The sequence below is a fragment of the Gallinula chloropus genome, assembly GCF_964237585.1.
Source record: "Gallinula chloropus genome assembly, chromosome: 13".
Classification (NCBI taxonomy): Eukaryota; Metazoa; Chordata; class Aves; order Gruiformes; family Rallidae; genus Gallinula; species Gallinula chloropus.
The window spans coordinates 11,108,346-11,252,524 of NC_140098.1; the positions used below are offsets into that span (position 1 = coordinate 11,108,346).

The window sequence follows — 144,179 nt, forward strand, 5'->3', positions numbered from 1 at the left end:
CCAGGGGAGAAGCCGGGCAGGGCCCGGCGCCGGGAAAAGGCGATGGGGCGCGGGCGGGGGCCGCGGGCAGGCCCTGGCGCTGCCCTTGCCGTGTCATTGCCGCCCTGCGGCCCCCTGACCTGGCCCCGCCGGGCCCCTCTTCCCTCTTTCCCCAGGGCTCGCCATACGACCACACGCCGGGCATGGCAGGCTCCCTGGGGTACCATCCGTATGCGGCACCGCTCGGCTCCTACCCCTACGGGGACCCCGCGTACCGCAAGAACGCGACGCGGGACGCCACGGCCACCCTCAAGGCCTGGCTCAACGAGCACCGGAAAAACCCCTACCCCACCAAGGGCGAGAAGATCATGCTGGCTATCATCACCAAAATGACCCTCACCCAGGTCTCCACCTGGTTCGCTAACGCGCGGCGGCGGCTCAAAAAGGAGAATAAAATGACCTGGACCCCGAGGAACCGCAGCGAGGACGAGGAGGAAGAGGAGAACATCGACCTGGAGAAAAACGACGAGGACGAGCCGCAGAAACTGGAGGAGAAGGGGGACCCCGGGACGCCAGACACAGGTAGGACATCGGGCTCGGACGGGCCACTGCGGCCGCGCCCTCGGGGATGACCCGGCCCGGTGCGGCGCGGCCTGTCCCCCCATGAGCGGGCAGCCGGGGCGGGGGGGGCGACGTAGGGCAGCTCTACGGGCCGGGTGACGGCGGGACCAGGGAGGAGGGAGGGGGAGGCGGCGAAGTAGGTGGACCGGTTTGGGGGTGCCGGGCGAGCCCAAGAGCTGCCCCCCATCCCTCTCCTTTCACGACCCCCCCCCCAGGAGCGGCGGATCCCAAGGCAGCGCCGGGCTGCGAGCGCCTCCAGGAGTCCCCCGGCCCCCGGGAGGCCGAGGGCGGCCTCAGCGACTCGGATTGCAAAGAGCCGGCGGAGGAGCGGCTCGACGGGCCGCCCGTCCCCCTCAAGGCGCCCGGCTCTTCACCGCTGGGGCCATGCCCGTCGGGCCGCGGGCTGCCGCCGGTGGGCGGCGAGGAGCCCCCGCCGTACCGCCCGCCTTCGGCCGCCGCCGGGCCGCCGCACGCCGCCGACCTGCACCCTCTGCTGCCGGCCGCCACCGGCGCCTCCGTCATCCACTCGCCGCAGCAGGCGGCCCTCGCCAAGCCCAAGCTCTGGTCGCTGGCCGAGATCGCCACCTCTGCGGACAAGGCGAAGGAGGCCGGCGGCGACGCGGCGCCCCCCGGCCCCGCCGTGCTGGGCGGCAGCGGCCCGTCGCGTTCACCACCGCGGCCGCGCTCGCCTGCGGCGCAGTGCCCCTTCCCCAACGGGGCGGTCCTGCCGCGGCCGCTCTACTACACGGCGCCCTTCTACCCCGGTTACACGAACTACGGCTCCTTCGGGGCCCTGCACGGGCACCCCGCCGGCGGCCCCGCCGCCGCCGCCCCCGGCGCCCACTTCAATGGATTAAACCAGACTGTCCTCAGCAGAGCCGAGAGCCTGGCTAAAGACACTAAAATGATCAGGAGCCAGTCCCAAGTAGACCTTTGCAAAGACTCACCTTACGAACTGAAGAAAGGTATGTCCAACATTTAATATCGGCTTCTCTTCCTTACCCCTCCTGGGACTGTGGTTTTGTTCTTTTATTATTATTTTTTTTAATTTATTGAGATAAATAATAAATTGCTTTAGCAGTTATTTTTCCACTACCAAAAGAAATACAAAACAAACAGAAAAAGACCAGCTCCCCCCTCTCTCCCAGCACCCCCCGTCAGAAGTTTATAGAGGCTATTGGAAATGGCTGGGTGGAAACCACCCAGAAATGTCTTAACCAAGTGAAAAGCAAACGAGTGACACGCTCTCTCTCACACACACAAAGAAGAAAGATTTGTATGAAATCTTATTCTGTATATTTAATGTAGCTTTTTGTATTTAAATTGATAATACAGTATCTTTGAAGTAAATTATGAAATCAAGACACCTGTACAGGCATTAATGTTGTTTTCGTAATATAAATATATACATTTCTGTGTCTTTTTCCGAATTGTTTCATAGTTTTAAAATATATATATACAAGTTTAATTTAATTTTTTATGCCTATTGTTTCTTTTTTCCTTGGGTGTGAGCTAAGCTATAATACAAAAAAAAAGGTTATACTTATTAGATACAAAAAAAAACCCCAACCCCAACCCTGCAGCCGCCTTTGTAAAATGCAAATATTTAATTAAAAGAGATTTTTAACAGAATCAAAACCACTCTTTTTTTTGCAACGGGCAGATAACGTGCGTAGCTGCGGAAAAAAAAACAACACAAGCACCCACGTTTTGAAAGGGACGTGGGGTTCCGTTTAGGACCTTACAGCTGTACCTTTAGCAAAGTGACTGACAATTTCTGAAAGGTCGGGCTCCGGCGGCGAGAGCCGCCCGCGGGGCCGGGGAGAGGCGAGCGGCGGCGGCACCGGGACGGGGTCGGGCGCGGGAGGGACGCTGTTTAAGGAGGTAAAGGCTTAAATCAGGCCATGCACAAAAGCACTTGTTCGAAGCACCAAATCGAAACGCAGTCCCATCTTTTAACCTAATTACTTCCAATCAGTGTCGTGTTTTATGCAAAGCAATCAGCTGGTGAACTTTGCTAATGAGTTCGATTTTCTGCCAGATTTAGCCCGCGTCGCGGCTGCAGAGGTGCTGCGGCGGCGGCGGCCGGGGACGGGGTTTGCACAGGCAAAGGCACTCGGTACGGCGGAGGACGCCTCGGCCCCGGCCCCTTCTCCCCCTCCCCACCCCCACGCGTTTTGCACCGCTGCCCTCGGCCCACGGGACGGCGCGGTCTGGGCGGCCGTCCGCGACCGCGCAGCCCCGCGCAGGCCCGGCCGCGGTGTTTCCCGGCGCTGGCAGGTAGGTGTCACACTCGGCCCGAGTTTGGCTCCCGGCGCCCGCTCGGTTGTGCGGGAGCCCCGCGGGGCCGCCGCCCTCCGCCCCGCGCATCGCCCGCGACGGGTGGCGGATTGCGGCGGCCGCCGGGGCTGGGGACGGGCTGCCGGGGCGCTCCCAGCCACCAAACGTTCCCCATGCAGGGGGACTGAGAGCACCCCGAATCCTCTCAGCGCAGCGGGTCTCTGGGCAGGTTAGGTGCTCCCCAGTGGCACCCGGCGCGGAACTTCGAACCACCTCCCGAAAGTCGGTCCCGGGATCCGAGCAGCCCGGGGCCCTTCCCAACAAATAACGGGGAGGAACTGTTCCAGCACCCGGGGACGAGCTTTTCCCCGTTCGAACCGGATTTTGTGGGTGTCAGTTGTATGCGAGCGCACCGCGGCTGTCAATGTGATGAAATATCGCTGGGACCGATGGAGCTGGTGCCCAGACACCCCTTCGTTTTGGGGTGTGTGTGCTGGTTCCTTTTCCTTGACGAGACAGATAATTATTTTGTAATATCTTCAATTTGGTCAGAGAGATTTATTAGTCGTAACAGGTCTATTCGTGCATATTTACATTTTACGGGATTTTTAATAGTAGTTTGTATTTTATGTTTTTTAAGATGCAGTTCACGTTCACTTGGTTATACGATCTATATAAATAATCTGGTTTAAAATCAAAATTGTTTCAAGCTGAATGCGTAAAGTATCAAATATTCCTGGGACAACAGTATGTTATTTTGTCACTTTATAAATTATAAATGAATTTTTAAAAAAACCGCTTGAATTCCTCGGTTGGATCTATTATTTCCAGTCAGGAAGACCTGCAGGAAAGCGTATTTTTCGCGTAGTTCTTTTGGGTTCACCTGCCTTGTTTTAAACGGGAGAAAGTTCGCCGGTGTGGGGCAGGGGCAGAGCTGGTCCGGGCAGGATCAGCTCCGATGTGGGGGATTGAAGGCAAACCGCCCGCCGCTCTCCCCTTCCAACTCAGGTTCTAACCGGCACCTTTACTCCCGGTGGACATGCCTCCGGCTGAACTCCCGGGCGCCCTTCGCTATAGGGAGCCGACAACCCCCCATCCCCTCCCGGACAGCGCTCCGGAGACAACAAGTCCCGCGGTGGAACTGCTGTCTCAAAATAAATAAGTTGTAATTATTCATCTAGCTATGGAATTTTTTTCTTTAAATTGTCGCTCTACCTTTCCCCAGCTGATCTTCCTATCTCTGAAAAAGCTATTTTGCAAAGCAGCTTAGGAGCTTCGCTCGTTCAAAAGCCCTATTCCTTATAATCGGGGCTATTTTGAATAGCTCTATCAGCGATCTCAATACGGTTTTCGTTTGATGTATAAATTCCTAAGGGAATTAACCGTTTCCTTTAGGTTGCAGCCTGTCGCCTATTTAAAACCATAACTATTATTGTAGCCCCATCGATTTCATACAGCAATTTTATTCCTCACCCTTCTCCCCTGCCAAGGGAGGTGTACTGCACAGCCTGTCTTTCAACACAACCATGATTTTTCCAGTTTCTTTTTTATAACAGAGCAGGGGGGAGGGGATAGCGTCTGCTCTTTTTTTTTTTTTTTTTTTTTTTTTGTTTAGGACTTTGGCATGTAAATTTGTTGTTAAACATTTTGAGGCTATCTTAAAATAAAAATACTGTCGGCTGCCAGTTAAAGCTGCCGTAGGGTATTCGGGAGCAGCCTCCGGAGGGGCCCGGAGCGACACTTCACGCTGGGAGCGGACTCCTGCCGGGGCGCCAGGCAGGGCCGCCATCCGCCCCGCGGGGCCGCCGCTTCCGCGGAGGTTTGGGAGCAGGAGGGCTTCCTCGCCGCGGCTGAGCGGTTTTGAGTCTGACGAGGGGAAGGAGCGGGGTTGGCCGCGGGGCCTTGCGGGGCTTGGCTCCCACCAGCGCGCCTGGGAGCAGGTGCTTGCCCACGGGGGCAGGTGGGAACGTCCCAGCCTCCGCAGGGCACCGCTCCGCCCCCGCGGGAAACAGCTCGCCCCTTTCCGCCCGCTTCGCCCCGGGCGCACGGCGGCAGCGCCCGCCGCGGCACTCGACGGTACCGGGGGGGAGCCGCGATCCACTCCGCGCCCGGCCCGACGGCACGGTCTGAGCTGCGCAGGTGGCAGCGAGGTGCAGCGCACGGTCCGCCCCCTCCTGTAGGTGACAGTCCAACATCCCCCCAAAAGCCCGCAGCGCAGCCGAGAAGCACGTTGGCCCATCTGTCCTGCCGTGGGACCACAGGAGCAGCTCGGTCTCCAGGCCGCGCCGGTCGCCGATCGAGACCCTGGAGGGGGCATGCGGCGGCTCCCGGCGGAAAGCTGCAGCCCGCCGGGCAGAGAAGGCAGGTCCCGTCGGGGAGCCACACCCGGCCGAGCCTGGGGCGCCCTCCCCGGGAAGGGAAGAGGCTTCCCGAGGGAACCTCCCGTTAAGTGCCCCTGGGCCGGACGTTACGGTCCCGGTGGGCCCATCGCCTCTCCGGCGCGCCAGGGAGAACGAGATCCCGGGCGGGGCCGGGCTGCAACAGACGGTCGCATCACCGTGAAATTCCTCTCCATTCTGAAGGAAAACGGACGGAACTGGAACTGGGGTGCGGTTGGCAGCCAACACAGTCCCCGAGCTCCGTCGGGGACGGCGGGACACCCCCCCGCTTCCCGTACCTCCAGCCCCGCTTCTCAGTCGCGGAGAAGGAGGGCGGGAGAGGCGGGGAGCCTGGCGCAGCCCGCAGCCCCGCTGTTTTCTCTTTCACGCTTAAAAACAAAACAAATCCTAATTTAGACCCTCAACACCCCGGACCGTGTTTACATCCCCCCCCCCCCCGCTGCTCTCCCCGAGAGTGTTGCTTTTCCAATTGTCCCGATTAACCTACGGGGCTCCCGCGCGGCGCGGAGTCTCCGCGGCGGCCGGGACGGCGCGGTCGCGTCTAATTGGCTTATTGGGCTTCTGCCCCCACACACCCCGGTAAGAGGATCTGAACAGCATCTTCTCTTGTCGTGCCTAGGAACTACTTGAAAGCCCCTCCGCAAAGAGTACACGGGAAATCACACGGTCAGCAAGTTGAAAGGAGGCGACAAAAAAAATATCATAGGGTTTTGCAGTAGGGAAAAGTACAGGAACTTCAACCCAAACACCCTCTTCTGCCAAACTCCGGAGGGGGCAAGTAAATTTATTAAAAATTAAAAAAAAAAAAAAAAAAAAAAAAAAGAAGAGGGAGAAGGAAAATTCGGCCTCACGTCCCAGCGCACAGCTCCGGTTCCCAGCCGCGGGTATTCCGCAGCCGGCGGTGCCGCAGCAGCAGCCGTGCCCGGGGCAGCTTGGGAGCGGCACGGGAGTGCCAGGGGAGCGCGCCCCCCCCCCCCCCCGCTCCCCTCTTTCTGTGACCTGCCTAGATTATTAGTAAGGACATCTGTGGCTGGCAAAGGAACAAGTGTTACCAAAACCAGAACCGGCTGTTTTTCCAAATGAGCAATATGTTAATACCTCATCCCCCCTCTGGTTTCTTTAAAACCTGGCACAAATACATCAATAGCGGAGAATAAGGAGCCTTTGCAGAGAACAAGTGGCAGTTTTGAATTTACCTTTTGTGTGCGCCTCAGATGCAATCTTGAGGCATTTTTTCCCCTCTCTCCCACAGAAAAAGAGTGTTAATCTGCCCTATCTTGGGACCCAAAAGGACTGGAGTGGAGTAGATATTCACTGGAATCACATAGGGGAATAAGGGTCTCGCTTTATTGAATCATCAAATCCCAGGAATGAAGCTCTTAATTAATTATGGGTGCTAAAAATTCAGGCCAGCTGTTTCTTTTTACTTGGCTCTGACAGAGAAAGACAAAGTCTACATCGAGATCTTCTAAGGCGCATTCAGCATAAATCAGCGCCCTCGGCGGCGCTCCCGGCCGCGGCGCGGCCCGGCAGTGACAGATGGCGCATTGTCCCCACATTCCTGCACCGCGCCTCCGCGGGCGCGGAAGCGGCCGCCCGACGGCGCGGCCCGGCGACCTTTCTCTGCCGGGAAAGGGCTTGGCCGAGGCCGGCGAGGGACAGACTGCGTCTGGCCGACGTGCCGGCTCTGCCCGACGGGGCGGCCGCGGGAGAGGGCTCCTGCGCGGGAGCTGCGTTTCTTGCCCGACAGGATCAGTCCTTTCCCGGCGCCGCTTCTAGCTCCTGCCCAGGCTGCGCTCGGAGCCCCCGGGTATAACGCCAGCTCGGATCCCCCAAAATGATCCGGCGCTACCTTCACAGGAGATCTAACGCTGACCCGAGGAGACATGGGTCTCCCCAGCATCGGCGCTTCTGGTTCTCGCTCAAAGGCAAAAGCGTTTCCTTTACGCGACCGCGGAGTCCCCCAGGAGCGCTGCGCCGGGCTCCGGGACGGCTTCTCACAAGGCGCTGGAAGAAATGGGTGTCACAGGAGCGCGGAGAGGCGCTCAGGAGGCGCGGCTCCACGGCTCGGCTAGGTCACTCACTGCCCGACCCCCCGGCCCCTCTCTTTGGGCGGCTGCGTTTGATTAATACCCGTTACTCAACGCGAGCGCCCCGTATTATTTTCACAGCTGATTTGCAGGCACAGGGGCGCCCGCGGCGGCGAGGCGGCCGGGGGCTTCCCGAACCCCTCTCGCCTCCCTCCGCACGTTTGCTAGCAGGGAAATCTTTGCCGGTTCGGCCCGGCAGGAAGCTGGAGCAGGGGCGCCCACACCTCGCCGGGGTCCTGCCCCGCCAGGCCGGCCGGAGCGGCTCCCCGCCCGAGGCTCCGCCGCCGGGCGCTGCCAGCCTCCTCAGCCAGAAATCTCTTCACCTCCAACTACCAGAAAATAAATGTCCTCCGCACGGCGTTACTCATCTGTTATAATTAGAGCATGTGCGAACTCGCAGCGTGCCGGGAGCCCGGCTCGGGCTGATGCAGGCTCTTGTGCAATAACCACCTCTTTCTGCAGTGGCGGTGCTGCGCGTCCAGCCCGGCAAGGGGCCCGGCTTGGGGCAGCATCCTGCCCACGGCCACCGGGCAGCGCAGCCCTGTGCCCGTCCGCCGGGCCCAGCTCGCCCCTGCACCCGGGACGATCACGGTCCAGGCATCTTTTTCTGCGAAATTGGCTTTTATTTGCTTAAAGCAAACCACAGAGCTCTCCACGCTCATGCCTGATGGATGCAAATGTAAATGTGCACTTATTTAATTGGATCAGGTCCCAAGATAAAAGAGATAAACGGCTCCCAGTTTGCCAAGTTATTTTCAGAGGCATGCAGTGATGTGTGGAGGGAAAGTTAATGAAGAGGAGAAGAGACACATTGTACTTAAAATACCTCGGGTTTGGACACGGGGAGCGGGAAGCCTCGGACTCCGCTGCGGCGGAGCGGCGCTGGGCCCTGCGCGGGTTCCCGGCTCGGCGGAGCCGCAGGTAACCGCTTCACCTGAGCCGTGGTGGGGCGGGGGGAGGCTGCACCATACGAAGCAATTAACGCTCTTCCCCCCTTTCCCTCCACCAAATTGTTCTCCGTTACCACTGTCTCCCCTTGTTCCACCCCGTGTTCTACATCCGTGTGCATGAGACAGTAACAGACGGTTATTGATACAAACATAGTTTTTGTTGCTAAAGGCCTTCCAAAACAAATTCTCCGGCTGAATGCCAATGAATGCATGTTGGCTGGTGACAGCTGATTAGTGAAATGATTTACGGCCAAGTTAAAAAAATGATACTGTCAAAGGCAGCAATTTGAAAAAAAGATAAGACAGCACAGCCTCAAGGCTTCCCACTGTAAAGCTACTCAACAAATCTAAACCTACACTACAAATACCTGAAACACTCAAGGAATCAATTGGTCGCAGATTAAATACAGTCTCTATTCTGACTCGCCCTGGTAATCCACAGCTCTCCACAGGAGCAGCCCTGGTTTACGCCTCCAGCCTCACCTGCGGCAGGGACCGCTCCTGCCCCGGCTGCCCTGCCACCCCGCCAGCCTCCTGGCATCCCTGCAATCAGAGACTTAGGCCTCCTTTTTGTTTCAAGACTTTTTCTCTCATTAATTGATTAAAAAAATCCTCCCTTCCCTCATTTCTCTGTAGCTCTTCTTCATAAAGAAAGCTTTTGCTCTGCAATAAAGTAAGAGACTTTGATCCCAGATCATCCTCTTAGGCCTTCCAGCTGAAATCAGTGGAGAAACTATGTGGAGTTATTGTTCGCACTTGCTGCACTTCTGATTCAGAAAGGGCTGATTTATTAGCTTGTCAAGGGAAGCATTGTTCAGGAAGGCAATCAAAAAGCACTTACCTAGCTAAACTAAAATTACTGCCTTTTCAGTGGCTAATTTGTATAACTCCCATGGAGGAACTTGGGAAGTGTTTGATGAGGCATAAAATGATGATTAATGAATTTATTGGCCTGCTGCTCATCAAATAGGAGTAGTATATCTTTCCTCTATTGGGCGTTGGGTCTAATGCTACATGTCTGTGTAAAGCAAGTCCAATATGATCTCCTTTTTAGCCCCCTTTTAACCCCTGTGACCTGAAGAATATCTCCATGTAACAGAGGCAACATCAGGGGACTGCAGAGACAAAGAGCCTGTTTGATAAAACGGTAAATGAGAAACGCGAGGAAAGTTGCTGCAGGGACAGATCTGCTCAGTTTTCGGCTTTCAATCACTTTGACTACTGAAGTGGGAAGAATGTGGAAACTAGATAAGGTGCGAGAAGCGCAAAGAAAATGACAAACCAATTTTAACTTTCATAAAGGATCCAGCCAAACAACTTCATTGCTACTTGAAAGAACAAACAAGTGCGGGAAGTGCTGGGATTCCCAAGTGATCAGGCATGCTGCAGCCCCTCACCACCTGGCCACGCAGGGAGAGACGGGCAATGTGCCCCCAAATCAGCCGTATCCAGGGTTAGCCTGTAACCTAATCAGTGCTCTGATCAGATTTGATGCAATGATTTTGAGACCATCAATTTTATGTTCTTTTTCCTCCACTGAAATAGCTTGGGTTTTCTCCTCTGATCAGCGTCTAGTGCTTGAATCACTGTTTCAGAGGTAAGGGCTTCTGAGAGAAATGACATACTTTTAAAAGCCCATACTAAATTACTTGTGATTCAGTGCTCACCTGCATACACGTGACCAACAAGGTATCTTATGCTCTACACATCGCTGCTTTGAACAGGTTAAGACCCCCAGAAGACCAGAAACATTGTTGACATTCTCAAAAACTTGTTAAAATAAATTTGCCTGAGATTTTGAGTCAGAGATCTTCCCAGGATTGAATCAATTTAGCTCTTAGCTTCCACACACCATTCCCTGTTCCTGCAGCTCTGAAGCTTGTCGAGGGATGTGCAACATGCACATCTCCCAGTGAAGGTGCACATGCCTTAGCTGGAGCCTGCTGCCAAAAAGGCAGCTTCTCTCATTACCTTTTGGGGCTTTGCAGAAGTACCCTCAGGCCTGCGTGTCAGCAGCCCGCTGTGCTGAAGACTGAGAAGGTGCAACAAGAGCCTTTTGCAGAACTAGCGATGTAGCGATCAACACTCGCTGAAACGATGTGATATTTCAGGCTCCAATACAGCTCGGAGGAGCAGGGAATGGTAGCACGGAGGTGCCTGGCAATCGCAGCAGCCTGTCTTCCTCTCCGTGCCTTCCCTTTGTGCCTCTGCATGCAAAGCCAGAGCACAGCCCACTCTGCACCCCTTCAGAGGGGACTCAAGAGTTAACAGCAGGCTCTAGGTGAAGCAGTGCAAAACTCTTCCCTTTTGCTGCCTCTTTGTGCTACAATTCAGTCTCTTCTACATTTTTTTCTCTACCTCTTTGTGTTACAGTTCAGTGTTGTGTATTTTTATTTCTTTTGATGACCGTTCTGTTCTGGGCTGCATTAGAAGATGTCTCTCTATGGAGAGCTGCATGGAAACTGTCTGAGACTGGCCAGAACCTAACAGTGACCCCACCAGACCAACGGGCCACTTTTTAAAGCCACTGTACCTATTCTGTGGTCTAGATCTCTAGCCCTGGAAGGTAGGAGGAAAGATATTAGTCACTTTAAGGAGGTTTTTAGCTCATATTCTTTGTGAATTGCAAATTTGGCTGTCCCATGCTAGGTAATAATTGTGATTTCAAATGTTCTTGTTTGCAAAATACAAGGTATATAACATACCAAGAATGGTTCATTTTCCAGATCTGTTTAGAAATGTTTTCTGGAATGATAGGAGGATCAAACTCACGACTGATCTTTCAGTTCCCACAGTGGAGGCTGTGAGAACAAACCGAAACAAAATTTCCTGAGACTACACACTGGCTTCCTTGACAAAAGGAAAAAGGCACCCACCTCATGTTTACAAGATCAGAAAACATAAAATCATTTTAATGCTACCAAACTGGTACTTGTCTGAGACGCTTTTAGCTGAAACGGTCCTCTGGAAAATAATGTTTATAAACATCCTCGAACAAATAGCACTCTCCTGACACAAGCCTACCATCAATGTACCGCTCAACAAGTTTTATCTGCAAGTCCTTGACCTGTGACTGCTTTTACAAAGGCTCTCTGTTCATTAGCAATTTCAGGTCACTTTAAGTACTTGTGTCATGAACACATAGCACAGCTGTAAAATGCATGTATTAAATACCAGCTGCATTAATATGGAGGGCTTATTTTCCTCCACTTGGCTCCCAAAAGCAACATGGTCTTGCAGGTTGATGAAAAAAGATATAGTTACATTTGCATAATTACAGCAATATTGCAGGTCTTTAGTGCAACAGACCTAAGAAGCTGATTTATGATTAAATATGTATGGCTAAAAGTTACCATGCTGGGTAGTATGCATAGCATTAGACAATGACAGTTTTGGGGCATAATTGCTTTAATGTGGGCAATTAAGACTAAGTGCATGTGATTTTAGTGTCTGCCCTACATTCTTCTGAATGATTACAATGATCAATACACATGATTTGTAAGTTGCTTCCTATTGATCGAATGGTAAAATGTTTGACCTTCCTTTGAGGAAGTAATTTGCTAAATTATGACACCACGTAAAGTCTTTCTTGGTTCAGAGGTGAGGGGTAATGGTGCTCAGAATTAGAAAAAAAAAAAACCAAAACACACACCCCCCCCCCAAAAAAAACCCCACAGCATTCCCCCCTCCCTTTTTCTGAAAGCCTCTGTAATGTCCCTGCCAATTTGCTGACTTCACCTGTGGAGGGAGGAGTCTGGCACATTCGTCTTTGAAATTAACAGAGCTAATAAAATTGAATTGTAAACCCATTCCATCTCTACAAGAAATCCTCTTAATTAACTTTATATGTTTACACCTCTATGCCAAATCATCGGTAAGCTCTCGGCCACAAGATCCTTGTTGTTTGTGAGTGGCTGGAGGAAAGTGTGCAGCAGCGAAGTTGGGGAACCGAAGCGCTCTGTGAGTGCTGGGAGCAGCTGGGACACGTGGCAGGGCTTCCCGGGCTGCCTGCCAGACTTAATTTTGCTTCGCAGGCACAGTACGGAATAGCCTTCGCTGTATCACATTAGCAGGTACCAAAAGAAAAACAACAGTGTTCATGAAAACATGTTAGCCGATGAACAGTAACTTAGTTATGGTTGAGGCACCTCCTCCGTGCTACAATTGCCATCTTAAACATACAAAGTAGCAAATTAGATGAAAATTAATAGGTGAGTACTGAGACCTACCCTGCTCCAAGGGCACATTCTCCTGTGCTACCCAGGTGATTGAGGATTCTCCCCAACCACAGCAAACCACATGCACAGAGCCACCACTACCAGGACAAAAATCTCTATTACCTAACGGATTCTGGTATCCCAGAAGAGTTGACAAGACCCATACTTGACAAGACTCCCCCTTTCTTCCTTTAGGAGTCACTTCACCAGCATGTTTTCACACAGCAGCAGTGCTTCCTGGCATGCCACTGAGTATATGCAAGCTCAACACAGTTCAGTGTTATAAATGTCACAGAGTTCAATACCAGAAATTTCCACAGTCCTTACCTTTAGATTTTGAATTTCCTGGGCTTTAAGTTTGTAGCACTTCACTCCAGTGGGTTCTGGTATCAGTGCAGCCACCGCACTCTTCAGCCCAGCTAGACAAAGTGAAAGGCCCATAGTACCCAGCTGGATCTCAGCCTTGGGGTCACTTGCAAAAGTCCTCTTTTGATCAGTTTTGTACACCAATCCAATTGTACCACCCAGACAAAGTCAGTCATTCAACTAACAACTGTCCAAAATCCACCTTCAAACTATTCAGGTTTCATCTTTTCAAACTCAACAGCAGTTTACGTACAATCTTTTCCAGCTTTCATCCTTTCACATTGAGCTGCTCTCTGGTGCTCTACTGCAACTCACCAACAAGGCTCGGCAAAGCTGGCTACTCTTTCTGCAGTAATACTCCATCAGCAACAAATGCCCGCATGAAGGAGTCCACAACAATACTTCAACACCAGCCAGGCCCTACAGCAAAAATGTCATCTTCTCCATAAAAGCCTAGCTACAGTAACAGCTGATGAATATACACTATCCTTACCAAAGGCAAACACAGCAACAGCTGGCTGAAAGTTAAAATCCCATACATGGCGTGATGTTGTAGGTGAAGCTAATGCAGAGTTGGGCTCGGAAGTGGCAAAGCGCACACCCTGTGGTTTAATATGGGATTTTATTGGGGAACGTGTGTTCTCCCTGGGAGAACTGTTCAAGCAGAAGCTGTTTAAGGACAAGATAGGAACAATTTTTCAGGATTTTGACACCGAGAATAACAAGTGGTACCTGTGTTGTGATGTACGATTTTCATGTCCATTTCCTTTCATGTCCATTTCCTTTCATGTCCATTTCCTTCCATGTCCATTTCCTTCCCCCTCAGGTACTGCAGAAGAGAGAGAAATATTTAGGACAGGATTAACAAGCTCAAGTCCACAGACATGCTGGAGGCCACTCTCCCCCATGTTACTGGCCTATCTGATGTGCTTTAGGCTACCTACCCCACCATCTCCTCTCTGAGGTGTCTCAGTGTTTCCCTTTGACTACCCCCGGGGCCGCCCCCTCTCTGCAGTACCTCAGCGTTTCCCGGCGCCGTTCCCGCCCTGGGCTGCCTCAGCGGTTCCCGCCTCCTGCCCGTCCCTGAGGCAGGGCAGCCGCTGCCCCTCGCCCCGTCCTCGCTCTGCGCCGCCTCAGAGCTGCCCGCCCGGAGCCGGACCCGCAGCCTCGCTTCGCTCCCCTGGCCCGGCGTCGCGCTGGCCGCACCGCCATGAGCCGAGTCCTGCCCGTCCCGCGCGTTTCCTGCCTCACGCCCCGGCCCGCAGCATCTGGCACATTACCAGGGGCTGCAGAGGCCCCTCTCCCGCCCGGGGTGCTCCGTCCTGGCTCCCGTCTGGCTGCAGGCAGCCAACGGGATCTGGAGTCTCAAGGCCCGTTGCAGCAGCCCACTTCTCATTAGCTCTCCACAGCAGTCCCACCTCACTGTGCAGGCAAAGCCTACTTTGCCCTCATACTGCAGCTAACAGGTACCTAAGAACTGTCCAAAGTCTACCTAAAAACTGCTCAGATCTCATCCATTCACATTAAACATCTGTCTTACTCTCTGCACTACCTCTCATGGTACGTCACTCTTCCTGCAGTAACATCCCACCATGAACAACCCCCTGCATGCAGGCTCACGCTCTCCCCAAGGGAGATGGTCCAACACCAGACAGCAGACACCCTGTCCTCATCATGGCCAAAACGCTCCAGTGACTGCTGCAAAGTTCAGGTTGCTAGTGCAGATCAGCCTGTTTGTTTCCACCTTACCGGACTGATCCCCAACCTCCCACGCTATGATGATCCCTCTTCTCCCCAGTTCTGCACTCCCAGTGGCCCCCAGCCCAGCCTCAGTGAGGAAAGCAGCTGGAACACACATGGTACTTGTGGACAAGGTGCTCACTTCCACACTGCTGGTGAAGGCAGTCTAACAGACGTGAAGGACCAAGACACTGCACTAATTACAATAAGGAGGACTGAAGATGAAATATACCACAAAACATGTAGCTAGCAAAAACCATCCTATTTACAGGTTGCTGTGCCAAGTGCATGTACTGTTACACAATGTCCCACTCTTAAATCCTTTTTGTGGGGAGAAAAGAGCATCAAAGAGTTCATAAATTCCCCCAAACAGCAGTATTGAACAATGAATTAAAACTACAAAGCAGTTAGAATTCACGGTTAGAAAAAAGTTCAGTCAAACAAAGGGCAGACACTTGCTGAGCAACTGAAGGTAAATCTGTTTGCCAGACCCAAGAGGACAGCCTCTCCTGGAGCTCAACCAGCCACTCAGAAGCATCCCTTGGTGGACCTTTTTTTTTTCTAGCCCAAGGTGATGCTGGGACACCAGTTTTAGACATACCCTCTGGGGTGAACAGGACTGTTCTGAAAGTCCTCACTTCCCTAGCCCTAACCCTACCCTGCCCTGCACCTGAGTACCAGGACCGATGTGTCCAGGTTTACAGCCTCACCTGCTTGTATCTGGATTTTGAACATTGCTTTTAGTTTTCTTACAGGGGCTTAGGGTTCCCCAGATGTCTCATTCTTGAGAAACCCTACAGAACACAGCTGTAACAATGCACAGTATCCTACAGCCACTCTTTGCTGCAACTCAAAAAAAAAAAAAAAAAAAAAAAAGACACAGCCATAAACAGTAAGTAAATCCATACCCAAGTTCCCATTTTCTTATCCATAGTATCATTCCCTGCATTCCCTGGGCGGTAATCCATTCTGAGCAGGTTCCCATGCACATAGTATACCAGCATTTAGGTCCCATCTCCGGATGCCCTGAATTGAGCTAGAGCTGGTGCTTATCACCAGGGATTGCAGCAGGACAAGAGGATGGGAAACTGGTGGTGGCAGTACTAATCAACTGTTAAACATGAAAAGCAAAAGAGAGTCCCCGACAGGGTACCTTGGTGCTAAGAAGGCATTTTATGCTCCACATTTAAATTTTTCCCAGCACTATGTGTTTGGATAGATGTGTTTCCATTACTTCTCATCTAAACTAACGCTTCTTTGGCTACCTCTTTTCTTTTTCCTTCATATTAGATGAGTGGATTTACTCTGCATTCAAATTATGTGTTATCATTCTTAATCTAAGAATGTACAGAGACTGAGATATCCATCATCTCATGAGTGACTTGTTGAGGAACCAAAACATGGGAAGGTAAAAGCTTCTCTCTGCAGACCAAGACGCAGGAACTCTTGTCAAGCAAGCCCCTACTACATGTCTGCAACCCATCAAGATAAATCTGCTAGAGGAAGAGAAGGTGAAGAAGGATAGAAGTGCATCTTAGAGAAGCACAAATTGAAATCAGCACTGGGGCTGCAAAAGGCCCAAGGATGGTGCCAAAGTTGGGGCAGAGCCTGGCACTCTGGGCACCAGTAACTGGGCATGAAAAGTAGTGGCCAAGGAGACTTACAGGGGAATTCTGGCCATCAGCACAAGGCTAGTGGCCCCCAGGACTTGCCAGGCCCTGGGCTGCAGGAGGAACCACAACCCATGAAGTAGTTTACACCACCGTTGTGTAACAGATAAATCTGCGGCTAACTGCACAGACTGTACTAACCTGCTGGCTGGCTGCTGGCACATCAGCACACACCAGGAACAGAAAGAGCCTGATCTCCAATGGTTCACCGAGGGATCCCTTGTTCTCTGCCTCTGAGTCCCTGCCAGTGGAGAATCTGGGAAGACTCAGCAGAGCAGGGACAATAATGGAACAACAAGAGCTGTTCACACTGCGGTATTGCCCCACATGGGGAGACAGGAGGAGAAAACACACTAATTAGTCTCACTCTGCCTTTTCTCATTGCTTGTCTATGGGCAAAACTCCACAGCGGGGCCTCACCCCCCTTAGTAACAGTGTTTTCTCCAATTTAAAACAAAAATTTAAAATGTACTGTGCAATACAAGTCCTGACCTTGAACTGGGAATCAAGCCATTGGATAGTCTTTGTTAAAACTCTCCAGCTGCTGAGGTCTGACGTCAAGCTTTTCAGTTTAAAAGATGAGCTGCTGCCATAGTTTTCTCTGAATCTTTTTCCTGGAGAACATGTTCTAAGGTTTTTTTCAGACCAAGCCTTCCAGGCTCTAAGTAAGCTCCATGGGCCCACTACACAGGCTCCACCTGACCTGGAGGTAGGACCTGTATCTGAGTTGGCATCTGGCTGGGGTTCAGTCACCTAAAAAGAGGCCTCTTTGGCATCTTAGATCCTGCTGGGACATCCGAGCTCTGTCCATGGGATACAGGGTCTTGGAGAGACCTGCACTGGGGGAGCAGTTGGTGCCCAGGGAGGTACTGTAGGGCACTCCAACAAAAGAAAAAGGTGTGAGTGAATCTCAGTCCTAAATGCTTTTATAGTCAACAGCAAGAAAAGGCACTTCACAACATCAATAATTTCCTCCTAAAATCAATGTCTAAAAATAATCAGAGGATTGACACACTGAAAGTGCTGATCTTGCTGTACTGACTGCGAGGAGAGCCCAAGGGGACAAAACCAGGTGTCTGTGTTGTAGACGTCCAAAGCCAGGTGAGATGACTTCAGATGGGCCCCTCCCTGCTAGTTGCCTGTCTTCAGAATTAGAAAATAAACTTTGGTGACCTGAATCTACCAAAACTCAGATTTACCTACTATAAAACAGATATAGCATGAATTCTTTTTACTGCTTCTAAAAAGCATGCTAATGAGCATTTAAAAATAATCACTTGTGAAAATCTTCACAGTCCAAATATCTCTATTACTGAAGTACCATTATAGCACACAATAAAATTGGATAGTGCTTGCTATAATAAACAGACAAGACCTCAAACCCCATATCTAACATTAGAACTTTACTCACAAACACTTCCATTGGTTTACTGTTGAAATATTTACAGAATAAAATACAACTCCACAGCCCCTACTCAGGAGCGCCCATAATCTCGTACCAGGTTTCAAACACGGAGCCTCTGAAGCTGACGAGGCTTCAGCACAAGATTAAAGAAGTGCACTGTTCAGTCAGGACAGGTTCCTCACACAGGACTGTACGTAGGAGATCTGGCCTTGAAATGTAACTGTTTTTTAAGGCGTGAAATAACATACTATTTGATAACTCAACACGTTAAAACCTGCATCTGCATAACCAAGCTACCAGTTATGATGACAGCAAAAAGGGGAACTGTTAAAAGGTGCCAAAATAGTAATGAGAATAGAGAAACTTTATATGCAAAACTGGTAGCAGGATTCGTGGGATTTTGCAAGTTCAAAATGTAACTGACACATTTCTTTGTTGCTGTTAATTTTGTTTTGCCTTCGTATTAACTGCATCGCTTTGATGAGTATTTTTAAAAATAAAATAATGGCTATCACTCAGGCTGCTTTGAAGTATTTCTGAGTTGAATGACTGGTAGCATTTATTGATTTCATAGTGTGACACTCGAAGTTTTGATATGGGATTTTAAAAAATGATATTTGAAGTTAAAAGAAGACATCTTGATTAAAGCCAGAACAAATTGTTTGGCTGAGATTCAAACTCTGGTTCACATGCCTTTCCAAGCTTGCAGCCTCGCTTACTTGCTAGGAAAAGCCCATATGCTTTCAATGGATGAGTTAAAAATTCATGCCATGGAAGAGCAGGAAACTGCTTCGAAGTTGGGAACCAGCAGAACAGCTTAAACCATAAGGGGAAAATATATTCATAGACATCAGATATAAGACCGAGGTAGAAAGGTCTTGTGTTTAAGGGGTTCAACTCTGAGCCACAGACAGCGTGACCTTGAAACAAATCCCATAGTCTTCTGCGCATCCGTTGCCCATATGCAGAGTACTGATAATATCGTTCTCATCTTCGACTTCGCAGGAAGCTGTGAAGATGAATAGCAGCTATATGATGCTGTAAGTCATATGGCCGGCTACAGAGATGATCTGTTGGGTTATCCGTTTAAATCTCAAAGAGACTGCGATGAATGCTACTGATCTGGTGGGTGCAATCACTCATTGCCAACAGTCTTCTGCGTAATTCTGGTTCAAAAGGTACTTCAGAGACCCCACTGCACAGGGAACTGAGTCTCTGTGCTGGCCACTTCTACTGAAATGCTTAACAGTGAGGTGGTGGGGACACACATCTAGAAAAGGACTGAGCCATAGCTGGGAGGGGGGCTCAGTACTTCAGGATCCAGCAAAAACCTACAGCTGCCTCCTCTTTTCCAATCCTGTAAACCAGGACAGTGTCCCATGTAGCCCACAGAAATGGAAGTGGGAGTTCTTCAGACTGAACTATTACCAACAAATCTTCACAGCGATCATCTGCTGAAGCCTCTCGAGTCCTTATGAACAAGCACTCATTCTTTACATAACTGACCTAAAGCACCTGCTCACAAGGCAGTTGCTGCATCTTGGGAGAAGACCATCACTTCTTTTCTTGACCTTCTTCCATTGCTAGTGTCACTGGGGATGAGGCTGACTTTTAAAGGAAACATTCACTAGTGCCATTTGGGAGGGTCATGAAGAAAGAAACACCTTGTCAGTTTTGCAATGGAAAATGTAGTAACTCACCAGCAGGCCATTGACCGAGTTGTTAAACTCTGGGGGGAAAAAAACCTGTTAGGTGAGCTGGTTAATATCAAGGCTCACCACTCACTTCTGCATACTACAGACCATGTCAAAAGCTTTCCAGTAATCAGTAGAGCTTAAGAAAAGTCTCTGATTAACTTTTCTTTCATCTTTCTCTTTTCCATCTGGTGTTAAAGATCAAACCTTCAGTTCCTCTACTCTTTTAAGCCTTGCCTGTTTGACAGCAAACTTCTCATCCATCTTAAATCTAGTGTGGGCTAGAATGTCTTTCAGCAGTGGCTAGAGGGTAGATATATTATCAGATACTAACCATATTGCTGCTTCTCTTTTTGCTTGAGCTCTGTATTTGTTACTACAGGAGGTATCTGGGTTTTCCGAGTGTTCAGCTTCTATCCCTCTACTGCAGGATAGTTCTGTGCTACTAATGCTTTGAGAATCACAGCATCATCCCTTTCCAGTTTTGCAATGTCCTGTCTGTGCTTTGCACAGCTTCTTCCAACTTTACCAACAGCCCAGGACAGCTGTCTCCTGGGACTTTTGATGTCTGTGCTCTTAAAGGCACACTGATGTGGGAACCGTGGTGCCTCTGACAGTGATGGGGCTGTAACGCTTTAAACCGCACTGCTACAAAATGTCTGATGGGTAAAGACAGCACTATCCCCTTTGGCAGAGGCTGCAGTAGGACAGGGATGCTCAGCCACCCTTTAGAAATCCTTGTCTTCTCAGAAGGATATGGGTAAAGACAGCTGGAACCACTGGGATTGACCTAGACCCAGCCCTGATCCTTCTCCCAGCACTCTTACAGCTATTTCTCAGTAGCAGCAGGAGAAAAGCAGCTATGTGGCTTACTCAGAAGAAGAGATAGCCCCTCCCCAGCACATCGGGGCCACCAGATAATGATACAGAGTATTTAGGTAACGGCAAACGGAAGACCATCATGGTAATTACATGTCTAATTATTTCAAGCTTCAGCTTTTTTTTCAGGAGAAATCTGAGTTTCTTTCTGGCTCAGAGACTCATTTGTAAGCTATTACTTCATAGTCCATGTGACACCTATTTCAAGAATATTTATCAGACTAGTTATTTCACCAGAGATTCATAAAATATCTTCATGGCTTTGCCAGGGGAGGCAAAAGGCTTGAAAAAGAAAGATACTAAAAGATGTGGGAAGAAGAGAAAATCTCCCTTAGGCAACTCACACCAGAGTGGATACAACCACCTTGTCCAGCAGCAAGCCTGTGAAGGCCGGGTCTCTCCCAGTGAGCGCCGCCCAGCAGGAGCACATCTGCAGACACCTGGCATGCCCCACTGTGTTTACCTCAGGGGACTTACTTCAACTTAGCTCTGATTAGTCCAGTTCTGTGAATCAAAGGAGTATGGTAGGTGTACTCCTGGAGAGCATTTTCTTGTGTAGTTTAAACAACAGGAATAAATGCAGCTTGTGTGCCCCCAGTCCACTCCATGGTGTGAACCTCAGAGGAGCAACTAGCAATAATCATGACTTTGCTTCAGTGGCACTTTCTGGAATACCTACCACAGGATGTATTAAAAAAGCATCCAGGCTCATCAGGCATGACACTGCAGTGGGACTAAAGTGTTTTCATGAAACCTACTACCTCCCTCAAAAGTGTTGGCATGTAACTCCATGCCTATGCAAAGCAGGGGGATGTAAACATGCTTTGCAAATTAGTTTTGAATCTTAGATTTACTAAAGAAGTAACCAGACTGAACTTGAATATAGCCTGTCAGTCAGGAGAGTTAGATGGGGTCTTTGGGGCAAGAATGGTATGATGCTGTATTTTTGCAGACCTTTCTGCCTTTTTCTGGGCCTGGACTAAAGAATCTGGGTGCTATTGCAGTGTGAGCAACATCTTCCTGCTAGGAAGAGTGTAGGAAAGCACCTTTGGAAATGATGGGTTCTGTGCTAGAACCAAAGCAGCTGCTGCTTGATGCTGATCATCAGTATGACGTCAGGAAAAAGGCAAAAGTGCATTTACTGGGCAGATGTAAGCAGCCTGCCTTCATATTCTGCTAAGTGTCAGAGACTGATTTACATCCTGGAACATGCGGTCCAATACCCTTTTTGCTATCGGTTGTCCTACTTACAACGTTAGGTATTTCTGATTTCCATATAAGCATCTAAATCTGAATCCTTCTAAATCTCAGCGTGCTGCAGCAGACAGGCCCACAGTTAAATCATGTGTTGTGTAAAAAAGCATTTCCATTTATCAATGCTGAATTTCATACCTGTAACTATCAATTTAGCTGACACTGGAATTCACTTAAAACATTTCTTTGCCATGTAATAGCTCCTATACGTGTGCGTCCGTGCTCGTGTGGTGAAACAGCAATCAATTGTATTTACAGCTATAAGCGCAATTACTCTGCAGCATCACTTCCCCAGCTCCTGCAGCTCGTGGTAGTGTGGAGCCAAGGATTAATATTAATGAGGACTGAGAGATGGGTGAAAATAATAACAAATGCAAACATTCTGATTAAACAGGGGGAGGTTGTGAAACACTAAACTGACTCGGGAAAGGAGCAACTCCTTGCAGTTTTTGCTGGCTCGTATCGCTAAACAAGGGGCATGAATCACCCATCCATCACTACATTATTTCAGTTTTAAAGCAGCAGAGCTTTGATTGAGGGACAGTTCTGCTGATAGAAAAGCCTGAGGGATGTAATTGTGGGTCAGACTTCCCATTTTTAAAAGTGTGTTGGTTGTATGTTACACACAGATTACAGACGTGTTTTATGTTACACGGTTTGCCAAGCTGCATTTTATTTGCTGAAGGGAAATGAACTATGAAAATAACTGAGCTATTTTAAAGTTAATGATGTGCACAGGCTCCTGTTGAAATACTTGGAGAACACGCTACTTTTCCATACTACATTTAATTCTGCAGATAATACTTCCTTAGCAAATCATATCTTTTAAATGCATATTTATCATCTCAGGAAGTTTAAATAATGGCACGTAGCTCCTTTTTTGGTTGCAGGGAAGTATTCATTTTGATAAATCTTAGTTTCCCGTAACTTGGTTAGCATAGTAGCCAACTTACTCTACTTGCCTCAGAGAACTGCTTTCAAGATTAATTCATTAATGGTTTGCACTGCTTTGATGTGCACAGTCCACATGGTTATTATAATTTTACACATTTGGTAAAAGTTTAAACCACTCTTTCTCTCAACAATAAAAATGTTGACACCTCCCTATTTTTTAAAAAAAATTTCTAAACTACAATTACAGTTTAGGGAAAAAACAATTCCTTCCTCGTTCTCTAGAAGTGTGGAGAGATGTCAAGTTTTTCAGAGCTGCTCTTGACAGCAGGAAAACCAACACAATCTACGCAGAATCATCATTGTCATAAATAAAAGAGTAATGTTTTGATTTTGCATTATAAATAATGAAATAAGCACCTGATTTGTATCCAAAAAATTAAGAGCCATAATTAATTCAGACATGCTTCAGGGCAGTTCTAACATGCACTCTTTGTTCTCATGTGTTTTCTTCTATTTGACACAGTTACTAGGATGCCACTGCAAAATAACAGATATCAGGATCGCTGTTACTGGGTTATGTGGGCATGATGCAGTTATCACTTTGTGAACTTCTTTTCTCCCTCAGAACCTGATAATTTTGCCAAGCTGGGTGTGATCCCAGCTTCCCACACCAACGTATTTTTACTAGGTGGAATGAATGAATGGATGGATGAATGGAGAACCCCCGTGTGCCCGGACGAAGAGCAGAGGCTCTTAGAGCAGGATGCCCTGTTGTTCCCGGCATGACAGGCAGCACAGAGCAGCTGTCCTGAGCTCAGGAAAGAGATACTCCTCTCCTGGAGGTATCACCAGGAAGCAAATGATGCCTGCACCTCTTGGTGCATACGGAAGGAAAAGCAGCTAGTTCCATGGTTGAAGGACCAGGGACATTTCCCTGACACCCTTAAGCTTCTTTGGAGAAGATGCTAGAAGTTCAGCCAGGATCAGACTGTACAGCCTGGGTTGGGAATATTGCTTAACCAACTTCAGTCCTTTCTGAAATACAAGTGCTTCACTGTCCTCCGGGAAGATAGTGGTTCTGTTCCAAGTCCTCTGCATTCCACAAAAGCTGCATATTCCCTCTATCCAATGGATGCCATCTTTAGGTCAGTAAGAGTAGGTGAAACTCCAATTCCAGTCAATGAATCTCACTGAGACTCATTGCTGTTTGCCAAGTGAAGATTTATTATTTTATCAGCTTTTACTTATTTGCTAGCATTCACGAAGCTGATGAATTGGTTGCAATCTACTTTTTCTCCCGCCTCCTGGCAACTGCAGACCAAGTCCCAAGGAGCAGGAGGCACGTGAGGTCTCCACATTTAGGGATCTCATAGCTGATGGCATAAAGGGAAAACAAAAATCTGTCACTCATAAGCAACTATTTGTGGCTCTTACAACTAATTGTGCCAAGTTGGATTGACACAGATGAAGACAGAACATAAAAGTGGCTGATTTTAACTGCGCATCAAGGAAATTACCCTTAATGTAACAGTCTAACTTCCAAAGCCTGCATGTAGCAAACTAAGTGCAGCTTTTCAGACACAGAATGTGCATAACTGATCATATGAGCTGGTTTATCGCAGTCTCAAACCGCATCACATAGGAACCAGACAGTCTGTGCGATACAATTAACAGTAAAATTCAATCTCTCATACACACACACACACGTATGTGCATGCTAGAATGGTAGGTCTGTACAAGAGCACTTGAAAGCAGCCAAGGATGACAGGGCAAAGGTTTCATTATCAGCCGTAGCTGCATCCTGTTGGGTTCACAAGAGAAAACACAAGCTCTCAGGTGTTCTTCTCCCCTCTCCTGTGGCCACATCGCTTTCAGCAGAACAACGCAGGGTAAAGCACCACTGTTCAGCACTCAGTCACTAAACATATGATCACACAACACTGTCAAAACAGTTACTGGGTCTGATCACTCCAGAACAATCCCTTTGTGCCTGGTACAGCGTTCCCACAAGCCATGTCATAGAAAGACCATGCAAAGAACTCTGATATCATGCTTAAAATGCATGTGTCGCATATGGCCATTCTGAGCTAGTGATCCATCTCATCTCTCCCTCATCAGCTTTGCTTTTAGAGCAGCTTTCAGAGGCAGAGAAAGATGAAAGCAGTGCCTGGTACTAGGTGGCCATTTTCAGTTTTCTCTCGTAGCTTTGCCCTTGCAGAGCAGCTAAACTGATTGAGCAGCTCCATCATGCACCTCTGTGCAGTGGGAATTAAATGGTAAATAGGCCTTGTGTCAAAAACTTGATATATTCCTTCTGAGGGTACAATGGCTCTGTTCCTCTTTAACTTACTAGATCTATTTTCCCTACTGAGCTCAAGCCAATTGCAGAGTCCAATCTTCAAGTTAAACTGTTCATTCCCGTGTCTGAAGAAGATGCTCTTTCCTTTAACTGCTCCAGTTCAATCTCATCTCTCATTTACTCTTCCTGGTTCCCCCTTTGACCCGTGTTTTGCCGTTTTCTCCCTGCACACAGAGAATACCCCGACACAGAAGCTCTGCTCTCCAGGCATGTCTGACTGCAGAGCTGGGCTGGCTCGAGCAGGATTCGTTATCCTCCAGCCTCCTGTGGGCATCCCACTTTTGCAGCTCCAGGAGCCAGACCCCGTACGCGTGCTCCTGGCTCTCGATTCATCTCTCCAGCATTGCTCTAAACTCAGTATCCCAGTCTCAGGAGAAAACTTCTCACTCAAAACAATGCATCTTCACTATTTCAACCAAACTTTTCCTCGATGGGGTTGAAAGGTTAAGTGGAAACCGAGCAGGAATTTCATCTGAGAAACTCATGCGCTGAAAGGAACCTACTGTATTTCTTTCTAAATATCACGTTAAGACAGACTTTGGGCTTGCTGAAGCCATCTCCTTCATTCTCTCTGCCAGACAGTATTTTGAACAGTCCATCAACAGTGTAGCCAGGTCACAGTCTTTAACATTGCTCTTTAAACTGTGAGACATATTTTTACACATACTCTATCTACCATTCTGAAATGATGATAGAAACATCTTTCATGTAGCTGAAACATACATCTCTGTACTTAAATCGCCCAAATTATACCTGAATGCTTGCAATGAAGTTTAGGAAAAACACTGGTCTATTCCAAGACCTGCAGGAAATAAATATTGTGAAATATGCTTTTCATTCCCTTTGTTCTGAAGTTTTATGACTAAATGCTGTGCTGGTAACACAGGTTTATCAGGAATGCCTGACTTATCCAGATCTTGAACTCTAATGAAATCATTCAGCAAAGCAAGAAAAGAAAAGGGGGGAAAGAGGGAGAAAAGGAAAAAAAAGAAAACAACTGCAAAATAACAGTCTAATTGTTACTTGTAACATAAGGTCAGTGTTTCTGTCACAGCTGTAATATAAAAAAGGCTGATGTTGAGCTGGTAACATCTGCTATGCATCCCGTGATTTCAATATTCCTGTTCACACTAGCTAAGGCTCTGGCCTTAATTATTTAGGCTTGCATCCTACTGGTTTTGCTTCTTTCCTCTGAAGACTGATTGTCTGATTGAAAAATACATTTTCGAGAGTTGACTGACATAGACAAGCTCCTTAATGCTGCTGCAGCAGAGCGTGGTCCTTGTCTCCCATTTTACTATATATATATAAAATCTGCAGTTGAAAATCGGTAAGTAGAATATATTTCTCATAACATGATAGTGTCTTAATTGGAACAGCTTGCAACAATCTCTGTGGTGATGGAAGCCTAATGCAACCTGGAGCTTTATCTGAACAACACCCTGTTAGTGGCCAAGCACATGGAAGCCCTCCCTGTATGCTCAAGTGGCAGGAGTGTTCTTGAAGGACACAGTACTTGCTTCTGAAATCTCAACATAAGAAAGGCAGGAGCAATTTTCAAGCAGCTCAGAAAAGAATACTGCAAGCAACCAGGCTGAATGTACACACATAGATATTTAGCATAAGCAGGTTCAACTGCAGCAATGACAAAGCTAACAAAGTTGAAGGAACGAACTCCTCACATCTTGTATGTGGATTAAAAAATGCCACATCGTGAACGTCTAATTTACCCCCTTCTTTTCTCAGTTGACACGAAGTAGGTTAACAATTAAGAGTATGCTTCTAAAGCCCGTCTGGTTACAGCTATTGTACATAAAGAGTTGCTTGCCCCATCCTGCTCACCACTTCCCTCTGCTGCGAGTTGTTCTCCCCTCTCACCTGCTTGCTCCTGCACTGACTTCAGCCAGCAGGAACCATGCTAACAAGGACCCACTACTGGCACTGTTGAAGTAACCCAGCTTGCTCCATCTGGAAGAGGTTGGGCAGAAGACAAAAACTCCCAGTCACCAAGAAGTTAGGGGAGAGGGGTGGGGGCAGCAAGCACAAGCACAGGACAGCAGCTGAAGCAATGCGTGCATACTCTCTAATTAGAAGGAAAAAGATATCTGGCTTTGTGTATGTAAATGATCTCCCATTGGCCTCAGCCTATCAGAAATGAATATAGGGGTCACCAAACACCACGTCAAGACTGTTGACATAGGGTAATTTGGAAAATGTATCAAGCCTGGGTACACATCTTAAAATTAAACAAAACAGCATCTTCACCATCCCTAACCAACCTGTTTCAGTTATATGAGCGAATGTTACTTGATGTCTTTCAATGCATCTGTTCCACAAGTAATCCTGCATTCTCCTCTGGATGTCTGAGTTGGTTGAACGGATTGCCAGAGGAATACCAGCCAAGAGCGACACAGGTCAGAAGATCGCTATATCATAAGAATAACATTCAGTGGGGATAGATCGTGAAACCTAAATTAACAGCTGGGACATGTTTCAGTTAATGCAACACTCCTAAAGCCACAAAACTGCTAAAATATAAACAGTACAGATTGGGGTTTTTTTTTCTTATTCCAAATGTGAAAGTTCAGTTGGTGAGGAAGCCAACCTGAACAACTCCAAGAAATAGGAGCCTGCTCTTCTGAGATGCTACTGGCGTATCGCAAATTGGTTTAGAAACCTGCTACCTCTTTATTGTATGAGACATCCAGAGCATTTTATGAACACACCTCAGAGAAACTTGGCAGAAGCTTTGAGAGGCAAATAGAACGTTACTTGGAAAACATTAATGACCTTTATAACACCTGGTGTTTGATCCCAAGATAAACTTTTGGCAGCATCCGCCCTGAAGTTGCTGAGTGCTGCCAGCAGAAGGTAGCAGAGATGGGAGGGGTTTCGCAGGTGGGGGTGCCAGGTGGCCTGGGTGTGCTTGGGGAGGAGGAGGAGGGCTGGCCTGCACCCACCATGCTCCCAGTGCAAAACCTTTGCCAGGTAAGCAGGCTGGTGCTGGGCTGCACTGGGCAGGGCCGGGGGGATGGTACTGTTGTGGCTGCTGCAACTGAGCTGCCTCTTCTGCGACTTGGCTGCGAGTTCTGTCGCGTCTGACCTGGTATAGTCTAAACCCCAGGAAAGAAATGTCAGCATTTCACTTTTGCCTAAAGCTGTCATATTTCATGGGACTCTGCCTTAACAACCCTATTTTCCATGGTCCACCGGGCTCAGGATTGGAAACAAGAAATCAGAGGCATAGGAAAGGCTGGAAAGCCTTTGGGAGAACCCAAAACTCGTGAGACCACCCTGTGGCTAGACCGGTATTTGGAAAAGAAAAAGGTTGACAGTAGCCCTGAAGCTTCCCTTATCCCTCCCTGCCCTCCAAAGCCCAAGTGCAAACAAAAAGTCTGCAATAATAAATACAAATAAATCTTACATGGAAAAGCCCCTGGCAGGGTTTGGGCTGGCTCTCCATCCTCCTAAGCCAATGATCTGCTACTAAACCACACATGGGCTGTTCCATCTCTGTCTGGTGAACTTCCTTATTACCAGCTACAGCTGCACCATGCAACACCTTGTTGTTTCTGTCTTACACACTGAGGTGGAAATGCTGGGGAAACTGGGTGGAAGCCATACGTTCAATGGCTTTTGTGACTCCCATTTAGGACAGGGACTTCAGTTCCCACTGTGAAGGGGAGGAATCTTCTACATGCAATCAGAGGTACTGCTCATGCTAGATAGTTGTCTCCCTCAGCTCATTACTCCAAGGCTGGGTCACATGCCTGATGCTCTTCATCTCAGGAGCTGCCTCTCATACCATGTCCTGTCTCCTACAGCTTTAGACAAGACATACTCCAGGAAAATCCCCCTAAAGTAACATAGTAGAAACCATCCCAAAATATGCACACGTTTGACCTCCAGAATGATCTTACTGAAGTACGCAGCAGCTTCAAAACACACACGCTTTGTCTCTGCAAAGCTCATCATGGATAGCAGGCCAGTGCATTTCCATTGCCACTCTGTGTCCAAACAGCGAGTGCTGCTCGTGCAAGCTTGGCAGGATAGGTGTGAGCTGGATGTGTAAACGTGGCCTGATGCTTACATTTCGTTTTGGCAGAGGACGGTGCTGACACTGGGTCATGTCCCGACGTGTGGCAGGGTGCTGAGCCCTATTCCTGCTCAGCCTACAGCCTCCTGCTGTGGGTGCTAGCTGCAAGAGGAGTGCATTACCAGTGCCTTCATGTTGTACGGCCTGTTCCCAGGTCCACCAGGCCTCTGGAGGAGAGGAAGCCCCTAAATGCCAGGAATGCTTGGGTTCTGTTGTTGCAGGTGCAAAAAGAAAGTGCAGCCTTTGAGTGGTCCTTTCTCCTTGTCCATCTATACCGCAGATCTAGTTAGAGCAGCTTTATCATCCCTGGGAATAATCCTTAGGAGTTCAGTGCATTTTATGGCAGGGATGACTGCAAATCAAAATCCTATAGCTTTTCCCTTTCTACCATTTTGCAGAGTCTGCACATTCTCTCTGCACAGCTTCAAAACATCATAGCCTTGGAGTCCTTGGCGGCCTGAGCACCAGGGAGGCGTGCAGCAGGACCAGTGCTCTGGGACTTAACAAGCATTTGGGCTCCAAATTCCACGACGAGTCTCACGTATCACACTTCCCTCAAGAATGTGAGTAGGCAAGTTGGCCAGACAGCTCTGGCATTTGGACATGGGTATGGCCTGATCGACAGCTGAACGGAGTCAGAGAGACTCCTTCTGTTCCTTACAACCAGTTGCAGAATGGGAGCCTGCACTGCACAAAAAGACTTAACGCCATCCATGTAGAGATCACCCCATCTGCGTTAGTATTCATCTCCACACACCCTCGGTGACTAATTATCAACTCTGACAAACACCATCCCTCCATCCTAGGGAATTCCTGAAACACCCCCCATCCTCCACCATGTCCCACTCACCCCAAAACCTGTGGGAGCTATGTGGTGGCTGGGCTAGGGAGGTGCCAGTCAGCCCCTTGGGCTATCCCTCCTCTTCAGGGTGCCTAAAAGGCCACGCTGCCTCCCAGAGAGACATGCAACTCCACGTGTAATGGGAAACACCAGCAGCCATTAAGGATAGGAGCAGGGCCGGGGGGGCGGGGGGGCATTGCCTTTTATTTCCTTCTGTTGGATTATTTTGTTTAGCTGGCAGCTTCACTCTGTATTTTCAGTCTGCTTTCACTTTGGTTCTGGCACATATCTCTCTCCCACTCCTCCCCTATACACAGTGACAGAAAAGACTTAAAGAAGCAATAATTCCTGCCTGTAAATTACCAGGAAGCCTACAGCTAACATGCTTTTGAAACTGCCTAGATTGCAAGTTGAACGTGCCCTTTTAGTATAGTAAACTGCAAAACAAAGTCACAGCTGCCGTAAGAGCCTATAGATTGTTTTCTATAAGGCGATATTAATATTTTATATCACTGTCATCTCCGGGCGTTCTTAGCTGACTCGTTATCTTGCAGCGTCTGGAAGGAGCAGTTTGGCAATAAGACACATCAGTGGGGGCAACGTGGAACTGTACTTCAGCAAGAGGTGTTGCACTGGCGATGCAAACGAGCCTCTTGACCTTGAGCTTCCCTGAGTGTGCGGTGTCACCGCGCGGGTTCATTACAGTGTAACGCGACAGACGCAGCAGGGCTGTGGCAGTGCTTGAACAAGGATAATCCACCCCGTGTATTCTTTGCACACAGAAGCCTATCTTATAATTACTAAGCATGCAGCATTTTTAAGGCAGCCCTGGCTCCAAAATATGTTATTCTGAGATAACACAATATGACTCAACACAGCAGCATGAGACAGGTGACATGAGCAGGTAAGTTGTCAAAATAGGTGACAGATGGAGTTGTGCTAAAAAACATTCAAGATATTTGCTTCTTAGCTTTTCTCCAACATGCATCTCCCACAGTTTTAAAAATTTACCTTGAAGTGCCTCTACATAATCTAATGTGATGAAAGAGAGAACAAGAGTGAAAGAACGAATTGCAGAGTTGTTACAGATAATACGCGACACATAGCAGATACCAGCACACAGCAAATAGCCCTGTTTGCTGACAACCTATATTGCTTTTGAATAGTTTGGCACAAATTGCCTATACATGCACGTATTTTCTCCTTTTTCTCACAGCTCTAGTGGCTTGAAAGGGAAACTCCTCAGCGACTGAGCTAAACGAAATAATTCAGTTCGTTACAGCGGTATGAGATGTGGCACAAACCAGCGACGTCTGTTTGCTTGTAGGACACACCGTCCTTGCACCCTTTAAAAAGAAGTGATGTTCCTGCCCATTCACCCCACTGACCTGTGTTTTGAGATACGTGTATTACATCAACCCCCAGCGTCATGTTAGCCCATTCCTGACACACACATCAAAGACACACTGATGCTTTTCTGCATGTCTTTAAGACTGGAAAATAAATACTTTGCAGTGGGATGTAACATTACCCAGTAATGTTTGCTGCTGTGGTAAACCGTTATTTGTTCTGTAGAAGCATCTGATATTGTAATGAACTCCATACAGGCAGGATTTCAGCTGACATCAGGGAAGAAACTACCACAGGACCAAGGCCCAAACCTGTTCAAAATGCTTCAGTTTGAGAAACTTAAAGGGTTTACTGAAAGATCTGTTTAATCTTAGATTTATTTTCAACCATAAAATGAAGATGCCCAGCCCAGAATATCTGTGTAATTTACTACTGATTCACACCTCCTAATGTCTCGTGCATTTACCAAATTTGAAGTAGGACTGGGAAAGTGGTACATTCCTTCAAATAATACACCAGCTCTCTGCTGGCTTCCACAAAGCACTGTGTTTCAGGCACCTCATCTATAGACCAGTGCAGCAGCATGGCATTTGGAAGCAGCCTTGCTTACTGGGTCTATTTATGGACATGGCTATTTGGAGGCCATTTGTATGTAAACAACAAGCAAAAAGGACAACATCCTCCCTTGTTTAGAAATGGAAAGTCTGTTTCCACCCAGAAGACCAAACAGAGAAGCAAAAAAACTTAGTGAGCAAAAGAAACTGGCTTCAGGAAGACCTGCTGCACCTCTAGCAAACAGCACATCCATGTGCTCCTCTCTAGGTGGGTGTGTATTTGTTCTGCTCATCTTCACACTACCACATCTAAGATAAATGCTATATAGTCAGGTTAATGCAAAATAACCTGAGCAGGGCTTCTTAGCTCAGGCTGAGTTTTATCCTAACCATGGCTTTCTGCAGGATGTTGGGTGGCATCTGGCTGGCTTGGTGCATGGGCTAGTATACCCAGTGCCTGCCTGCAAACACCATCCAGATGTTCCCTCATCAACAGGCAGTCAGAAAGTGCAAAATACTGCACACACCCACTGTAACACACACCCACCACTGCTCCCAAAAAGGAGCATTAGCTAGGGTTTTATGGCCTGTGGAAAATGAACTGTCCTCAAAGCCACTGGCTACAGTTGCTGTCAGTGAACTCTTGCTCCTACAAACAGAATCAACAGGAATGACACTGCAGTATGATTCCCAATGTGTGGCTGGACTATGGAAACAAACAAGCACTGCAGAGAGGGGTGAGCATGCAATAGGCAAAATGAAGCAATCTTGGAGCAACTCCTGGCTGAGGGGTTGACACGAACCCCTTCCTGCAGGCCGCCATGAAAGGGCACATGGCTGACGAAAGCCCAGGAAGCAGGAAGGAAAAGGCAGTTTGTGCAACATCTGCAGGCTCCCATATGGCATGTTCCAAACTCACTATTGCCTGATGACAGCACACAGATTAGGGCATCAGTGTGGGCTGAACTGGAACTGATCTTTCACTGACTTCTGAATAACTTCACGGCATGGATTAAGAGGGGCGTGAAATTCATCTTCACATCACCATTGATCCCTTGCCCATAAAAGTTATTCCAAACTCAAGAGCATTAACAAAAGGTATTTTGAAAACATACATAAGGAATTGAAACTATTTAGAGCTGTTATTTATACAATTCGCATTCAGCACAGCGCTAGGGCATAATTCAGCTCTTCTGTAACCCTGGGTCCTTACCATACGATGTACAAACATGCATTTCAAGCCTTGGATAAGACTATGAGTAGGTTTTTTTTAACCCTTAGAACACGATGAAATCCTTAGCTCTTTGGAAACAGTTGTTTCCATTTAATTGGTTCAGAGTGCTCAGGCTGGGGAGCGTTCACCACCCCAGTCAGGGAAACCAAAGAGCAGAAAGGTGATTGGGAAGCCAAGTCCCCTGGTTCCCACACCACGTCTGTAAGAGTCCTTTTTTATGGACAGTCCGAGGTAGTGACCCCAAACCCCAATAATGTAAAAGCTATTTAGATCTCACATTACAGCTACACTTTCAGTACGGCTCAGCAACCTGCATCACCCAACGGGAGTCTGCAAAGCTAGCCTGTCACCATGCACGTTTCCCCCAATCTTTCATTTAACTTTCCCTTGCCTGTGAGATCGATAACTGGTGTTTGTGCTGGTCCCAGGGACAGAAGCCACACAATGGTATGTCAGCCAGGGACAAGCAAGCTTGCTTGGCATCATTTGGTACTCAATGAAACTTTCTAAGTTGGAAAGTTTCATTTGAACTCGAGCATAACTGAGTTTGTCTCCCCTTAAATAAAGGCTGATAGAGTAAACGGAGGGAGAGAAGGGGGGGAAAGAACAAGAAAAAAACACCTAGTCTGCAGACCTGCTAGTCCTGTTTGGGTTTTTTTAGGATTCTCCTGTCAAGACTTGCTGACAGATGAGCTCTGTTGAGTCTTACAGCGGTGATTTAAGACGTTGCTGCATCCCTCGCTTTCCCCACCTTTCTGCTAGAGGTTACAGCCCACATAATAGAACTGGCAGAGAGGAATATTTTCCTGTGTCTCGGCCATTCCAGTTTAAATTCTGGCATATTAGTTTAAAATATTTTGATGCGAGGCACAGAAGGACTGTGAAGGTCACCTAGTTCATCCTCCTGCCTGAAGGCTGGATCAACTGCTCGGTGTCACACCTGACAGATACTTGTCTGACATCTTCTTAAACACCCCAGCGTTGGAGATACTACAGCCTGCATGATCCACGCGGCTAATGAAAATACAGAGAAGTACAGGGCCTGCAGCAGACTCCCACAGAACACCACCAGTTTTATCCCCCCTCTTCCCTTTCCTAGCAACTACAACTTTTCAACCAGTCTCTTAAATTTCAGATGCAAATGGTATGTAGGATGATGCCAAAAGCTTTACTAAAACACTGGACTTGATATGCTGTTACACGACTTCCATTCCCAGAAGCCCTGCGGTTACTCTAGAGTCTTACAGGAACTACAGGAAAAGTCATCAGGCTGCATCCCATTCCGTGTGCTGGTCTGTCTACCTGTGTCCCACTGCACTTACAAATCTTTGATCTTAAGGCTACTTGTCACAGTGTGTGATGTGAAGGATCTCTGATTTAGCTAAACTGGTCTCTCACTTTCCCTCCTCTCCTTTGTTTGCACAGGAACACTTGGCACTTGCGCTCTCAATATGGTTTCTTGAAGGATCTCCTAGATCTGTTTAACACCACTTTTTTCTTGAACAAGATTTCATGACCATGGTCCTAAAACCCCTCCTCAAACTGTACTTTGAGGCTACATAAACACAAGACAGTGCCTTTCCTATCAGATACAACCCCTTCAGCTATTCTTTTCCATGTCCTACACAAAAAAAACCCTTTCAATGTTTCAATAACTGCCTAAACCATGTGCCCTTTATTTTTCAATGAATGTCTAACTGTCTTACTTCTCTGTTTATACCAGATTCTGTGCTCTCAAGGTGCCAACTGATTGCTCACAGAGGTCACTGTACCCTGGATCTTCCTGGCTGCCATTGTAGGCTCACATGGTAACTCTTCCCCCCGGCAACTTGAATGGAAGGCATCTCTCTCCCTCTCTCCCTAGCCTGGTCCTCAGAGCTGCTACATCCACTCTTGAGACACAACACATCACGTCTCCCCGTGCCCTGGCACAGCAGGAGATGAAGTGCCAACGCGTGCTCGACCTACCCAGCTCTGCTGGTAACCTGGGGCGGGAGAGCGGCTGCAAGCCGGGGGCAGCTGGGGGTGGGAAAACGAGCCAGAGGACTCACATCCCTTTCTCTGTAAAAAGCACGGGGCTCTTTGAAATTAAATCTTCCTTGACAAAGGCTGGGTTAAATTACAGGAGTGAGATCTTGTCAAGAACAACAAACAGAGCCGGGTTCCCACGCCGTGCTTCATGCCTGGGCTTCAGCAGCATGTGGCAATGGGTGGCAGAGCCAGAGCGTGCCGCCTGCGTCGGGATGCGCATTTCTCTCCTAGGAGAAACGTGCCCGATCCCGTGCTCAGCTCCCTTCCTATCAGAGACGCCTATAGGGGTCATGCTGAGTGACTTCCACTGCCTCTGCAAGTAGACCTTTAGCATTGTTACAGAAAGCATCCTGTCCCTGGGGTGGCTTTCCACCTAGCCTTTGGATGTGGTTATTTCCCAGGCTCCGGGAGCTGCTCGGGTGATTCCTGGGTATTTCGTGCTGCCACATCTGGGTTTTTATTAAACGCCAAAAAGAATTCACCTTCCCCAGGAGACGAACTGAAATGATCCCTGGAAGTATTGGTATGCACAACAAAACTTTTACATCACCATTTGCAAAGCAGAATATTTCTGTTCCATTATTTCAAGTTGAATAATTTAATGTTCACCCTTTTAAAATTTACCACTTTTAAATTAAAAACTCATTAAAATGTTTCAATAACAGTTAATATTAGCATAGCAATAAGACATACCAAGTGGGCATTACCAGGAGATAATTGACCTGATCTGTAAATTGGTGCCCTTGGCTTTACCTCTGGATGTCAATCAATTAAAGCAGTCAATCATCTCTGAGTAGTGCCTGCCTCAGCAGGTCTTATTGCTTAATCATATAACTGTTGAGCTAATACCATTCATATTTCTGGACAAAAAATTCCACTAGGAATTCCCATTCATTATCACATCAAAATTAACAAGATCTTGAAACGCGTATTATATTATTCATAACATAATACTCTGCCAAATGGAAAACATCAAAATACAGCTCCTCTTCTTTCTTCCCCCTCCTTTTTTTTAAAGCAGCAGTTGTTAATTAGCCATTCTTTAGAATGATCAAGTAATAGAGACACAGGATTTAGATCAGGTTCACGGGGTGTACGTGGTCAAGTTAATGAGTCGTGAAGAGACTAAAATGTCACTGTATACAAACCGGACTTCTGCTCAGCTGATGTTTATTGTGGTGGCAACAGCTCTACGCCAGTTTACTTCAGGTGAGCATCAGGTCTTATGTTTACAGGAGGGTGGAATTTAGCAAATGAATTTTAATCTCCCATATAATGAAAGTTAGTACACGTAATTTTTTTAACTCTTCAGATTCTGCCTAAAAGCCTTTACTTGCATGAATCGCTCTACTTAAGCTAATGATTTGGCAAAATATCACATGAATGGAGAATTAAATGGATCTGCCTGCGCCAGTTAGAGCTAACACACTCAGACCTTTTGTGGCTTGAACGCTGACTATATATATTAGAAAAATCCTTGCCTTCAGGACAGCAGAATGAGCAAATGGAGCACAGGGCCTCAGTTCTGCATATATTTATTCATGTATATTGCTTGCTGGAAGGGACTTGTGAGTGTCAAGCTAAGCATATCCATACACAGTATCAGGATCAGGGCCTTAGCTTACTTTTTAGATTTGGGGATGTAAATGTGTCATTTTGAATACTAAATAGGGTGTAAATCAAATAGGTTTGATCATTACTAAAGTGCAGAAAAGTTACCGTATTCACAGGGAGCATCTTGCTATTTTCTCCATGATGAAGCAGCAGACAGAGCATTATTAATGATAACTGCGTCTGGATTGTGCATTCAACCAAGATAAGAGTCAACATGTTTGGTAACATCAAAGAAAACCTGATACCTTAAGTATAAGAAGATTAGTATTTACAGTGATCTGTTGGGTTGGCTGTTCCAAGAAGTTGAACAGACACAGCCAGGAGGGACAATTAGTAATAAATTGGCACTGGGATTCTCTCCTGTACTTGAAATCCAGCACTCTGTATAAACACGCATTTCAAGACTCTGTTCAAACCTTCCTACTGCAGCCAGCAAGGCGAGGTGGCCTGAGTGGGACAGGAGAAGTGAAAGTTGTTACAACACGCTGGGAAAACAGAGACAGGTTCTCCCGTTGGCACGCAAAGGTGTCAGGTATTTTGTACTGAGGCTTCAAGGACATCTCCAGCACGTTCTGTCAGACTCGCCCAACCCTTTTGGACACGCCACTGCAAAGCGATGGTGTGAAAGTTCAGGGAACTAGAGAATACTACAGAGAATATATATATGCTTAGGTTACATGCCATCTTATAAACACAAAATGCATCCTCTCAGAATAAAGACAAAGTAGAATAAAACTATCTGGTTTATGGTATTCATATTTACTACTAGTATTTTTCGCACTGACCTCAGCACCAAAACATGGACAGACCCCAAATCACCTTCATGTGCAGTTGCTGGAATTAAGAGTCCTGATCAGAGACCAGCAATTAGCTAAATGCCACACACATTAAACAGGTTTTTCATGCTTTTAAGTGGCAATAGCAATGCTGAACACATGAAAATAATGTGCAGAGTATCCAGGAAAACAGGAAAGAGTGGAAACTTCCCACTCCTGGCACTTGTCTCAAATGTGTTTAGCACAGCTCATTACAAATGAAGTCAGATCAGTAATCTTTACAAGTTGATAGAAGAGGAACTAATCCATTGGAGGTGGAAAACCAGCAATATTTCTGCTAAATTCGACACTTGCTCCTCAGGTTATTATTGGATACAGTGTTGCTTTCACTGCAAACCCCTCTGAAATCAAGAGGAGGAACTGATGGCATCGAACCCCGGAAATGACCTTTCGGTGGGATGTCCTTACTCCATGACATGGTTCTTCACAGTACCTCTCTGCAGTAGGTAAGTGTCACTAGATCCAGTTACAGATGAGAAAAAAGTTGAAGTGACATGGACAAAGTGCACACTGGAGATAACCCCATGCACATGTTAGAAGCCATTCCCCTTGAATATAAGGTTACAAAGACAGCTAATCAGTAAATCCCTATGCATAGAGTCTACGATGATCATTGGACTATGATGAACACGTGTGTCACTGTGAAAGCTGGAAGCCTCTAAAGTACCGTCCAGACTACTGGAAATCCATCTTTACCTCCTAAAATCCCTCTCACTTAGGTTAAATTGTCCAAGCTTTTCAGTACAAAATCCTTCATAATAAAGAGAAATGATAAAGAGGAAGTACCATGTTCATGAGCTGAACAGAGCGTGGGCACATGTTGGAGCAACATGTGCTTGAGGAGAAATTAGATATATAGTGGCTTTCAATGTCATTTGCAGACAGAAGCAAGACGACTAGTTTCAAGAAAGATTGTAACTGGAAAATTCTTGTGCTAGAGGCATATTTTAAAAGTACTTCATGAAGAGCCTACTGATACTTTTCCACGTGAGATGGAGCATGAAGAACAGGAACAGAGTTCATTGAAACTCCGTCATGACACAAACTTCAGTGTATTTCAAAGGATTATATCAGTTTTCCTAGATTATATAAACTACTGAGCCACAATTACACAGCTCATGGGCCTTTCCAGGGTGATCCTAGTTACACAGTTGTTACACTTGTGTTTCTTTTTGGCTGACATGCATCAAATATTTGTCAGTGTAAAAGTGTGTTTATATAGGAAAACTGTTTTTTCGCATTATTGAAAGAAAAAAAATTAACTAATCATTCATCATGGTATCATTCTTTGCCTATGAGTAAAATATAAGATTCTAAATCTACATTATTAAAATGCATTCTGAGAAGTTTCTTTTGAAATACTGGCATAATATATGTTTCTGGGTTTGAAACCCATGCACCAAGATTTGTCTCCATGACACTCTAGCAGTAAAAGCTTCTGGGAAATGCAATATTATCTGCATTGCTGATTGTCAGGGGGTGATGGGTCAAATCTTTGCCACACTTCAGATGCTTGGGTGTACACCCCCCAAAATCAATATGAACATTTGGGCCACAACTGAACAAATCAACAGTTCTTCATTTGCAAATGCAACTGAAGGAAATCTTAAGAACAGCGTTTCCCACACGAGGTTTGGGTAATTCTGCCTTTGTTATGGATATGGCTGTAACAGCCCTTTGGCATTTGGGAAGAAATCGGAGTAGAGCATTTAGAAATGTGTAGCCTTTAATATGAATCAAAATACTCTGATAAAAAATTTGGCCCTTAGCTGCTTCTTAGGTTTCCATCTATTAACTGACCAGGTTTCTCCAGCTGCCAGCAAAAGTTGTGTTCTTTAAATGCAACAGAGCATTTCTGGGGAGAATTTGTGCCACATACCTCAGCAGGTGTTCAGCCTCTTCGCTGGGCATCTTAGGAGCTTGTGACCTTTGACCCTTGGTTATCAAAGATGGACCCAACGTCAAAACACGAGGCTAAAAACTAATTAATGAGATACCACAACTCCGACTCTGAACTTTACCACTTGAACCTTTCCCCATGGCAGGGTAAAACTAGAACTCAACTCCAACATCCTCAAATTTCAGGAATGCTTGGATTCAGCTCCGATTCTGGATCTAAACTTCATGGCTTTGATCCACTTGTTATGAAGTCTGATCTCATCCTGGATAAGAAGCAGCATTACTCAATAAAGAGAGTTAATACTAGAACTGTGACATTGGGAAAACCTGCTTGACAAGCAAGCTTGTTTAAACAACAGGAATAGGTTGCCAAGATCGTGAGCCAGGAAACAGTTCAACAAAAATCAATGAAGAAATTACAAATGACTAATAAATTCACACGATGAGTATGAGCAGCTGAAACTAGAGAAGAACCAGAGATAAAGACCATAAACAGCCTGCATGGATGGAGGAACCTCATGCCGCTGCACTGATAAAACCACAGCTCCATCGACTCTGCCAGAGTGATGGGGTTCCACCTGGTTAAAAACCAGGGGATTTAACAAAATCTGCAGTGGGCTGCCTTTGAGGGTTAATTGCTAGTCTGCTTTTCCCCACAGTTTCGACTTTAATCTGTTTATCAATTGCTCACCTAAATAGAAGTATCTGACAGGAGATCCCTCTTCTTAATACCATAATTGCACCATGTGAAGCCAGAGCTAGAACACAGCCACAGAAGCAGCTTTTATGGAGGAAAGAGTGATATTTCTGTGATTCTGCATCCTGCTCCCAAGCAGAGGGGTGATATACTAGAAAGGGGTTACAGAGACCAAGGAAAGAAAAAGTTAGCTTTTCTTTCAGGGAGTTTGAGGTTTTCACCTTCCCACGGAGCTCACAGCGCTTACGGAAACAGATGAGGAACAGCTATGGCATGAGGCGAGGCGGTTTTTCTTTTGTTTTTTTGTCTTTTGTCCCATCAGCAGAACAAGGTGTGAGCAGTGGTTAAAGCACTCTCCTGTCCTACAGCTGTTACAACACAGAAAGTTAGTGTTCCTGACCCTCATTTCTCCGGGCCACAATAGATGTTGCACAATATTTACCTTGATTGGAAGGGTAGAGAGGGCGACCACAGTGGACATGGATTTGATCACTGAGAACACAGCGTGCTACTCAGAGTCCCACTAACCACAAGATTGCTTTTTAATACTGTTTGTGTAACCACCACATCCATATATCCCATCCTGTGCCAAGGCTCACAGGGGCTACACCGTCTGAAGTCACCCTTCACTCATCCCGTGGCACGCCAGGGCCTGAGCTGCCGAAACACCGCTGTCTTGCCTGGCGAGGACGCAGAAGCTGAACAGCGATTCCTGCTAACCTGTGGAGTCGGCACTATCCATCCCTACAGCAGGAGAAGCGCAGGGACAGTCGCATACCTGTTGCTCAGCCAGTGACAACTAACACAAAGCAAGTCAGTGAATAAAGTGGCTGCAGACTTTGAGGCAGAGTGAGGTAAAGAGAACGTCAATCTGCTCCCAGCACATTTCAGCAAAAGAAAAACGTCAGCTCCAGTTAAGCACGTTATGTTTAAACTTCCCAGCCTCTGGAAATTCAATGAGCCTGATGTTATGGAACCCCCCCAAACAGCATTAGATGCACCCGTAGCATGCTCTCCTTATCCAGACACTTCCCAACACCGTCTCTGGAAGCTTTCCCCACCTGATTTAGTAACAGCTGAAACTTGCTACCAGTCATCAGACAAGTTAGTTTGGATCATATGGCAGCATGGCAAAGTATGTCTCAGAGCGGTCTGAAACGTGTTCAGGGACACGATAGTCCTTCTCTAGGTCCCAACGGAGCGACGGGTGGCACTGCCAGCTCCCCAGCGGTGCTGTGCAGCACATGAGCAAGGGCACCTCAGCTTCAGAGAGGTCCCAAGGTGCACAGCTACCATTCCTGGTGCCTTCTCCCCTGGCTTTTCTGAAAACAGTGTTATCCAGGGTCTCTGCTTCTTGCCACTGCATCAGCTCTAACAGAAATGCAGTTTCTTCACATTTTTTGGTGAAGACTCATTTCTGAACAGGAGGGGAAATGTCCTCTGCTTGGGATGTTACAGCAAATCAACATACCCAACTAGAAATTGGACTCCAAAATGTGTTGAAAGGTTAGATTTGTAAAAATGTAGGCAATTTGACACCTCCAGATCACAGTAAATATGAGGCCACAAAATCAAGCCTCCTGACTGTCAGTTAATTCCAGGCTCCCAAAAGTGTCTCTTGGAAACTATTTCCACAGGGAGCAAAGTAACTAATGTAATTGGAAACACTGGAGAAGCAATGGGGAATGGAAGAGGATAAAGGGAGGGAAAATACACACCAAGATGCATACACAGACATACAGGATAATTAGCTTCAGTCTATTGTATAACAGAGTCATAACAAATGACTCAGCTCCTTAGGTGGTGTAATTAGACTTCAGTGGACCAACACCAATTTATAGCAGCTGATAATTATGATATATAATTACAGGGACTGATTCTAATCTGTATAAATTGTTAGTAAACTTCAATGAGGGCAAGAAGGTCAATCCAGTGAGAAAATTGTGCAAGTGAGATACAAATCGGATGCCCAATAAAATAATGAAGCACCCTATGTTCACACAGATTCTTTTATCCCAGGCAATTTTAAAAATTAACTTTACGTAGACAGGAATTGCCTGGGGCATCATTAAAATGTGGTCATTTCTATGATGCTGCTCTGCAGCTCTTGAATCGCTGCAGGAACTGTGGGCGCAAGCTAGGAATGGCAGGGTAGGAAGCACCGCATCCATCTGAAAGTGCAGGGGGAGCACTGGTGGGGAGGAAGCAGCTGCCTGTGCCTGTTTTAGGACAGGGCCCTGGATCTGATAGCAAGATGCTTTCAAAATGCATCACCTAACACCATGCTGGAGCTCAGTGGCTTTTGCTGACTGAAATCATCACCCCCTTAATAAAATCAGAGGTGTGAGTTGAGTTGCCTGCAGTTCTCTTAAGATCTCCAGTGTGGAATGAGCGCAGAGGCATACCTTGGACCCTGTCTCCAAAAATTCTGTCTTTCAGTGTGGGCCAGGCATCTTGCCTATCAGTAAAAAGCCAGAGAGAGCTCCAGAATAAGCCGGTGGATTCGGTATATTGCTGGCTGCGAAAGCAAGCCAGGGTTCCTCCGAGAACAGATAACAAGCACATCAGGAATTGCTTCTGATGTCAAATCCATGCCCTTATAGCTGACCTCATTAAAGGTTATAGCTTCTCCCACTGAAACTGATGGCAGTGATTCCTACAGTTTTCTATGGGATGGCTATGTACTAGTCAGCCTTCAGAGTAAACAAATGCTTGGCTATAACGTCTGCCACTTCCACTAGACTTCTCGATGTATTTTGGGGAGGATTGAGACCTTTGCAAGCATACATGTAACTCCAGAGAGTGCTTCGAGGTATTGCCAGCAAACAGGCAATGCCAAGGAGACGTGCATGCTCCCTCCCTCTCCCAGGGGAGGAGTGAGAAGGGGCCTAGTGCAAGGTGAACACCAGCAACATGGACTCGGAGGCTGCCCTGCTCACACCAGAGGGGCTGCTGCAGCTGTGACAGTGTCACCACTCTCCAGCTGAAGACTAGCATGACAGAAGTATCACTGCTGAGGTGCTAGGCTGTTGTCTAACACTCTTACTGCTTTCAGACTAGACTTAGCATCCTTTAATTTTTCACCTGCTGTCTGATATCATTTATTCCCCATCTGAGGGTTCAAAGCCCCAAGCCATATCTCGCTGAGGAGCTCCACTGCGCTCAGCTGGCCCAGCTCTGCCAGCTGGTACACAGCAGCTCTGCATTTTGGAACACACGGCTGCACCTCTGACCATCCACTTCAAGAGCTTTTGCACTGTGAGTTACAACACTGTGCTGTGCTCTCTCCTTCCACCTTTTCTGTCCTCCAAGAAGGGTGAGAAGAGATGGCAGAGAGAGGTTTCCCATGGTCTGTGAGAGTGAGCTAGGAAGACAGGCGATTGAAAAGAAAACACATCAGCGAAGTAAAGCTGCTGCTTCTCCCCTTGGATCTCCAGTCCCCACTCAAGCACAAGGAAAGGAACTACAGCGCAATTCCCTGGTAAATCTGAGTTTCTCTGTCTGGAGGGAGCAGAAGCAGCTAAAAAGGAATGTAAATGATCTTTGACCAATGACTTTTGTCTAGTTGTGGTTTCTGGTACAGTCTATGTGGTTTCTTGTTCGGTACGGTAATGAGTGTGTGTACAGCAATGTGTTCAATGTGCACGGTGCTGAGAGATTAGAGAGTGAAGGATGGCATGGGACATGTCAATATGGATCTGCCGTGATCAAAGGAGGCTGTCTCTTCTGGGCACAAGTCTGGGTTGGGTTACAGCAAAGGAAAAATGTGAAGTGCTTCTTAATGTGTTTTCTCTGTATTCTCTGCTCTAGGATCACCGTAAATGGAAGAACATCTTCTCCCCTAATAATCTATTTCCTGCATTTGGCTCCCCCAATAAATATATTAAAGTTTTGTTTGAAGTACACAGTTTGCTAAGAAGACAGACTTGCCATTGTTTAAAACAATAATAATCATGGGTGCTGTTTAAAAGCTGAAGTAAGGTTATGCGCATATCTTTGCTCTGACTAGTTATCAGCCATGAATCTTGTACTTAGGTAATTATTAGAGGTTTCTTTTTTAAAGGGATGATTTACTTGCCCTGTATCCCTGCCAGATTTTCTTTCTTTTTTTTTTTAATATTTGAATTTTACACATTAAGTAGGGCATGCTCATTTTTCTTCTGCCTCTGCCCTCTTTTGAGTTATGAATCCCTTCAGTGAGTAATGAGCAGTTGGCAACTTTTATGCATAAGAAAGAAGATTCAATGAATTCCAAATACGCTACATGGACGCTCCTTTTCCTACATAAAAAGTATAACATTTTTATGAATTGGGCCCACGATGATCTGGCATTAAATCACTGCCTCCTTTCTTCTCAGTGCTCTATTTATGCTCAGGGGACGTGCAGTGGCAATGTGTTATAAATTCAACAGAATTACTAATTAAAAAACCTACAGTACAAAAATAGAACAAAGTGTGGAATTAGAGCCAACAGGATCTGAGCCAGTGCAGTGGTCCCGGGGAAACGGTCTGGACTGCAAGGCAGGTGATCCGATCCTCATCTGGGATTAACTAACGTAGGTCTTCTGCTCCAGATGATTTACAATCCTGCAGACCCAGCCCCGCTGCAGACTTTCAGCAGCGGGCGCCGGCAGGGCTCCTGGCCTCCTGTTTCCCATTCTCTCCCCCAACAGGGATGAGCAGCTCCTATCAGTGCCATGAGAATTAGAGCCCAGAGGAAATGAGCAGCACTTCTGGTCTTGCTCAGCAGCTCGGCAGGGCTTGGAAGGACCGCAGAGGATTTTTGCTGATGGAAAGGTTTCACACCGTTCCATGGCCAGCAATCCAGCTTGCCTGGGAATCGTGCTGCTGGGCACCGAGCCCTCGGCAGCACCGTGAGAGCATGGCCCAGCCAGTGCAGACGTCAAGGAAAGGAGAGTTCAAACTGGCAGTTCTGAGGGGCTCAGCAACAAAGGGTGCTCTTTCCCTGCTAGCATTCCTAAGCATCTGCTCTGAAAGCGTCTGATAGTAAGGGAAAACACAAACCCTGGAAAAGCAAAATATGCAAGGATGCACTGAGGTCTGTTCTGTAGTGGAGAAGCTCATCCTTCTACTCACACTTCCAAGTACAAAAAGGTGCCCTACAAACAGAAACAATTAAGGCTGAAAGGCACGTGGAAGTTGGCTGGTACGTCTGTCAAAACAACACCTCCCAAATACTGCCTGTGGGCAGACACCAAGCTGACCAGTGGGTCAGAGAAAAGTATGACTTCATTCAGCTAAATGCCTTTAAAAATAGTTATTTGGGAATGATATATACAAAGAAATGTTCCTGGGATGCTCTAAGCTCCAGCAGGACCAGGAAAAACATCTTATTAGAAAGTCAAAGTGGAAAAAAAAATTAATTCATCTTGCAACTCTCTCTGCACAGCCAAATCTCTCACCCTCAGTTTCCCTGCTGATTTACTGGGCTCTGTGCTTGTGCAGAACACCCTCTGCATCGGAGAGAGGTGGGGAATAAAATGGCTACAGGAGCTCTTCAGGAGAGCAAGCACAGGTTCTGTAGGGACAAACACAAACCATAACAAGCTGTAGGAGCCTGAATCGTTGCCTCAGACTGCACAAATAAAATGGCAACTAGCCTGATAGACAAGACAATGTTATTGTCCCATACTGTCTGTCCCACTCTTGCTACAGCAGCATTCACACCACTTCTGCTTCATGGTTCAGCTTCTGAACTAACGCGCAGGTTAACCATAAACAATTTCATCCCACTTTAAACCTCTGTGCAGCAGGAATCAGTGGCTCAGCAGCTAATTCACAAATGGCTCAGTTGACCATGCAGTGGGGACACAGCAGATAGCTGAGGGCAGTGACCTCGTCATTCAACCTCGGCTAATCTGTCCCCATTTGCCAGAGACAAAAAAGAAAGAAGACAAAAAAGAAAGAGCTACTGTCTGATGTCCCTTACAATTCAGCATCGCACGTTCAAAATAACTGGTCCTCCAGAATCAGAGGATGAGTTGAAAGTCACAAACCTTAAAAGCACTTCTGGATTCCTAGCTAAGTGCTGTAAGCCCATAGGGTTCCTCTATGAAGGATTTTGCAACAACTCTGAATTGAAAGCCTGCACTCTTCCTGAATTGCCTGACTTGTCACGTAGCTCAGCCTTTGGCTGAGGAGATGCTACTGAAGCCAAGCAGCATGGATCACATCTGAGTGTTTGTTATGTGGCACATACACAACCTGTTTCTCTCACTGCAAAGAAGTTTCACTTGTGCTCTGATTTCATCTTTCCCCATGTTTTCTCTTTTTTTCCTGTAAGTTCAGTCTAGAAATCTAATGTATTGTCATAGGAGTGACTGGGTAAAACCCTGCCAGAAGTACGATGAGAAGCACACAGGCACAGGGTTTCTACACACAGAAACATGCAGCTGATCTGGAAGTGACTCTGGTGCCCAGCACAAGGCATGGGGCAGCGAGTCCTTCCCAGAGGAATTTATTAAATACTTAGCAGTGCTCCCTAATGGGCAGAAGCTTCAGCAGGAAGGCAGCAGAGGTTATCCTTTCACCCAAGTCTGTCTGTCCTGTGCCTTGTGACACTGGGCAAGTGGCTCCTTTAGTTATCCAAAGTGCCCTGTTTGCCAGGCCATGTGTTCCCGTGGCAGGGACTCTCACTGATTCATGTAGGTGGGACCTCTGGGCAGTCTGAAAGGCAACAAGCTGCATAATACTCCTGCACACCTGTGTAAACCTGGGATAGCCAAAACCAGTAGAGTTTCTCTAGGTCAGATTCAGACTGAGACCTCCATGATCTTTACCTCTACACATTCATGATCCATGTGGAGATCTCCATGATCCAGATGCAGATCTCCATCCCTTGACCTCCATGATCTGGATTCACCATCCAGTCAGCCAAGCTTCTTGGCTCAACCACCCAAAAACCTCAAACTGTCTCAGAGAAAGTTTTAACCCATGCTAGGGAATCAACTTCCTAGGAAATGACTAGTTACTGTCCCCTACTAGATCTTTACCATTTAAGATGCCAACCTGTTATCAACCTCTATGATAACGCAGCCAGTTGCTGTAGCGCAGATCAGCTGCACTCCACTTTGCACAAGCTTTTATTGTTTCAGTCTCTCCTTGTCGCACAACACCTGGCTCACATCTCCCCAATCTGCAGGCAAAGGCCTGGACACTGAGCAGTCACTCAAACTCCCACCAAGCACTCTGCAATTTGGAGAATTAGGCCCTGGTATAACCCCCTCTCCCATCAGTAAAGCTCGGAAAAGCCAGACAGCTGGACTCAGTTTAGTGTAGTTTAGCTGAGATGTCAGCCCTCTTGAGAGGAAAATACTACTCAGTGTGAATAAAAGTGGCACCATCTGGTCCAATGTGAAGAGACCATTGCAGCATGGCCTGAAGGTCAAACGCTGCTGGACACAGAACCTGAAAGTGCTGTAGCACATAGCTGTAAATGGAGAGCGCTCTCGCAAATCCCTCCGTCGAGCGCAGCTCCAGGATCTGCAGCCAACAGCCCTAATTGAGGATTTACTTAGGCAACAACTGGTCTTCTGGAGTGACGAGAGGTGTCAGGTTTTTGAAGGAATAAACTCTCTCTTCTCCCCATTGTGACCAGCGGTTTCTCAAATCTCAAGCATTTATTCAAGCGACCAACCTTCAGCAGCAAATGGCTTGAGTTTTGATGTTTAATGTTGCAGGGATAGCAGTAGGCAGCTTTTCTTGTTTTCAGCTCTTTTAGCACACTGTTTTGCCTAAAGCAAAATATGGTTTCAAGCAGTCTCACTCCACCAGTACTTTCTCCTTGCCTCAGCTAACAGGACTTGCGTATGTATTAAAGATGTTGCAGCAGAAGTTGATGCTACAGGGCTTGCTCACTTATTTCAGGTAGTCAGCAATCCAACTTTTTTTAAAATGCACTTTTTATACAAAAGAATTATTTGTTCCTTTTTTTTTTTTTTGGTGTTTTACAACCCAATTTCAAAGCTCACAAAATCTTGGGGGTGGGGGGAGAGAGTCACGCACTTGATTGAGACATCAACATAACATGACATTTTACAAAGCCTGTCAATATGCCTCCTTAAAGAGACCCTGCCATATTAGTTTAAGTGACTGGGTTTGCCGAGATTTCTTTAAGGTTGACTTAAATGTCAGATGCCATTAGCTCTGGAAGTTCAAAGTCTACCACTGTGAGCATCTTGTGCAATGGAGGTTGAAAGGGTCACAGGTAAGCAAAGCCAGGCTGAAGCACTGCCTGCCATGCCTAGGGAGGAAGTATCTCCACGGTGCAGTGTGGAAACCAAAGCCTCCTAGATAGAGGATTTAGGTTAATGTCTTCTCAAATACACCACCGGGTCCAAATATGTACCTCTGCAGCTTCTAGCTGCAGTCTCACCGCTTTCCTCATCTACATGTAAGGGGGAAATCTGCTTGCATTAAAACTTCAGAACATGTGTGTGGCTTTGAGGATGAGAAAAGTGAACTATTGATTAGCAATTGACAAATGCAATAGAAATGTTACATGGGCCGAGAAAGACCCATACATAATTTATAGCTGTGCCAAATATGAGTGACAGCAAACAGCAGGAGGCTTGAGCACAATATTGATTACTTTAAAAAACTGAGAAAGGCCCCGTGCTGAGGACTGGGAGGATAAAGAGGAGAGGCAACAAGCAGAGAAAACAGGAGCAAAGCCATTAAGGATGTTGTGCTACCAGACACTGCCAGACTAGGAAACTGAGGAGACAGTCAGGTGGAGAGCACTGCTCTCTCCTTTCCAATCAATAATACCATGTCAAAACATAAAATGCATGCTTTTGCTCTTAAGTAAAATGTGTCTAAGATTTTTAAAAGCATTGATTCAAGATGGATCAATGAAAATCTAGGCGTATTTTCCTGTGCAAAAAGGGGGTAATAACACTTTGTAGATAATCACACAACAGAAGAGATTTCCAATGCTGGTTATAAATGTCCTATTTATATTACAATCTTTTTGTCAGTTAAGGTTAAGAATAGTAGGTCAAGGAGTCTTGCGTTGCTGAAGGGGGGGAAGGCAGACATGTAAATGTGGGAGCACGGGATCTCTTTAAAAGATGAATGGGAGGAGACAACTGAGCCTGAGCAGGAAAGGCTATGAAACATGGATCCTCTTCAGCTCCACTTCCAAAGACCTTCCAGGTGCATTCTCTGTAAACTTCTCAGCAGGCTTAAATCCCAGACTCGAGAGCAATGCTCAGCCGGGAGGCCATGAATAGATGTGCTCTTCAGAGCCCGTTCCTGGGAGTACTGGGCTGCTTCAGCAGCTGCTCAGCTGCCAGGTCCTGGCAAGGCTGGGGCTGGTGTTGAAAAGGCTGCACCACTATTCCAGCAAAACTTGATCTAGCAATTCTCATCTCCCAAAAGTATGTTTGGTGGAAGCGTATACAAATGGGCCTCTAATTAAACAAGCCACATGAGGAGAACAGCAGCTACAGTTAGAAGTTGGCCTAACAAGGCTTTGGCCAACACAGAAATGGCATCAAAAACAAAACAGAAAACATACTTATAACTGGCATTGCCTTTCCAACATGGAGAAAGTATGCTTTAAGAAAAGGACAAGGGAGATCTAGACTCCTGACTGCCCACTTCTCCCTCAGAGAGAAGCCAGCTTTTTCTCCTGAAAAGGAGAGGCAAATTTAAGCGAGCAAGGTGTGCATTTCAAATGCCCAGAGCGAAACAGAAAAATGAGACGTGGAGCTGGAGATGTGAAAGACCTTGCTGCCCTTGGGAAGCAGTCCTGGCACCTACACAGCACACTGCAGTGTTACGCAGATATACCTGTGTGAGCTACCTTGGCATATCTTGGTCGCTGCGCGGATGGGGACCCTGCTTCTGGTTCCTGAGCTGGCCCTGGGGTCCCCACGCTGGCACCGGGGTCCCCATGCAGACCTGTGCCGCGTCGGATGCTGCCTTCACAGGAAGCATCTGTCTTGCTGGTTGCAAAGTGAGGTGCTGAGCTTGTGGCCATCACACAGCTTGTACTGGGGGGGTCTCTGACCCATCAGGAAACAAATTTTGACTTTTGCTTATTAGACTGGAACACTAAAAAGGGACACTGTGGCAAAGGAAGAGGAAGCACTCCTCTTTTTTCACTGAGACAAAGAACTTTGGAATATTATACAAGAACACAAATTCCAGGCTCGATCTCATCCTTACTCACACATTCTTGAACAGGCACTGACTGGTGGGGTTTTCTTAAACACAGGTGAAAAATTACTGTTTTTTAAAAGGAGATATACCACAGACACAGGCAAGTGGCATAAGAGGAGGGACAAGAAGAATTGTCCATGGCCCACTTGAGCAGTAGCATGTCTCCAGATCACCCTGACAGATGCAGAAATAACTTCCTTACAATGTCGAAGTGTTTTTTCATGCTTATTCAAAGGCACACTTTTTCCATAACAATGTAACGTCTCACTGTCCCAAACATTTACATGCCCCTGAAGTTCTGATACCGATGCAATAATTCCTTGGCATCAATAAAATATATTCCCTTTGCGAACTCCTGCTGATTCCCTCATCATCGGTAAAAACTGAAAAGCCTTACAAAAATAATTATTTTGCTGCACACTGTTTTTTTCATTTTTGATAGAATCTTAACCACAGACTTCTCTGAACGCACATCTAAGAAAAACCTTGTCATTATTTCCACTGACCCGAGTAATGAGGTAGGAGCCAGAACCCCCTGCCTCCCCATTGGCGAGCTGTACTGCATAAAGCATGCTTATCAAGTCACCCCTCCAGCAGCCGCACGGCTCAGGCTGCAGAGAGCAGGATGAGAGAGAAACGTTTGGAAAAAACAAGGGGAAAAATCTAACGGGTTGCAGCTAGAGCACCAGGGTGGGGACAGACAGGGTAGCGTGGATCATGATGTCCCCCTCTGGAGAAGACTGGCTCCAGCAGCTTCAAAGCACATTGTGTACGCTGTCTCCCCTCCTGCGTTCGCAGTGGTTGCATGCTGCTGCTGGTCGCTCGGGATTCCCTTGGAAAGGGGCAGTTTCTCCCATCCCAGATGTCATGGGGAGGTATCTGCTCCAGTCTCTGGGCTCCTGGATCTGCCAGCTGTGGACTGTGGCCAGGGAGCACATCTAGCCTCTACTCCTAAATTTTTATGCCATTTACCTATTCCCTTTACAGGGCTGTGGAAGAGATCGATCAGGCAGCTTATATATCCTGCTTTCTGTAATCTCCCAAACTAATTAGCTCCCAAACAGACACCATGCTGGCAGGCCAGATCCCTCCAGCTTCACCAATAAGAACAGCAGGTGGGAGAATAGCTCCACACACGCTCCCTGTTTGGCCCTTTTCTAAAACCGCATGTGACACTAATTGATCGGTGCCAGTGGTGATGGTGGCTGAGATGCACACAACCCACAGGGAAGCTGCTCAAAGCTGCAGTAATGAGTAACCTATTGCTGCTTGAAAGCACGATGACGGGCTTTGAATTCTGCTGATATCACCTGGGCTGGCCAGACCTCTGTCCCCTCCCAGGGTTAGAGAGATGAATCAATGAATCATACTTAACCTATTTGAATTTTACACTAATGACCGGCGTGGGGGAAGCAGGGGGAGAAGGAAAAGACAACTCACTTCAAACTATTTTGTGTTCAGTGTACGGCAGAGGGATTTCAGGGAGTCCTCACCCGGGAGGAGGCACACTGGAGTCAGCACATGATGGTGCTCCAGGTTGTTGCCGGGGGGGCACGACCTGGAACTCCTGCTCTGCGCATAAAAGCCTGTGCAGACAGCAAGCCTCCCTGGCAGCAGGGATGTCAGGGCATACACACAGTTTCCCATGTTCCAGCAACCTTATGCCAAAACAGTAACCCTCAGGAGCCTCCCCCGAAACACCAGCAACAGCAGCCCTGTGACTACTCCAGATTGTGCTGAGGGCAGGCTCCTGGCACAAGGGAAGAGGATAAACCCCACCACTCTGAAAAGTTCATTGGGCATTTCTGAATCAAAATGGTAAATTTAAGAAGTTGAGGACACCAAATCAAGTGGAAACTGTATCGTGGGTGCAGCTTTTTTCTGGTCACTATTGCCCATGATTTGCCATTATGCTCAGAGTTGATGCAGCTTTCCAAAGCCATACGTGGCTCTGCTGAATGATTTATGCAGCCTGTGTCACAGCAGACATCGACATTATAAACAAAACCCCCGCTTCTCTGCAAACTAGTGCAGTGATTATAAATAGAAACAAAAATATATGACACCGCAATCTAGAAATGATCCAGCCCACAAGTATCCTAAAATACACCTGTATCACTCGGGACACTTCCAGCAACCACTTTAAAGTATTGCCATTCCAGGAATTACTGCATTTGGGAGGAGAGGTCTGTGATTCTGGGAAGCTTTGCAAGACCATGTCATCACCAGAGCAGCAGAAACATTGCATTGGCTGCAGGAAAATATCAGTGTCTCAGCAGCAAACTGTCTTCTATGCAGAAAGCACTTGCAGCATCACTTCTTGCCCTCTGCCTTGGCAAAAGCTCAGTGTAATAGTAAACACTGGTAGTAGCTGAAACATTTCCTTGAAATGACAGTCTACATTGAGTACTATGCTTGTAGAGAGAGGCTCTACTTCAACTGCATCCTAATTTGTTCCAAGAACGAAATAAACTGCTTGCTTAACTTTACTACTGGTTAATACAAGGAATTAACACTCACTGTAATAAAATAACTGGTCTATTGCTTCAGCCTATGCACTGAGGAAGACAAGTCTGAGTCCTGGCCAAATTCTTTATCTAGAGAACACACACACAAAGTTGAGTCCTTAGCATTCCTTCATGCTCTATGGATCTGGGCACAGCCCTCCAGAATCACTTACTGTGACACCAAGGCAGTGCAGGCCGTGCGGACTACCAGGACCCACAAAGAGCTAGTACAGAGCTGAGACACCCCACTGACCCATTCACCCAGAAACTCATTTTGTGCTCCCACCAGAACAGGGGACACAAGTCCCCATAGAAAACATCGGTCCCTCCCTCCTGGAGGCAGCTCACGTTCACAGCGAGCCAGCCGGAGCTGTAAGCTACACTAAGCAGGTTACATCTGAGCTCAGCATGGTGCCGTTTGCTTCTGAATGCAATTCAACCCCGTGGCTTTCATCTACAAAGCCCTCCAGGTCCTCCTGGCTCTTTCAGAATCTGATCTGCTTGATACCCCAGATCAGCGCCCACATCGTTGCAGTAAGCCGCGGCACTTCTGTTAACAGCACGCAATAGCGACCTGGGGACGGGCGGGTGGCTAGAGGACAACACCTGCTTTCTCACTGCAGGCTGTCTGCCCTCCACTTGCTGCAGGAAGGTCTTCCCTGGGGTCATCTGGGCAATTTAATGGGACCTGCTGCCCCTGATGTGGCTGCTGAAGTGCCCATATAGATTGCATATTCTGTTAATTGCTGCAAGTATTTTGTATTTTCTTCTATGAATACCTAAAATGCTGCCAAGGTTTGAAAAGGGACTGTCAAAATTATGCATCTGCTATCGGATGGTAGTTGGAAACATTTATGTTTCCCACCAGTTGAACCTTTACTTTGGGAATATTAAGATGACCTACCCATTCGTGGAGCACTTAAAATGTTGACAAGACACAAATCTGTTAGCTAATAAATACTGGTCTTTTTCTCCCAACAGTGCAGCAAAGACAACCGAGCTCAAGTCAGTCCAAGAACCACTGCAAAAGGATGGCTGTGCGGGACGCAGTGGGCAGCGAGAAATCTGGGTCTATTTTCTGCTCAGTGGAAGCTCAGTGGTTAGCAAAGCAGTGGGCAGCCTTCTCACCAGTCACCACTTCAGTTTCCCCCTTTTTTGGCACTTTTAAATTAAGCCTTTTCTCCCTTCTAGGTTACATTTTCCAGGGCAGGGACTCTTTCTCCACTGGAGCTCAGCTCAGCAGAGCACCAAATCTGTTTGGGACCTTGCTGTACCACTGTATCACCACTGATCAGATTAGAAACACCAAGTTCTGGGTTCTGGAAACACATGTTTTTCAGGCTTTGCAGTTTAGCTGGGCGCTAATAATAAAGCTGTTGAATAGCATCTTTAAGGCTCAGATGGAAAACAGAAACTTCCACAACCACAAGTTGTACAAGACAATACACATAACCCATCGAATGGAAAAACAGACTGTCTTTATCACGGTAGTGATGACTGAGCAAAGCAGATGTTCCAGAACCCACCAAACATTTTACTGCCACTTCTATTCATTTGTACATGGCTTTAATGATGTCTTGCTATAATCTTGATTATTTTTTGCCTCTACATTCACTTCTATTCCCATTACTGCATTAATCACTGCAGGAAGATTTTTTGGGTTGGTACCCCCCCTGTCTGGGTGGCTCTGGGTTTGCTTCTTGGACACAGAGCTGAAGAGAAAAAAAAATCTATGCTGGAAATAGCATCACAGCAGTGCTATCTGTAAACATTCCCAGAATTATTCTGCCTGTTATTTAATTAGCTCAGACAAAGGTTGCGGAGTGCACAGAAATCTATCAAGGGATCTGCAGTAATATTTGGAGATCATTTCTTTTACTGCTTTATCATTAAAGTTTTATGTACTCTTGCAATTGATAGAAGCAATAAAACATTTCTGAAAAATATAGAGAAGAAACAAAAAAGTAATATACATGAAATAAACCCCCTCATCTTAAATTCCACTAGCGCTGCACCCACGGCATCAGTTAACAGTTTGCTTGGTCTGGCACACAGACTAGACTTCCCCAGATCATGACAAAGTACTTAGATCTAAATACATTTCCTCTATTTATCCCAGTTGGAAAATCTAAATAGAGCTGTTTGGGTGAGAGTGATTGTGTCACCGTTTAGTTTACAAAAACTGTATCTTCCTGCTTCTCAAGAGTTTCTCTGAACATGAATCTGGACTGTTACATAAAGTACATAAAAACATTTCTGTAAGACACACTGCAATTCAAGAAACAGTTATGGTGGTGATTATACACGAGTAACATTATCTGTTGAAGTATTCCAGCATCACACACATTTCTAGTGCCCTGGACAGAAACCCTGAGCATGGTGAAAAGTCAAGTTTGCTCTTTCTTAACTGACAGTGCAAGTCTAAGTCTTTCTGCAGGATATTCCTGTGGTCCTCAGAGCCAAAGCAAACAGACAGGAGATGCACCATTCTGGTGGCACCTCTTGCATTTCAAATTCAGTAGAAAACACCATGGTATCCAGTACTGGGGCAGTTAAATGACACATTTAATTTTTAAAAATAGTTTCTTCAGGGAAGAGATCAGTGCTGGGTGAATGAGAAGTGAATGTGAGCAGCAGGATCTTTATTTTCAGTTTAGCACACCCCAGGGAAAGCCCAGCTTAGTCTTTAGTTCCTAGGCTTAGTTCACAGCTAGTAAAGGCCCATCAACCCTTTTTTTACCCTGTGAATTAGATTTGATGTCATTAAAATACTATAAATATTGAACCCAGCTTGGCCTTTTTAAGGAGACATATGTCTTGATTCATTTTGGTTTTAGGGCCATAGGTGGGTGATAGTATGCACTAAGCCCAGTATCATTGCATGGCATGCTACTAAACCAGCTTAGGAAACTTTTGCCAGTAAGTATCTATAGTTTAAAGGTAGTTCAATCAAAACCTAACATCAGATATGGTAGCTACAAGCTACAAATGACAGAATGAGCAAACCTCGTTTTCCTGGGAAAGATATTCTACAGCCACAGCAGGAAAAGCAGGGAAATTCAAACAGTGCATTACTGTAATTAAGTCAACTAATTGTACACACGTGAGCAGTGATTCTGCATCAACACTGCTGTGATTTGAAAGGCAGCACGGACAGAATGAATCACTTGTCAAGACATTTAAACAAAACACAGTTGACAAAAATCACTGAATTCCCATTCAAGCCTTTCTCATGCTTATTCCAATGCCAAGTCACCGACTGCAGCTGGTATCCCACTCTCACGTATTAACCAAACAAAGGGCAATGCATATATATATATATATATGTATGTATGTATGTATGTATGGTGAGCCCCTCACCCTGCCTTCGACATCAGTGCTACTTTTCTTACATATTCTGACTTATTTCGTTTTTAAAAGCTAGAAGCCAGCTGTTAAAATCTGGACTCAATTCATCGAAAGTGTAAAAGATCATGTCAAGTGCAGGCAATGACTCACGCCAGGGAGAAGGACACTTTGTGATTTCCCAACTATGTGATCAACTACGGTTTTAGGCAAATGACTGATGTTAGATATTGGATTATGTGTTTTTGAAAGTGTGCCAGAACCAAGTGTAGCTAGAAATTGAGCACACAGCTGAGTAAGGACTTATGGAAAAAGTCTTTGAGCTTGTTCTTTCTGGAAAAATCATAGCTGAAGAACACAGAAGAGAAAGAGACAATGCTTCTCCAGTGGAACCTCTCTTTGCATTTGGTAAAAAACCTCTCACGGCATCCAAAAACGGGGCTTGTAAGTGCTCTTGATTTCTTTGTAAAAGCCACTTCAAGGGAAGAACATGAATCCATGTGCAATAGAGCAGACAAAGGAGAATTCACTTTTTGGCTCTAGCTGCTGCCTCTGCCAAAGGAGCCTGGTGATGAGGCCATTAGGAGGAGACCTGGGTTGCTTTCCTGTTTCATCACTTTCCTGTTGCATCTGGCACAACCTGCACACCAGTTTTGTGTACAGCCTGAGGCAACTCCTTGTGCTCCCCTGTGCCTTTACTGCCATCTATATCTTGAGAATGATAGCACTTTGCTTTGTCACAGAGATGTCACAAACCCATTAAAGACAGAGACGCATTTGGTTACTGGAGCAGTGGGTTTGCTGCAGGTACCTCGGTGAGGTAGCCAGAGGTTCAGAGCACCCTGTGGAGCTGCTGCCACTGCAGTCACTTCCAGCTAGAGTGGGACAAAGAGTGACTTAGCAGCTTTGTCACCGGCAGGAAACAAGACCGCGGTTGAAGGATACAGAAACCTTGGGTTTTTTTCTCCTGCACTTGATACCAAGGCTCTGTGGAAAAGAGAAAGTGAGTAGAGAGAGTCTAAAATAAAGCTACCCTGCTGCACAAGGTGAGGTGGCCTGAAGTTATTCCATTTTCTATATAGAGAAATACAGAGAAGTTTGGCTAACCCCAACTGCTAGCATTTACATCATGAGACCATAGCCATCCATAGGGTGATAGCCAACACAGGTAAAGAGGTATCTAGATGAGACAGGACAGCACCACCTTCCTGGAGTTTGGGGTGTTTTAATGAAATTGCCTATGGTTTGCTCAATTCACAGCAAAACACCAAACTGACTCAGAGAGCTCGAGGCACTGCAGTCATTACATTTCCTGGGTTAAATTTGCAGTGAAGATAATATAGCCTCTCCCCAGTTTTCAAGCGTTAACATCCACGTCCCAAAATAAAGCAGATACAAGAAACCAATGAACTCATCAGCATAGGAAAGCAGCAGTAAGGAGTTCACAAGTAAATAAAATAATCTTATCGCCCCATGTGCCTACGTGCTCTTGTGCCTGTACTTTATTTATCTGTAACTCTTCCCAACCACAGGAAAAAAGATGGGCTTTGTCTAGTTGGAGGGATTGGTTTATCTCTGCTCCTGACCCTTTAATTTGTCAACTAGCCAGCATCCCCTCAGTGAGAATGTTTCTGGCACTCTGAGGCTGCAGTTAACTTAATAAGGAATGTAAGCACAGTTAGATAAATTAATTTCAAGGTCAAGCACACTGACAATGGAAAATGGATGCAAGTGACAGGTAATAGGAGAAAATTCGCATGCATACTGATACACTGTTAAAGGCAGATGTTACCGGATAATTTAATCTCAAATGTAACTGATGTTTTTGGTTGCCCTTTTCCATTAGAAGAATTGTAGCAGATGCAAAAATCAAAGCTTATTCAAAGAATTAAGATATGAAAAGCATGTTAGATCACTAAACTCCAATTAGTTAAATTAAATTGTATACCATTATCTACCTGTAGCTTTATTGGTAGCCAGCATTAGCACTCAGCTTGAGCAATAATAAAATTAGAGAATAACACTTTAATTGAATTGCACTTAAAAGGATCATGCTGACAAATGTGATTGTATCTGGCTGTAATGCACACCTTTTCCAACGATCATTAAATCCAATGAAATGAAAGTCACAGGATCTTGACAGCTCTCTGAAATAATCTGTGAACCATGCTGTATCTCGCAGTTCCTAATCAATTTAGAGAAGCCTCATTAAGGCTCTGCAGCTAAAGAACACTTAAAAATCAAAACAAATTACAACACGTTATGGATAACTAGCTAATCATATCGATACAACAAGGATGTATTGTGTTGCAACAATTCATTTCCTTTGTAAGAAGTGTTTGCCGTGGATGATTTAGGAATTGTTATTCATAACTGCGATCAGCCAGCCCTAATGTCAAGTTTTTTCATCTTTGCTCATAATAAACATTTCTTATGCTGTGCCTCCGCTGCATTCCAGGTCTAATACCAGACTCTATGACCGCGTGCCTGTTAATTATTTGTGTGTCTGTGTGTATATTTGTTTCTCTCCTTTGCTGCCTTTGCCTCTCTCTTGAGTATGCAGAAACAATGATGTGTGATTCTGGGAACAAATTAGACATTATCAGATACCCATGTGAATATTTCTTGGCAGTTTTTGTTCCCCATGAGTAAGTACTTTGTTGCCGGATTATTTAACAGCCAATAACTCACCCTCACTCTCTCCTACCTTAGGTGGCTGTTTCCTTTTTATATGGCAGCTAATACAAAATAGTGTACCTTGATGTAACACTTACACATAAGCAATTTGAGCTGGGCAATTTAGCAGATTAATGAGACCAGCAAACAGGCATTTAAAACTGAGGCATATCTGTGGCACTCATTCTTGATCTACTTAGTCAACATGGACTTGGCCAGTCACCTTTCCCAGTGGACTCTTCCCAATCACATGATAAATCATTCTTAGGCGAATATTTCTTTTTAAAGATTCCCCCTCAGACTTAGTTGATAAAAGTCCTGGGCATCAGCCCGAGTGCATGGAACCAGATACAAGTTCCTCTCTTCCAACACGGACATTATATGTAGTCACTTACTCTTGCTGGTGATTAATGTTCCTTTAGCTTTGAGCCTTTGAGGGACTGTTACAGTGTGAATTCTGCTCTCAACAAAGCATAAAATTGGATCTAACACTAAAGAGCCACCACATAATACCATCCTGTTTTCTGTCCGTGGGACTGATTTGCATGGGCCACTCCAGACCGACATGGGAACAGAGTTTAAAATGCACTAGTAGATTAAGACCGAATATGATACTGATGTTAAATACAATTTATAAAGCAGAGGTTAAGCTATCTGAAGAAATATGGCTTTAATAAGTACATGCTGTTTCCTCTGTTCTCTTTCTGCATGAAAACCAGAGCAGGATTCCAGACAACATATGGATTTCTGCATAGTATTTAAAACAGTTTTTAATGCGTGCTCAAGGTATACAAAGTGGCTATTACACACGGAGCATACTGCTTAGCGAAGGCAACAGCAAGTCCATAAACATTTGAGAGGGGGTTAGAGACTTAAGCATAAAGATAGCAGATCCAATAACCAACCAGAGGTTTAACACCAATTAAAATTAATATTATTGGCATCGTGGTAGTACCTAGAAGTCCAGTCATGCCAGAACCCTTTTGTACAGAGCAGAAAACAGAGACAAAAGATGACTCAACCGGCTCTCAATATTCTTCTCTGGGAGTGCAAGGAGGGTTTGGGCCATCAAAAATACAAATGCCTTAAGGACCTGATCCATCTCTGCATGACACCTGCTGCTGCAGCCCCTTCAGCAGAGGGATGCATGCAGTGTGGAGAAGACGAGCCCTTTCAATGGGCTAACTCAGTAGCTGAGTGTGAGTTCACCCGGGACACCCTTGAAAGCCATTCTCCTGCCCCCACCTCCCAGTGTCCAACACGCTGTACCTGCCCTGACTCATTTCCTGCCTGATCCCCCCTGGCATAAGGTGCTGCGCACACACTTCCATAGCTCGGCAGATGTAGGGCTTTATCCCCCACTCTTACCTCTGACAGCCAGGACAAGTACCATTAACTGCACCTGAATCATGGTCATGGCACAGACACAGGAATGGGGAGGCAGTATGTCTTTGCACGTCTTGGACAAGTTCAGCTGGATGGCTGGTGCACAGCAGGGAGCTGAGTCCTTCCACCCCGGACTGCCACCTCCACCCCCACAGAAGGTGCTTTTAAAGAGTGACTATTGTTTCTAAAGCATAGACTTACACTTAGTTTTGACTTTATCCCAGGTATAAGTGACTGGCACTGGATGCTAAATGGATGCAGGACAAGGATCATGAAACTTGAGTACCAGTCTTATAAAGGAAAGAAACATTAAAGACAAAAACTAGATTCTGCGAGGCTGACGGGCAGTATGCGAGCACCTCCCTCTTGTTCTTTCAGGAGAAGTCTCCAACCTCATGCTCTAGTGAGGTGTGGAAGGGTTAATGTTTTGGAAATGTCTGTCTGTTTATAACCATCTGCACTCTAAGGAAACACAACCATCCACTGGAACCAGGATTCACTGGGACCAGACCAGCTACTTGAGACTGGTAGAAAAAAAATGGGGAAAGCTCAGCGGTGCAAGGGCAGAAAACCTGACTGGTGTGTCAAGCACCCCACTCTGCTTTGCTATATGCAGCACTCTTTACATAACCCAGCAATCAGTTAGAAGCTACACACATTTGTGGTTCCCCTTGAGGCAATGAAAAATAGCTGATGTATGTGTGCAATAACTTTCCTTTTAGCAAGAAACTTCATCAGGCTATTTCTGTTCTGAGCCAAAACACAGCGTGTGTCAGGCAGCAATAGCTCTGAAAGTGGCAAGGCTGCACCCAGTAACAGATTCTGAAAATGCTTCTGAACAGGAATCCTGTCCATATTGCAAGGCCTGTAGTAGAGCGAGTGATGACTAGCCCTGCCAGAAAACATATTAGGAAAAAAGCAGACAGGTCCCTGGGATTTTCTGTCACTCAAGTCCTTGTCATCACTTTAGTGCCACACAGGCATCTCCAATGGGGCCCTTCTCTGCCTGACCCTGATGAAACACTTTGAGTGTCTTCGGATCCAGGGGGAGCCCACACCCCACACCCAGGGGCAGCACTGTGCCAAAGGGGAACTGTCCCTACCAAAGCTTTTCTGTTCTCAGGTGTTTATGCCCCACAGAGTTGGCAGCTGCTCAGCAGGCAGCCCTGCAGTACGTGGCCCAGGCAGAATCCAGCAGATGCACACGGTATCTCATGACACACATGATTTTGGTTCACAAAAGGCTGAGTTATGGTGTCTGCTAGTCCTTTGCTGCTAAACCGTGGCAGCTCTAAGCACAAAGCCTAAATGTAACTCAAAACTTAGGTAACCAGCATTGCCAAAACCGAATTTTCAAAAGTCTTAGATAGTAATAAGCAAAAAGAAAGGTATTTGACGTTTATTTCTGCATTCTCACTGATTCAGTCTTCACCCTAACCACACTCCGAAATCTCTCTCTGCAACCACAAGGTTTAAGAACCTTATTTTATAAATGGAGACACTATGGCATTTTCACATATTTCTAGAAACAAAATACTAAGGAAAACCCACTGAATACTCACAGATTCCTGATAAGATCACCACAGCTGGTAATGCTGAAAAATTATAGAGTTGCAATATAAGCTAGGCCTCAGCTCCAGGCTTGCCTCTGGCTGACCTTGCAAGTTTACATCTCAGGAAAATCAGACTAATAGGAGTCATGCGTATCAGGAGATGAGTGGCGTGCTCTCCATACACCCCAGTGCTGGACACAGCCAGTGCTAGGAGTCATTTTAAGCTCAAATCCATTTGTAACGCCCTTAGCTTCATACAGATCTGCTCTGAACTATTTACAACTTTTCTCAAAAAAAACCCTTCCCTACGAAGGGGTTAAAACATCTGTGAAACATAATCATATCCATTTTTCATTCTCTCTCTCCCCCAGCTCATTTTCAACTTGCTCTGTTTCATACCCACCCTCAGCATCCAGTCAGCATCCCTCTGAAGCTATTTTCCTGCTTAAATGACGTTGCAATAATGTTAACAAGGTTGGTTTTTCTATCATCATCAGATTACAGTTCACACGTGAATCAAAACTGCGTTAAGGGTCTGATCCTGCCACCCTTGGAATCAATTGTGACTTTGTTGAAACCCAAAGGCCTCACTGTAACTCCAGGTCTGGTGACCATTTATTATTCATAAGTACAGTCTGGGACAGGCTGATGAATGACCCCTAACCATCCCACTCAATTTCAATAGGGGAAAGAACCAGGATGGACTGATTAATGTCTCTAGCAATCCCAAGTCTTGCTAACTGTACCTTTACAGGGACAGGGAGTTGCCTGATGGGTGTAATATTTATATAACCAAGCAATTATCTCTGGAATATGGATTGTTTCAGGATGCATTCTCTCCAGTTAAATGTAGTGGGGCTGTGGAAGATGTCATCTGACGTTGCCATGTAAAATCGATAGATGGAGGGTTGTACCATCCGGTTTGCTTACAAAATGCAGGTCGAGATGGTGTGAATGACAAACTTTGCACCAGTCAGGGTACAGGCAGCGTTTGCTGCAGAGGCCCAAAGGGCAGTCATCCCCCTTTCCCTTGGATGGGGGTATGGTGAAGCAGTAGGAACTGGTGTGGTTGCTGGCCAGGATGTGAGACCACCTGCTTAACTCTGACAGAGAAGTGAGTAGCCTGAAATAACTGGATCATCCATGCCTTAGCCAAGGGAAGCCTGGATCCAGAGTGTACCGGGAAGCTGATGAAATGTCCTGAATGAGGTTGAAGAAATCCAATAAAGCCACAAAATTACTGGTGAGAAGGCATAACTCAAAAAGACATGAATGCAGGAGTCAATGCCTATGAGAAGCCTCCAGGGTCTCAAATAGGCTGCAATGAGGAGATTACTAAATCCAGTAAAAGAGGGGGAAAGGAAAGAGAAAGAAGCTCTGCTCTGTAGAGGACAGCAAAGCACTACTGTTGGGAGCATGCAAAGAGGAAAGACAGCACTGAATGAAAAGCAGGAGCTGAAACACCCCATCAGGTGCTTGGCTGCAGGAGAAAAGCCATTACAATTTGGCACTATCTGGGCAGTGATACAGGACAGCCTCAGCTTTTGGCAGAGATGGAGCGGTGTTCCAACACAGCACACCTGGGCAGCCACCGCTCCACCTCTTACCATAGGCAGTGTGGTGGGTGTCTGCAGGGAGGAGGCAGCCTTCCCTCTCAGAGCTGTCCCATTTGGTTGGCCTCTGTTTCCTGAAAAGCTTTCAGCTGGCTCTGGAAAGGGGGAAGTAGTGCCTTCTCCTACAGTGTGTTCTCTCAATGGGGAGTGGGCATGGCCAGTCCAGCTGCACACAGCATTTATACCCCGGCTCCCCAAGAGCCGCCCTCCCACGCCTATTCCCATCCTTCACACTGCTTGGGTAATGGAAGCAAAGCAGATAACAGCAGTGACCTACTTCCAGCCTCCTTCCTCAAGGAAGCTGTCTCATCAAAAGCTCTCCTTGAGCCCAGTTCAGCCTCAGAAATCCAAACAAAGCAGAAATGTGAGATGCTGAAGAGTGGACAGGTTGCCGTGAACATCTGCAGGTGGTCAGCAGGTACCCGAGTGAACCGGGTCCATTAAGAGATGGGGGAAACAGGAGATTAATACCAGCGACTGTCTCAGGAAATCCTGCAAGAAGAAACTGCTTCTCCTCCTGCACGCAGGACCCTGCAGACACAAAGAGCACGTTGGTCTCCAAGAGCTCCATGCTGGACTGAGATCTAACACAACAGAAGTTGCAGCAAAGCAGGTCGTTTAAGAATTGCAGCAAACCTGGTCAAAATGAACAGTTCTGGATTTACGGCAGAGAATCAGTGATAGTAAACCAAAGAGGAGAGGTAGAATAATAAAAACAGAACATTCAGGAAAAAACCAACTCAAATGCACTTTTAAGTGATCTCAGCTGCAACAACTAATACACACCAGCTGTTACAAGGTGCAAACTGAAAGTCTTGGGCAGACCAACAACTTGACCAGTTCTATTAAATTATGAGCAGGGCTGCACCTAAGATGTGTGCCAGTAGATGGTGTGTTTATTTTAACCAAATAGTGACCTGCAAATAGCTAGAGATCCCGTTAGCACTGCTGCTTTGTTTCGAGTCCACATTGCTTGCTGAACATGCTTCAATTTTACCCTCTCAAGAGTTCCCTCCTCCTATTTTATCCCCTTGTGAAATGTCACAAAGGGGATCAGATCACTCTGACAACCTGATAGGAACGTTTGGATCACCGAGCGTGATATGCTATCCGTATTTGGACTTCAAAGCATTGTGCTTTTGCAGTTAAATATAATCTCGTGCCATCTTTTATAAGATGAGCAATAGAAACACCAGGGTCTTTCCTCACATGCTGACAGAAGACATGAGCTCCAGGTTACCTGTACTGGCTCACCCGGGACCTGATTTACCTCAGCAAATGGCCATGCCCCTAGGACCAGGTGAAAGCAGCTGAAGCCTCTCCAGTGTCCCCTTGACACATAACCCTGCTTCAGAGACATCTCAGCTCAGGCTCCAATTCTTGCTTGTTTTCACAGGAGATTTCAAGAATCTGTGAGACATCATTTCATTTGCTTTTATCTTGTGATAGCTTGTTCAGTCCCCTTCACAATCAGACTCTGACATTTTTATGGCTCAAAGTGGCTGCATCTTTTTTTCTAAGTAGGTCATGTGAAACACGAATGCATCAGCACATCAAGAAGGCTTGGTGTACCTCGGTTCAGGCACTTGGCATTTGATACCACTACTCTGCATGCTATCCAACCATCACATCTGCTGGGTGCCCTAAGCTCACCTAGAGTTTCTTTAGAGATATGGAGGGAAAAGGATTCTTTCAGAATAATCAGCAGTTTATGGGAAGGAGCAACAGTGAGGAGCCAAGAACCAGGAACTCTAGATCTCCTCATCCATGACTGCTGCATGTTACAACCTGACACATCTCCCACTTGACAGCCACACCAGATCCAAAACATTTCTTCTGACAGTCAAGGTACCAAATGATGGGGCTACTGACAATATATAAATTTTCTTCTTTATCAGAAAAGACCAGCCTACTCATTTTTTTAAATCAAGTAGTAGTATCACTGATGAACATCTTAAGACCCATCCTTCCAAGCTGACTGGTGACCCATGAGAAAAGAAGGTATGAGATTAATTCTCTAAGATAGTCCATCAACTGGTTGCATAAAGTGCAGCAGCACAAAACTTAAAAGCCAAGGAACATGCTCCTGCAATGCACATTCAGAATTTCAAAATGCACATACTTGTTGGACTTAAAGGACCAACAACAAAATTATATGCCAGAACACTGAACTGCTTGACTCACAAACAATTAAAGCATTCTTTCAGCACAGATTCTACTTTGTAGGGTTATTTTCTCAAGCAGTATATACAACAAAGTGGATATGCTCACAGGAGATGTACCAAACTCAGGTTTCTTTTCCTGCGAGTTTTGGTCAGTCTAATTCCCTGAATAGAGAGAAATGTGGGCTGGACTCTCAAACCGAACTCAAATAGGTCTGACAAAGTGATGCTGGAGACCTATTCTCTGGGGAAGCAGGGGACTTCATCTCATAAAAAATGGTTTGGGGTTGTGTGTTTTTGGGTTTCTTTAAATTCAGCATATGGTAAGTCCCACCCTCCCTATTTTGGATGGGAAGGAAAGGTGTCTACAGACAACAAACCCCTCTCATTTCAGACCTACCTCTCCTCTTACAGTTCTTTTGCAAAAGAATTACAATTGCACACATATTTCAAGGTTGGTGTCACTCAGCTTCTGAATCAGTTTGGCAAGTCCTATAGTTAACAGACATTAAGTCTGCAGTGAATTTATAGCTAACAGATCATGCTCTCTGATGAAACAGCACTCAAGATTTAGTACTAACAGCTCCACGACTTCTCCTTTGCTTTTAAATGCACAAACCTATTTTTCCTAACACGGTGTCCAACACCACTCTTACACTTGCAACTCTCCTCGTAGCAGACAGTAAGACAGAGCCTGAGCTGCACTCCATTTTTTAGGGGAAATAGAACAATGCTGTGGTGGCATAGCATTAGGTTTCACGTTTACCTGGAACATGTCAAAGAGCCGACTCCAAGGCTGCTCTATGGAGTAACACTTCCAGCATGTGCACAGACACGAGACTGCACTGAGGGTGCGTTGCCTTTACCTTACAGCTGGTTTCAGTCCTAAAGGCAGCAAGACTGGAGGTTTGTTCACATCTGGCTACAAAAGATCTTACAAACATGCCTGATGTGACTCAGGGTTAAAAGGGTATCTGGCTCTTAGAGTCATCTTTAAGTAGGTTTCTCGTTCTGTTTACTCTCAAGCAACATTTTTCAATCAGGTGTAGCAACAAGCAGAATAAAATAGCCTCAGGATCTCATCTTTAATGCCCAGTTAGCACACACTGACACTCAATTGCAATTATTTTCCTTGAGACACAAAACGTCCTGCCTGCCAAGAACAGCCCAGCACAGTTATGCCTGTCTTTGCTTGATGCAGAATGATTTTCCACTGTAGATTCATTATGTCATTGAATTCAGTCATGGGAATATTAACATTTTCACACATGTGGGAACTCATCTTGTGAATGCAAAGCTCATTTATTACAGTGCTTTCTGCAGAGGCTGTAGTACGCTTATTTTGTAATGAGGCTTATAATAAGGACTGATTCTGAACTGGTGAAAACATGCAAATTTACCTGAAATCTGAAGTTTGCAGCCATGACTGGTTTTGTTGGTAATTAGTGTGGGGTTTTTTTCCCTTTTTATTCTTTTTTTCCCCCTCTGGTTTCTTGGGTAATTTAAAATATAATGTAATAAGGGAAGCTTGGGGACTTCTAGCCACTAGCAGAGTGGCTTTTGATTGCTTACTCTGAACTCACTAATGACTCTGAGGAGATCGAGCAATTGAAAGAGAAGGGGCATCTCCAAAGCCATACTGCAAGATATATTAACACCTTTGAATGATGCTTGGAGCATGGCACCAAAGCCTGAGGAAAGAACTGACAACTCTCTCTGCTTAGCAGAACAGAACACGATTCAGACAGAGAAGTTAACTTCATAATGCTACACAGCTCTTGCAGCATCATAATTAGAGAAGGTTTTTATTTTGGAACATAGTACTAGTATGCTCAGAAAACATAAACTGCTCATGTTTTTGAGACACTATCCTGGTTAATACTGCTAGTTTAATTGTGAGCACAGACAGAAACATGTAAGGAGTTCACAGATATTCACAAATCGGTGCAATAAGAGAAAATGTAAAGAAATCAGCTGCAGTTTTGAACACATATTTGTAAATTCTTTTCCTTAAAATATCAACAACTAATTATCTGGGTCAGCAGAAGAGGGAGCTACATTTGTATTAAGTTTAATAGCATAGCTCCTTTCACAGATGTCATAGCTGTGGATTGGTATTAAAATAAATAATAATTAAAAAGAACGCTCATTTTATTGAATTAGTAGGAGATGGTTTCCCTGGTGGTTGAAAAGAGAAAGCCCAGTAAAATGCTACTTTAGAGTTTCCTGGAAATGTGATGAATTTAAAGTTCCAAGTAAAGCAAATGTACCAATTCAAATAAATTGATCTTTTTCACCACGTGAAAGTAGATATTAAAGATATAATTCTCTTGAGTTTTATACCTATGCTGTCATTGATATGACTGCAAGGAAATGTGAGAATTTGGCTTAATTCTTCCGCATCAAAAATTAAACCCTATGTACATTTGAAGATCCTCTTCATTAAGCTTATTTTAAACATTGTAATTGCACTCTTGTTTGCAAGAACAAAGCCTCTGATTGCATCTTTTAACTTACATTTTAAAGCGCCAGGGGCAGGGGTCCTGCCCAGGGAAAGCCATGCCTTTTGCCTGGGACACAGGTTAGGAGAGAAGGTGAGCACCCAGCCTAGAGAACACAGACTGCATGTGACAGGAACTTGGGAATGGGTAGGTAAGAGCACGCTCAGGCTCGGACCATACAGTGAGTTACTCTGTGCAGCAAGAGAGAAGTAAACTGCCCCATACTAACACAAGACAACCCCTGAGTGAGAGTATGCATTTCCAGTTCACACACATGTGAATTCTGGGGAGGGAATGGAGGATAAAGACCTTTAAAATCTGAAGGAAACACAAGTACCGACAGCAGCAATACGAAATATTGTTGGCCCCATCACTGTGAGGCAAATATCTAACACGTGAAAACTGTCCAACCTAACAGCTGGGTTGGACCCAGATTCCTCATCTATCCAGACAGACCCTCCCTATTTTTCAAGCAAATCTTGCGATTACTGGATGTCTGAAACCTACATGATTGAAGTAGAAATAAGACAAAAGATCTTAAAGGTGCCAGCACGGACCTCCAGGCTCTCAAAAACATATTAAAGGCAAGGCTGACCCTCCAAATATGTGTCAAATATGTATGCAGAAGGGTTAATTTGGCCCTGAAAATCATGTGCCCACCATCTCTCCATGCAGGCAGTGAATGAAATTCAACCCCGCTCAGTCCAGGGATCTATGCACAAGGGTCATATTTTCTTGTAAACTCCAGCTGATGAGTAGACACATATGCAGAAGGCTCTGCCAGGGAGGAAAGCATTTTCCAAGCCTGCAGCCCAGATCCACAGATTAGGGGATAAACGATGCCCAGTCAGAGTATCTGACCTCTATAGAAAAAGCGTGATTTCTTTTTTCTCTGTACAGTCATCAACATGTGATCAGCATATTATCTGGGGCCAGGTGATCTGGTTTGCAGACATAGGCTAATACAAGTACAGGCACCCCGAGCCACCTGGGTGCAAAACGTCCCGCACGGAGACGGTGGGCTGCCCGCAGCCCGCACCTGCCTCTGCCAGCCCCAGGTTTTCGGTTCAATACCTGGGATGCCTCTAACCCCGTTCACAAGGGGCTTGTATGCACAGACACCTCACTGTCCACATGCTCTACAACTCCCCCTACAAGCTGGACTGGGGCACGCTTGAGGTGCCGCACCCGAGATAAGAGCCCTTTGGCAAACAGCTGCAGCAGGGAGCAGTGCAGGAACCAGCTGTATCAGTGTTACCAGGGACTTTCCATTATCTGAAGTGTTCCAGCTCCACTTTACTTCATAAAACAAAGCTGGCTGTGTTGCTAACCCTCAGCACTGAAAAACCATAAAGCAGGAGTCACACACTTAAATCACACCTAAATGCCTTCTGGGTTTTGAGCCTTTAAAGTTCATGCTTTCAGGCTCTTCTCCATAACCATAAGAACTAGAAACTCTCTTTCTACATGAAAATTGAGATACTTCCCTCACCATTGGAATCTGTGAGCTAGAACTTTAAGCAAATAATGCAAGGCTGGAGATGAACTCTTGAAGGCTTATGACTGGGCACTGGTTTCTAACAGTCTGAGGGACAATCCAGGTGTGAAGTCCCTTTGGGATACAGTTCCGAGGTCCCATGGTCCACTTTATGCTGGAGTTTGTGCATACCACCAGAAGTGTGACAGTCTGAACTTTGCATCTCCACAGGACACCCAGCATTAGCCTGGAGGGTCTAGCCTGGAGGTCAGCAGAGCTTTGACACAGATCCCTCTGTGAAGCCTATTGCGGTTATTTTGTCCACCCTACACTCATCTTGTTCTCATGCGATTGAGCAAACCCCTACCACTATACCGACTTTAAACAGCTCTGTAATGGGAGCCTGTAATTTATCGAATGATCCAATTAGGAACTTCTCTTTGTTGTCCTTCTGAAAGCCAAGAAACTTATCCCACAACGCATAAGGCTCTTACAGTTGTAAGCAAACGGTCCTCTTTCGGGTATGCGTCTGGGTCATCATATAAACAAAGCACAAGCAACACAATAGGGCCAATGTTTTATTGTCTATGGGACACTTCCAGGGAAATATTTCAGCTGCAAATGGTAAATACAGCTTCAAAGCATAATGATATCTGCCTGAAAAATGCCTGAGTCAGGTGCATTTACTGAAGTGTGGTGAGCCAAACACTAATTACTGTGTGGTTGCACCAAGACTACTGATACATCTGACATATTTGTAAAGCAGGCTTCAACCAGTGCCAAGTGAATTCGATGAACCCCTGTGAGCTTCATCCATAGGCATTTTATCATAGCTAAAGAAGAAAGTGGAGAGAGATTCAGAGCATGCTAGAAGGTCTGCTTCTTATTTCTGAGAACCGGCACCAAGTTTTCCTGGAGCTCTGACTAAGCGGCTGAAAGGTTTAGTCACTCACAGGTGTTTTGCTGCCATCTGTCAACAGCTGGTTATTGCAAACCTGTTTACTCAGTCTAGTGCTGTGAGAGAGAACTTGCTATCTGTGCTCAATCTCTTTATACAGCTCCTGAGCATCTTCCCTCAGAACCAAACCACCCCAGGGCTTTGGGAAATTGCAATCCACATCCCTAGATGAGCTTCACAGCTGGCCCCTACCTCTATGAAGTTCCCGAACTTCAATTCTGGCTCAGAGTCCTGAATTTGGAGACTTAATTATAGCACTGTCATTCAGAGGAAAATCTTCACAGGCTGGGGTATTGCCATTACTTGCCAGATGCATCCACACCCTGGTACTGATTACATGCATTACTGACCTCAGCTGAACCATGAGACAGAGAACAATAAGGCTAGCCCTGGTCAGGAATCTTTCTGACAAAACCTGGTTTCACTAGAAGAAGCAGATGAGAATCTAACGTATTTCACAGCCACTTGCTGCACGCACTGAGCTCCAGACAAATCACCAGCAGGACCGTCCCTGCCTGCTGCCCGGCAGCTCTCAGTGGACAACTGAGAAGCTTGAGTGTCCAAGATCTGTCAGCCTACAGAAGAAGCCAGGCCAGGCCCAATATGGAAACTAATTTCTGCCTGAATTGGAAGAGAACCTCAGCACGGAATCATAGAATGAATGTGTAAGGTAGGAAGGGACCTTTAGAGGTCATCTAGTCCAACCCCCCTGCAGTGAACAGGGACATCTTCACTAGATCAGGTCATTCACAGCCCCATCAAGCCTGACCTTGAGTATCTCCAGGGATAGGGCCTCCACTACATCTCTGGGCAACCTGTGCCAGTGATCCATCACTCAAGAATTAGCACGTGCCAAAGGGCTTTGGTGAACACAGGAGCAGGACCAGAGCTGTAGGGTTTGCAGCAGAATGCAGGTCTCTGCATAGCCTCCTACTGCTGGGGTCAGAATTGGACACGAGATGTTTTCACTTATGCTTGCAGATAAACAGCACTTGAAAACCTTCCCGCAGCAGCTTACTAATGTGGCCATAAAGATGCAGCCTGCTGTGTCTGACCATCAGCACCGGGTTTTGCTAATGCGTAGGATTTTATTAAATACGTATTTGTAGGCTTCTGTTTATAAATATTTATAAATAGAAATTGTTATATAGGAGCACCTCTAACTACTAACAGCACCTTTTTATCCACAACCTTCAAAGTGGGTGTTCAGTCTTTTCCTCCTAAGTGCAGGCACCACAGGGTTTGTTTCAGTCTGATTATGTCTCTTTAGGTAGAGAAATTCTAATCTTACTCAACAAGCATTTTGCAGAGTGAATGAGGTGATATGCTGGCCATCAGTCCTGTCAGAAGATGTAGATGCTAGACCTAAAAGTTCCCAGGCTTTTGGTCTCTCTGCCTCCCTGAATCACCTTCTTCATCAACAGCATTAGAGTAAGTTAGCCATGAAGGAACAAAGAGCAGGAAAATGCTTGACATCGAATTGTCCCGGTGTTAGAAACCAAGGTTCAGCAACACTGCACCTCTCCATATGGCACTCTCCCATCAGGAATACTTTCATTTGATTAGACTGATCCATTGGCTCTTAGTCCATGTTACTTAATCCCCAACCCATTATGCCCTATTGAAAATAATTGGTAATGACAGTTTTGGGTTTAATATTTAATACAGTGGTTAAACGGAGTTGTACTGTTTGTGGTTATAGTTTCCATTGACTAATAAGCAAGTTGAGAGCAAGATGCATTTTTCTTCAGCTGTTACATTAGCAGAAAGCTAAACACCACGTTACTCATAATAGCCTTAAACATGTTCAGAGAAATAGCTCCCAAAGCCAAGCCAAATATTACATTGATTTGTGGTTTACTTGTTTTCCTTTTTATTACTGGAGGACTGTCTTTTTAGTAGCTTTAAGGAATGCAGCAAGGTGGATGGGTGGATGGAAAGGCATTTATTGGCACGTCAGGCCAACCCCTTTACACAGTGCCTTGTCCCTGCCGATGCAGCTGGAGGGACAGGAGGCTGAGTCCTCCCACTCCCGCTGCCCATTCCCATAGCAGCTCCTCTTGCCCTCAGCTGTGCCAGCACCACTCTCCCTGGGGCTTTGCTGCGTGCCAGTGACCTGGGCTGGGTTAGAAAAACCTGCAAGGGAAAGATGGGACTTTCCTCATCCAAAGCTGCCATATTGCGACACTGCCGTCTCGGAGCAGAAGCCTTCTGCACGTCGCTGCCTTTTGGGCATAATGGAAGAGGAAGGTTGTGGAAGCGCGGGGCTTGAGTGGCTGTGAGGTATCTTAAAGTAACAAACATATGGAGGTTTGTCCTGCAAGGGCTCACCCACCTGTACAAATTTTGGGTCAGGTTACCTGGTGTCTCGCCAGTAGCTTCAAACGAGCTTTATTTATTTACTCTAGCCAAGAATTTGGCGCTCTATTTTTTAATCTGCCCACATCTTTCACCTCCTCCTGTAGTGCTTGTTCTCCCAGGGCTTTTTTTTGCCATTAACACTCCCAGTTCTGGGTGATTACTACATTAACAGGGATTCCAGCTGAGGGTGGGGCTCACTCCCAGCAAATTAGTCAGTGTGGATTTCCACTCCCCCGTGGCTTGGTTCCCACCAGTATCTGAGCAGGCTTGTACATACTGCAACCACTGCCGTGATTTACTGGAAAGAGACCCCTCATGTGTCATTCACAAGCTGAGTGGATGAGACAGAAGTGACACCCAAGTATCTGAATTACAGAAAGAAAACTGACATTCGCTACACACTCTGTATTCCACCAGTGCCAGATGGTGCTTTGGCAAACCTCTCCTGCTCACTCCTATGAGCCAAGCTTTTGTATATTACCTTGAACACCTGACTCTAAAGACTCTAGATACAATCAGAAGGACATTCCGAGGATCGGATCCTTTGAAGAGCTGAGTATCTCCCCTGATGTGCTAACTACCTGAATCTATATTTGGGGCATCAGACTGAATTCTTAGAAAAGGATTTGCCAGCACCAACAAATTCATATTGGAATTTGGTCTTACAGATTTTTCACCACACTGAGACAGAGATGGTTTGAGAAGGCCCATAGCAGCATCCATCCTTTCACAGATGAGACTGCTAAGTACATAGCTCACGCTTGAACTGAACCTCGGTTATATTGAGAAATAACTCAGATGGCTTACAACGCAGCTGTCCCTTATCCAACCTCTATTATAGGAGTACGTTCAAATGAACTTCCTGAACTAGATGGTCAAGCAAGATTAGCTTCACAGATCCTAAGGTGGGAGAGGAAAGTGATTTTCTATCATTGAAACTTCTGAGCCGCACATTATAACAGAAAGATCAATTTACCAAAAAGGGAAATATGATTGCTGGGTGGACCCGATGCTTAAAATGCACTTAGCATTGTTTTTGAACTTATTTAGAAGTATGATGGAGAAATGCCGCTGTTTCCATTTATAAATGTCCAAAATGACAACCTAAATTTAGGACTTGACAAGTGCCATGCTGACCTAATTGGTAACAGAAGAACTGTATTCTTAGCTGAACTATAGGTACTCCATGGCCAGCCATCAGAAAACCTGCCCCAGCTGACAGTGAAGCTGGCTGGAGAAAACCAAGATGGAGAAACAGCTTATTAGGGCACTTTGCCGCTCATTTGGGGTATGATTCTTTTATGTATGCCTGTACCTAAGCAGTGATGCCCACAGACTCACATTAGAGTATGATTTTGCATTTATTTTGCCCTGGTGCCAAACAATGAGCAGTCCTACCTAGAGGTCTCAAGAAGAAAAGAAAGAAATAGACATTTGAGACTATTCCTTCAGTATCAAACATACTTACTATAGATATAGTTTGACTGAGACAGTTTAATTAGCAATTACCCATAGATATTTCTTTTTTTAAAATGTCTTCTATTTGGACATAGAGCTGTGTAACTCCTTTGTAGGGGTTGAAAGGGGTTCTCACCATGTGAGAAGCCACCAACATATCTCTTTCAGAAGTGTTCGGCTGCAGTGGCTTCCCTGAATTTTGCTGAAAACTGAGATTTCTCACCCCTGAGATAGCCTAGTGAGGGGCAAAGGCTGCACTCCCCTAAACTAGCTGCATGGGATCTGGGTCTTTGATGGCAAGCCCTGTTCCTGCTTCTCCCTGCTGCTCCCTACCGGCACCAGCAATAAGGCAAGCGCTTCCGTGTCATGAAGCATGGTGGTAGCAACAGGGGTGAAGGGCTCCTCTTCAGGCAGGCCTAGTTTCTCCATGTTTAATGGAGAGCTTCTGAAAGCTGTATGCAGTTAGGGACTTGCTTCTTAAGAATTCCCCCAAAGCCATGTAAAATAGATCCAGTCAGGAATTGAAATCATTACTAAGTATAAATTATTATATCTTTCATTTTTTACCTATTCACAGAGGGAAATGCACCTTGTGCACCATATAAATCCAATTTAAGCTCTGAGAATAGGCTCTAAGTAGGACTTAAGTAGTGCAGAGGCCATTAGGCTGACCCTTTACAGTGGGGTTAATTTCATCCAAAAGCTTTTCCGAGAGATAAGGAAACAATCTTTCATGTACAAAGCGCTTGAGGAAACCAAGAAACAGCAAAAGAATCTGCCTGCTTTGAAAGCTTTGTATCTCACCTCTACACTCAATAGAGAGATGTGTTGTGTTGACGTACTGTAGATTATACCTTAGCCAAACGGTGAAGTTAAAAGGAAACAGGATCCCTTGACACTGTTTTAGACAGCCCATAATACGGCACTATCATTAAACAAAGTTTACAAAAGGCTTCTATTTACATGTCTGCAGAAAATAGAACAGGGCGCAGGATGCCGACTGCAGTCTAAACGTTAACTGTGGGGCTGAGCAGCTCTCGCTGGGGCTGTGGCAAGTCTAGAGCAAACAAAAAGCAGAGAAAACAGTTTTGCTACCCAGAGAAGCCTTGCACCCCAAGAGCAGGCTGGCTTTCAGTGGGAATGGAACAGCCCTTACCGTTAAACAACACAGCCATGGTACAGGAATGGAGGGCAAAATCTGGATTAATAGGGGATACCCAGCAATTCAACAGGCAGCTGTGAAAATGTAGCTCGGTGCTGATACAGTAAGAGATGGACCTAGGCATAAGTTGGCCTCCTCACTGGCTGCTCCCAGAAAGGGTCTCTAGAATGGTAGACAAATGTTAAATGCATCTGAGCCTCAGGAATGAAATGTTCTCGTGACAACATCCCACTCTGTTGTTCAAACCTGAGCCATTATGTGCACGTGAAAGTCTACTGACTTCACATTGGAAAGGTGGGACCTTCCTATGGGTGAGTGAATCCACATCTGTTTTCTTATGGAGTGGTTTGGAATGGGGAAGGGGGCAAGAAATCCTCCTCCTAGGCAGTTTTCTAGATCAAGAAGAAGAAAATACCTTTCAGCAGGAGACAGATGGATTTAGGTGTGTATTAATTGCTTTGAATTTCAATAACAAAAAATGCAAAAGGAACAAAACCCCAGAATAGTGTTGGTGATGGGATATAACCAGCAAGGATAAAGACACCAGGCTTAGGTTATTTACAGACCAGGGTTATTTTAGGCTGCGTTGTGTCCTTATTTTCTCTTCCAAAAACATTTCCAACAAGGCTGTGTATGAGGACCCCTGTAGAAGTGTATGCTATTTGAGACTTTGCTGTTTGTAACCACCCAGTTTTACCCACACAGTCAACCCTAAAATGACCTCCATTCATGACTAATCTAGGGCTGAATTGAAAGTGGTGCCTTTGAGGAGAAAGCTCTGTGCTGCTGAGAAGCAGCAAGTACCAACTCATGCTTCCCAGTCGCAGTCAGCAGAGCCAGGCCACTTATAGCCACCATAGCTCCTGCCCCCTATTTATTCAATGGAAATTTGTAAGGCTGGGCTTTGTGCTGCACCCAAGATTCACCAGAATTTGACCCATCTGCAAGTATAGACATCACCCGTAGAGGGTGAATTCAATGCTTGGGTCTACTCTGTATCAGTCAGAGCCAGTCCTACGAAGAGCTGCTACAAGCAGCTTCCCTCCAAGGGGCACTTCCCCGCTCCCACAGCATGTGTAGCCAGCACATCGTCATTAACCACCCTTTAGTAAGTAATAGGGTGAAACATGTCAGTGAACCAGAAACCCAGGCTGATTCAGAAGATAAATTGTAATGTCCCAAAAGTAGCTGTTACAGTGTTCCCTGTCAATACTTCACCTTTAAAAAAATTCCCTAAATACTTACTAATACTGTCAGCTGTAATGGCTGTCAATAACATTTACTTTAAGCGGTCCCCAAACACATGACATAATCTGCATTTAAAAAGTCCATCTTGCCAACGTTTGAAGGAGCTGCAGCGGAGCGATCCCGACCCTGTCCCTCTGCTACGCTCCCCGGAGCAATGCAGCTCTTCGCCTTTCACAGTATCCCTTCCTCTCCACCTGGGCCACCTCCTCATGAATTTAAGGTGGGGACAAGACATGAGAGGCAGAAACTGTTGGTGTAGCTGCATGATGCACTTAGTCCAGTTGTTCCTGATGCCTCCCCTACAAACAAGGGCGATTTCCAAATGGCATAATTTTGGTGATGTGGGGTGGCCGTGCTGGCACAATGAGCTGTGAAAGTGGGGTGGGAATGAATGGGAAGGAGCAGCCCGATGGGCAAGACATGCCTTATGGCAGCTTCTTGGCCTGGTAACGTGTGTGTTCCACTGCTGCATCTGCAGGGGGACAGCAGCGAGCCTGAACGGAGGCTCTGCCCAGGCTTTGCCCCATCTCTCAGATCAGGGTTTTGTGTTCTAGGTACAGTACTGCCATGCACCAGCACCTCTTGGCATGTTGACAGCTGGCTGATCTGGGCACGTACACAGTCCAGCGTGCATTACCAGCTCTGAAGATTACTGTTGGTTGGGAGGGTGAATGAGTGGCACATACTGCCATTACGCAAAATAGGGATCATGATAATTACGGGATAGATTCAAGAGGGAGGCAGAAGGAATAATTTTTCACATCATAAGTATTAACTGTCAGTGTTAATTATCAGTATTTATGGCTGCCACTTCTGGGATTAGCCACATAAGCGTGGCGTGATGAAGTAGGGCATCACTGCCGGAAGTGGAATCACGCTCCTCGGGGCAACGGTGGAGCCCTGAGATAATCCCAAGTGTCGTTCAGGTGTCATCCACCTCCTCAGTCTCTCTGGCAAAGCAACACATTGCAGTTTGTATGTCAACAGCACTGGGCAGAAAATATCTTGGCTGAGGCATCTGAAATAGTTGTATTTCACTCAAGCAGGGGAAAATACTTCATATCCTCCAAGTAAAAGGATGAACCTACATCTGTGAAAAAAGTGTATTTATAAATAAGTATATTACTTACAGGGGAAGTTGCATGCTTAATGTCTGTTTGGAGTCAAGATCTAGACTGTGCAGTGCTGAAGGGCCTGGGGCTAACGTGGCCATATAGAGGATAAAGTCTGCTCTGTTATTAGGGTGGCGATTTCAAACTCACCCGGATGCAGTTCCACACATGTGGGAGGGCACAGGAACAAAATCCCATTTGTGCCCAGAGTCTCCAGGACACAAACCAGAGGACAGAAACGCTGACAGAAACATCACCCTTTACCGGGGCCCTATCTAAAGGAATCAATCACCAATTGTAGGCTTGTAAAATATAGCAAAGGAGGTAGGTAGAAGGCTTAGATAACACTTCTTCCCTGATCTAGATCTGAAAATTCTCCGTTCCTTTAGTGAGTGACTTCTGTTTTCCTAACAAATCTTAGAAATGACGGCCGCTGTATGAATCAGCCTCCTGCAAATTTATTGTCTGAACAAGTACTTCAGTCTCTCCTAGCATCAAGGCACTGCTGGGAATGAGGATGCACTTCAGAAAGAGTTAAATAAAGCAGAGTCAATTATCGCTGGAATGTTAACCAGAACTCTCTAGGGCAAGATAAATCAATAGTAAATACAGTCTTACTAGGTAAGTGTGTGTCATTTTCAGTTCAGTGTATTGGAGAGCACATTGCTCTGTTAAATTAAGTAAGAATTGTGATAATATCATGCTGTGTAGTAGAAATAGCAGTAGGTGAAGTTTCCTCCGCGAACCCAAGAAGTGATGCAATGGCAGCGTGTATGGATATAATTGTATATTTTGCTAGAATCAAAAATAAAGCTTTTAATGTATTATTAAATTCCTTGCTTGGAGGCAGGCATTCGCACACCTGCAATTATTTTAATTGCATGTTCCAGATTTTTTTTTGTTTTTCAGAATTTTATGACAGAAGCTGAAATTAAAATGAATACCTTGCAACATACTTTCCTGAGTTTCAGTAATAAGTTCTTCTCTTTGGGTAATGGAGCAGTTTGTTCAGTGTGTTATATTTTTAGTTTTATGGAAAGGTTTTAGGGGAAAAAAAAAAGTCAAACAAAATGTGTGGTAACCAGCATGCAAACTACTGTACATTCAATACGTCTGGAGAGCTGCAAGGAACAAGTCTGGAAGCTGAAGACTACACTATATTCCAGGAAGGGGTGACAGCAGAGTCCTTGTGAGATTGTGCCTCTTAGACATAGAGAGCAAATGGGCTTCTGTTAGGAGGATGTGTGTCATATTTGTAGGTGAGCTGCATCCTAGGAAAGATAAAAGATCGTATCCCTGTTTGAAAGAGTGACCTTGTGACTACCTGAGAAATTTCACAATAGAATATAAAGCAACACTGAGAAATGATGCCCTTGTGGTTAAATTGCAAGTAGGGGGCCGGCTATGTGAACTTGGTACCTGCTTGTGGCAGGCTAACCTATGGGTTTGCAGTGCACCCCTACTCTGCCGCTAACCTCTCACATACATTGCGGGTCAGCAGGATGTAGCTCAGCTCACTGTCACAGCCAGACGGCCATGGGAAGGACAAAGACCAGCTCACCATGGAGTGTTCTGTGTGACTGCTGTAGAACAGCTGACACACTGCACATCCCACCTGAGCTCCTGGGAAGGTCTGCTGGAGCCGTTTACTAGGACTTGGCCTCAGTTCCCAATTCTGTCACTGAGTTCTTCCACGATCTGGAGAAAACCAGACTGCCTTTCCTCTCCAAACTTGCTGCTCGATCCCCCAGATCGACATTTTCTCAGATCAGATATCATCTTCCATCTCCTCTACACCTGTGGATCCCAAGAACTACCAAGACCAGTGCAATTTCACTGATGACAGTGATATTTCTCCTGATTTATAGCAAACTAAGTGGAATGGGAATTGGGTCAGAGCTCCTGGGGGGGGGGCGGGTCACACACACTGCCATTTGCTGTCCCTTCCACTGGAGCAGGAAGCTGGATAGAAAGTGCTCATATTCTCATGGCAAGGGCACCTCCTCTAAGAGAAAATATTCATAAATACCCAAATCTTGCCTTTCATTAAGCTTAATGCGTTTGCAGCCAATTGAATTTGATAGAAAGCCTTTCCTGGGTAGTATTTAAGCTCATCAAGAGCACTAATCAATGGCTGGTAGTTAAATGCATTCTTAACTTTTTATGTGCATTGTCCTTGTGCCATGTGCTGTGATGTCTTTATAACAGGATCATTAGGGAAAATCACAAAGATTAATAAAAATATAAGGTGAATTGGACACAGGGGGTTCCATTAAATAGAGCAAGATCACAGACAAACGAGGCTCTGCGGTGGTTTAAGCTGTAATGTTTTAAGTGGATTTTTGCTATGCTCTATTGTTTGTTGGCCTTTTTCTTAGTTCTTCCTTTACAGTTGTACAGAGCTCATGTAAAATAGGTTGGTCCCAGGGCAAGCCTGGAGTTGGGAGGAGAAAAAAGCCCATGTTCCCAAACTGTCATGTTTCTATTCTCCCTCCTGGAAAGAATATGAATCCACGACTTAAAATAAAAGGCAGAAATTCTAAACAACCCCTTTGACTGTTTTTATCCAAAGGCAGAGTTTACAGCTGAAAAATTCCATTGATCCATCGATATGTTTCTTAGAGAGGAGCAGGAGAGGGGGGCTGCATTTATTTCAGGAAGATAAGCTGTATTTAAAAACAAACTATCCAGCTCCAGGCTGAGCTCCACATGCCGACTCTGCCCATCACGTAAAAGCTCAGGAACAGGCAGTTGCACATCAGATGCCCTTCCAGCAGCACAAACAGCAATCCCTGGCAGACAGAGCCTTTTGGGATATCCTGGGGCAAGCCACAGCTTCTCCCCCTGCCTCAGTTTCTCAATCTAAAATGAGAAATGATGGATTTGTCTTCTACCTTTTGCCTTTATTCAAAACGCTGCAGCATATTACGTCCCTTGCCACAGATTGTACACAGCACCTAATATAATGAGGCCAGAACTGGTTCTGAGCCTATAAAAATCAACGTAATTACAGTACTAATAACTTACCATAAGAGGCCAAGCGATAAGGCAGTCTGGGAACCTGGCAGTCACTTGTGCCTTGCTCTGGCATGGAGATTTAAGAATCAACTCTTTCAGCGCTATAATAAACTTCATGTTTTACATTTTCCCTAATTTCACAGAAAATTCTCTACAGCATCTCTTTGTTTTAGTGAAGTCTCAGCTAGTCTGTTCTAGTTCTGCTGACCTGGGAACCCGCTCCAGAGGTCTTTAAGGCACCCGATATTAACACGAAAGTCTGTAATCACATCTTCACAGCTGTTAGAGCCCACAGTGTCACTGGGAGTTTGCATGGCTAAAACAGAATTTGCTGTATAATCCATGTGCTGTGCTGTTCATGCATGGTAATTATGTCTAACAAAATCCATAAGGAAGGAAGCAGCGACATATAGTCTGCTTTTAAAACCTGAAAGCAAAGACTTATTTTTACTATCCAAAGAAACCAGCTTAAAAGAAAATTGTTTCATACTTTTTTGATGACCAACAATTGCTAAACCATCAGTGGCTCCAAATTTCATAATGCACTTACTGAACATCCTTGCTATTTCAGATGGTTAACTGGCCAGCAGATACAAAGTATCCTGTGCTACAGCTATTTAACTTAAAGAACAAATCTTTGACTTCAGTCAACACAACTGAGAAGCCCTCATGCTGGGAAGAAGATGATATAGAGGGATCAGAGTTGGGAATGACCTCCATTTTCAGAATACCATCATCCCATCGGTACTGCGCTCCCATCAGTCCCAAGTAATCTGCAGACCACAGATCTCATTCCCACACAGAGATATATGACCAACCTTCCAACATAACATAACTTATTAAATACTTCTCTATGGAAAATTTAGGCAAAACAAAACTGTCAGTGTTATTTTCCTACCCCCTTACCTGCGTCTTTTCAGTATTCCTTGGGAGTTGTACTTTGGGTACCTAATTTGGTTCTGTGGTCAGCATCTGTTATGATATATTACTTCTGAGACATTTAAAGCTGTGAAAAACGTGTCCTGCCATAACAGAGGCAACTTGAGCACAGCCCCCAGCACACAGAAGACAATGGATATAAGAAATAAGTGAAGCAGAGTTTCCACCAAGAGCAGGCTTATAAAACAAAAATATAATTCAGGAGAAAAGTGAAGCTCTAGGGCAAAATTTGGTGCCCCTAGACTCAAAACACTCCCAAACAATCAAAAATCCCCCCCCCCCCAAAGCCTTACCCTTCCTCTCTCTGAATCTACCCCAAAAACCAAGTAAGATTTCACCAGAAAAGAGTCACAAACATTTTTTATATCACTACCAATCTAGTTGAATGCCAGGAAAAAAAAAATAAATTAGACAGTAAGGTTTAGGCTAGCTTTGCCACAAATAACCTAGGACTAAATGTAGGTCTGACACAGGGAAAATCGGATGTTCATAGGAACTGCTTTATTTTAGGGCTCCATAAGAACTAACTCATCTTGATATCTCATTTGCATTCACTCCTCTGCCTCCGAGCTGCATCTTGCTCCCCAACACCTGAGCTGCCCACCTCAACCACTGCAGTCTTTTGGAGGGGGCATGGTAAGGGGGCGAGGAAGAGAAACAGCCGTCAGCGGAGAAGCGGAGCATTCAGCAGGTGACAGCCCAGTGCTCCTGCTTGTGAGGCTGCTCTTGGGACTGGCATTGCCCAACTGGAATATTTCTGCTTTGTTTAACACAGTGAAAAAACATCAGTCGACACTTTAACGTTAAGAGTGGTGGATGCAAGTACGACCGATAAACAAACACGTCTTTGTTTTAATAGCGGGGAGTGACTTATCATAGTTAATTATAGGAATTTACAGCTATTTATGTGAACTCAAGAAAGCAGAAAACATTCATTTGTTGGTAGTGTAACTGCTGGGTGGAGGCAGCCCAGATGCATGGAGATGAATGCTAGACTGTATCTTGTTTGTCTTGTTATGCACAACCTTACTATGTAAATTTGAACTTCAGTGAGTAGCTACTTGGCACATTAGAATGTATAATTACAGACACACAAAAACCCATGGAAAGTGACATTTAAACATTGTTTCTTTGTCACATATCAGTTAAATATAGAAAAAACATATTTACTTTAATCCGCAGCAGACACTTGGTCTCGCACCTGCTGCTCACACGCAAAATATGTCATTATCACTCAGCGTCCATCCTCTTACACAGAGAAAACAAAGTCACTTTGGTTCAGTTTTGTCTCATTTCAAGCCTCAGAGGAGCTGCACTTACGGAGGAATGTTAAGCAGAAAACAAAAACCAAAATAGCACAACATCAACTACAGTTCATTTGCAGGGAAAAAAACCCCGCTGCTCTTGTGTGCATTCAGTAATTATCCCCAAACAATTGTGATACGATGGCATGAACTCCAGAAACAGGTTTTTCCCCTCACTTTTCAAAGGCTGCAGTGCTACTGATACACCACTGTCATCATTAGCAGATACAACGCAACCACAGAACGTGCTTGGCCGATGGTACGGAGCTGGCAGGGCCAAAGCCAGTATGGCACACTGCACACTGCTGTTAGATAATGCTGCTTATGTCCTACATGCTTCTTCTGGACAGGAATTAGTGTGAATAATTATTCAAAATATGCCAACCCCTGTTTCTAATAAGCACCAGAATTTTTGCTAGGAAGGACCTAAAAGCATTCCTGGCTCCGTAAGGACAAGTTTCAACTAGCAATCGTTTACATCTAAACCCCTTAGATACAGAAATAATTCTCCAGCACTGAAGTGGCTACCTGCAGCATACTCATCAATGCATTTATCTTTGGGAGACATCATGGAGGGAGCGAAACCAATCTTTGTGCAGAGGGAGGACCAAAGCAGAGGCACATTAAGGAAGGACTAGATCATATGAAACAGCACAAGCACAGACATCCCCAAGTGAGCGCTGACCCAACCTCATCCTGTGTACAGTGTGGAGACATGCAGCGGTGACAACTCATGCTCACAGACACGAGGCTGGCTGTGCTCACACTGGGCTATTTTTGAACTCAGACTCTCAGCAGGACTTGTTGGAAGAGGACTAGATGCTGAAGAGCAGTGCTGGAGCCATCTCCATCCCCACTGTGGCCATGGACATGCATGATTACACCCAAGGAAGCTGTGCAAGGAAAAGCCGAACCAGCATATGCAGGGAAGCACTGGATCCCCTTTCTTCCCATTAAAACAACACTTGGAGTGGACCAGATCTTGGAAATTTTCCTTTCCCCTGAATAAGGCCAAGGATTAAAGGGACACAAGGACCCAGGAGTTAGTATGTTGCAATTTGGATGTTGCAATCTAAGATAATTTCAATTTAAACGTTCATCTAACTCCTCTCCCAAACTGAGGCTTCTCCCAACAAACAGCTAATATATAAAATGAAACAACTGCACAACTTTGACCCGTGATCCCACAGAACATGGGACATGCCTATTAACTCCTCCAACCTGCAGGATGCAGCCATTTCTGGGCTGGAAGAAGCCAAGTTTGTGACTGCCACATAGCAACAGTAATGAGAAGCAAAACCTTGTGTTTGGTCAAAACTACAGCAGGGGATGTATCAAGCACCGCATTAGTGCTCAGGGAACACACAAGCTAACCAACTTCCCACGGCTGCCTGTACCTTATTCTCATTCTCTTTCTTTAGAGAGCCAAAGACTTGTTCCCAAACAACCCTTGCCTAACGATATCCTGTCTTCTTGCTAAAAACCTTTCAGCCATTTCCATCCTTATACCCCAAACCTGCACATCGTGGAAAAGTGAGCAGTATCCCCTGGGCTACATTCCCACATTTTTGATCCACTATTTGTTTTGCAGCTATAATGACTATTTGTAGTTGAGAGATCAATGGAAGTTCTAAACATATCCCAGTGACATCCGGCAGACAGCTTGTGCTCAGTCACCAATGAAAATAACCACACCGTGCGTGGGTGTCTGAACAGGTAACGCAAACAGCCAAAGCAGAACAGGCTTGAGGAGATACCACAAGGAATACCAATTCAGGCTTAAAATGTCATAGGGCACCATTATTCCACGTGCAACAAAAATAAAGAAGCAGAATGGAAAGGTTGCAAAACTGCTTGTAAACAACACTACCAGGCGGGATGTTGATGCAGCCTCCTGAAATGGCAAGTGCAGTAAACTGCATAATCCACAATTAACGTATCTAAAACCAGCCCCTGACCACAGTCCCCCCCAAAAAACCCAGCACCAACCAGCTTCCAGGGAAAGAGAAGAGAACAAAGGGAGGTAAACCAATGAATTTTCTTAGAGATTTTACAGTTAGACATATTATAACACCAAAGATACCTGCAAAGTCTCCTTCCTTTTGCAACAGTAGCATGACTCACACAGGGTGCTTCAGACATTTGTGCTGGTTTTGATTTCTCCATGTGCTTAATTTTCCATCCGTTAATTCCTTCCAAGCCATTCTTACACACACCTCCTACTTTAATGCACCTTTACAAAACTGTACTGTTTTCTCAGGTCACACTTCAATTTGTGAAGAAAAAAAAAATAAATCATGTCTGATCTTTTTAGATCTTTCCTTTATAAAATAATACTTATTCCAAAAGGCTTTCTACTGGCCTGGTTAGGTTTTTGATTTCTCTGTTTCTTTCCCGGGGCAAAAATTATAATTCATCCTGGTACTACTGAGCGCCTCTTTAGCAAGTGCTAAACAACCTGAAATACAGTGGCTACTGGCTAAACTTCAAAAGCCTGGAGTGCAGTCCCAGCATGGAGGCTGCACATAGACGTTAGAGCGAGATGGATGCATTATACATTTGCCTGCCTTGAGTATTCACAGCTGAGGAAATCAGGTTGATTGGTTCTGGGCCCTTTGTGAGCTCTGACAGATCCTGACCCACATTTGTCAGACTAGTCATTTTATCCCAACCATAAAGGCGACTTTATTTCCACTCCTCACCTGCTCACTGGGAGGCAGGAGACTGGTTTATTAGGAAAAGGAGTAGGCATTAATCAAGTTATTCACACGACAGCGATAGGGCTTTGTCTACCTGGTGCTTCATAGGGTGGTCTATACCTACATTTCGACTCTCATACATCCAGTGTACAAATACCAGTGCAGCCTGACCTCTACATCTAAAGGAAAGGCACAAGAAGGCTTCACCTTTCTTTAGCTCTCAGCACTGGCCAAAATAGGTCCCTACACACAATATTAACGGTCAGCCTTGTTCCAGACTCTCAGACTCTGCTGTCATCTAAGTCATCTTCCAGCCCCGCATTGGCCAGCCAGTGATCACAGATGAAGACTTTCCCCACTTCCCCCCATCCCTACCTTATGCAGGAGGTGGAAAACACGTAACACTCTATATGCCCAAATGATGGGATTCCCCTTGCCTTCACACAGCTGCTCACTTGATCTTGTCTCAGCCAAAGCTCAGCATTTTCCTGCACAGGATAATTTGGCAGAATCATAGGTCACTTTTCATACCTTCCCAATAGTCTCATACAAACCTGAAGTTTCCCTTTTGTGGATAAGCTGGTTGTTCTTACAAAGCTATGCCTGTGTCAGTGTATGATGTTTTAAGATATGAGAGTACCCATTTAATTCACCCCCCAATTGGATTGTGAATTTTTTTTCCCCAAACGTAACCTAAGACAATGTGTCCTGCTCATTTTCTGTTCATGTCCAGATTGCTTCTCTCCCAAGAACAGGGTGCTTCATGATTTCTGACACTGAGTCAGAAGCAACTAAATCGCTCGACAGTTTGCCTTTGAACAACAGGGACGGGAATTGATTATGGCTAAGCGAAGCTGTCAGTCTATGATTTACTAAGACAAAGTCATCTACATCACCTAACTCCTTATAGTGTTTTGAAATTGGCAGACATGTTGCTAGTGAGCAGGTATCGATTACCATTCCTCGAACGTGGCAGAGAGGATTTCCCTACTGAGTGGCTAAACGATGTGTATGTTGAAACAGATTTAATTGAATGTAAGTATGTTATTGGTAATTTTATTCGGAATTCTCACATGAGCAAAATCCCACCCATAACTGAGAAGTACAGCTCCTGGAAGGGGGCCCAAACCTGAACCGGAGGTCCAGGGCACTGGAAAAGTATCGGGTGAGGGGGCTAGAGGGAAAACTGTTAATTGCAGGAGTATTGCAGGGATGTAAGAGAGAGATTCTTCATATACAACTTAAGCCACTTAAAAAACAGGTGTCTAGACTCCTTTTCCAAAGACAGATAGAAGCCTATTCTAGATAACTACTTGAAGATGGTATGAACAGCCCAATGAAGACAAAACTAACGGACTAATTAGAATAAATCTCATAAAATAAAGCGAGATGATTCTACTCTGTAGCATGAGTCTATCCCAAGATATTCCCTATTTTCCTTTCCTCTCACAAAGTACTTCAGAAGAATAGCAAAACAGGTACAGAGGCAGAGGGGTAGGGATTAGGAAACTGATGTATGCAGAAACAGTCTGTGGTACAACAGTTCGGGTGTTCGCCAACATGTGTACAACAGCCTGAAACATGAATATTTACAAAGCCTCAGTTCCTAATTTTGCAAAGGTTGCCAAGTGTGTGGAAAATACCACACTGAGCTTGCGTGAAGACAGTGAAATCTTGGAGACAATTAATAGATTGAGCCTTCCCTCGGAGTGCAAGTGGTATTGTCACTGATGTTAACAGAAACTGCGCACCCACTTTTAGAAGCCAGTGTAGTTTGGAGTGTCCACACATCGATATTTGGGCTGAAAACACTATTCTGAAGAAATACATGAGCTATTAATTCAACTCCTGATTCAGCTGACAACTACTGCATTTTCAGTTGTTGAAATGCCATGTTCAACACGCACAAGAGAGGCGAGATGCACGTTGTGAAACTGCATTTATGACCAAAGCAAATCCTCTGACTGCTTACCAGTGGTGTAAAGCGGCGTGCAGGGCTGCTCCAACTTCCCTCTGTGTGGAGTAATATCACATGACAGAACCTCTACTGCACGAAATGGCAAGCTGGGGAAAATAGATAAGGAAAACATTGGTATTGAAATACACAAAGAACAGCAGATACTCTTTATTGTGTAATGCATTAAATTATAGCGGATGGTGTAAGTAATTTGTAAGCGTCACTCAAGTATAAAAAAAAGCACTTAAAGGAAAAAGTTTGCAAAATTCATGAAACCTTTCTTTCCCCAGTTTCTGAATCCCCCCTTTTGAGATATCCTCAGGGTACAGATGGGAACATGCAGATTTTTAAGTTGGAGTACGTACATTTGACAAGCCCAGTAAAATCACACAGCATGCTACAAAATCCAGACATCAAAATGGCAGGAAACAAAGGCAAGATTCAAACTGACACTGAAGATGTAGCCCAATTTTTCCCCCATTCCCCCAAAGGAGAAGTCCCTTTGCTTTATAGAGAAGAGAATGGCACCTGGAACCAGACTTCCGCGCCTGTTGGCTTGTGTTGAGCACAAGCTTGCTTGTGCTGGTCCAGCACCAAACTGGTGCATCGTCCAGCTTCAAAGAAGCCTCAGAAACCACCACGCATGGGACTTCTGTGAGAATTACATGTCAATCAAACTTCACTAAATACCACTGGCTGAAAATTATTTACATCATTTAAGAGTAGATACCCTTTCCTGCTCCTTTACTGGATGGCAGATGTCCATACCTGAATTCCTCAGAAAACTAAGAAATGCCATAACAGCACAGATGCATATTGAATTGCCGAATTGCCCAGGGTCACTGGAAATCAACAACGAAACCTACTTCTTATTTCCACTAAATTACATGTATTAAAGTTTCCAAATTACTGTCAAGTCCAATAGATTATTCACCTGTTCATCCATCTTCAAAGTTAGAGGCAAATGCAGCACAGGGGGACTGCACTGTACTCAGATGCAGACATACTCCTTCAGTAAGGAGTATGTAATATCAACAGATATTTTCAGCTTGCAGATAATCATCTAAAGTTGAAGTCTTTTACCACACTGCATGCAATGACAGCACAATCTCACCTTGCCTGCACTTGCCAAAGTCATAGCAAACCACCCAACCAAATGACCAGGTCTCATACCATTCCTCCTTTGGTCAAGAAATGTAATTTCACTAACAACTTTTCCTCAGTGTCTTCTCTTCAGCGACACCTGACAACTTGGCATACAGACCTTTAACAAACCATCAGGCAATCGGGAGCAAGACTTGCTAAGCCTCCACCGATGTCTGCATTTGCTCCTTATATAGATGCCTACCAGAGGTGTCCATGCTTTGGGTTTCAGAGGACCTGGTCAGTAGGTGCTGGCAGCCACAGGCTGCTCAGGGTGAAAGGTCATTCACTACGACATAGGCTCCAAAGTAGGGGCTGGTCTCCAAAGGCATTCAAGCCCTTTTAACCAGCTTTGTGCTAGTGGCCCCAGACAACCAGCCAGAACCAAGTGCCATGTCACACAACACATGTCAGTTGTGTTCAGACACAGTGGCAGAACTATCAAAAGCCTTGGCTTGGTGCAATTGCAGCACAGCTTAGAGCCGGCAGGTCCCCCCCACATCTCACTGCCCAACATCTCGGTCATTCTGAAAACTTGGATGTTTCAGTGCTAACTTTGTGCTGAAAGGGGACCTCTGCACACCAGTTTCATTTCTGCTGTGGTGGTCGAGAGGTCTGGGCCAGGTAGGATGCCAGCCTCTGGCCCAGGGCAGGCAGCTGGGGAGGAAGGAGTTTCTGAGCCCAAACCTGAACAAGCGGAGCTCCCGGACAGCCACATCAGTGCTCCTGAGGTACATGCTGTGACTTTCCTTACCACACTGGGGCTTTTAGCCCAACACTGAGCAGCAGGATAGCTGACCCAAGAAAGCTTGCCAGTTCCTGATCCTGCTCCCTGCAGACTTAACTATGCCAAGCTTAGGGTCGCCAGGTATGTAAGCTAAGGGAGCCCACAGGCAGTTTTTGCTTGCTTGGCCAGCATCAGACTTCAGCTTTCATTGACCTTGACAGCAATACACAGAAACTACTTTCACATGAATGAACTATTCTTGAATAATTTCACCAAATATTTTAAAATCCAAGACACTTGCTTTGAAATACTAACCTTTACCTATCCTCCTTTTATCTTCATAAACCAGTAAAAGGAATCCTGCCAAGGCAGTAACCTGTTTGGCTTGCAGTGAGTTCCTCTATAGGATCCTTATCATATTTCAGTGCACCGCAGGCCTCTTGCTAATCATTGAGGTGAACGAGCTTGAGTGGCTGCCTGGAGTGAGCTTTAGGAGGACTCAAACCCTCCAGAGGACAAAATTATAAAAAGAACATGGGCACCTATGGCCAAATCACTTCAGCATGAGGGAGAAACATTTTATTTTGTTTTAGTTGGCTTCTTTTGAAGTTGTAACCTCTCAAAAATGAAACCTAAAAGCCCTACCTTTCATGTTTCTTGCATTTCTCCCCATATCATTCTGTCTAGTAACTGCCTTGATGTCTCCTTTAACTGTCCTAGACACATTTGATTTCCATGCATTGATTTTTTTTTTCTGAACTTAATTTGTATCAGATTTTTTCCCCCTGTTCAACTCATGAAGCACTTTTTTCTTGCTCCTAGCTGCTACTGAATTTCTTTCCTTCTCAGATTTTAGGTAGGGTCTGGCTACTCTGCTGGATGAGCACAACAAATGTCTTCCCTTAGACCCCATTTGGAGCTTGAATTCCTAATCTAACATCCCCTTGTGTAAAATGCTCAATGCTGTGACTGTTCACCTACTTTTCATGGCACAATTATTACCATAATTCTGCCAAAATTAATATCAATCTCAAAAACACAGCTTTGCTTTTCTATTGCCATACATTTGCATGAGTTTCTGCACTCTAAGAGTCCAGTGAGCAAGGCTGCTGGCAAGGAACAGGCTACATGACAGTACCTGCAGAGAGCGAACCTTGTGTGTGCAGTGGTACCACACTCCCAGCTTGGGACCCTGCTCTCCAACCTAAACAAACTAAACCCGCTGATGTTTTCAGTGGGGAATAACAAAGCTCTGAGTACCTGCTTTTGAGTAAGGTAGGTAGGAAAATTCAAGTAAGATGCCTGTTCAGCCCCACTCAGGACATTACTGTGGCTGCTTTTGATGTTGGTAGGACCATTCACAGGTTTTCACCATGCCACACGTCCTTCACACTACAAAAGAAAAAGGGGTAACAGGTGCCTGAAATGTAACCCCCCTGAAAGAAATGGAAAACAGAAATCATGAAAATTTCTCTGGGGATCCTCAGCTACCTATGGAGGTTGTCAGAACTATCCAGGACTATATAGCAAAGCAACAAGGAAATGTCAAATGACATCAAACCTGCAGCTCTATCATCAGGAACGTTTCAGTCCCAAGCCTGGAAGACTGCTTGTAGGGCCCAACAGAAGTTACCCTAAGCACCCAGTGGCAGGAACAGTCCTTCTTTTCACTATTTTATGCTATTATGCTCTGTATTTATTCTCTGAATTAGGATAAACAACTCCAGATTTATTTGGTTTAGGATGTGGGGTTTTTTTTTCCTATGAAGACCCTAACAATAAGCAGAAAAACAAGGACTTGTTTGGTCTTATTTTCCTGCATTCTCTTTGTTTATGACTGCATTTGGTGTGCAGGCAACAAAGCCAGGTTCCTAAAAGAACAAAGATTTTCCTTGAGTCGTAACTGGGTTAGTGTAGAGAGAACTGAAATCTGGCTCCAATGGTTTGTTTAGTTTTTGCCTCTGCTTTGTTATGTCCAAGCTACAAGCAAGTTTGGCACGAGCATCTGTAGTCCCTACTACAAACACTCTAGACCAGAGGGAGGCGGTGGTTGCACCACTGTGCTTCACACATGTGTAAATGAGAGCGTTACACTGGGTCACAGAAGACAGAATTAGTAAATATGCTGTAGCCCAGTGGTTGGGAGATGCAATTAGATGTCTGCTTTGAACATAAAATATTACCCATTTTGTCTGCAGAGCTTGCCACACAGTTCCCTTGAGAAAACAAGACACAAGAGGGAAGTCTTAAAGCTTTTCACAGATGCCCAAACCTGCATTCTTCTACTCAGCCTGAGCCATTGTTCATAGGCCTTCCTGGCAGGTGTTCTCACCCACCAGGCCCTCTCACCAGCTAATGACCTAGGAAAGCCCCATCCCACTGCGGGTGACGTATGGTGCAGATAGCCAGGTCTGTTAGGAGGAATTTCACCAGAAATGACTGTTGGTTTTGTTGCACAGACTGAGTCACAGTACAAAGGGTCCAATCAGATTTCAAATAAAAAACAATTAAAGGCAGCCTGAGTCAAGACAGGACTGATGTACCAGCAACCAGACAGCAATCCCAGAACATGCAAGTACTTGCTCAATAGCTCTCCCATTGGGAGTCTGGTCCAATCAAGACTAATCACACAAACCTTGCTGTTCTAAACTTAACCCAAAATCTGTATCTGCACACAGTTTATGTCAAATATCTTAAATCTTCCACTTTGGGTCTGAGATTTCATTTAAAATAACTTTTGCTGCATTGACAGAAAAGGCTGAACTCCAGTGTATGAATGCTTCCTATTATGGAGCCACTGAATACTTCAGGCTTCCAAGGGTAAGATTTGACAAAAGCTGGAGCTGAACCTTGGAAACCATGTGGAAATTCCCCTTGGTATATGTGTGTGCATGATACTTTCTCCTTTTTTGCCTACAGCAGCAATATGCAAACTCACAAACAATAATTTCACTGGCCATCAGGAAATGCACAATCAAAACTGCCTAAGACCCACATGAGTAACCAGAGTCCTGTGTTGCTTTCATGCAAATTTGCCAGGCAACTTCAAACATTTATGAAGCCTGTAACAAACCTTGCTTACACCTCTGATATCACTTTTTGCAGGATATCATTATTAATGAAAATTAAGAGAGATTTAAACATTTTCGGCCACAGACGTTGCAGTGCATTAAAAAAATCAGTATTAACAAGAATAAACCTTAAAAAGGTATTATTATTAAGGCCTTGCATATGGTCCTCTTATTGCAGTAGACTCCACCTGGGCAAATCTTAATTGACATCAGTCCACTTAACATCCTTTTGAACAAAAGATATCCCTATTCCTGAGCATAGTTATTCAGAGACAGCTATTGTGTTTTAATTTCACACCCTGCCTTAATAACAAATTAACCTGAGAACATAGATAACCCTTTGTTAAACTCAGGCTGCTCTGGGCCTGCAATCTTTATTTCCAACAGAAAATTACAGAGCCAGGTTTGCACCATATCTGTGAGCAAACAGTAAAACATAGGAACAAATTCAAGGGAATTGCGTTGTTTCTTTTTTCTTTCTGGTGAACACCAACACGAGCAGCTCTTACTCATACAGTCTGAAACACAACCCAGCAAAAAGGGCCCTGGATCAGGCTCACAAATATTTGTTCCTGTGCTCAGCGGGTTTCCCTTATCTCCACAGCTGCAATTAGCTCTCCTCCTAGATGCGGATACCATCAGTCCAAGGCAGCAAGTATGTTATGATGCATGACTAGGGACACCAAGTTCCTGCCTTCAGCCCTTGAGGTGACCACATGAGGAAGACTCCGCTTGCTCTAATGCTAAGCCCCCGTGGAAGAAGAGGCACAAAGTCATCATCGGAGCTTAGTTCAGCCTCCACCTGAATGTGAAAATAAGCAACAACAGCAAGTCCTAAAGACTGTTCACTTGCTGCTCACTGCAGCGCTGGTGAGCTGTGGTCAGGCTATGGCCGAGGACTTCTGAAAATGCCCTTCTCACAGCCCAGCTGTGCCTATTCATCATCTGCTTCATGGGTATTTTAATCCGACGGGCGGGGGGACCTAGGCTTTCGTGAGTACTAGGAATGTTATGTAAAGAGAAATCTCACTGTTTCCACTGTGAAATTTTGCCTCAGGCAACTTATGAATGTTCCAGGGAAGATATTCACCATTTTCAGCAAAACAGCTGACAGATCCATCTGCTGCTCCCGGTGATAGTGGGTGCAATTTTCGAGTGTCTGGGTAACGTACACTCCTACAGTCCCAGTGAAAAGCCAAGTTTCCCCTACATGAAAATCGCAAAGGAAGGGGAGACAAACTTTTGCTGCAATTTTTTAAATTTTAAGTGTTAATTGCTTTTGAAACCTCTCAGCACAAATGAGCGTGAAGTTTGGAGGAACTGGTTTTAGAGAGTTATAATGAGTTTCCCAAGAAATACAGATGCTCAAGAGAGAAATTTCAGGAGCCCTTAGTCTAATTCTTTTGCTTTAGAAAACCTAGCATTTCTTTTATCTAGAGAAATACCCATGGAATTTTATTCACCTTACAGTTATAAAATGGAAACATTTTTTACTTTACACTTCTTTAACAATAAGAATGTAGATTTAGATCCATTGTAATAGTCTATAAAAGCCACATAGATAATATTTTCAGGTAGTTGTTTTTAATGAAGAAGTAAAAATGCTTGTTTTGATATTAAAAAATGAAACATTTCAATTTTAAACTTATTTTCACTATAGTAAAAATGGGTTTGAAGATCAAGTGCTTAATTTGGATTTGAATTACACGGTTTAGCTGAATTCATATTAAATTTCTTCCTTTAAATTTTGATTAGCCAAAGAACTGAGTTTTTCTTGTTCTGAAATGTTTTCCCCCTAATTTTTCAGAATGACTCACAATTCAAAGAGATTCATTCACACAGGTGTCTCCACAGATGTATGGGTCAGGGAATTTTGAGTCTGGTCCATCATGAACCTGTGAAACAGGAGGAGCAGAATCCCACTCCATGGAATAGCTCCTGTAAATCTGCCTGCATCATAGCTGCGCAGGCGTCTGCATCATGACCACAGGCACAACCACGCGCTTAGGGTTAGCTGCCAGCGACCTCAGTTGCCAAACATCCTGCAGGTGGGGTATGAGGGACGCTGCTCACATTTAACCCATAGGGAAACACCTCACCACGGCTCTAAGAGCCCTGAAGCTGGCAGTATAGATGCTCAATGCTATATGCTCTGTGTCAGGTTAATAAAACACATATTGACATAGTTTGTTTCATCTTGGCCACTACTACTTTGGTCATCTTTGACCATTTCAGCAACCAGGGACTAGAAAACCATTGCATCTGATGGTCTCTTCTCCTGTCCTTGTGTTATTCAGCCTTATTAGAGTAAGAAAAAACAAAGGGAAAATAAATAGCCCACTGAAACTCATGTTTGGCTGCTGCCAGCCTCTCTTGAACTGCCCAGTGGCTTTCATCTTCCTATGAACACCGCGCGACTGCTGGGGGAAGAGATGACGACAGAGCAACAACAAAAAAATTACACACACACACACACACTGTGTTCAACGGTGCCAAATCTGACTCTCCCAGTGCTGGTTGCAAAGGCAAAGTTTCTCAGGCTTCCCTGTAAGGTCACAGCTGGTACTTCTATGAATCTTCTTATTACATGGGAACGAAGCAGAGGTTCATAGAGCGAGACAGATGGCGAGGAGCAATGTTACTTATCCTAATGTGCATGTGAGACAAAGAGCTTTTTGGCACACCCCTCGATCCCAGTCTTCCCTGTGCCACACTGTGCAGCCGATCCCCACCAAGCATTTGTTCCCCTCCATGTTTTATTCCTCCCCTCAGCAAGTCCGATTCTATGTCTTCAGTGTTTACATAAATCACATTAAATGTTTTCAGAGATTTAGGCTCTGATGAGCAAGGCCAGCAAAAACAGCAGCAACAAACAAACAAGCCAACCTCAGCCAAGTTGCCCACCACCACAGCACATTTGCATTCACGTAGGCCACCCCCTCTGCCTGCCCCCAGCTGCCAAACCGTGAGAGCAGTGGCAAGACTGGGAACAGGCAGCCCTGGGGACAGAGATTCAGCATTCAGGTTGCAGGTACAGGTATTAATCACACTGAAAATACAAATTGTGGCTGGGATTTTCAGGTGGGAAAGGTGTTGGAGGGATCTTTGTGTTGGAGGGAGGATGTTAATTGTGGCTCAAACCAAGACTTCATCTATGGGAATTAGGATCAGTGAATGAGAAGGTAAAAACGTGGTTTGCATATTGGTTGAAGTGTAGCTTAAAATATGAGGGAAGGGCACACTTTGATCTCTGTTGTATAAGGCTATCACTGGGAGAACCTTGCTCATTCCAGCTGAATTATTCCTCTTTTTCAGCAGCAATGGAGATGAGAATCTGCTCTCCTAAGCCCAACCCTTCTTATCCTGCTGCAAATGGCAAAATTCATGTAGCACTTCCACTGCCATCACAGTGGAAATGCATCTGGAGTTAACGCTGAAATCATGTGAGCAGGGTCTTCCAGGAACGACCTTGCAGAACCGGAGGCAGTACTTCTAGGAGAAGATAAGACAAGATATGGCTCTATCACATAGCAATTACTCTTTCAGACCACCTGCCAATGATGCAAGCTTTTCATTCAGGCAAGTAACTATTTATAACCAGGCTGGCGGTGGGGAAACCCATCCTACCTCCCAGAAACGTGATAACCAAAAATGCAAAAAATGCTCCTCAAGTTGGCACTTAGTGGTGGAAGGAGGAGGAGCTGGACTGGAAACTGGCAAGCTGAAGCAAGAAGATGAAGGGTATTGCTCGTCCAGGATATTTTTAGTGTGTGGTTCTGTAGGCAGGAAGGCAAATGGAAAGGCAGATCATGATTTGCAGCTTATGCAGGTCTTTGAGCAACTCCTCACCAGCACTCCATGGTGAAGGGAGAGAAGGCAAGATGAAAGCACAGCTCTTTTTTCTTTTCTTTTTTAAAAAAACCCCTACCACTAACATAATCCTACTTTAATTCCTCACCAGAGCAGACTATCACATTCAATTTAATACTGATTAAATTTAACCAGGTTGTACTTATAAGTAACCAGAAACTTTCTTCCAAACAAACAAGATTTAATATGCTGGAAACATGACAGATTGACAGCACAGAAACTTGAAAGCCTACAGCAAAAAGAGTTCATGATCAGCCCTGTAAAATCTCCACTAATGCACACACTTCTCTCTGTACATTGAAACCCCCTGGTGACTTTTGACCAGCGTAAGTTCTTGCAGCTTCAGCAAAGGGAGGCTCTAGGTGTCAGGCTTTATGGCATGTCAGCCTCTGACATCATGCTGCCTGCAGTCCGCATGATACAGGCCTGGCAATCCCAGTGCTTCTTCCTGAGCAAACCCCATCATCCATGCTGGGATCCAGTGGTGATGAGTTGCTGAGATGGGCAACCAAGGAATGGGGTCCTTCCTGGAGCAAGGCTTACGCAAACTCATCAACACTGATAAGCTACTACAAATGCAGAGACAGCAGTCTAAGTAGTAACTTCAGATTAACAAGTATCATTTCACTCAGGACGAGGTACTTGGCACCCCACAGGTATCAACATTCCCATGACTTGCCATCAGAAGGAGACAAGGCAGCACATATACACGCACCTGGGTACATTTCAAATTAATATGACAGTATTTGACGAACTTTTGTGTTTACTATTTACTGGTGATTTTTGTAACAACCATGAAGGAGGAGGAAAATACCATTTCTTTTGGCATCATTTCGTTTTCCTTCATGTTTGTAAGCAACTCCCACTTGTCTCCACTACAAAAGATACCACTGCTTCTTCTGGATGTCCCACAACACTGCATGGCCAGTTTCCAGCTCCCACTACAACACGTGGGAGTTTCCCTTTTGACTTCATTGGGAAATATGAGCAATCAGCACCTCAGAAAACTAATTAACTTCCATGAGTCATCTAAGTTTTGGCCCAAGCTGACTTGTCCAACATCAGGGGCAGAAGTCTATTGACACTGACTTTAAAATTCAAAGTGCTTCTTCCACCTCTTGATATAATTTCAACTAAGACCTGCTGTAGCCAAGTGCTTCAGGACAGCGAGTCTCAGAAGTTTATGGAGCTGCTAACAGGTTTACAGCTAAACTGTTTCATCATCACCTTGCTGGAACCGGTCCCAGGTTCTGCTGCAGTAAACCAGGGCACCGGATTCATGGTAGCACACCATCCCTGCAAACTTACCAGAGCGGTAACAGCAGTGAGGCAGGTCTTTGGCCAAGGAAGATAAATGCAGCAATCTGAGCTATTATACACACAAGTCCTCCAGACATAAGCACATCGTGTGGTAGGACTTGAAGATGAAGACTCTGCACGTGCACAACAGCCTGGCTGCAGCCCTAGATCCAGCCAGGATCTCCAGCAGAGCATCTTTGCGGGTCAGTTCCACTGCTTATGGACTATAAACAAGACACATTGAGCCACAGATAACTGGTACCCAGCAAGTCCTGGCCAGAAGCACAGCTGGAGTGCCCCACCCTGTGCCAGCACCATAACAACATGAGACACAAACACCATGCTTTACAAACACGCTACCAACAAAGTGTGAAACAAAAGGTAAAAGGGTCAATATAGTTTGTTTCCCTCGATGGTACAAGTACAGATTGCAGGGGGCATTGCTTGTGAAAAGTACCCATTGTGCACCTCCCATCAGTGGGGCAATGAGTTTATATCCCTAACCCAGAGAGCATTTCCACCAGGTAATATTAAAGAAAGGGTGAATTTGCAGGCTAATATAGGTAACATTCCAATATGCCTCATACTTCTGCCAAGTATCAATTTCCTAACCTGCAATGAAGACAATGGGAGAAATATTCAAACTTGCACCTTGCTTTTTGCACCTCTCTCACCACTGCAAATAGTTGTAATAACAACAACACAGGCAAAAGTCTATTAATGTACTCCAAACTAAATAACTATAAGAAAAAAACCCCACAGAGAGCTGAATTGGCATTCATTATTTGAGTTGTTTCATATCTTTAAATGATTCTGGTAAATCGATAAAGCTCTGCAAAGTGGCTGTTGTCTGCTGATTTCTAACTCTAGTCAGTGGCATCCACTTTTTAGTGCACCACACACTTGCTGTGTAGCCATTAGATGAAAGCACTATCACCTGTCAAACAAACTGCTAGAACTGTGATAAATTAATGATCAAATAGTACAGTCTGATGTACAGTAGCAGTGCTGAGGCTAGTTACAACCAGGCCTCATGCTTTAAAAATGTAGCTGACATTAAAAAAAAATCAGCCATTAAAGAAAAATGTCACACAGCTTTTCAAAAAAATATCTATTTAAAAAATGACCACATACTGATATTCCAGGATTTGGGGGTTTACTTGAAAAAAAAAAAAAAAAAAAAAAAAGCAGCGAATGTACCAGTAAAACCTTTCTGTGTACTGTGAATTCTCAAGGCAAGCAACAACGTGCAGCTAAGCAGAGAGAATGTTTGTATTTTTTTGGTAAGTAGTGCTGCGTACAAATCTGTACCTCAGAGGAATCCTCTGGTGTGTCACGGACAGAACTCTTGTTTGCAAGGGAAATGTCCCGAGTTCTCTTTTTCCCCATAATGCTTTTGATTTTTGACATCACGGGTAAAATATTTCAAGGGAGCTCCATATCACTTCTAAATATAAACAATACAAAATAAGCCTTTGCTTTTGAAGCACTTGACATCCTTTGAGCTTTGAATTTCAACTCCTAATAACTCTTGATGCTCACTGCATTAATGTATAAAGTCCTTTTTGTGAGCTAGAAATGGTTCCTCATGTCCCTCCTGCCATTTGCTTTATGAGCTTAATTTATTCTTTTTAATATAAAATCTCATTACCTGAACATGACACCACCACTTCCATTTTATCTTTGATATAAGAACAGAGAGAAACCAAAATCAAACCCTTAAATAAAGTCTGTAATCATCCCTCACTTTCTCTTGCTTTTCAAATTTCTAAACAAAATTAAGTAAAAATACCTTCCAGGGCACACTAAGAAATGTAAAGAGTGGGGAGAAAAAAAAGAAAATTACTTTATAGTGAACTAACAAGGGACATAATTACTTACACAAGCAGCATATCTTCTTCTTGATGATATTCCTTCATGTTTATTTTGCTATGTTTGTGAAAGATGGGGAGTGCCTAGGAAGAATGGATGTGCTGGAAAGCTTGATCTACTGAAATAAGTCCTGAACAAAGAGTTGCTTAACCTTAGGCAAAACACAGTCTTTTTAAACTTTACTTTCGCATAAGACACTTAATAGACTTTACAATGCATATCAATGGGTTTTCTTAAAAAACTCTTAAAGAAACCGAAATAATTAAGAAAAAACCACTTTAGAGAAAATTCACAGAGATTGTGGATTAAGGTAGGACTTCCTCAGTTCTGATTTTAACAGAAAATTGGAGTGATCAGCATATTAGCACATGAAAGCATCAGTTCCATGCACTAATGGCAGTTCCTTTATGTTGTTGTTGTTAGAGATGTGACTTAAGCATTGACTTAAATTATGAATTTGGCAGGGATCAAACTCCATGATCTAATTATGTCTTATGGCTTTCACTGAGTCTTTTGAGGTAGCTGGTTGTAAAGATAAGGACTTTTTCTCAAGGAATGTGTTTTTCATCAGGATCCACATCCCAGATCCTGCAGGATCTTTATGTTCTGCCCACTTATGTGGAAGCCTTCACCCAACAAATAAAGGTTTACATCCCTGGAAAACTATATTTTAACTGTGAAATGTCAACTAGTCCCTCAGAGAGCCTGCGACTTGTAAATATTTTAACTCCTGCGCTGTACTTTTTTCTCTGATACCAACAAGAATCAGGACTGTGTTCATCTGAGGCTACCATGCTGCATCTATTGCTGGGAACATCAATTAGAATGAGTGAGAAAACTAAACTAGGCAGCTTCTGTTGCTGAAGCTTAATTTCAGGTGGCCCACAACAACCCCACTTCCTACTCCAGCATCACTCAATACATGCTTTAAGCCCAAAGCATTAAGACCTTAACAACTTCAAACGTTTAACGCATTGGCAGTAGGAAACTGGATGTTGCTCTTGCACCAGGGAAGAATCGATGAATCCCACTGAAAATTAGTGCAAATGGATGTGTGAGAATTAGGCTCTGTGAACTCACTATCCAATTGCACTGGGAAAAGAAGAAAGCTAGCTAAGGGGGGGTGAGAAATTGATATGCTGTTGTATATAGATTGGATACATTGATTCTGATGTAGATGCACATATGGCAATAATTATACGAAAGGCTACAAGGCTTCTGAATTAAACCATCTTAGAGGAGTTGAGCTCATTTTGTCATTTATCCCTTGTTTACTTTTCCAGCATTACTAAGCATGCTTACATTTAATTAAACATACTCATAACACTCCTTCAATTAGATAAATAATGCAGCTGCTGCTTCTGTCATAAGGATGGAGAAATCCAGACAATACAATATTTATTTTTATTCTAGTTCTCTGTCAGACACTTTACATTGTAGCTCCAAGGTCTATCAATGGTATTTTCAATCTATACAGATAGCAAAAGAAGTAAATATCGCATTATCTACTTAACTATGATAATCTGTGTTAAAATAGTTGGCAGACCAGGTAAGGGCAAATTGAAAGCAGCTTTAGAAAAATGACTTATTAACAGACTCTACAGTGGTGAAACTCTTCAAGATAAATACCACAGATAGTAAAAGCAAGCTTAAACCTCTGATTCTAAACTCACAGAAGGCTGATGGTTTTTTAAATAAGTAGCAATTACTCTGAAGTAATCCATTTATCTTCTCCGCAAGTGACTGAAATAAAGAGAAATTAGATAAAACTACACACCAAGAAACAACTAAGTGATAACAGGAATGCAATCAGATAGTAGTGAACAAAAATTATAAAGGCAGGGCAATAACATATAGTTCATTTGCTTATTGGAGGCTTTGATTCATTCCCTGTGGTAATTGTAAAATTTAATAATATCTGTATACTTAGAGTGTTCTGAAAAAAGCACTACCATTACACATTGTTATCCCCGTAGGTTGGATGACAAATGCCTGGGGCAATACTACCATCAAAGCATGTGACATACCCAACATGGATCTTCTAATCTTCATAGGGACGACAACTGTCATTTTTAAAGTGCATGGCAAATGAAGAGGGCATAAGAAAGGAAACTTCTAATTTGTGTTTGTGTGCGTGGGGGGGTGCTAGTGGTAGGGACTGTTTAAGTCCACACTGCGCTTTAAAATTGCAGTAGCAAAACCCAGGTAATTCACTCGAACAGTTGTATAGATTTCTTAATGCTTAAAAAGTGATGTCCAGGCTGGGAATAACCATCTGTTCCTTTGAGAACTCGTACTCTCTTAACTAATATATACAGCTAATACACTGTATAGCTTATATGTGAAAAATAGATCAATGACTGCCAAAGGAAGAGATGTACTATTCCAGCAAACAGCTCTGCTTAAAACTTTGTGCTCCTTTTTCCTGATGGTAACTAATATTTTTTAAGCCCTGCAGATGAAATGAAGAACCAGCAGTCTGTTGGTTTCCATTTACATTTTTTGGCTCATATAATTTTGAGTACTAGCCCATGTCTGGCTCTCTTCATTTCCCTGTGCTACAGAAGGTGGCACAGACGGTGCAAATCACCCCCCCCCCACCCTCCCCAGTAGCTGGAATCAGAGGTACTGTCACTTGAATGTTCAACATGGAGTTTTCTTCTTACCTTTTTTTTGCATTATATCAAGATGCAGCACTGAGAGACACCTTTTGTTATGTATATATGAACAAAAGCCGTCAGAACAAATTTAGTACACTAGGCAAGGGGAACTAGGACTTGACAACAGTTAATAGACAAGGTGCTCTAGACTAGATTTAATCTTCTCTTAAATGTTGCCTTCCTGGGACTGCATAATACATTGGTCAGACAGATTAGCGTCATATGCTTTCAGATGAAAAACCTAATGTAGAATCTAGATAAAACCAAACAACCCCCCCCAACCACGATTTCAAGACACGTGCTATTTTAAGAGCTCCCAAAATAACTGACTGCCGTTTTCCTGAGGCAGCTATAGCTATGTAAATAGAGATTTCACTCAGAGCCTGTAAGCCATTTTCTCTATGGCTAGTGCAGTGAAACTGTAGTCCTGGGAAGAGGATCACAGACTAATGGAATTAGAGCAGTTAATGATACCTGAAAACACAAGCTACTTTAATTCCATTAAGTGGCCCTAGAATCACCAGTCAAATTTATACACCCTGCAACCTTTCCCTGTATCTATCTTACACTAAAAATAGTGGGCTGCTTAAACCGTCTTAGATGCCTTCTTCTGATTTCAGTAACATGATGACTGGACCATCACCACATTTCTACAAGTAGCTGGTGGAGTTAAACATTAAACAGGTTTGCTCAATCTGTAGACCACCACCATCACCCCATCCAAAAAAGAAAAAGCAGTGATAAAAGAAGTCATCTTTCATAGGAGCTTCTTTCAGTTGCCTAAGTAGAAAAAAACTCTCTTCTTTAAAAACACCAATGCAGAATGGCAGAGATGAGCAAGCCGTTCTCGTTTGGAATCAGGCCTGGGGTTCTCCAGGAGTAGGGGTTGGTAATTTCTGTAAGCAGAGGCTAGCTCTGAGAGACAGGACTGAGACTGGGTCTATCCCTGGCTGCTGTTGTGTGCAGCATTTCAGAAACTCACTAGGGCTGGCATGGCTTTTCTGTGTCTGATCATCACAACCAGCACAATGGGCTTCCAGCCTCTGGGGTCTGCAGCAATAAAAAAAAAACTAAATAGTATAAGTATACTTATACTGAACTTTTAAAATATATATGTGGAATTTAATGCAGTCTGCATTTCATTAGTTCTAACCCAGACTGGATTCACTTGAATAAAGCGAATAGATACAACTACTTCAGAATGAAATGCCTGAAACCAAAAATGCCAGCTACAAAACCTCCCCAACCTCCTCATATCATACAAAATTCGTGTTTTCAAGCTGATCTATCATTTAAAAAAAGGGTTTCATGTGAAGATGCAGCTGTACCTGATGTGAAGGTTTGAGGTGCTGTTGTTTAAGTAAGATAACACAGCAGTGACATATTTAAGCCCAAGAACTTTGAACTGGGCTAGACGGTCACCTGCCAGCACTCAGCAAGCTGGAAAGATTCAAATTCCCAGTGCAGAGGGAATGAACAGGCTTTCCCGATCAGCCAGAGAAGCTGAGGCAAATATTCCTGGGGAAAGCTGGAGTACAGGGATGGATAGATGCTGTGCAGAGAGTCAACGGCTTGACTCTTCTCACTGCTCAGGGTACTCACACTCTGACTGTCCAGGAGAGCAGCAGAGGTACCCAGCAGTGACTGCTGGCAGGGAGGGCAGAGAATGCAAAGGCGGCATCTTCCTCACCCTCCCAGTCGCTGACATTTGGCTGCTCACTGCCTAATCCACATTTATACAGGTACAATACACACACATACCTAACACATACGCACGTACATTAATGATACCTCAGTATATATTTGACAGAAGCAATGCTACGATGTTTGAGGTTTAATAGACCAAACTCAGCAGATCCCTCTTCCCCAAACTGTAGTATGACCAGAAGCAGACTCTGAGCACACCTGGACTTCAGTCTAACTGCACAAATTAAGTTTTGCAGGACTATATTCACCTTAACAAGACATAATCCTGCTCTGCCAGTGATCGAGCTAGATACCACTAAAAGTGTTTTATTACATCCGCAGTGTCGGCAACTGTCAAAGTTTTGTTTCAAAGCTGACCCCGCTGAACACCTTTATTTTAAACTCCTAAACTTTTAAAAACTCCTTAAAAGTTTGAGACCAGAGGAGAAACTCAGCTTTCATGTGGGCTTCCAGCCTTACGCTTACACAAAAGCCTCAAGAATTGCTAAAATGTATCCCAAAGACTCAAAAAGCAGATTAAAATCAATTCAACCTTAATAAAAACGTAACTGAAAATGTTATGGAAAGCTTCTCAGCAAACACCACCTCCTGAAATATCTTTTCTAGGATCTGCCATTTGATTTTGTAGTACAGTGAAATAACTAATATTTTTCAAAGTGCAACCTCTTCAGAGTTCACAAAACCAAGCCTGGTTGTTTTCTGTCCTCGTATCAGTCAATCCAATTCAATTCCAGAAATGTTTTGTCAAAACATTACAAGAAGAGCTTCCATGTTGAAGATACATGTTTTATAAGCACATTTAGCCTGTCCTCCCCATGCTGTGGGTCCTAAGTTACGATTTTTAAATGCTTGGGTTATCTCTCAGGAACATTGTTGACAAAATATTAACTTTTTTTTTTCTCCAAACAAACCTGGGATTTCAAGTCACTGTTCATGAGTTTCCTCCAAGGCCCTTTCCCTGGGCTACGGTTTTGTGCTTTCTACACCCTGTGGTGCTGAGGTTTTAGGCTATCAGATCCAATATCTTAAAATCCTGCTTTAGTAAGTGGCTTCGGCACGTGCCATTCTTCCTGCAGGACACTGACTGCAAGGACAGAAATGCCCACATGCCTGGCCTGGGAGCAGAACAAAGTAGCATTTTTACCTTACACAAAATCAGTTTTAATTTGCTTTACGCATATCAAGCACACAGGATATAGCTTTTCTGATATTTCATCTTTTAAAATTAAATAAATCTTAAAGCAAAATCAACATCCTTACAACTGTACCGTTGATAATTCCACAGACACCTGTATACTTCTCATCCGCTTACTAAAGAATTTGGCAGAGCTGTCTGAAGATTTAACTCTAAACTTCGGTCAGCATCAAACACCACCAAAAACTACGATATGATATTTTACTTGGTGTGTGGAGAACTTTCACATGAAGAGTAGCCCTTGACAAACACACACTGCAAAGATCTCTCAATGATTTCTGCTAGCACTTTTGTAAGCATGACTTACGCAGCCCGGAACTCTCTCAGCCATGAATGTCACCTACCTACTACTATCAGCTTACTTTTTGTGTGCCGGTTTACTAGGTACTGAGAACCTGGTGCAGGGACACAATGGCAACATATTGTTGGCTTTCAAAATCTCCAGCACAGCGTTCTGCCCAGATGTAAAAAGGTAACTTGATCCCAATTAATGAAAGTGACTGGGTCAGCCTGTCACCTCCCATGCTCTTTATGTGCTGTTCAGACATCTATACGCTTATTAAAACCTCAGGCACTCTACATAAGCTCTGCCTTGAAACCAGTTGCCAGAGGCATCACTGCTCAGAACCTGTCTACAGGTTTCTTGGTTTCAGATCTGACATCATATAAACCTTTCTTATCCGCCTTGGCAGCACAGATCAGATGAAAAGCAGCCCCATCCTCACAGAATAATGCACAAAAAGGATGGAGGTGCACAACAATAAACATTTCACCGCTGCTCCTCCTCACAAATGCACCTTCCCACTAACATACTCCAAGGTTAGAGAACACCTATGATGCTTTCCAAACCTCCTTTTTTACTTTTAGCAGATTCAGAGTAGGGAACTTTTTACTGGAAGCTTTTTTCCCAACTAATTGTCTCCATGCTGTTTAAAGCAAGGCTGGAGCACATGCGGTAACAGCAAACGATTTCTGGAAACAATTTTTGCTTCCGAGTAACTTTTGTCCTGAGGATTGTTTGATGATTCTTGTCTTGAATTCCCCTCCTTGGTTTTGAGCGGCCACCAGTCACACAGCCTCATTTTTGCTCCACAACAGGATGGGTAACTATCATCCTTACACAGCCTGTATCAACAGTTGAAATCTAAAGCTGGAACGCTGGTGAGAGTGAGGTGACTTTGAGAGAAAGAAGTGTCTCGAGGCATCTGCCTTAGGTTTTGCTCCATCCATTTGGACTTGGAGCGACACAATGTCCATATAAACACACCTGGCAGCACAAGCATCCTTGTCTCTGCAAGCAGCACAGAGCTGCTGCCAGTCCTGCAAGAAGCCATTCAATGGTCCCATGGCTGCTCGGTTGTGCTCACCTCTAGCAACAACGCATCAAACTCCTTTGACTTCAGAAAGCAGCTTCCCAAAAAATGCAGCTGTAACCTTTTCCTGCTGCTCCCAACCCAGTGACCTAGAACAACAGCCAGTCCATCTTCAAGAGATTAAGCTCTTTTTATTTATACGGCACACAGTGTAGCATTCAGGATAGGCACATAAGAAGAACAAATGGTCTCTTAAAAAGGCTTTGAACTTTATTTCTTCTTCAAAGAAGTTTGGCTCTTGGAGGAAGTGGTTTAATAACTAAACTTGCCAGCACAGGCAGGAAATAGTATTTCCTATGTACATCCTGGCACCAAAACTAGATTGCAGTAGGAAAACTTTCTGATTCCCTTTAAAAAATGCAGTGGGCTGGGAAGAGCAAAGCGTTGCCTTGGAAAGGAGTTTACTCATTTGGGTTTTCAATTACTGACTCAGAGAAGGACTTCAGACCCACTCTGTGGCAGAAATCAGTGACAAGAGCCTTTGCCAGCACTGAGTGATAGGGACGGCCGGAGTTCTCCAGCTTTAGCAGGAATCCGTGTTTATTATTATCAGAATTTCCTCTTCTTTTGCAGGCTCATTCACAGACTGGCTAATGGGTTTCCATAAATACTAACAAGTGCTGCCTTAAGGCTTTGTTATGCTGCACAACATTAAGCAACAACAATAGGGAACAGCTGCTCCTGAATAGCTGCGCGGTTAATTACACTATATACCTACAGTATGTCTCCTGCCCTACACGAGGAGAGCTATTGCACATGTACCGTCCATATAACGACGGAAGATATTCAAGAGGGCCTAACACATTCCAAGGAAAACAAATGGGAACCAGACTCAGATGCTCACACCGCTCTTGCGGCAGGAGACATGAAAAGCAAAACAAATGAATGTTACAGCAATAACATTATCATCGTAACAGAGTACCCCTGCGTGTATTTTTTCATTTGTGTATCTTTAAAGTAAGTATGAGAGGGTCTAACATCTGGTTCGTCAAAGAAGTTTGTCAGGTATTTCACAGATGTGTAATACTTTTATTTTTACAATCTGGAATAATCACAGTCTGGCATAGAAAGAAATAGCTTTTATAATCGCGTTCCTCACCCAAATACATCCCAATCTCCAAGATATGCACATGAAACATTTAAATTAAGAAATAACTCTAGGATGATAAAACCTATACTTATAAGTGGTTTATATTACGATTTATAACAGGCACATTTGCTCAGATCTTGGCTTTCTTTAATAACTTTTCAATTCTTAGGCCCAGCTGGAAGCCTAAAAATAGGCAATAGAAAATTGGCATGTTTTGTTCAAGGTAATTGAAAGGATACCACGTTAATCTTACCAGGGCCAGGTTAAAGCAGTTCTGCAAGTCTCCAGCAGAAAAACTGTACAGCATTTACAATGTACACGTTGGCAACAAACGCAGCCGTTTAATGTGGAGCTTGAGATGAGAATTCACCTCAAATCTCCTCTGTTCTCAAGCTTGATCAAGATTACCAACATTTCTCCCCAAAACACTCCCATCTCAGGCTGTTCTCTGCCCCACTTTTGTTATCGTCCCTCCACTAGAACATTGTTTGAGACACTTGAACCAGAGGCATCCAAAGGCGACCATCCCAGAACAGCTGCCTGGAGAAGCAGCAGTCACAGCCTGGTACAAGGCTTGGTCTATCCAGAATTTGGTCTAGCCCAACTTTTTCAGCGGCTCACTGTGTAAAGAAGGTAATTTCACCTCAAGTTTCCACACACCTCTTCTGATGCTTGTAATACTGGCCTTTAAAGAGGCCTTTATAAAGAGATTATCTGGAACCTCTGTACAAAGAATAGTTGCCATAGTAGTATTTTCTTTTAAGCACACACAGTACTTTATTTCAGGAGAATGAAGAAAAATAAAATTAAAGGGCCACAATCTATTTAAATTCATGAGATAAAAATAATCTAACCAAACTCTAGTCATTCCTTTGAAACCTGAACTGTGAAATAATTGCCTTGCCATCAGTCACTAAAGTTAATTTCAAACAGTTGTCCTGTTTCCCTAAGAATCAGTTACAATAAAAGAAAAGCACCGATATTTATGGGTTGATCTTATGAGATGCTGACACTATGTGAAGCAAATATCCTCCAGTCAGTGGGCAGTGATCAGAGCCAAACTTTAAGTATTTAGGTACTTACAGATGTAGAAAAATCATACCTCCCTTACTCATGCCATGAAAATAATGCCTTAGCATCCTATGGGCTGGGCCAGGCCATGCACCTCCAGCTACGCCACAGTAATGGCATCAGGTGCAGCTCAATTCGATGCTACTCAGGAAGGAACTTTAATTCTTTAAATTGCAAAGTACTCTTTTGAGTAAAAGATGACAGCTCTGCCAGGGTTAGGGTGCCTGGCCCTAGACACTACACGCCAAGGGTATGTGTGAGATGCAGCTCTGTTAGCAGAAACCTGTCATTATGGTCACGCTGAAGGTCCTGCTGAGCCACACCATGCTCACAGACCTTGGGAGAGGTGAATCAGCTGCTGCTCGTGTTTGCAGCACTAGCTGGAGATCATGAACTCTCCTCTGACCTCTCTTCTAATTCAAGACTGTGGTTTTTCAATGATTTAAAATTTTAGCTTGAATGTGTGTATATACATATGCGTATGTACACAGACATATACAGATATATATAATCTCTACTGTGCTAAAATTAGGCTCTCCACAGCTGAAAGAACCGAGGCATAAAAATATATCTCATTTCAGTTTCTGCTAGGGACAAAACCATCCATCCTCTTCCTGCCCAGCATTACTAAAAGCAGCTTAAAGTCAACATGACAGCTGGAGAGGTACTACTGTCTTGGAGTATGTCTGCTGCTCAAATTTAATGTGAACCCATTACTTCTGGTCACTGCAATACCTGGTTCAGAGCTAGCACTGGGACATCTGCAATGCTTGGTACATGCTGTGTAAGGCTTGCAACCAGCGTGCAGCCTGCTGCGCCTGCCACACATCCTTGGCTGTGGGTAGAAGCATGGAAAGAGCAGTGATAAATCCCTCTTGGGCCAGATTTAGATTCCTCTGAGCTGGATTTCCTTTTGCTTTGGAGATCCAAATTTGCTCTTTCTACATTCACCTATATCGGCACAGAGGAGAGCCTCTACTCTGTACTTGTGCTGAAATCCTAATTGAGAGCTGTTCTTCAGGAGAGCACCGATATGTCCCCCGCCACTCCGGGATGAACAGTGGCTCAGATGATGGAGTTCTACACCCTGTACAGGTACACAGGGAGGCACAGAGAGGCACTAAATGACAAACCTATATACAGAAATGTAAACCTCTCCTGTAATCAAATAAGCAACAGGACTCTGTAGGTAACACAGTTGCAACCCACCAGCCTTTTTTTCACTTTCTTATGAAGTAGCAGCCAAAACTACGACAGACATCTCCCTTTCTCTCCACACCTTGGCCGATGGTCTAATAGAGCACAAAGAAACAGAAATATCCATAACCCTAGCCCAACACAGAAGTAAACAAGGTGGCTTTTTCCTGGTTTCCTGGAAAAATCTGAAGAACTGACAAATGGCATGTGAAACAGCAAATTTGAAAAGAAAGTTGGAGCAGTTGAGAACAGCTGTATTTCCTAATCAACTTCCTACAAGAGCAGCCGAGCCCCTCAACAAGATTTACTCTGCCTGATGCTAGCACATGTTGCAAATAGAGGAGCACAAAACATGCAGAGAAGTTTCACCATCTGCGTCGCACAGCTTCCCCCTGTGAAGGCCAACAGTAATTGCAGAAGTTTTCAGAGTGAGTTTGGTGATTAAATGTTTTGGTTCCTAAAAATCAGCCTCGTAACTGCACATCCTCAAGCTTCCACGCATCTTCATGCAAGCGGAGCGGGACTTTTTATTGTTGCACCTTATTATTTGCTCAGGGTTGCAATTCAAAACATGCTTCATCTCTTTTATTAGGTTCAGGTCCTCTGGTTACAAAGATGAATCACGCCATCATTCTTCCAAAGACAGGCTGGACCTACTTTAAGCTCTAAACACATACCTCTCACAGTTCAAACACTACACCATATACAATTAGCATGCGAGACTTGTTGCCTGAGGATATTGTAGAGGCCAAGAGTATTAACAGGTTCAAAGTAGGATTAGAAAAATCCATGCAGGATAAAGGTCCATCAGTGGACGATCACTAACCACTATTATCTGAAAGCCGCAGAAGGCGTTCGGAGCAGCACTGCTGCGTACACCTCCTGTGCCTTAGCCTCCTCCTGCGGATTGACTACCAGCCGCAGCCGAGAACATCACGCTGCTCTGGACACTGCCTGGCAGTTCTTAGAGTAAGCAGAAACAAGAACATGACCATAACACTGAGAACCAGAATGTCAATATTGACAGCAATAAAGGCAAAACAAGCAAAATTGTTTCTTTTTAAAGCAAACCTTCATTGCTGCAGACAAAACTGACTACAAAAGCATTCCATCATACTCCTTCCCCTTTATTCACCTCGGTCTTCGCTTCAAAGGGACCCAGGCTGGACCCAAGAGTTACTCCACAGCTCCTGGTGATCCTTGTGTGTCTGGCCAGGAGCTGGCTCCAGGATGGCCCCCGTGGGTTTGACTTTCCGGAAAACAGCCCCGAATACTGGTCTCTCACAGAGCGCCTGAAGGTGATCCTGCAAAACCATTTCCACCCTGGACCCAGGGCCTATCGTTACTCCAATTTACAGACATTCAAAGCTCACCCCGCTTTCACAGCAAATGATTATTTTAATAGAAAGAGACTGTTGGTGGGTTATTTCCTCATCATTGCTTTTAATACTGTTGTTTCCTTTACCTGCTACCACAGGCATTTAAAAGCGCTTCATTTTGTGAACATGTTTGCTTTAGTGGATGGAAAATGTCCTTTTGAAGTATTCCTGCTTGGAAACATTTTCAGAAGATAAAGAATACTTCAAGAGTGATTCTATACCAATGCCACATTTTCATTTAAAGTAGACAAACAACAAAGTGGCTGAGTGTTTGTTTGTCCCTTAGTCACAGGCAACATTTTCTTGGGGAAAAAAATAAGATCCTGCCCAGGTAGTTAAACAAATATGCAAAAATAAGACTCGGTTCTGGCTAAATTCAGTGGAAGACATTTAAAGGCACATGCGCTTCTTCCCTGTCTGAAATACAACTATGCTGTGGTGCTATTAAAGCAATTTAAAGGCTACTAAATTTGGGGAATCTACTAAACTGGCACATTAGTGATCAGGGTCAAAGCTGTATCAGTTACACCAGTGCATCAGTCAGAAAAGAATCACAAAACTTTCCACTTTGATTAAAAATTAAGCATTTGAAGCAAATATACAAACATTTTGGATACAACTATTTAATCTGCTGACTTGATTTTATAGATAATACATTTATACTTAAATTTGTAAAACACAGGTATCATTTAAAGTATTTCAGGTAGCAAGAATCCCGAGGGAAAAGTGCCATTGAATTACACCATTATGAAGAAGAAAAATATTTCATTTGGGAGGGAGGGAATGGTACTCAGTTTTGCTTCCCACTGAGCACGTTTACTAAAATCAACATAATTCAAGAAATATTTCAGTTGACCTGAACAGAATTATTTCAGGAAGTGCGGGGAGGGAGTACCAACCAAAATATTTAGACCAATTCTGTATGTTTATAAGATAAGACTTAGAGATTTTTTTAAATTAATATCTCATATTTTTATTGCTCTTTAAATCATGCAGCTTGAATGCCTGGCTTGTATTCTTCTCCAGCTACTCATGATGCAAAATTAGACATATTCTTTTGAATACATCCCTTGAGGGGTTGTGGGTGGATCTTGCCACTGGATGCTACAAAATATCACCAAATCAAGAGCTTTCTGTGTTAAACAATTCAAATCTCAGGAGACCATCCAGCCAATTTACCAAGTATAAATATAGTCCCTCTGCCATTCACACTGAGCGCGGTGAATTCCGTGCAAAATCCCTGGGGAACTAGAAGAAATATTTTAATGTTCAGCAGTAGTCTTTAATTTTGCATTCAAATTATGTCACTGACCACTTTTCTCTTTCTTCTTGAGGCGAGTGTCTTCATCAGAAGGCAGGTTTTGGGACAGACACCTCACTGTCGTTTTCCTAAACATGCTGGCTGACCCTCAGGCTGCCTCCTTCCCTGGTTTAATACCAGCTAGTGGATTCTCTGCTAACATATAACCGAAAATATGAACAGCAAAATACCTATGGATAGGGTGCGTCCCTAAGGGAAGCGGGGCTCTATGCCTCCAGTTAAGGTTACTCAGTGTTTCCCAGTATAAGATCTTATTTCCAGTTCCTAACAGCTTTGCTAAATAAACTGGCCTGAAGTCTTCCATAATGAGGCGCTGCCTCAGGCTGTGTGTTTTGGAGAGCTGCTCGTGTTACTAATAAGGCAATAATCCATATTGCAGCTCGATTAGCAGTCAAAATGGTTGACAAAATCTGTAATTATAAAAGGAAAAGTTTATTGTGCTGACATATCAAAACAGAATTCTCAGACCGCAATAGGGAACAGCCACAATAAAGGATTCTCTGTTCCATTAGCTGTAAGGAAAGTGAGTAGGAGTTTGGCCTGAATAAAACATACTGTGGAAGGAAGAAATATTAGAATCAAATGCTCATATAAAAGCTTTGCTGCAACATCAATAATCTTCAAAGTACTTAACTGGGGAGGTAGGCATTGCGATGCCTCTCTGACAGATGGGAAGACGGAGGCACAAAGAAGCAGCGTGGCTTCTTGCAGGCCAGTGGAAGGCAGCAGCATAAGCCTCAGAGGGCACCCTGGGGCACAGAAAAAAGGTGCCCAGAAAGGGATGCTGAACCCTCCCCCCCATTTCTGAGTTCTATTTTCCTACTACTTCAGTCAGAAACAAGTTGTGCAATGCCTTGCTAGAACAGAAATTGCTCTCTTTTGGAGAGCACAGAAAATTTCCCACCAGGAATAGCAACAATTGTTATCTCTGGGATGTACAACATTCATAAAGTGTGCAAATAAACTGAAGCACAAGAATCCAAAGGTATTACACTGAGCCAGGGTTGAGTTTCTTTCAGGGCAGAAACACTAAAAACTAACACAGAAATTCTATCAATAGTGTAATTGAGAGAGCATGGCCACAAAACCAGAGCCTCTTGCTGGGAAGGACTTAACTGAAGACTCTAGAGGCTTTTTGCTTCGGTGACACCCATCCATGGACCCAGCCGGACCCTGGGGACAGGCGAGTGCCCGCAGGGTTGGGACGTGCGACCAAGACCATGACAACTCCGGGAGGGCAAGCTGGACGGGCTTCCCACCAGTAACAAAGGGGGCCTCTTCAGCAGCCCAGTACAAGACTGAGGTGAATCTAGCTATGAATTAATTTAGAAGAGTAAGCAGACACACAGGCGGGGTCTGCACCGGGTTGGCACACACAGCTATTTCCGAGCAGACGGTCACTTCCTCCTCCTGCCTGAAATGAGCCTCATCCCACGCAAAGTTTCCAAGCCTTTCATTAGTGGTTGTGTTAGTGTATAATGGCTATAATGAGAAGGCCATAAAAATCCAAAGTTAGCTGAGGGTCCTTAACCATTTTAAACATGGCTCGCTTTCCAGAATTTTATTTAAACTTTAATGACTACCACATAAGATCAAGCAACAAGGAACAACATTGGTATTACAGCTGTATTATTTAATTGCTATTAGCTGAAAATGCCAGGCTACTGGGCGGTAGCTCAGGAAAATAAGTGGTGACAGGTGAAAGAAAAATACCCTTCCTGTACCTCCTCAAGCCACTTTAAAGCCTGAGGCTCTGCAATGTCATTTACACCTAATGCAACCCGTGTCAGGCCACTCATTTAGCCAAATATTATCCATTCAGAAACAAATGGACCTCACCACTCTTAAAGACATGGTGCTCTTTCTGGCTGTAACTTCTACTGTATAATTAATCCATGATAGAACAGATCCCTTTAGATTTCCTATTAACTTATTTACCTCTGCTTTTGAAGGTGCAAGTAATGCCACCTTATATACTATGGGATCTAGGCACTTGAAAGCCGTAATTACTCTCCGGTTTAATTAGAGGAATGGTTTTATTGGACAGCGTAAAATGTTTGGAGTAATAATCACCGTCCAACCTTTATTATCCATTTTCATTCTGAATCGAGCACTAAAAGAGGAGTATATACATCTCTTCAGTGCAAATTGAAGTACTTTCAAGGGCTGCTTTCATCTCTAATGGCTGCACTATCATTTCTCAGTTTCTTTTGAAATGTTTTTGGTAACCCACAGAACGCAGCAAACATCGAGTAACAACAGAGACGTGATTCTTTCCATCATGTACAGAGCTTTCCTACAGTTTTCAAGACAACTCCTGGAAGGAAACTTAGCAGAGTGCAAATTCCTATTGATCTGCCTGACTTCTGGAAAAATAAATTTTCTTCCAATGTCAATTAAAGTTAACAAAGTGAGATTTCAATCAAGTTACTTAAGTAAAAGGTCACCAGAAGGGGTTAAGAGGAGATAAATCGCATACACACACACAACTATCACATTCTTAAAGAAAGATGCCATGTGTTCAAAGAAAAGAAAGTAGCATACGAGTTCTAAAAGATGAAAAAAAATAAGTTTGATGAAACTCCATCACCTTTACTTATTTGCTCATTCATTATGCACATCAGGTGTTTTACAAAAAGAAAAAAGAAAAGAAAGAAATCAACCCCCTTTAGGATTCGTGATACAGACATCCACAGATTCTGCAACCCAGAATATTGTGCCAAAAATAGTCTTATTGATTACAGGGGATTAAAATTACTTCTTAACATAGAGGCAGCAGAATCTGGCCTTGCACAAAATCACACAAAAAACTCAGCATAGAACTTAGGAAAAGCAGTCGATTCATGCTCTCAATGTCAGGTGGAAGAGACCTCTGGAGGTCTCCAGTCCAACCTCCCACTCAAAGCGTGACCACTGCCAACATTAGATCAGGTTGGCCGTGGCTTTGTCCTCTTGCTGTACCACACTCCTAGAGAAATATTTTCCCAACCAAAACCTTCCAATTTGTGCTGATTTCCACTACTGCCCCTTGCTATGTTTTCTGCCACTTCTGTGAAGACACTCTGTCATCTTTGTAACCACCCTTTAAGTAGCTGCAAGATGCTGTTAGATACCCTTTAGCTGATAACCTAGAACAAAACAAGACCCATTCCCTCAGTTGTTTCTTACAGGTCAGGTACTCTGGGCCCTAGACCTTCACCATAGTCCTCTGCAGTTCTACATTACTCCTGAACAGGGATGGGATGAGGGGACAGAACAGAGACATAACTGGACGGCTATTCCAGGTGCAGCCTGGAAGGAATCTGCCCCCACGAGAGTAGGCATCTCAGAAGAGCAGATTTATCCCTTTATGCAGGCAAACTCAGATGCCAATGCCATTGCTTTGCTCTCACACTGCAGTTTGATAAAAAGGCTCCATAAATGCAAGCGTGGTTTTTTAATGACAACATGTGACACTGTGAAGCAGGAGGAGAACAATTTGCTTTTACAGAACCTTATCCCACTGATTTTACTTGGAAGAAACTGAAGTGTGTTACAAAATCAGTAGCTTTTCTTGTAGGGTTGGAGAAAGGAGCGGAGATGATTTTGTATGCGCTTTTGGAGTGCAGTCATGCACACCTAACTAGTGTAGTCAGCTACCAGGATCAGACACACAAATCTAAAAGGCTTCACACAGTCATGTATTTGTAAGTCTTCTGATGTGCAAAAAAAGTTAAGAATACATGATTAGGGCACTGGATTTACAGAACTGACTGTCTCCCTTGCACCAGAAATTCCTAAGGAGTACTTTGGATCCCTAACTGTTTGCCCATGACACTGAAGTCTCTCAATGAGGGATGCTTTCTAATTTAAAATAAACATCCTATAACTATTTAGAGTCTATCTGTAGAACGGCAGGACTTCTGTGGTTAAAGCAGCAACTGGGCATGTAAGACTTGTGTTCATTTCCTGGACTTCCCACAGTTTTCCTCTGACAGCCTGGACATTAGTCTTCCTGTAGTTCTGTGCCCTGACCACACACACAGAGAATCACGTTCCCTTTCACCTCCGGGTGCATCTGTAATTGAAAGCAATCAACAAGACAAGTTTTTCACATTATGATCCAAAAACACCTGTCAGCCACAGCAAGGACCTTCAGACAACCAGAGGGCTGCCCCCACCAGCCTTCTCCCTTCCCTACATTTCCCCATGTGGGATGGAGAGAAGTTCCTGGGCACAGTGCCAAAGGAGCTGGTAGAATAATGGGTGGAGAGTGTATTTTAGGTCTAGAAAGAGGTTCACAGTTATTATGAGCAAACAGGACCAGACACAAAACTGTTCTAAATGTAGGATGGGTACACAGCTACGTAACCTTACCACACACAGCAGGAACATGTGCCACAATGCGCAGTCTCAACTGGAGATGGGAGAGGAAGAAGGGCGAAACCTTTGCTTGTCTTCCAGTAACTCTGTGCTGGAATAAGTCTGGTCCTTTGGCAGGACCTACCCAGCCACAACACCTTGCTGCTTTAAATAAACTGCTTCTGTGCTGGATTTAGTCAACCACAACCTGTAGACAACAGTGTCAAGTGTACAAGGACTCTTCATCTGGACTTCAAGCCAGGCCTTCACTTTTCCTGTTTCTACTCTCCCATCACAGTTTCTCTTTATTTCTTTCCATTTATCTCTCCTTATCTCCTAAGTCAGTCTTATCTACCTCCCCAAGAAACAGGAGCTTCCCATGACAGCTCTATCACATCGCTCATTTTGCTTGCCAGTTCTCTTCATTAAACTTGTTTCTATCTTCTGCTTCAGATGCAACTTTACTGGCTCACAGCCTTCTCATAAACCCTCACAAATAGGATATGCCAGAGTAAAAACCAAATAAAAATCGAAACAAAACAAAACTGAAACTATTTTAGCTGGCTGAGACAGACAGAACCTTGATGTGATATACGGGACCTTAGGCAGTTACCCAGATAGCTGTTCACTCGCACTACCGATTAAGCCCTGAACTCTCCTTGCAGGCAGATTAATAACATAACAAACAACAAAACCAATATTACTTTAATTGGCTTTGTTTATTCCCCTTGCACATGGAGAAATACACAGTAATAGTGTAAGAATTCAGAATTCTTCCTGTAGGGAATAATAAAGGATCCTTCCCCAAATGCATATTTTGCATTGTGTTCCCTTGGATGAGAATAGAGCTGGCCATAATTTTGTATGGTTTCCAAAAAGTAATACCCCCCAACCCGCCCCCCCCTCCCCAAACCCCAACAACTCAACACATTCAAGGTCTGTGTTTTCTGTTAAGAACCAAGTGTTGCAAATTTCTTGGCATAACGATATATTAAAAGGAATCAACTGTGAAATGTACCGAATAAGGGGAAAAAGCCACTGGCTGCTGTACTACAAGAAATCCTACTCTGGCTTGAAATAAACAGATACAGCACTTGTAGATGTCAATGAAGACTGTGAGTGTAAATCTAAAGTTCATAACAGTCTACAAGAACATTTTAAACCTTCAAATTCCATCCTGAGGCCTTTATCTTATTTAACTTTATTAAAAAGGAGAACCTGATTCATCAACATTAGGGACGATGGCAGCACACTCAGGTAGCTAACCTGTAAATCTTAAAGTGAATTTTATGAATATTAATAGTCACAAAGTCAAACACTGCAATTCTTCCTTAGATGGTCAATGGGATTTGGTTCAAATCCAACAAGAGGAATCAACAATGAAAAAAAGCACGTTTGAAATAATACCCCAGTGCACAGCACTGATAGGAATTATTAAGAAAAGCTGTCCAGTTCTGGTTTCCAAACTTCAAGAACATGGAAACCCTCCAAAATGTATATGAATATGATATATGGTTAATAGTATTATTAACAGATAACAAGTTCTGGATTTCAAAGACATGAAAAACTGTCCAAACAACCCCCAGCTTTGGGAAGTTGATGAGAGAGGGACAAGTCATCTGTGCAGCCTCTCACAGAGCCCCACTGCTCCCTCTAGCAGTGCTGCAATTTCAGGGCATTTCAGTGGGTTCAAGTTCCTACAGCTGACAGCGCCTTTGCATTTTGTTACAATCTCATCATTCAGATTCCTCTGTAAATCTGCATGTCTCCAAAAATTCAAAGTCAGCCCAGAGTTATTGATTCCCACCAGGCCCTCAGCAGATTTCAGGGTGGTTCAGCCAGCCCCCATAAGAAAAGCAGCGCTCTAAATCAGATCCATTCCTGGGGAAGTTTGAGTTGCTTATGTCTTTCTGGATAACAACTTGTTTCTCAGTGCAGTGGATGAGATTTTTGCATTAGTTTTAGTAAATCAGGATAACACATAACTTTAACATTTTTATATATATATATGTAAGCAGTCTAACCAAAGACATCATGGGATTATGTAGATGGTTACAATTAAGCAATGCAGCACGTGTTTATAGGATTACACCCAGACATTTGAAACATATAAGAAGCAAATTCTGTCTAGAGCCACTACGTAAAAAATGAAATAATAACAAATAACCCCAGTAATCTGACCCTGGATGGTTTGCAGGCACAAGGACTACAGCTGCGAGGCCCAAATTTGAGGGGCAAAAATTGCAGGTCAAAGTTTAAGGAAGAAGGAATAAGAAATTTTTGCAGTGGCTACAAATCCTTCAATGTTTTGGGTTCATGGTGCACATTTCTGAAAAGAAAACCTCAGTGGTTCCCCCTGCTCTCAACACAAGCAGTGCCTGATGTTTGCTTCACCGTTCACCGAGTCTGAGAATGACAGGAAGAATGTTGACATTTTGTGCCACACATACGGGAAGAAACAGATCATCTCCCTCTGAAAGATGCTTTATTTTATGTGAGAAAAGACAAAACTCCGAGCTCCACATCAAATAAATCATACAATAAGAACATTATTTTTAAAGGGAATGAGTATTTTGCATATTAATATTAAATGACATCTGAGCAGCAAATACAGAAATTATAATATTCAGTATCTCACAGAGAGCTGACACAGAGTAGAGGAGTTCTGGTAACCAAGCTGTCTTAAATCTACAGCCTCAAAAAAAAAAAGCTTCATCAAAATTTAATATTCATGCAATAGGGACTCTTTCATTGTTATGAAAACTGATTAGGGCCAATCATAAAATCCTGGCTGCTTCATTTGCTCCCTTCCCCCATCAGAAAAAAAAAATGAGGAGGGGGAATCAGCCCAATTTTAAAAAAACCAAAAACCAACCCACAGACCTGGCAAACGTTTTCCTGGCAACATTTCAGGGAAGCTACTATTTTGCATTTGGTAAGGATGCAGTCCTTACCAGGCAACACACAGACCCTTAGAAGGAAACGAAGGGACATTAGTAATTCAAATAAGGGGCAAAAGAGACAGAATAAAATTAAAATGTGCACAATTATTTCCCAGCAAACCAGCAATGCCACATAATCTAATAGGAAAAGAGGAAGAGAGGGCTGATAATTTTTTTTTAAAGATGTGGACAAAGCTTTTTTTTAAGAAGTCACAGAGCTAAAATAACCATATTGTTAGGCAGTGACTCATGGGAACAAAGACAACAATGCTATCTAGGATCGTTATACTGGTGCCTTTTAATCATAATGTTGGTACAGTTTTCCCTCACTCTGACCTAGTTTAACTAGTTTAGAAAGCTTAATAGGCATTGCTTCTTACAGCAGCGTTAGGAGGAGCTGAATATATACAACAAGTTCTTTTGTGAATGAAAATTACTGATTCATGGCCCGTTACACTTCATGAATCCAGAGGAACAACAGTGAAGTTAACTCACTGAAGTTTCACACAACTGAATCTGAATCTGTCCTCCTGCGCTTTCAGAACACTGGTGTTGGCAATACGAGACAGCATCGCCACCGCCGCATGTCCTAGAACAGCCGTCTGTACCACAGCGTTCTGGGGAGCAGCAGGGCACAACCTACCTAGAAGTGAAACACAGGTAGCGATTCTTTATTTAAAAGCCACTGAGTCAGGCAGGAAATGGTTTTTGTTCTCATAAAAGATATTAATGACAACAATGCTTTCACTGAAGTTTTTCTGTAAGAGTTTTTGTGTTTTAACTGACAGGCTGGAAATCAAGAATTTTCAATCTTGGGGTTCCAATGAAAATAAAAATTTGCCAGTAACCACCCTTTCCAGCAGAAACATCCTCTTGGCAAGAAATGATATCTTTGTTCATTTTCTTATTGAAAAACATTGATCCGTTCCAGTGATTGATGTCAACTATAGGACACAACTCTATTTTCCATGGGATAACTGATGTATTTGCTTTTCGTGTTAACGAGATTAATGCCTGCTATCGTCTCCAAGTTTACAGTCACCGAAATACAGAACCTGCTCCTCTGAACCTCTGGCTCTGAAGTCACATATGTTACCTACAGATTCTGCTTGAGCTCATGCTCAGTGTAATTAAGTTGCTCGGTGTATCCCTGTGAGCCACAGCGGTCATCGCTCTTTATTTGCAGGGTGAGTTTTTCTCCCACTGTAAGCCCAGGCGAATCTTTCCGAATCATTAAGGGGCTTTGCTCGGCTGCAGCAGTAACAGCCCCACAAGGGAGATCCTGCCCTTCCTCTGTTGCTTAGGCTGGGTCTGCTCCACTGTCCCACAGAGACCAGCATAAAGGACAGTGATGAAAATGAACCATAAAAGGAACTCAGGAGGTCAAGTCAGCGCCTGTATTTATGCTTCCCGAGATTCAACACTGTAGCAGGGAGCTGCAAGCCCTATTCCAGCATTTGGGATGGTAGAGGCAGCACCTAACATCTCCATTCTGACTTAACCAAAACCCAGAACTGTTAACCAAGAAACCTGTTTCACACAAACAGGGTTTTTTTCTGTATCTCTGGCTCCTGAGAGGTATTCTCAATTATACACAGAAAACAAACTCCTTGATTCTCCATGTGGCTCAGTCCCAGGCTATTACATGGAAAAATGTCCCAGTGGGATTTGCAGCAGCATTGGCTTAATCCTCCTCCCACTAAAACCACTGGTAAAAACACCCATGACTCTGCAAGCAAGGAGAAAGGAGGACATTGCTAAAGATGGTCAAAAAAACCTTACTATTGACACACACGTGTGAACTGATCTTATTAAAGTGCTCTTCCGAGATCAGATTCTATTTCCTCCAACTGAATAAACATTAAAGCACAGCACCATTCTTTGTGAAGACAGTTTCTCAGGGTGAATTAAGGGAAAGGATTTTTTAGGTAGCGTATTGGAAAAAACCCACAAACCAGAGCAGACCACCAGGCAGCTTGGAAGAGCAAAAGTTTACTTTGTAAAACCAAACTTTGCAACTTTCAGTTTGTTAACATGAGAGTATCCTCTAATTTTATCAACAGCTACCACCTTCTCCAAGTTGCAATTGCCAAAATAGGGCAAAAAAAAAATTAAAATCTTAATGTTACATTCCACTGAGTCACTAAACAGAAGTCATATTACTGTAATTTATAATTCAGAACTCAAATTTCATAAGACAACATCAGAAATGTCATTTTAACCACACTAATTCCTTCACAGTTAACATGAGTGGGTGTTGGTGCAATCCAAGCTGAAAAAAGCCATCTAATTTCAGCAAGTATACCACAAGCCAACTTGGCAACCCTCCACGTGGATCAGACAAACGTCTGCTCTGTTGAAGCTGAAGGCACAGTGATAATTATCATGGCTGATACTGCATCAGTGGTAATGACAGTGTGGTTTGTAAATACGAACCAAACCAGGATTCTCTCGTTCACAAACAGGGATTTGGTATTGCTGTGGGAACCCACCATAAGCCTTATGGATCTGAATGCGGCCCCTGATCCAAACTAGGGCACGTTTCTCTGTAACTGGAAAGTCAAACAATAGCTGCAGTGCACATTTCATCGTCACACTCTTCTGGGTGAGCATCACATTACATGACGATTACATGACAGTCACAGCCACCGGAAGGGAGAAGCAGCCAGCACCACCCCTCCTGCTGAAAATGGAGATGCTGTGACCACTTTTTTTTTTGCTTTGCTAAGTACCTTGCTATTGGGGTCAGGCACCTCACTAGGAAGAAGTCAGGTCTTTCCAGAATAATTAAGGATGCTCAGTTAAATTCTCCTCAGGCCTTCAACCAGTACGATAAACCTTGAGGAATCCTCTCAGATTAAGAATTCAAGGCAAGACGTGAGGGACACCTCCTCATTAATTTAATTAGCACATGAAATGACAATGGTTGAAATAGGTATCTATTATCCAGCTCAAAACTGCAGCCACCTGACAAAGCCTAAGCTTTGATTCCTGCCCTGTCCCTCCAGCGACAGAACAGGAGCCTTGCGGAGGGTTTTGGCTCACAGAAACCCCTTCAGCCACAGCTTGAACACGACTGCAAGCAGAGAGCAGGCTGGCTCTGAAGCAGCCCTCCAAACCGGTGGGAGAACAGGGTATGCCCTCACCAAAAAGCCAATGTATAAAAAAGTAGCTTAAAATCCCTCATCTGTGGGACCTCAGGGTATAAATAGAGGTTTTTCCCCAGAGCCAGTCCAGATTGACTTACACACCATACTTTGCTTTAACTGCACCACGAGAATGCCATTCTACTACTACAGTACTGGGTATTTATAAAGCACTTGATCCTTCATGAAAGGTGAGCCTGGCATTTAAGGCAACAATTATTAGAAAACTTCCTTTCCAGATCCTAAACAATATCCAGACATCAGGAAAGATTCCCTATATATATAGATATTGGTTTGAATAAAAATATTTTTGAAAACCAAGTTCTCACTGGAAAAAAGTCAAGATCAATGGAACATTTTCAATTACTTCAATGTAATGTAACGTGGAAATGCAACAGCTATTTCCCTGTTTCATGATATCTCTCTTAAATGCTAACAATCACTTAAACCCATGTGTTTTCACTTTTCCTCCATCTCTTAAGGTCACCACTGGACCATCTTTCTCCATTACTGAAGTCTTGAGCTCTTTTGCCCACCAAAAGGCTTATGTGGGGGCAGAGCAGAGCCAAACAAAACTTGACATTTCCTTCACTTTTTTGTTTTTCCATCCACTGGCCTTGCTAGCACAGGATTCATCACATCTCATCCCACACCCCCCTCCACTCGCTACAGCGCAGGATTACCTGCGGAGTAGCTGATGTAGTCTAGAGACTGGCTTTGGGCTTCTCTGCTCCATTCTCCCTCAGTTGCTTTTTTGTTAGAGAACACCAGGTAATAGCCAGCAAACTCCTAATCACGAGCACTTGCTTAACCCATCCAGGCATGCAGCTGTAAGTGGATGGCTGACAGCATCCACAATAACAACAAAATATGAGAAATCTTTACTGCTGGTCCTCAGAAGAAACAAATGAAGCAGAACTGATTTGCCTATCTGGGGGCAGTTGGAGGATACATGCATATGAAAACCAACCGGATTTTAAAAGAAGAGATGAATTTTATGTTTATGTCAGATTGTATGAAGCTAATAATCTTTATTATTTTATCATAATTATAGGTCCGGGTCTCTCAGAAATATTATATCCTGAACTCATGAGTCTCCTCTTTGATGACAGTTTTACTACTTTAGTTCATTAGTTGTCTGGGAAGTCAGTTCTCTATAGATGAAGCGAAAGGAGAGGAATTTGCTGGAAGACAAACTCTGAACTGGACGGGGTGGTACGCGCTATTCTGTCACTGCTAATGGAGCTGAGCTCTATTACTTATGACAAAACCCTCTGGTATGTAAAATGCTCAGTTTACTGCCGTATCAATCTTCATAATAAGACCAAAGGGGGACCTGCTATGTACCCCACCTCACACAGATTGCCAACACCCACGGGGTTCATGCAGGCTCCCAAAGCCAGCCAACAACTGCTAGACAAAGCAGTTCTCTCATTCCCTCTCCAGTGGTCTATGCTCAGGCTTGCACCACACATAACAGCTTTAAAGTCAAAGTAAAGTAGCCGCTAGTGCAGCTACACTACTTTGGGCAATGCAGGTTACCTTATTGTCGGGCTGCTAAGAGCCAAAGCTGTGTCTCCTTTTCTCTAGTCACACAAGAGTAAGACATCGGGTGTATTTTTAAGGCCTACACACACGCTTTCTCCCTTACAACCATTCCTCCACACTGAAATGCAATCTTGCTTTCATAAGGAAAGAGAGTGCTTCTAACTGAAGTTGCTGTATCTGGAATGGAAACGAATGTGTCATGGCAGTCTCATTTCATTTCATTTGGATTGCACCACAGAACCTACCTTCTCCTCCTCCTCCAAATGTAGAAGAGAGTTGTTGTTTGTGTATAGCATGCACATTAGCACAGATAAACTGCTCACCAAGTGTAATGATTAATGATTGAATAGTGCAGTTGTTGCAAAAATAAGTCATGCAGTGAGGAGAGATCTGAAGATTATATCTAACACCAGGGGATGGCTTATTAATCTTACTTCTTGAAGAATTCGTGAGTAAATCACTCTCCTTTATTAATGATATTTCACTTTGCTCTGTGAGACATCTTTTATACATCCAGAAGGGCAATTATCTGTTTAGGCCAGGAAACAATATTAGTTACAGACGGTGCTTGAATGTTTGATCTAAGTCACTTAAATAAGAGAGGGAAAAAAGAGTGAAGCACACTCCAAAGACCTACCCCAAACAGGACTGCAGCTACAGGCTCTAGCTGAAAATGACAAATTATGTGTGTTTTCAACTATCAATTAATGCAGAGCTTGCATACTCAAACAAGGATACAACTCAAGGAAAATTACATTGCTTTTGTGTCTTCTCTGTCTGAAGGAATTCTATTATATGTGAGGTGGTTAAGCATGTCTGAAATGGTTTATTAATATAAAAGTCTTTCAAAGGGAGATCTTAAATTCTTGATCACAATGAGATATTGAAGACAGAAAGTAGAGTCTGTAATTTTAAAAAAATATCTTTTTCTAGGTTCAAAACTCTGTTTTTCTATCTGTTCGTCACTTGCTGTCCACCACAACATTGAAGGACTTAAGGAGGGAACTCAGACATCTGTTTAATAGCATTATTCTAAGAACTGTGACAAAAATTTACATAGATCTAAACATAAATTTATGCATACTCTCCAAAAGGAGTTTCATTAACTAGTTTTAAAGACCTTGACTATGGAAATTGTAAACTTAATTACCAAAATTGCATTAGATACTGTGGGTTGATCACAGAAGTGATTTGCAGATTCACAAAACTTTGACAAATATCTTGCCACAGAGATCAAAATATTACTAAGTGGAGTCATAGCTATCCTTTAGATTAATTGATCAATTAAAGTGCAGCAGCTTATTGGACAAGTAATTCACTAATGAAAGGCAGCGTGATCTAGACAATAGGAAAATGAGGAGACCCAGCAAAGGGGGTGTATTTCTACATTACTTTTCAGGTATGGATTAAGGCTATGGATTAATTTGTCCTCTACAGAGATGCATTTGTGGGTGTGGACATTTCACAAAGATGCTGCAGTGTCTGAGAGCTGACATTTGATATACAGACACGTGGCTTGCCAAACGTTTGTGTAGAGATTTGCACCCCCACCAATGTGTAATTGGTGTCCAGGACACCAATTAGAGCTGCTTAATTGAGCATCATAGGTGTTCTGCTGCTGTCAGAGACTTCTTTTCTTTTGCCAGAGACAAGGATGTAAAATGGCATTTACAGCAAAGGAACTGGAGTTCTGCCTTGTAAAGAAATTACAAATGAACCTACACTAAGGGATCTATCTGGTTTTTGGAAACATAAAAGTGCCTCCAGATTGTGTTCAATACCTGTTCCTTAAACTTTCTAAATTAATAAATGCTAATTTATCACAAATGTAAATTCTGGTGGAAAAAGACCAGTTAAATAAGATCTAGGTACTGAGGGGAAGAAAAAACAAAAAGTGCAGACCAAACCATCTCTGGTAACGTGGCAATTCTCTGACATTAACAGTTCACCTGACAGTGAGAGTCCTTTTTTTTTAAATTGCTTCAAGTTTTTAGATTTAAGTTGCTTGCTGAAACAAAAGAGAAACCATAAAAGAAACAGAGCCAAACTAATAAAACTGCTCAAGGGTTTTATATGCTAGAGGTTTCTAATTTTCATTGGGTTGGTACTTTTCTTTTGACCCAAGACAACAGTAAGCATCCCAGCCATATTTCAAAGCCAAAACCATGCAGGTCAAAATATGAGCACACTTGGAACCAGAGCCTTGGTCTGACTGCGATGTATTTGCAAGCACCTAGTGACAGGTCACATATATTTTATTTGTGCTTAGAGTGTGTTTGACCACAATGCCACATGAACCCTTTCTGCCCAAAACACCCAGGCCATTATCAACATTGTATCTGAGTGGGTCATTTCAAACCTGAATTTTACGTTACTGGAGAATCGCTGGACTCCTGACACACGCCTTACGTGTTTTTCCACACAGCATTCAAAACCTGCAGAAATGGGATTTATTGGAAGCAATCTTTTCATATTCCTGGGCCTAAATATGTACATTGAACCTCTTGGGCTGCCAGAAGACAATCCCACTGAAGTTTATAAATGAAAGGCTTGACCTACCAAGCAGTTAAGCTATTACAAAGAAACCACAGCCCGGCACCCGAACATGACCTTTCCCACCACTCAGCCTCACATCACAGCACCAGGGTTGGCATCTGCCCCGCTATGCAGAAAAGCTTCAACAGCAAAGTCACAATCTGAACCCACATTTTTGAAGCACAAGAATCTGTGCAGGATCTATAATACTGCCCTGGATTTGCTGACAGTAGCTTTAAAAGAATGAAGGTAAAAACTGGAGCAGCATATTTGAAAACAGCATCCTGTATTTTCATCGGAACGATCTCCAGTCTCATGCAGGCCTCAGTGACTATAAAGCAGGGTCTCAAAGTGATTTGAAAAAGAGAATAAACGTTATTAATATTGATTCTTCTCTTCTCCAAGAATTCCCTGCAGTCCTGCTCAGGGAACCAAGGTAGTGAAAAGCAGCAAAAATCCAGCTTTTCCGGTGGGTGCCTGGGTAATATTTGGAGATGCAAGCAAATACACCATGCCTTTAGGGACAAGCATACACCCCATCTGCTGCATGAGCCGACATCTTATCCCACTAATCTGGAACGTTAGCAGATCTGTTCAGATTCCCAAGCCTGACCTGCTTCTGAGCAGAGCGTTAGTCAAATAGGTTACACCAAAATAATCAGCAGTTAGAAACGAACATCAGTTGATAGTGACTCTATCAGCATTTTTCTCTTGCTGTTTTTTTTTTTTCCTTAAGTAATTAAAAAGTGTCTTGGAAGAGCAGTATGTACAGTATGTCATAAAGTCTCTCTGAACTACCTATATTTACCCCTGAAAGTGAATTCTTTATAAGACCTAGGATATCAAAGAAACGAGGGATCAAAGTAGTTTTAATAAGCAACCCAGTGTTTGTAGAACCTGCACTTTCATGTATCATGTTTTGTTCAAGTTCTTAATTTCGGTTCCTCACCACAGAAGGCACTTAAGATAACTATCTATAACCATATTGTCATGTTGAATCCTTTGATTATTTAACATGTACACCTTAGTGAAACAAAAATGCCTTTTTTCCCCATAATATTTGGACTTCATTGTATTTTCGCACACGAAACATAGATTTGATTTGTTTGATAGTTGGAACATATAGTAGCATCATTTTCTTTAGTATTTCTACTTATATATTAATAGAGCTTAATGTAGTACAGTTTTATCTACTCCCATCCACTTATCCACTCATGTGATCTATAGCACCTCGATCTTTTTTATAAATTTCCAAATAAGCACATAACAAAAGACAGCAAAAGCTACAGAAAATAAAGTTAACTGGGCCTTGAAAGAGTAACCAGATTTTTCCCAGTGATCATCAGTTTGCTTTTTAACATAGTAAAATCAATCTCTCACCCTCTTCTTTTTTGAAATCTGAGCACTATGTTTACAAATTGTTTCGTGGTGAAAACAAACTACTTGAAAAAAACCCAAACTCCCATACATATATTTGTTCTATAGTCATAATAAAATTGTCAGTAAAGACTGAGAATTATTACACCCCGTGTTAGAAGCAGAGATTGAAAGATGAAGGAATCATAAGACCAGACTCTATGCAAAAAGCAATAGTGACAGATGGATCTGGTAGCTATTCCAACAACACATCTGGATATAAAACTTTTTATTTTGGTCTGAAAATTACCGTACTGTCAGTTTGGAATCTGAATGAGCAAGGAGTTAAAAACCTTAACAGAAGCATACCGAAATATAAGCAGACAGGTCCGTCTGTTTTTTTTTAACACCGTCAGGAAGTAGAAGATTGCTATGCTATCTCACTAGGTCTCAAAACTTGGTAGCCAGAAATATCTCAAATGCACATGGTTCTGCTTTTGTGGTTGATTTTGAAAAGCCAAGAATACAAAGACCCACACAGAGAAATCATGACTCTATAATACATTGAAGGACAAATGTGGCACATCCCACTCTAAATGAAACCGAAAAGCCAGGACAAACAACTGTATTTGTAGTTTGTGTCTACTACTGTTTATCTTAAGTGCACTTCTAAGTACTTCTCTTTATAGAGTTGGAAAAAAATAGTACTAGATGATAGAATTGTATATTTGACCAAGAAAACCTCAAAATCCATGTACATTCATGAACTGAAACTCTGTGTTACATCATCATCAGTAAATTTTGCAGAGTAAACCATGTTTTTAAGGATATTATGTAGACACCTGGCGTCTCATTTGGGATGTGTATCCCTGCCATGTGGCAACCATAGCAATTAATTATTGGAAAAAACATTGTTAGGCTGCTTGGTGTAGTTTCAGATGTGTATCTGCAACTTGCCGAATAAAACAAGGAAAAACACTGTCTTATGTCTGGCCAAATCTGTGTCATATTTGTATGAAGAATTCTGCCAAGTCTTTGTAAAACTTCCAGCAGGATCCACTGACCTAAAGAGAGGAGACTGTTCTACAGAAGAAGATATACAAGATTAATTCCAAGCCCAATGGGAAGTAAAAGCTTGTGTGTAAATACCTAGATGACAGTTTAAAGGACCCCATTACAGACAAGCTTGTCTCACAGAAAAGCTAAGGAGGGCATTTCCTTCACTTTCCCAGTATGACCCCAGCAATCCTGTTCTCATTCAGCAAAGAGCACCAGAATGGTTTTCTAGACTTTTCAGATACAAACACCGTCCTTAAGGACTCATAAATACCACGAAAAGCAGGGAAACTCATACCCAGCACAAGAAGCACAGTAGCAAGAACTCTCAAGAAAACATTGTTAATGGTATTAATAATTAGACAGTTGGAGTCATATCAAAACAAGATGTCATCTCACATTTAGTGTGTAACTGCAGTTGCCTGTGTAGTTCTGCAGGCTTCTATTTGATCACATCTAGATCAGATGTGATCAGATGTGATCTAGATGTGATCAGATAGATCCCAAACTGTGGATCTTCCTAAATATGATGCCATCAAGTCAAGCAGAGGCTTCAAAATGAAACAACAGCTCTTACTGGAACAACAATTAGCGCTCATCGTCAGGACGAGCCTCAGATCAGCTTTCCATAAAACAGGTGACATAAGGGCAGTGGTCCCAAGTTTTCAGCTATGGCTCCTTGCGATTCCTGGGTGCTACAGGGGCCTGAGGGTGCTGTACAAGAGAGGGGACCAGGGCAAAACAGCTCCCTTTGGCTTCTGTGCATAACAAAATAACTTCAGGGGGAAGTTCCAAAAGAGGATTTTAAGTCCCTTACAATCCAGACAAGAGATTTCCCTGTGTTTCTTATCTTCTAGGCCAGACCTAAATCAGGCTGTCATGTAATCAATGGACTATGATAGGCTGATTATCATGTAGGATAAGTGATATCTATTAGAAAAAATTGATCCTGACATAACTCAGAAAAGGCAGCAGCTTAAAGCTAGAGGCCATAGGCCCTGGACTGGCCTTTGTACATATTTAATGGCTGTCATTTTCCTGGAGGTGCCTGAAAACAGCAAAACTCTCAGGGTAAATCTATATTGATTGAATAATCCTTGTCATCTGTTAGGACTAACAAAGCTGTCACAGCACAGCCACAAGCAAACAGATTTTATTTGATAACTTTCTTTCCATTTCACCATCGAAGCGTGAGTACTAGAGTTTCAAGGGAGCCCCTTCATGTTTGGTCTGTTTTCACTCAGGTAATTCCCCAGTGGAGGCCCCTGTTTTCAGTGGTTGATTAACTGCCACGTACTTAATTAAACCTGCAGCATCAGAATTACAGTTTATGAAGGAATCAGAAGCCGGCTGCCAGTGAACCCCCCGATTCTGCAGGGCTTGTGCTATATTAGGAGCAGAGCCTGAATGATTATGGCTGGGAGCTTGATAAAGATTGTAGAGGTGGGTGTGCTCGAGGCTGTCCCTTGTGACAGCATCTCCCTTTATGAATACAGAAAAATTCATCAAACAGAAATCATTAAATGGAGCAGATGGGGTTTTCTGTGTGGCTGAGGCATAAAGTGCCTGGAGATGATGAGCGTTACACGAGGCGGACGGGCAGATCAAAACGACAGCCCCATGAAGGTGGACGGTGCAGGACCCTTTGCTATTGTTGTCCTCTCTGTGCACAACTTGCTTTGTATGGATCAGAAAAGCTGCTCCCCCCAGTCACGCTCCCCTGCAATCTCCCCCACAACTCACATGCTTCCCATCTGCATTTGCCTCCTGAAACACTTGTAAAATGACTGGGAAAATCAGTGTTGGGAAGAAGCAAAGCTCCCCAGCACCTCAATTCTCTCATTCTATACTCTAGTGGTATTTAATACAATGTGACAATTGTTTTTATTTTCACTGGATCTTTTTAAAGTAGGTCAAACTTGTATTTTGTTTCTATTTTTAAAAGCTAGGTATTACTTTGCTTCCCATCAGATTCAGGTACCAGCATCTCAACACAGAACTGTATATGGACAGGTTGGAGCTGTATTTTATTTGGTGAGGCCAATATTCAACCCTCCTTGAAATGCAAGCACAAATCCAGGCATCCAATCACCCCCGCGCCCTCAGACAGGTTGTTGAGGGATGCACATCACACATGGGCCTTGTCCTGCCTCTGGGGATGAATTTCATCCACAGAGGTTTCAGAAATGCCCTCTCCTATTTCAGTAGGAAATTCAGCCTCCTAAGCCTGCAGACAGCACCTCGATGCCAAAGCACGCTTATTCACCCTACGTGTAGCTGCATCATCCGCTCTTTTCCCTACCGTTGAGGGTGCGCCCTTCCACCTTCTTTCTGCATGGAAAGAACACGGTTTAACAGGGAACATCAAGTGGCAAGGTTGGAGTGCCAGAACGATAGCTGGGGGAGCTAATTTTTTCTTTCAGTGGGAGGGTGAAATGTTGATTATTTTAACCTTACCTGCAAGTAGCAGATGTTTCAATTTTCCTTCATCTTCACCCACTAGAGCACTTTTTAAATTCAAAAGGCTAGTAATTTTGGTTTATATTTCATTTTTATAGGCAGCCATAAAATCTATCAGTCTTAATGATCCTATTAATTGTCTTTGATTTTTAGCACCATTTTCACTGATTTCTTTTCAGAAATATACATATGGTCTTTCAATGCAATCATCCTACAAACATTATTTATATGGCGCTGACCCATCACTGAAATGCTGCCACTCAGGAATCTGGGAAGTTAGCTTGAGAATTATCAACATTTCCAGAAAGAAAAGGAAAGCCAAACGAAAACCAGGGTTAAAAGGTTTAAGTAACACAAAGTAAATAGCCCTGTAGAAATTTTCCCCAGAAAAAGTCTGTAGCTCCTGTATGTTTTTAAAAACACTAAAGGCTTGGGGTTTTTTATTCTTGAAAGCCATCAGAAAGGACTCTGAATTTTCTTTTATTTTCATGCCTTCCCCCCACCCCCAAGTAATTTCCTCACCTGCTAAGGCAGTAGCTCACGATACAGCATGCCCTTATGTTGGAACCTAGGACACGGTCTCAGCACACCTTTTTCCACAGGATGAGTTACAAAGCAGCAAAACGAGTTTTGAGATGAGCCAGAAAAGGGATCATGATGCCATCGCTTCCCCCTTTCCCATATAAAATTTCTCTCTCCTTAAGCACGCATGGACTAACTAATCTAAGGTTAGTGCAAATTGGGAGCAACTCCTTTGATCTCAATTAATGTAAGTGATGGGGGAATCCTGCTGCTGCTGTACCCATGTTCCTGTACGTCAGCACCCCATATTAACCAGACTCCTTGGGTCCCTGCGTTGACAGCTCTGCATATACCCCAGACTGCACAGTCTTCACTTGCAAATTATTAGGCTTCTAAATATTAATTATCAGAAAAGAAAGAAAGAAAAAGAAATCACACACTCTAGGACCTTGTTCTTCACACGTACTAGGGGTAGCAGACAGTACCTATCCATGTTTTAACACAGCCCATTTACTCAAGAAACCTTTCATAGGGAGTTTTTCAGACAACTGAAGTAGCAGAGCTTGGTTCACTCCTACAAAAAAAAGAAGTTTGACATGCTTGGGCATTAACTCTGTGTGGATCTCATTTGAACCACCTTTAGATCAAAGCACAGGTTTTTCTTGGTTATGCTTAAAAAAACCTCCACTTACTTTCTGGTTTCAAAAGGAAAAGATCTGCTGACTTAGACATCAATAGCCAGCTTAAAACTCGGTGAATAGCACTATTAACTTTTTTATTTTTTATTTTTTATTGGGCCACTTGTTCCACTCTCACATCCAAGCGCTTGGAGCTCTCTGCAAGCAGCCAGAGCAGAGGAAATGCAGCAAAACCCTGCACACCTCAGAATCGCCATCTCATTAAACCATCGCTGCGGTACAAAGCGACTTCATGTGCCCTCCATCATTCGGTTAGATCACAGTGCCAAATTTGTTAGATCCTCAACTGGAAAAAGGGAATAGTCCTACCTCAGCAAATGCCACCTCTCTCCCACCCTCTTAGTTTCTCTGGTCTACTGATGGAGTGTTAATGTAACCTGCCTGCCAGGAGGATTAAACCTAGATTGCGTACAATCTGTTTTACGATACTAACGTGAGATACGACCAGATAGGCAAAAGAAAACAACAACTACCTGACACATCAATTTTTCTAACAGAGAAAATTGTGTACATTCCTCTTAATTTAAAAAAATTTAAAAAGTAGGGAAATATTCTTCCTTTTTTAACTAATGCAGCCCCAATCTCCTTCTGAGCTTTCAAAGTATGTACTTTTTTTGTAAATATGCCAAAGTCAAGGCCTGTACAGCATGTGATCTATAATAAACTTCAAAAGAACACCTTTGACATTTTAGATAACTTGCAAATGATGATGCAGAAAGATCTTTTGCCACTACAAAGAAAGAACAAAAGAACCAACATGAAAGAGAAATCAATAAACATATGGCAATTAATAAAACATTTTCTATGAATACCCTACAAAGAGTTTTACAACAGTATAAAAATCCAACAGTTGTTTCAATGTGGATTTAAAAAGTATCAGCTGTTATATTAAGATATTCTTTTTAAGCAACAAAATGTACGTAAAATAACGGATATGGATTTTGTTGTAAATCCATCAGTTGCAGCGTTATGGATCAACTGGGAAATTTTTTTTAAGGTGACCCAACAAATTCCGTAATGAAACCATCCATTTTTCAGAGAATAAAAACAATAGTTGAAATCAGGAGCATTTGTTTGTTGACATATGGTTCAACTCAGGAAGTTTGGCCAGTTTTAGTGGCTTTTAAGAAAAAAAAAATCCTGTCTTGATTTTTTTTAAAACACATCTATTGATTTTCTTTATAAGTAACATTACACTAACCATTAGGATGGACATTACAATATCTTCATCGTAACCTACATGCAATAATTTATCATCATCATCAAGACATATCTTCTTGCACGTTGTTAACCTACCTTCTCCCTTTGCAGCAGTGAACAGTTCCAGTTCCATAAATATTGTCAATAAAGCTTGTAAACTCTGAGCAACCCACGAGATAGCTTATATTGTCACGTGCTGCCCATACTTTATTACACACCCTGATGACCTGCTCAGCCTGCCCATGCTGGGCTCCACAAAGACACACACATCTATTCCAGTGGTTTGTTACCATTCAAATATTCTAACTTCTACATTAAGGGAGCGATGCCTAAAGAGACGTTATGAATGTCAGCATTACAACAAGATATTTTATCTTTTTTAGATGTTGGAAGGCCTGGTTTGTCTACATTTGTTGGAAAAATCAAAATTTCAGGAAAACTGTTTATGAGTTTGGCCTGCCTTGTTTCCAGACAGGAGAGTGAGAAGCTGATTTCTGAGCCAAGCAGACAATTCATTTCATCGTCACCTATGCAAAACTTGTGGCTGGGAGAGCCTAGAGGATTTCATGATGTGTTTTTTAACAGGGCCTTCTACTAACAACAGAAAAGAAATCCATGAAATGGCAAAAGAATGTGCATGCAGAAAATTCACAGTGCCATAAAGGAAAGGCTTGGTAGTTCTTTCATACAGTCTCGATATTCTCCGTGTGTATGTGCAGGGTTGGGGTAGAGTTAGTGATATTATGCTTCATGGCTTAATTGATTTCCCTCATTTTCTGCTATGCAGAGATCACACAGTACAAGAGCTGGTGACCTAATTTAACATTTTTGTCCAGGCCATTGTAGACCATGTTTATGTTTTCAGAACAGCACAAAGGAGCTATTTTGACAACATGAGTGGAAGTAAAAAGCCAGAAGGACCCAGGTTAGTGTAGCTCAATTAAACCCTGTCAAGGTTTGTCCAGCCTGGCATTAGGCTCATAACTTGTGTTTTGAGAGCTTCTCCTGAATGAGAACTTACAGGTGTGCAACTTAACCTATCATGAAATAATGCATTTAACTTCTTTCAGATTTGTCAAGTGAGGCTTAGGGCACATTTTGCTTTCCACAGCTTTGTTTTCTTTGTTCTCTGAGCACTGGCAACCGGGGGGAACCCAGCCCAACAGCAACACACACTATCAGCCCAAAACTTGGTGTTAAATCCTCGTCATGAGGACCCTGGCAGAATGAACAGTGGCCCAAAGAACTTCTGGAAAACTGACAAACTAATCATGCATATAATTGCTTCTTGACTTTTGCTCCTGCTGTGGCAGGACTTAATAATAACCTCAAAGGTTAGTGTTGGAACACACACATCATTTAAATGACTCCAGGATGACACACTCCAATAACATTATTAATTCTTGCAGGCCCTCTTCCTACTGCTTCCAAAAGATTCAAAAGAAAATGGCTTAAAAGCTGGTAAGAGGAAGCGTGTGTCAGGTTAGTTTCGCTAATTAGAACTTGGGGCTCATTGTAGCACAGCTATGAACTTGTTTGATAGCTCCTTGAAGGCAGATGAGTCAAATAAATATGCGAGCCAGTCTCTATAACTGCTTTCATGTCAAATTACTTAGCAATTCTCTCAAACAGGAGTCGTGAATGGAAAGCATCTATGTTTTGGTTCATTTTGGTAATTAAAGACAAATTGAGAATTAAAGACAAAGGAATCAGGAAGCCAATCCCTCGCACACTGTTTGAAAAAGGAACCGGTGCTTCACACCACATTGTGAGCCTCATCCAAAGCACTGAAGTCAATGGGAAGTGGTGTCCAACAAGACCATGTTTTGGATAAAGCTCTGTTAAGAAAATTATTTGAATGAAAAATGCTTCAGTTCTCCAGAAAAAAAAACAACTGCACCTATTAACTACAGACCACAAGATGAACTGCTTCATTAGTCTCAAGTGCAAGTGATGATCTGGCACCCCCCTCGCTGCCAGGACTCTTTAGCTTTGTTATCATAAAATACTTCCTATTTAAAAAAACCTTAATATTGTATACTTTGGTCCTGCTAGATACTTTGCTTTTCATATCAGAAATGTAGTTTCAACAGCCTAGACACAAAAGTGGACAAATTTAAAGATTAATAAATGCTGGGAAAAAAATTCAAGTTATGGAGAAGCCACAATCACTAATGAAGTTGAGTAAAGCAGCGAATCCTGTGATCCCACAGGTAAACAAGGGAAGAAAATGTATTTAATAAATGTTAAAGTAACTGACACTTTGAAATAAAAACCTGACAGTTCAGAAGTAACTTGTTCTCATTTAAGCATAAATCTAAATTAAGGGAAAGATTAAATAAGAGCTATGTCACTCCCCAAAAGACGTAAAAAGCATTGTTATGGTTCAACAAAAATGTCTGGCTTGACCTTAAACAATATTTTGAACCTTAAAAAGGACCCCTCAGTGACCACTGACAGTGGTGGGTGTAGGTGGGACAGGCTCAGGCAGCTGCGTGTGCAGCCTGCTCGCGACTGATGCAAGTGGGTCTTTGCTTTGAAGACAGCAGCATTAGAGGTGTTAGCAAAGTGCCAACACCTCCCAAGAAGAATACAGGTACCTTTTGTTTGCCAGAACAAAATAATGTCATTTCCAAAGTAGTAAAACGTAGCCATCCTTGGCTGGCAGAGAATTATTTTATTTTCCTCTTTTATTTATTCTTCACTCCTCCTATATCTTATCTTTCAACTTTACTTACAGCTACTACTTCAAGCTGAAGAATTTATGGCAATTCTCAGATTCTCTGCTCTTTGCAGTGAGGCAGGGAGCCAGGAGAGCTTTACATGGGTGCATGAACACTATATATACATATGTGTGTAAAAAATCATCAAAGAATACTTCACTTGATTTAGCATCAAAATCTAATCACAGATTACGGCTAAATTAGTGCTCTAAAAGCCCTTCATTTACTAAATTGCATGGATTTGGAGAGTACCCTGTGATGAACACTGGACTTCAGGGATTACAGGAGATCCTGTGTTTTCTGCTTTACGAGGGTTGTGAGATCTCTGCCAAGCCCTTCAATGCCATGGCCACACACACAATGGCCTCTGGTCAGAAGCAAACCGCATTTCCAAAATCCAAGGATGAGAAATACTGTGATGATATCAAAAGTTTCTAACTTCATTCATCCACCCATTTCTTAGTATTTCAAACATACCAAAGAACATCGGTATTCAGCAAAAGAACTAATACTAGAACTTTTTTTCCCTTCCAGAAAGTCATCTTGTCATTAAGAGGAAATTAATTTTCTGTATGAAATTCAGTTTAAGCAAATTATTAAGCATAAAGCAGTCCTCCTTCTTTGCTTTTCAAGGCATGCATTAACTTCTTTTCTGAATTAAACATCAATAAAAAGGCATGTCATTAGTGTTTATTCTGAATGGTATTTTTTTAATATAATTTCAATGACTTTCAAGTAAGTCCAAATTCTGATATGATTTCCATCCCTCTGTCATGTTAATTTCTCCAGTGCAGTCCATCTGAGCCATTATATAACAGTATTATAAATAATCTTCTAATACCCACTTCACAACCCCTTAATTGACAGCACTCGCCAGAGCCCATTATGCAGGTGCTCACTTTTTTTTTAAGGATAAAATGAAACATTTTAATAGGAGTTTCATCTTTTCTTTACTGGGTAGTTCCTGCTTTACCATAACCAAGGTACCATACGTTGTTGGTACCTTCTCTGCATAACACTCCAAAGCCAGAGCATGTCTACTGGCAACACTCAATCAAACCAGGAGGCGAGGGAAGCAACAGCACGTGTGCAGCAAAGCCACCGGATGCTTTAACAAAAGCCTTTTAAAAAGGTTTTATGTATAAAGTATTTTTGGTCAAGTTCTTTTTTTAAAAAGCATCAGTTAAACAATCTGCTGGTGCCAAAATTTTAATACTACATGCAATACGTTCTAGAATATTTTTTTTAAACACACTGTGATATTCAACATGTGGGGCAAAACATACACCCAAATTACTCATCAGATGTGCACGTGCCTGACCTACACATCAGGATCACTGGTGCATCTAACTGAAAGACCCTATTAGGAACTGATTTGTTCTTTGACATACAAAAGAAAAGGAACATCCTTCTCTCCTAAGCACTGCAGAGGAAAAACCCACACTGTTATTGCCAAGTTCTGTGCAAATTTTCCAAGTCTGGACTGTGATTCTTGGCAAACCTAATTAAGTAATTTAAAGCAAGGATGAAACTGCCTGCTGCTGCCACAGGCTCTGAATAAAAAGCTGGTAAGTACAGGTTGCATTTACACTGTCCCATTACAGAAACTTGATCAACTGTAGTTGCTACTGAAGTTCTCAGTTGTCCACCTGAGCTATTTTGACAATACCAGTGCAATATATCCTCTGGCTAATCTTAGGGTTTCCATTGACCATCTGCTGTTCAGGAATCTCTAACTCCTAACAACTGAGCTTTCAATGCAAAGCCCACTGGCTCATTTCTAACACTTGAACACATCCGTTAAATGCACAACGAAGCAGCTATGTGACACACAAGCTCCCTGCTGCTGGCAAGCAGATACCTCCTTAGGTCCGTCACACCAGGGTGAATTTTCGGTTGCTCCACAGACACATGGAGAGCCTTTACTCAGATGTGATGTGCCTGCACTGTTTAAAACAGCTAAGAAAAGTTCAGCTATGTGGCTACTAATACTACAGGTCTCCATCTCATTTCAACTCTCCCCTTTCCTACAGTCCACACAAAACTCTGCAGTGATGCTTTCTCACAGCTGGCTATGTTGACCGTTTACCTTTTAAGTTGCATTTAATTGAATTAGGTTTCACCCACTTGAAGCCTCTTCCCTGCACCTTTGAAGCTCTGTCTCATATCACTTTTACCCCTGCATTATCCCTGATCATTTGCATCCCTCCCAAAACCCTTTCGCGTTTCTACCTTGTTTCCTGGTCTTACAGTACACTGTGAAAATCAACTCATAGCTGGCTCAGTAATCTTCCAGCTCAGAGAAAACCACACACTGGTACAAGAGGACACTTCATTCACAAATGAAGGCAGCTGGGAGCAAGGTGAGGAGACTCAGAACTGACTGCAGACAAAAGCTGAGGGAGCTATGGGTTTGGAAGGCAGTGATCAAAGTTTGGACACTGTCTTTGCTGGGACATGGGCAGGTAGATACTGATTTGCCTGGAGGGCAGGAAATCATGACACTGGAAAGACTGACCCAAACAGTTCTACATATTTCAGATGAAAGGACCAACTGTGGGCTGGGAATAAACAGGCACAAGGGGACTGGCTGTCGAGGAGGTGTGGGGAGCAAGGCCCCACCTTCATACCCCGAACCAGACTTCCCGTCCCTGGGAGCTGGCGTGTGCTGCTTCTCATCTGTGCTTGCAGTTTGCAGCAGCTATGCTAGTAAAGAATCTCTGTTCCTTATCAGGCCACACGTTTATGGGAAACCCTCACAGGCCCAGGCACGGGAAGAACTGGTGCTTGGGAAACTGAGAGCATTTGCTTCCAGTTACTGGAAACGGCAAGTTTCCAACCAGTCAGTGGGAGTCCAGTGCACACGTACAGAGGCCTTCAGCAGGATTGCTCGTGTCTTCACTTGAACTGGGCCCTTTTCCCTTTTTCTCTTCATCATACTCTGTTATTACAAACATAAAGCTTTCAGTAATAAGCAAACAGATTGAAAGATGAGCCACACCAACTTTGCCACTGGTCCTAAACGTAGTAACATGAAGTCCTTTGTGGGAAAAGGTTCCCACAAGTAGATTTGTTCACAGACTTGGTCTTCGAGAAGCAAGGGATGAAGGAGAGGTGGTTTTCTATTACTTCAGATAGCATTAGTCTCATCAGCAGTGTGTTTCCATCCTTCCGGAAACCGTATCACTCATCAGAGAGAGGGCATTACTACTGTCTGTTCATATAAATGCAATTTGAAGATAGCTTTAAACAAAGACCTTTTCATTTAAACCAATGCAGATCTGGTGGGGTAAAACCCTTTTTAAACCATTTATGTCTCAAGGGACATGGAAAGGATCAGATTCTGGAGTTATGTCCTCCATATAGCCCCAAGAGCATTATGCTCTGGCCTCAGTCAGTGTCGGCAGGATTTGGCCATATGTATTTTCTTCTGCTCTATCAGTGCATGAGTATACTAAGCCTGAAATTCTGCTGGGAATAAAACCCCAAACAACCTTTTCAAAGGAAAATGAGTGTTCTGATTTATTTTGTTTCCTCTCTAAGATAAGGACATTAACTACGTTCAAATAACCTAAATGTTATAAACCACTAATAAAACCCCACAGTCCAGAATGCAGAATTCTGTTTTTCTTTCTTGTCTTTATACGGAGTATCAGCTTGAACTCTTTTCCTCCCGTTTCAGCTAAGTCAGATGCTTAAAATTATCAAAACATGAAATTCCCACCATTTTCATAGCAGGTTTTCAGCTTTCAACTTGCAGTTCTGATTAAAATAATGTCTTAGAAAGTTTTAACTCACTAAATTAAAGATAAATACTTGAGATCTTGACACTTCTATGACAATTATTCTCCAAGATCCATTTTTTCTCCCTTAATTGCTAACATACTAATGTTGCAAAATGATGTTTCACAGGCACATTACTTCTGAAGTTACTTATTAATGCTAGGATTTTCCCATAGCACTAAACCTAGGTTGCAGTTGTCTCCTTCTTCTTAGTTCTGCCATGACTTTGACCGGTTGAATCCCCAAATATGTATCAGTAATCAAAAGGTATATTTCAGTACAGGAGAACCTGTTTGGAAGAATTCTTCTCATTTCTTCTCTGCTTGTTTTATCTTTGCTTGAGATGTGAATAATTCATAGGCCTCTGTCTGCTTTACAGTCAAACGCATTCTGTCCACCCAAGACTGTTCGACTTTGTGATTTATTATTTAATAATTTGCAGGGCTGCGCTGTTGTAAGGTGAGCATTGTGACTGCTTGCAGAACTGTTACAATCTGGTCTAGTTAGCTGTCCTTTCTTTCCCTCTCTCCAAACAGCAGCAGTTATTGATTTTTTTTACAAACCTCTGCCATGTAATCCCACAGCTGCTGATCTCAAAGCTGTTACTATAAAGTAAAAGTTGGCCCTTCTTCTTGAAAACAAGAAGTCATGTTTTGATTCACTTTTTCTTTCTTTTTTTTTTTTTATCAATTGTTTCTTTTTTCTCCTTCTTTTGTGCCTTAGTCAATGACAATACCCAGGAAGTGCCACTGGCTTCTCTTAAGGATAAAAATGAAAAATGAAAGCCTTTGGGAGAAATACATGCTGATCCTTTCATTACATCTGCAAAAAATGCCTGTCTGAAACTTTTCAACCTTTGAAACTTTTCCAATGGAAGTCGAGCTATTTCATCTATTATCTTGGCAACAATTACACATGGTGTTGTCTCTCAATAATACGATATTTGTGTTTAAATCCCACTGCAAGTTATCAGTCACACATAATGGTGAAAAGAACTACTCCAAAAAACACAGTGGCTCCTAATTCTTAAAGATTTACTATACTGCCAAGCACAGCGATACTAATCAGTGTGCAATTAGGGCCTGATCGATTGGCTTCAACTGACTTTGGATCAGGACTGTAACAGGCACCGAGGGCACAGGCGCAGCAATTGTAGCCCCTAGTGAATTAACTTCTGTACAGCCTATTTTCTACCTGTCAATTAATTATAGGATTTGCAGTCTTTGAAGACTAAAGACATTGTAGGACAAAACCCAAATTATTTCTCTTTTGCTAATATGAACCCTTAATAAAACATCTGTGGAAATATTCTCACAGTGTACTCTTCCTCTCCAGTCCATGCCTTAATCACCCAGTTGGATTAAAGCATTTAACTTTATGTCTAAACTGGGAGATAAAACCTTTTTGGGCTAATGCGTGCACTTCAGTAACAACCTGACTTCATTTCAGCACAAGACTTGGTGTAAACAAGCTTGTAGGCTCATCCTACACTGGGAAGGAAGCACAGTCCCTCAGGTGAGATTGGAGCCAGCCATTCTCTGGCTACATACCCTGAGACTTGTAGGAGGACTTGGAACCAGGATACTGGAATAATTATGATACATACTGAAAGTATCTTGAGATTCATACAGAATCACCCCAAAGGGAATCTCTTTCTTATCCCTAAGCACATTGCTTTTACCGCTCTACTCCCTCACACTCTGGTTTTACTTTGGTTATAATGGCTTATCTTTTAATAACTATTTAACAACTTCTGGCAGAAAGACTTGTTCAAGCATGAGTCTTGCAAAATGGTCTACAAATAGATTTGACTTGGCCATACACTTTAAAGCAGAAAATTCAAGTAAGGCTCATTAATACAAAAATCCCTTAGCCTTGGTTGACTTCAGTTTGGCTAGGAATGCCACAGTCACGGTACATGTATCTTGGTCATGAATGGGAAGGGTTGAAAATCAACTCAAACCTGGAGAGAGTTGTAACAAGCAGGGAGAAGTCACTGCTGTGCGGTAAGGTGGATCCTTCCCACAATAGAGCTGGGTTGCTGCCTCCTTGTGTGCTAGCTGAAGTTTCTGAACTACTTGTACTATGAGCTCTGGAGGCATACTGGAGAGAGAAAATACACATCTCTGCAAAGAGAGCCTCAGCTGAGAGAAAGGATTTATTTCCCCTTTCTACTTACTCCTGTCTTCCATTATTTATTCAAGTCAGCAAGTGAAAACAGTAGGATTTTGGCAATGCCTAATGTTTTACATTAATAGTATTGGAAAATCTTTATGATACCAGATACTGACATTGCTAGAATACTTGCACTCTGCATATTGCTACTCTACTAGATTTAAAAAGAAAAAGAATAGCCAGTGAATCAAAATATTGCAATAATACAGCAAACCTTTCAGCTCAGGATGAGGTGGGTAATTTGACTGTATTCCAAAGTAAAGCTCTAAAGAGAAGCACCTACTTCCCCTGGACACAATAAGTGCACACACCTAGTAGTTTTTTCTCCAGCATTCGAGAAACCTGACCGGTGCACCTGCTTAAACTAGAGATTGTCTTCCACTCTCACCCACTACCCCCTCAGCCCCAGCCCACGGGCTTGATTTTACACCTGGGAAAACCACTACTCAGAGGCTCTTCGTTTAGACCTCCTAGTTTGAAAGGTCTAATAGCCCAGATAAAGAAAAGTACTTAAACTTGCATAATACCTTTAATGATTCCCTGGGGGAAGCTGCTGCACAATTTATTTAACTCTTTGTACATAGACTTTCATCCTGGGTGCTTATATGTTAATGACCTCTAATGTGCAAGCCATTAGCACCTTTCACCATAATCTCCTCCCAATGTCCATTTAGATTACAATAATGGCCACTAGTAATGTAAAGTAACAGCTACCAGCAATGATATCATCATAATGACTTCACTGAACTTGCTCCACAAGCCTCCAGCTATATGGTAATCACGTATAGTCCCCTAACTCATGGAATGCATGAGCCTTGCCCAGATACTCCAATTGCCTTCCCATCTTTTATAGCTATGGACCTTCACTATGCCTCCATGGACATCATTTTACAGTCAAAAATTGAAATAGCCTGTTTTTCCAGGCCTAAAGCAGAAGTAAGCAAAAAAAAAAATACGTAAGAACCTGTGTTTTCAGATAGGAAAGACAATACTATGAATAGTTTTGATGGCAAAATAACATTATTGGAAAGAAGGAATTTCTGGAGAAGAATCAAGCCCTTAGACTTGAGTAGCAGGACACACATCAGAGGTGTGCTTGCTTCTGCGTACAACTAGTATACTGTAGACAATGCTGTACAAGTAATC

General features: G+C 43.8%; 1 protein-coding gene across 2 annotated transcripts in view; it reads left to right on the forward strand.

Moving 5' to 3' along the window:
* The window catches only part of IRX5 (iroquois homeobox 5), a gene marked incomplete at both ends in the record, with an annotated part of 2,941 nt that extends 1,359 nt beyond the window's left edge, over positions 1-1,582 (forward strand). The window contains 2 exons of one of the 2 annotated variants that reach the window (XM_084270354.1): positions 156-561; positions 816-1,582. In XM_084270354.1, coding sequence (XP_084126480.1) covers positions 156-561; positions 816-1,582 — 1,173 coding nt within the window. The remainder of the gene's footprint in view (positions 1-155; positions 562-815) is intronic. The other variant, XM_084270355.1, reaches the window with a different exon arrangement.
* Between the last annotated feature and the right edge of the window lie 142,597 nt (positions 1,583-144,179).